This window comes from Rutidosis leptorrhynchoides, chromosome 4, assembly GCF_046630445.1.
Source record: "Rutidosis leptorrhynchoides isolate AG116_Rl617_1_P2 chromosome 4, CSIRO_AGI_Rlap_v1, whole genome shotgun sequence".
NCBI lineage: Eukaryota > Viridiplantae > Streptophyta > Magnoliopsida > Asterales > Asteraceae > Rutidosis > Rutidosis leptorrhynchoides.
In genome coordinates, this window is record NC_092336.1 from 411,161,670 (window position 1) to 411,305,848 (window position 144,179).

Here is a 144,179-nt window from a genome sequence, read left to right on the forward strand (position 1 = left end):
TAGAGAGAAAATTGAGAGTGAAAGTGGTGTAAGTAAGATGTGTGTGAAATGAAGTTCAAACTAGCATATAAGTAACAAAAAAAAAAAAGATAAATGGAACTCACTCCCCTAGCACCAAAGTCGACGGTTTTGGCTTCCAAATGGGGAAGTCAAAGTGGTTCTTTAATGTGTGGGAAGGTGGTGCATGCTAGGAAGAGGTATAAAGCCAAATACATGGGAAAGATGGTCATGCATGCTTGAAACATCTTTGTTTCCTCACTTAATTAATCTTGTTTAATCTTAATGAATCACTAGCATAATGATGGGCTCACTAATTAGTCCATTAAGTGGTGTAGGATGGGCCTTGATAGTCCAAGTCCAATAACATAAGCCCATGTATAAGATGCAACAAATTAGTAAAAAGCCCAAGTAATTATCTACTTACATTAGTTAATTAGGAATAATTAATAATAATTAATTATGAACGTAAATAATATTCGAAATATTATTCGTGAAAAGCACGTGTCAAAAAGACGAGTCGGGACATGGAAAGTCAATTACGGTGACAAGGAAAATGTATAAGAATACATTTATTAAAACGCAAGTATTAATAATAAATATTAATAATATAAGTTGGAAAATTCAGGGTCGTTACACTAAATCCCGAAATCGGAAACTCCCAAACACATAGTTCTTTTTGGGGGAGTGTCTGAGAAGATTACATCTCTCAAGTAAGGGAACAAAGGCGCATGGATCAAATAACGGGCAAGTGGAGCAAGATGAGCAAAGATATCAAGTTGTTTATCGGTCTTTATATAAAACGTGTTGACCATTGGCCAAGTGCACACAATGAAGCGGATATCATTGTGCAAGTTAAGAAGGCGTTTCGTGAATAACAAAAGAGAGCATTCGTGTACGAAGAAGCATGGAGGGTTGTTAAAGATTGTGTAGTGACCCGAACTTTTCCATGTTTATATATATTAAATGAAAATTGATATTTACATGATTAAGTGTTTCCAACATGTTAAGCAATCAAACTTGTTAAGACTTGATTAATTGAAACAGGTTTCATATAGACAATTGACCACCCAAGTTGACCGGTGATTCACGAACGTTAAAACTTGTAAAAACTATATGATGACATATATATGGATATATATATAGTTAACATGATATTATGATAAGTAAACATATCATTAAGTATATTAACAATGAACTACATATGTAAAAACAAGACTGCTAACTTAATGATTTTGAAACGAGACATATATGTAACGATTATCGTTGTAACGACATTTAATGTATATATATCATATTAAGATATATTAATACATCATGATATCATGATAATGTAATAATTTAACATATAATTTGATTTAATAAACAATGGGTTAACAACATTTAACAAGATCGTTAACCTAAAGGTTTCAAAACAACACTTACATGTAACGACTAACGATGACTTAACGACTCAGTTAAAATGTATATACATGTAGTGTTTTAATATGTATTCATACACTTTTGAAAGACTTCAAGACACTTATCAAAATACTTCTACTTAACAAAAATGCTTACAATTACATCCTCGTTCAGTTTCATCAACAATTCTACTCGTATGCACCCGTATTCGTACTCGTACAATACACAGCTTTTAGATGTATGTGCTATTGGTATATACACTCCAATGATCAGCTATTAGTAGCCCATGTGAGTCACCTAACATATGTGAGAACCATCATTTGGCAACTAGCATGAAATATCTCATAAAATTACAAAAATATGAGTAATCATTCATGACTTATTTACATGAAAACAAAATTACATATCCTCTATATCTAATCGATATACCAACGACCAAAAACACCTACAAACACTTTCATTCTTCAATTTTCTTCATCTAATTGATCTATCTCAAGTTCCATCTTCAAGTTCTAAGTGTTCTTCATAAATTCTATAATTTCTAGTTTCATAAAATCAAGAATACTTCTAAGTTGCTAGCTTACTTCCAATCTTGTAAAGTGATCATCCAACCTCAAGAAATCTTTCTTATTTACAGTAAGATATCTTTCTAATACAAGGTAATACTCATATTCAAACTTTGATTCAATTTCTATAACTATAACAATCTTATTTCGAGTGGAAATCTTACTTGAACTTGTTTTCGTGTCATGATTCTGCTTCAAGAACTTTCAAGCCATCCAAGGATCCTTTGAAGCTAAATAATTTCTTGTCACTTCCAGTAGGTTTACCTACTAAACTTGAGGTAGTAATGATGTTCATAACATCATTCGATTTATACATATAAAACTATCTTATTCGAAGATTTAAACTTGTAATCACTAGAACATAGTTTAGTTAATTCTAAACTTGTTCACAAATAAAGTTAATCCTTCTAACTTGACTTTTAAAATCAACTAAACACATGTTCTATATCTATATGATATGCTAACTTAATGATTTAAAACCTGGAAACACAAAAAACACCGTAAAATCGGATTTACGCCGTCGTAGTAACACCGCGGGCTGTTTTGAGTTAGTTAATTAAAAACTATGATAAACTTTGATTTAAAATTTGTTCTTCTAGGAAAATAATGTTTCTTATGAACATGAAACTATATCCAAAAATCATGGCTAAACTCAAAGTGGAAGTATGTTTTTCAAAATGGTCATCAAGACGTCGTTCTTTCGACCGAAATGACTACCTCTTTACAAAAATGACTTGTAACTTATATTTCCGACTATAAACCTATACTTTTTCTGTTTAGATTCATAAAATAGAGTTCAATATGAAACCATAGCAATTTGATTCACTCAAAACGAATTTAAAACGAAGAAGTTATGGGTAAAACAAGATTGAATAATTTTTCTTGTTGTAGCTACGTGAAAATTGGTAACAAATCTATATTGATCATATCCTAGCTAACTTATATTGTATTATACATGTATTCTAATATATTATGTAATCTTGGGATACCATAGACACGTATGCAAATGTTTTAACATATCATATCGACCCATGTGTATATATTATTTGGAACAACCATAGACACTCTATATGCAGTAATGTGGGAGTTAGCTATACAGGGTTGAGGTTGATTCCAAAAATATATATACTTTGAGTTGTGATCTAGCCTGAGACGTGTATACACTGGGTCGTGGATTGATTCAAGATAATATTTATCAATTTTTTTTTGTACATCTAACTTTGGACAACTAGTTGTAGGTTACTAACGAAGACAGCTGACTTAATAAACTTAAAACATCAAAATGTATTAAAAGTGTTGTAAATATATTTTGAATATACTTTGATATATATGTACATATTTGTTATAGGTTCGTGAATCGACCAGTGGCCAAGTCTTACTTCCCTACGAAGTAAAAATCTGTGAAAGTGAGATATAGTCCCACTTTTAAAATCTAATATTTTGGGATGAGAATACATGCAGTTTTATAAATGTTTTACGAAATAGACACAAGTAATTGAAACTACATTATATGGGTGAATGATTGAAGACGAATATGCCCCTTTTGCTTGGTAACCTAAGAATTAGTAAACCGATCTACTAATTGACGCGGATCCTAAAGATAGATCTATTGGGCCTAACGAACCCCATCCCAAGTACCGGATGCTTTAGTACTTCGAATTCGTTTTTATCATGTCCGAAGGATTTCCCGGAATGATAGGGGATATTCTTATATGCATCTTGTTAATGTCGGTTACCAGGTGTTCACCATATGAATGAATTTTATCTCTATGTATGGGATGTATATTGAAATATGAAATCTTGTAGTCTATTATTATGATTTGATAATATATAGGTTAAACCTATAATTCACCAACATTTTGTTGACGTTCTAAGCATGTTTATTCTCAGGTGATTATTAAGAGCTTCCGCTGTTGCATACTAAAATAAGGACAAGATTTGGAGTCCATGCTTGTATGATATTATGTAAAAACTGCATTCAAGAAACTTATTTTTGATGTAATATATTCTTATTGTAAACCATTATGTAATGGTCGTGTGTAAACGGTATATTTTAGATTATCATTATTTGATAATCTACGTAATGTTTTTTTAAACCTTTATCGATAAAATAAAGGTTATGGTTGTTTTAAAAATGAATGCAGTCTTTGAAAAACGTCTCATATAGAGGTCAAAACCTCGCGACGAAATCAATTAATATGGAACGTTTATAATCAATATGAACGGGACATTTCAGTTGGTATCCGAGCGTTGGTCTTAGAGAACCAGAAAATTGCATTAGTGTGTCTTACCGAGTTTGTTAGTATACATTAGTGAGTCTGGACTTCGACCGTGTTTTTCTTCAAAAACGATTGCTTAACATTTTTTTTGTTGGAAACAATATATTATTAACATGTAAATATTATGTGATATATTAATCTCTTAACGTGTTTGATATTGTGTGATAGATGTCTACCTCTAGTACAAATCCCATTGATTCACCTAATAATAATGAAGAATCAAATATATTTTGGGAAGATTCACAAATTCCCGAAGAGGAACCGGAAGAGGAGGAACCGGAAGAGGAGGAACCGGAAGAAGAGGAACCAGAAGAGGAGGAATCGGAAGAGTAGGAACCAGAAGAAGAAGAGGTTCCGGAGGAAGAAATATTGATACCTATAGTAAATTGATTAAATAAAAGAAAATCCTCAACCAACGGACCAAAGTTAATAATGGTCAATGGTGTTTCCGCCGAGGAAGCAAAATATTGGGAGGATTACCAATTTTCCGATGAATCGAATCCCGATGAGGATTCCGATGATGTTATAGAAATTACCTCGACCCAATTTAATAAAGCGAAAGAAAATAATAAGGGAAAACTTATTAAAATAGAGAAACCCGATTCCAACCCCGATGAACTTTATATGTATCGACAACATCCGTATTTCCTAAAATGTAACAATGACCCGGGAACCTCTAAACCACCAGGTTTTTCTAAACCATTATGGAAAACGACGGCTCGTATTAGAGGAACATCATATATTCCTAGAAAATTAGGAAAACGAACCAAGTCCAAAGAAGAAGAAACCAGTTATTCAGATTAGAGGGTTATAATCATGTTGTGTATTATATGTATTGTATTGTGCTTGTACTTTTATGTTCTATGTAAAAATTGCTTGTATTGTTTGTTAATTATCTTTTACGAATCTAATCCTTATCTATTTTACAGTATAAAAACAAAATGGACGTTAAGGGTAGACAACCGAATATTTTAGAAGACCTACCAGAGGATATGATTAAGGAAATCTTGTCTAGAGTCGGTCAGAATTCATCAGCACATTTAGTTATGGCGAAATTAACTTGTCAAACATTTGAAAGACTTTCCGAAAATGCCTTAGTTTATAAAAGGATTTCCTTTGATAGGTGGGGTATATCACATTGGGGAGACCGTAAGTTACGCCGTGTTTTCTTTAAAGCATTAAATGCGGGGAACCCAAATGCAATTTTACGCTACGGGTTAAGAACCTATTTTGACTCAGCATATCCCAACATAGGATTTGGTGAATTAGAAAGAGCTTCTAACATGCAACATAAAGAAGCATGTTATGCTTACGGGTTAGTGATGTTCGTTTCTTACCAAAGTGAGAAAAAGAACATCTGATTGCAACTTTTAAATAAAACCTTCCCACAAGTGACGGATTCAGTAGTTGGGGTGAGAAACAAGGTTTTTAGATTATTACGGGGCTGTTGGACATTACGAAACCCTCGTCCTTTTGACGACATTACAGCATGCTGCCTAGCCAATGGTCATAACGGTTATTTTCCACAAGACCAAGGACGGGAAGTCGTCTTAGTAAAACCAGAATGCATGACTTGTTTCTGGACTTATGAATTACGTGTCTTTATTTCCTTTGTTGAACAACTTGCGTATTAACTAGGTTTATCTTCAAAACTGTCCTGTATCAAAGCGTACTATATTTCATGTTATATGTAATATAGCGAAGTTGTAAGTTTGAAGAATATTTGTATGTGATATATTATTATAATCAGTTTTTCATATGGAATTGTAGTAGTTGAATTGTATATTAGCTACTAAGTATGAATTTAACGGGTAGGTAGTACCCGAATTTAAACTTATAAAACGCTATTATGAAGAAAAAGCTTTTATAAATGAGTTCATATTATGCTACGAAATACTATTGACTACTCTTAATATTCTGTATGATTAACTCGATTCAGTTGGCTATTTTGAAGGAAATGGCACCGACGACTCGACAAACCATGAATATGAGCGAAGTGGAATTTCGTACCTTTCTTGCTGCAAACATAGCCGCAGTACAGGCTGCGCTACATACCAACAATAACTCTGAATCTAGCAATGCAGCTAACGGCGCAAGAAATCATGTTGGATGCACCTACAAAGAATTCGCTGCCTGCAAACCTTTGGAATTTGATGGAACCGAATGACCAATTGGATTGAAACGGTGGACCGAGAAAGTCGAATCGGTGTTTGCCATAAGTAAGTGTACTGAAGAGGACAAAGTTAAGTACGCTATGCATACCTTCACAGGTACTACGTTAACGTGGTGGAACACCTATCTTGAACAGGTAGGACAAAATACTGCTTACGCACTACCGTGGTCGGCATTCAAGCAATTGATGAACGAGCAGTACCGTCCTAGAAACGAAGTCAATAAACTCAAGACAGAACTTAGAGAGTTACGAACACAAGGGTTCGACGTTACCACATATGAACGATGATTCACAGAGTTGTGCCTATTGTGTCCGGGAGCATTCGAAGATGAAGAAGAGAAGATCTACATGTTTGTAAAAGGGTTACCAGTAAGGATTCTAGAAGATGTGAGTTCACACGAGCCCGCTTCTATACAGAAGGCAAGTCGAATGGCTCATAAACTCATAAATCAGATTGAGGGAAGAATTAAAGAGTAGGCGGACGAAGAAGCCAACACGAAACAACTCAAGAGGAAGTGGGAGGAAAACAGTGACAAGAGTCACCAGTACAACAACAACAACAACAACAATTACAACCAAAATCGCAACAACTATCCCAACAACCGCAACAACAATCGCAACAATAACCACAATCCTAACAATAACTACAACAAACATCCCAACAACAACAACAACAACAACAACTGTTTCAACAACAATAACAATTCCAACAACAACCTCAATAACAACAACGGCAACAAAAACCAAAAACAGCCATGTCATAGGTGTGAAGAAAATCACCAGGGGTTTTGCACGACATTTTGCAACAGGTGTAAAAGAAATGGTCATAGCGCGACAAAGTGTGAGGTATACGGACCATAGTTTAACAGAACTAAGGGAGCAAATAATGTCGGAACAAGTAATGCCGAAACGAATAGTGTCGGAGCAAGTAATACCAACGCTGTTTGTTATAAATGTAGGAAACCGGGCCACATTATTAGAAATTGCCCGAATCAGGGGAATACTAATGGGCAGGGCCGTGGAAGAGTTTTCAATATTAATGCGGCAGAAGCACAGGAAGAACCGGAGCTTGTTACGGGTACGTTTCTTATTGACGATAAATCTGCTTATGTTTTATTTGATTCGGGTGCGGATAGAAGCTATATGAGTAGAGAATTTTGTGCTAAATTAAGTTGCCCATTGACGCCTTTGGATAGTAAATTTTTACTCGAATTAGCAAACGGTAAATTAATTTCAGCAGATAATATATGTCGGGAGAGAGAAATTAAACGGGGGGATGAAACGTTTAAAATTGATTTAATACCAGTCGAGTCAGGGAGTTTTGATGTAATAATTGGCATGGACTGGTTGAAAAAGGTGAGAGCAGAGGTCGTTTGTTACAAAAATGCGATTCGCATTATGCGTGAAAAAGGAAAAACTTTAATGGTGTATGGAGAAAAGAACAACGCGAAATTAAATCTTATTAGTAGTTTGAAGGCGCAAAAACTAATAAGAAAAGGTTGTTACGTCATTCTAGTACACATCGAGGAAGTTAAACCCGAAGAAAAGAACATCAGTGATGTTCCCGTCGCAAAAGAATTTCCCGATGTATTTCCGAAAAAATTACCGGGATTACCCCCACATCGATCCGTTGAATTTCAAATAGACCATGTACCAGGAGCTGCACCAATAGCTCGTGCTCCATACAGACTCGCACCCAGCGAAATGAAGGAACTTCAGAGCCAATTACAAGAACTTTTAGAGCATGGTTTCATTCGACCAAGCACATCACCGTGGGGAGCTCCTGTTTTGTTTGTCAAGAAGAAGGATGGTACATTTAGGTTGTGTATCGACTACCGAGAGTTGAACAAACTTACCATCAAGAACCATTACCCATTACCGAGAATCAACGAGTTATTTGATCAACTACAAGGCTCGTCTGTTTATTCGAAGATCGATTTACATTCTGGGTATCATCAAATGCGGGTGAAGGAGGATGATATTCCAAAGACTACTTTTAGGACGCGTTACGGTCATTACGAGTTTATGGTTATGCCGTTTGGACTGACTAACGCACCAGCTGTGTTCATGGACCTCATGAACCGAGTGTGTGGGCCATATCTTGACAAGTTTGTCATTGTTTTCATCGATGAAATACTTATTTACTCGAAGAATGATCAAGAGCACGAAGAACATTTGAGAAAAGTGCTAGAGTTACTGAGAAAAGAAAAACTGTACGCTAAGTTTTCAAAGTGTGCATTTTGGTTGGAAGAAGTTCAATTTCTCGGTCATATAGTGAACAAAGAAGGTATTCAGGTAGATCCAGCAAAGATTGAAACCGTTGAAAAGTGGGAAACCCCGAAAACACCGAAACACATACGCCAATTTTTAGGGCTGGCTGGTTATTACAGGAGATTTATCCTAGATTTTTCAAAAAAATAGCAAAACCCTTGACTGCATTAACGCATAAAGGGAAGAAATTTGAATGGAAGAATGAACAAGAGAAAGCATTTCAATTGTTGAAGAAAAAGTTAACTACGGCACCTATATTGTCATTACCTGAAGGAAATGATGATTTTGTGATATATTGTGACGCCTCAAAGCAAGGTCTCGATTGTGTATTAATACAACGAACGAAAGTAATTGCTTATGCGTCTAGACAATTGAAGATTCACGAACAGAATTATACGACGCATGATTTGGAATTAGGCGCGGTTGTTTTTGCATTAAAGACTTGGAGGCACTACTTATATGGGGTCAAAAGTATTATACATACCGACCACAAAAGTCTTCAACACATATTTAATCAGAAACAACTGAACATGAGGCAGCGTAGGTGGATTAAATTATTGAATGATTACGACTTTGAGATTCGTTACCACCCGGGGAAGGCAAATGTGGTAGCCGACGCCTTGAGCAGAAAGGACAGAGAACCCATTCGAGTAAAATATATGAATATAATGATTCACAATAACCTTACTACTCAAATAAAGGAGGCGCAACAAGGAGTTTTAAAAGAGGGAAATTTAAAGAATGAAATACCCAAAGGATCGGAGAAGCATCTTAATATTTGGGAAGATGGAACCCGGTATATGGCTGAAAGAATTTGGATACCTAAATTTGGAGATATGAGAGAAATGGTACTTAAAGAAGCTCATAAAACCAGATACTCAATACATCATGGAACGGGGAAGATGTATAAGGGTCTCAAGAAACATTTTTGGTGGCCAGGTATGAAAGCCGATGTTGCTAAATACGTAGGGGAATGTTTGACGTGTTCTAAGGTCAAAGCAGAGCATCAGAAACCATCAGGTCTACTTCAACAACTCGAAATTCCGGAATGGAAATGGGAAAACATTACCATGGATTTTATCACTAAATTACAAAGGATTGCAAGTGGTTTTGATACTATTTGGGTAATAGTTGATCGTCTCACCAAATCAGCACACTTCCTGCTAATAAGAGAAGATGACAAGATGGAGAAGTTAGCACGACTGTATTTGAAGGAAGTCGTCTCCAGACATGGAATACTAATCTCTATTATCTCTGATTGGGATGGCAGATTTATTTCAAGATTCTGGCAGACATTACAGCAAGCATTAGGAACTCGTCTAGACATGAGTACTGCCTATCATCCACAAACTGATGGGCAGAGTGAAAGGACGATACAAACGCTTGAAGACATGCTACGAGCATGTGTTATTGATTTCGGAAACAGCTGGGATCGACATCTACCGTTAGCAGAATTTTTCTACAACAACAGCTACCATTCAAGCATTGAGATGGCGCCGTTTGAAGCATTTTATGGTAGAAAGTGCAGGTCTCCAATTTGTTGGAGTGAAGTGGGGGATAGACAGATTACGGGTCCGAAAATAATACAAGAAACTACCGAGAAGATCATCCAAATTCAACAACGGTTGAAAATCGCCCAAAGTCGACAAAAGATCTACGCCGACATTAAAAGAAAAGATATAGAATTTGAAACTGGAGAGATGGTCATGCTTAAGGTTGCACCTTGGAAAGGCGTTGTTCGATTTGGTAAATGAGTGAAATTAAATCCAAGGTATATTGGACCATTCAAGATTATTGATCATGTCGGACCAGTAGCTTACCGACTTGAGTTACCTCAACAACTCGCGGCTGTACATAACACTTTCCACGTCTCGAATTTGAAGAAATTTTTTGCTAAAGAAGATCTCACTATTCCGTTAGATGAAATCCAAAGCAACGAAAAACTTCAATTCATCAAAGAACACATCGAAATAATGGATCGTGAGGTTAAAAGACTTAAACAAAACAAGATACCAATTGTTAAGGTTCGATGGAATGCTCGTAGAGGACCCGAGTTCACCTGGGAATGAGAAGATCAGATGAAGAAGAAATACCAGCACATATTTCCAGAAGATACGTTAACACCTCCAACTGCTTAAAATTTCGGGACAAAATTTATTTAACGGGTAAGTACTGTAGTGACCCGAACTTTTCCATGTTTATATATATTAAATGAAATTGATATTTACATGATTAAGTGTTTCCAACATGTTAAGCAATCAAACTTGTTAAGACTTGATTAGTTGAAATAGGTTTCATATAGACAATTGACCACCCAAGTTGACCGGTGATTCACGAACGTTAAAACTTGTAAAAACTATATGATGACATATATATGGATATATATATATATAGTTAACATGATATTATGATAAGTAAACATATCATTAAGTATATTAACAATGAACTACATATGTAAAAACAAGACTGCTAACTTAATGATTTTGAAACGAGACATATATGTAACGATTATCGTTGTAACGACATTTAATGTATATATATCATATTAAGATATATTAATACATCATGATATCATGATAATGTAATAATTTAACATATCATTTGATTTAATAAACAATGGGTTAACAACATTTAACAAGATCGTTAACCTAAAGGTTTCAAAACAACACTTACATGTAACGACTAACGATGACTTAACGACTCAGTTAAAATGTATATACATGTAGTGTTTTAATATGTATTCATACACTTTTGAAAGACTTCAAGACACTTATCAAAATACTTCTACTTAACAAAAAATGCTTACAATTACATCCTCGTTCAGTTTCATCAATAATTCTACTCGTATGCACCCGTATTCGTACTCGTACAATACACAGCTTTTAGATGTATGTACTATTGGTATATACACTCCAATGATCAGCTCTTAGTAGCCCATGTGAGTCACCTAACATATGTGCGAACCATCATTTGGTAACTAGCATGAAATATCTCATAAAATTACAAAAATATGAGTAATCATTCATGACTTATTTACATGAAAACAAAATTACATATCCTTTATATCTAATCCATATACCAACGACCAAAAACACCTACAAACACTTTCATTCTTCAATTTTCTTCATCTAATTGATCTCTCTCAAGTTCCATATTCAAGTTCTAAGTGTTCTTCATAAATTCTATAAGTTCTAGTTTCATAAAATCAAGAATACTTCCAAGTTGCTAGCTTACTTCCAATCTTGTAAAGTGATCATCCAACCTCAAGAAATCTTTCTTATTTACAGTAAGATATCTTTATAATACAAGGTAATACACATATTCAAACTTTGATTCAATTTCTATAACTATAACAATCTTATTTCGAGTGGAAATCTTACTTGAACTTGTTTTCGTGTCATGATTCTGCTTCAAGAACTTTCAAGCTATCCAAGGATCCTTTGAAGCTAAATCATTTCTTGTCACTTCCAGTAGGTTTACCTACTAAACTTGAGGTAGTGACTTTCGGAAGGCTATAAATCCTAAACCGTAAATCGGATTAAGACAAGGCCTAAACAGAAAATCATCTACTCGAACCGAACTAACTGAAAATCAACTTTCCAGTAGCCCAGGGAGTTTGATCAGACCCATAAAATAGTAAGTAAAGTGCTCCGGTGGGGTTCTTGGTGCTTGATGTTCATCACGGTTCTCATCCTTGATGCTTGTAGCTTCAAGTATACAACTCGTTGATGTGTTTGCATCACCTTAATCAAGTTTTGACCATCATAACACTAGTGTATGTCTAAGATAAATAGCACAACTCATTTAAGGGTTGTTAGAAGGTTGATGAACCAAAGTTACATCAAGATCTTAGATCCGACACATACATGAGTTCTAATAGTAATATTAAGCTATAAACTTGAATGTAAACAAAAGAAACAAGATCTTAAGTTGTAGAACTTAGATCTTAGTTAGATCTTGAAGATCCTAGACTAAAAAGTCTAGATCTAGTATTCTTAAGTTAAACCCTAAGTTATAGAACTTGGATCTTCACTTTAATAAAACCATAAGTTACGAAACTTAGATTTTAATCTTGTAGAATGTATATAAGCTTGTAAGCTTTTGTTTTAGACAAAATTGGAAGACCATAAGCTATAGAAACTTAGATCCAACATAAGTGTATTAAGTTATAACTAGAAAGTTTAACTTCCATGTTCTTGAACTTACAAAGTTTAAACTTTAGTTCCAAGAAAAATGAGATCAAGTTTAACTAGTAATACTTGACCAATATTATACAATCTCGAAATAAATAAATAAAATGAAGAAATAAACTAAAGTTACAAGTAACAAGTTCATGTTTGTTTCATACTTAAGGAGATTCAAGTCAAGGCTTGGATCTTAAGACAATAAACCTTAAGTTTCCAAAACATGAACACAAGTAAGATCCTAAAGCTTATGAACTTTAGATCTTTATAATATTTCAAGTGTAGAACCATAAGCTAACAAGCTTAGATCCTTGTTCTTGATTCCTCATCAAATAAAGGATGGAAGAAGCAAGATTACATGAAGATACAAACTATAAAGCTTGATCTTTAACAACAAACAACGAACAGGTATGATGATGATGAACTTGGCGGTTTTAAAGGGAGAAAGAAGAAAGAAAAATAAACTTTTTTTTACTTACAATTTAGAGAGAAAAGTTGAGAGTGAAAGTGGTGTAAGTAAGATGTGTGTGAAATGAAGTTCAAACTAGCATATAAGTAACAACAAAAAAAAGAAAAATGGAACTCACTCCCCTAGCACCAAAGCCGACGGTTTTGGCTTCCAAATGGGGAAGTCAAAGTGGTTCTTTCATGTGTGGGAAGGTGGTGCATGCTAGGAAGAGGTATAAAGCCAAATACATGGGAAAGATGGTCATGCATGATTGAAACATCTTTGTCTCCTCACTTAATTAATCTTGTTTAATCTTAATGAATCACTAGCATAATGATGGGCTCACTAATTAGTCCATTAAGTAGTGTAGGGTGGGCCTTGATACTCCAAGTCCAATAACATAAGCCCATGTATAAGTATGCAACAAATTAGTAAAAAGCCCAAGTAATTATCTACTTACATTAGTTAATTAGGAATAATTAATAATAATTAATTATGAACGTAAATAATATTCGAAATATTATTCGTGAAAAGCACGTGTCGAAAAAACGAGTCGGGACATGGAAAGTCAATTATGGTGACAAGGAAAATGTATAAGAATACATTTATTAAAACGCAAGTATTAATAATAAATATTAATAATATAAGTTGGAAAATTCAGGGTCGTTACACTAAATCCCGAAATCGGAAACTCCCAAACACATAGTTCTTTTTGGGGGAGCGTATGAGAAGATTACATCTCTCAAGTAAGGGAACAAAGGCGCATGGATCAAATAACGGGCAAGTGGAGCAAGATGAGCAAAGATATCAAGTTGTTTATCGGTCTTTATATAAAACTTGTTGACCATTGGCCAAGTGCACACAATGAAGTGGATATCATTGTGCAAGTTAAGAAGGCGTTTCGTGAACAACAAAAGAGAGCCTTCGTGTACGAAGAAGCATGGAGGGTTGTTAAAGATTGTGTAGTGACCCGAACTTTTCCATGTTTATATATATTAAATGAAATTGATATTTACCTGATTAAGTGTTTCCAACATGTTAAGCAATCAAACTTGTTAAGACTTGATTAATTGAAATAGGTTTCATATAGACAATTGACCACCCAAGTTGACCGGTGATTCACGAACGTTAAAACTTGTAAAAACTATATGATGGCATATATATGGATATATATATAGTTAACATGATATTATGATAAGTAAACATATCATTAAGTATATTAACAATGAACTACATATGTAAAAACAAGACTGCTAACTTAATGATTTTGAAACGAGACATATATGTAACGATTATCGTTGTAACGACATTTAATGTATATATATCATATTAAGATATATTAATACATCATGATATCATGATAATGTAATAATTTAACATATCATTTGATTTAATAAACAATGGGTTAACAACATTTAACAAGATCGTTAACCTAAAGGTTTCAAAACAACACTTACATGTAACGACTAACGATGACTTAACGACTCAGTTAAAATGTATATACATGTAGTGTTTTAATATGTATTCATACACTTTTGAAAGACTTCAAAACACTTATCAAAATACTTTTACTTAACAAAAATGCTTACAATTACATCCTCATTCAGTTTCATCAACAATTCTACTCGTATGCACCCGTATTCGTACTCGTACAATACACAGCTTTTAGATGTATGTACTATTAGTATATACACTCTAATGATCAGCTCTTAGTAGTCCATGTGAGTCACCTAACACATGTGAGAACCATCATTTGGCACCTAGCATGAAATATCTCATAAAATTACAAAAATATGAGTAATCATTCATGACTTATTTACATGAAAACAAAATTACATATTCTTTATATCTAATCCATATACCAACGACCAAAAACACCTACAAACACTTTCATTCTTCAATATTCTTCATCTAATTGATCTCTCTCAAGTTCCATCTTCAAGTTCTAAGTGTTCTTCATAAATTCTATAAGTTCTAGTTTCATAAAATCAAGAATACTTCCAAGTTGCTAGCTTACTTCCAATCTTGTAAAGTGATCATCCAATCTCAAGAAATCTTTCTTATTTACAGTAAGATATCTTTATAATACAAGGTAATACTCATATTCAAACTTTGATTCAATTTCTATAACTATAACAATCTTATTTCGAGTGAAAATCTTACTTGAACTTGTTTTCGTGTCATGATTCTGCTTCAAGAACTTTCAAGCCATCCAAAGATCCTTTGAAGCTAAATCATTTCTTGTTACTTCTAGTAGGTTTACCTACTAAACTTGAGGTAGTAATGATGTTCATAACATCATTCGATTCATACATATAAAACTATCTTATTCGAAGATTTAAACTTGTAATTACTAGAACATAGTTTAGTTAATTCTAAACTTGTTCACAAATAAAGTTAATCCTTCTAACTTGACTTTTAAAATCAACTAAACACATGTTCTATATCTATATGATATGCTAACTTAATGATTTAAAACCTGAAAACACGAAAAATACCGTAAAATCGGATTTACGCCGTCGTAGTAACACCGCGGACTGTTTTGAGTTAGTTAATTAAAAACTATGATAAACTTTGATTTAAAAGTTGTTCTTTTTGGAAAATGATTTTTCTTATGAACATGAAACTATATCCAAAAATCATGGTTAAACTCAAAGTGAAAGTATGTTTTTCAAAATGGTCATCAAGACGTCGTTCTTTCGACTGCAATGACTACCTCTTACAAAAATGACTTGTAACTTATATTTACGACTATAAACCTATACTTTTTCTATTTAGATTCATAAAATAGAGTTCAATATGAAACCATATCAATTTGATTCACTCAAAACGGATTTAAAACGAAGAAGTTATGGGTAAAACAAGATTGGATAATTTTTCTTGTTGTAGCTACGTGAAAATTGGTAACAAATCTATATTGATCATATCCTAGCTAACTTATATTGTATTATACATGTATTCTAATATATTATGTAATCTTGGAATACCATAGACATGTATGCAAATGTTTTGACATATCATATCGACCCATGTGTATATATTATTTGGAACAACCATAGACACTCTATATGTAGTAATGTGGGAGTTAGCTATACAGGGTTGAGGTTGATTCCAAAAATATATATACTTTGAGTTGTGATCTAGCCTGAGACGTGTATACACTGGGTCGTGGATTGATTCAAGATAATATATATCAATTTTTTCTGTACATCTAACTTTGGACAACTAGTTGTAGGTTACTAACCAGGACAGCTGACTTAATAAACTTAAAACATCAAAATGTATTAAAAGTGTTGTAAATATATTTTGAATATACCTTGATATATATGTACATATTTGTTATAGGTTCGTGAATCGACCAGTGGCCAAGTCTTACTTCCCAACGAAGTAAAAATCTGTGAAAGTGAGTTATAGTCCCACTTTTAAAATCTAATATTTTGGGATGAGAATACATACAGTTTTATAAATGTTTTACGAAATAGACACAAGTAATTGAAACTACATTATATGGGTGAATGATCGAAGCCGAATATGCCCCTTTTGCTTGGTAACCTAAGAATTAGTAAACCGATCTACTAATTGGCGTGAATCCTAAAGATAGATCTATTGGGCCTAACGAACCCCATCCAAAGTACCGGATACTTTAGTACTTCGAATTCGTTTTTATCATGTCCAAAGGATTTCCCGGAATGATAGGGGATATTATTATATGCATCTTGTTAATATCGGTTACCAGGTGTTCACCATATGAATGAATTTTATCTCTATGTATGGGATGTATATTGAAATATGAAATCTTGTGGTCTATTATTATGATTTGATAATATATAGGTTAAACCTATAATTCACCAACATTTTATTGACGTTTTAAGCATGTTTATTCTCAGGTGATTATTAAGAGCTTCCGCTGTTGCATACTAAAATAAGGACAAGATTTGGAGTCCATGCTTGTATGATATTATGTAAAAACTGCATTCAAGAAACTTATTTTTGATGTAATATATTCTTATTGTAAACCATTATGTAATGGTCGTGTGTAAACGGTATATTTTAGATTATCATTATTTGATAATCTACGTAATATTTTTTTTTAAACCTTTATCGATAAAATAAAGGTTATGGTTGTTTTAAAAATGAATGCAGTCTTTGAAAAACGTCTCATATAGAGGTCAAAACCTCACGACGAAATCAATTAATATGGAACGGTTATAATCAATATGAACGGGACATTTCAAATTGTCATCAATTTTTAACGTATGAAACTGTGGTGACCGCCAAGCGTCGACAAACCAAGCCTGACCCTATCAATTTGGGAGATGCCGACCAGACTCCGACTCCGACCCCGACAATCAATTTGGAGAATTTATTTCGAGGTCCACCAATCCGCCGTCCGGTGGGTTATGCAAATAGTCAAAAGAGTTCTTGTTCATCGGATGCGGCATCTCGTTGTTTTTCGAAGGATGCTATATCATCTATTTATGAGACTGCAAATGCTACACATGAGACCATGAGGGTGATAAAGGAGGAGGCTGAAAAAATGATAAAAAAGTACGAGGAGCAAGTCGACAATCAAGTGATGTTGGAAAGTTTGAAGCTTCTATTCCAACCGGTGTCTTCTGACATTCCACCCGAGCAATACGAGTTGTTGATGCGAGCAAGGAGTAACATAACGAAGAAGTATGCGAGAAGGTTTACCGATGACAATTAGTGTTTAACTTTGATATAATCGTTTTTTATATTTGATGTAATAGTTTTTTAGATTCAATAAAATGTTTTTTTTTTTGTTTGACGTAAATATTTGACAAACACCGATAATAATCACAAATAATAGTCAATAATAATAATAATAATAATAATAATAATAATAATAATAATAATAATAATAAAAATAAAAATAAAAATATCATAATTTTTATATATAATACAAGTATAATAAATAATAATTAAGTTTAATATTGAAAGTGGGACCAAATTGTGGTATGTCATGGTTGTTAGCAGTTAGTGGTTGGTTAGTGATGGGAAGAAGGTGCTGATGTGGTGCTGATGTGGCAGTCAGTAATCCCATGACATAATATCATGGTTAAGAATGGTGTAAAGCGGATTCTCTTTTCTTCCAAAAAAACTCATGCACGACACACATATTCAGAAGTTAAGTCTCACCATCGATCTTTTCAAATTTCTTCTCCTTTTTAATATTCATCAGTTCAAAGTTTCCAAAAGAGATTAATAAAGAAGCCCGTGCTTATTCTTCATCTTCAACACTAATTATTTAAGTCTCACCAACCTTCTTTGAATTTAATCAGGTAATTTTTGTAATTAATTAATTTAGACTTTACAAAATATTTGTTAAAAATTAAATTGTATATATAGTAGCCTTGTAGGTGTTACTGTATCAGCCTTGTTTGTGAACTGTTAAAATTAAATTGTACAGATTAAGCACTTTTGCTAGAATTTACGACACAACTTGTAATTAGGTAAATATATTGTTGGTACTATTTGCCTTCAAGAAAATCCCTGCAGACCCAGATTACGGATGAGTTCTCTGTGGGGTGGCCTTATCAATCTTTCGGGACCAAACTGTGAAGTGGTCCATGTAGCGTGTTGTTGCTAAGCGGTAAGTTCTAGAGTGAGAAAGTACTGTGTGAGAGAAAAAGTGGGTTCTCTGTCACAAGTGACTGAATGATGTAATGTGATGACCAAAGGACCTATTTATAGGCACAGATCCTCCGTGATTTTCGAATACACGTGTCAAATGATGATTGATTGGTTTATGTGAAGTATGCGTGATCGACTTTGAGCTTGGCGTTGACGTGACATGTGTGTTGCTTACGTAATTATTTTAAGGGCTTAAGCATAGAAGCTCCCTGCAGGGCTTACACATGACATTGGACGGCCTGTTATAACCGGAGAAAGCTGAACGGATTTTTTAATAAAAGCTGTGATTACTGCCATTTTTGTGCGTTACGAGTGTTTCTTCCATATAAAAATGATGTTTTTGTAACGACCCGACCAAATCTTCATTGACGGCGCCGCTACTTAGGTCCCGTTGCGTGGTCATAGTCTCTATATGAGACGCGTTTGACCAAAATTATGTCGCATTCATTTGAAACGTGCATGACTTGCAAAGTTTAGTTCACCAAACGGATCGACAACAAGTTTAAGTTTACAAAAGTAGTAAAGTACAAATGAAATATCTTGCGACATAATTAGTTTAAAATCACAGTTGCTATAAATAGCGTAAGTATGTAAACAATATGTTTGAATCCAAAGGTGCTATCACTAGCGTATGCATGTATGTATGCTTGACTCCAAGCAAGAAATCAGAGTGTATGCATGTATGCTTGACCCCAAGCAAGTATGAATGTACGCGGAAGCATGTATCAAATAGCCATGTATGAACCTGAGAAACATATAGAAAACTGTCAACGAAAAACGTTGGTGAAATCATAGGTGTATTAGTAAATGTTATATTTTGAACCACAAGATTTAGTATTTCCATAAATTGATCATCCAAAAGTTGCATTCCAAAAGTTGGTTCGCGAGCACCCAATTATCAAGACTTAACGTTTCCTTCCATAGAACCCCATCACAATAGTGTCAGAACATACACTGTTTCCCGAAAATATATTTCATCCGTAGACGGTAGCGAACCGTCCGTAATGAGGGTTTGTCAAACCCGTATGGCCACACAATATAAGTTCTCGCTTACACCCTGCAAGTGTAACTAATGATAATCGAATTGAGGATTTTTGTTCTAACTCGCTGTGGAATGTTTGTTTTCCTTGTACTTGTGTTCAAAGTATAAAAGCAAGTAGTACAAAATGTAACAAAGTATATGTTTCTCAGCCCACAATTTAAAAGTATAAAAAGTTGTTGAAAAGGTGGGACTATGATCTCACCTCGAGTGCACGAGTATAAAAGTACTTCAACAAGTAAACGTGTGCATGAAAGTTGCTTAGCCTTGACCTAAACAAGTAAGTTATATCAATTAACCGGTTACGACACAAGGTCGGGTGAAATGTGTTCAATTAGTCCTATGGCTCGTTACGACTCGATTAAGTATAGCATGTGAATCACGTTGTCAAGTTTCATGCAAGAATCAAGTATAAAAGCATGTTAGAACGATTGTATAAAAGTTTGGTTAAGTTTGACTAAAAGTCAAACTTGGTCAAAGTCAACGAAAAAGTCAACACGTTCGGGTCGGGTCCCGAACTATTTTTCTATGCTAGTTATTCATATATAAGCATGTTAAAACAAGTTGCATGTAAATTGGAGGTCTAGAACATGTCAAACATTTTTAGTAAAAAGGTCAAGGGAAACAGAATCTGGACGCGGCTTATGTCGCGCCGCGGCCAGGCCTGTCGCGCCGCGACAATGGCCGTGGCCTGGTCCCAGGCCTGTTTCACTTGTTCAAGGCTTGGTAAAATTTCAAACAAACGCAAAACTCAAACCGTAAACAATTAGAAAGCGTATCTTATACCGTTGGAAAGCTCTTTTGACAAGGAACACAACTAAACATGTTTCATCAAACAAAAACAACATTTTCCATAACCGATTTCTCGTCAAGTGATCATTTAAAAGTCCATTTTCAAAGTTTCAAGTTCATCAATTGCATTTTAAGTTTCGGGAATCCAATTCACACATATGATATGCCGTTTCGAAGGTAATGAAGCATACATTACTACTAAACACTAACAATTAACATTCCATGGCATTTAAGCATCCAAAAGTTCATGTCAAGAACTATCAAACCCTAGTCAAACATCAAAAGAAATCATTAATCGGGTTTTTGAAGTTTTCTTAATCAACCTACACATCAAAATGTAGCTAATGATACTAGTAACACAATTAAAACATGCACTTTAACAATCTAACAACATTAACTCATCCAAAACCAAGGATTAAGCAAACCCATTTCAAAAACTCAAACTAGTTACTCCAAACCACAAATCGAGCAAACAAAACATATATTCATGTTACACACGAGCCATAGACACTAACTAACACAATTTCAAGTATATAAAACGAATTTAGAGAAATTTAGTGTTTTAGAAATGTTACCCAAAATGGATGAAATTGGTACCAAATCGAAGAGGATGATGAGAGGATCATGAATATGTAATTTGTTTTGAAGTTTGCTTCCCGATCCGAATTTAGATGATGAATTATGTTTGTGTTCTTGAGAGAAAAAAAAAGAAAGAGAGAGAGATGGAGGGATTGAATGGTGGTGATTGGGGTGGACTAGTTGACCTAGTCAACTAGTTTGCCCCGTGTCAATTTTAGTCCCTCGAGTTTAGAAGCGGGTGCGGGATTTAACCAAACGAATATTTTAAAAAACGCTCGAGTAGACGAGTGATGTTATAATTAAATAACGAGAATATTATAAACGTTAGTCAACGGAAATTGGGAATTTAAATAGCGAAAGATATTATAAAAAAAAAAGACGGTGTTAAAAATAAATTTAACGGAAAAACGCGGGATGTTACATTATCCACACCTCAAAAGAAATTTCGTCCCGAAATTTAGTTGGAAGTAGTAGTTGTTGAATCTTACTCGAGATCTTGCGTTGTAAATTCTACGAATAAGTGAAGGTACGTCCTTGAGTATTTCCACGAATTTTGACGGTCGGGATCATATGTTGTTTTAAGGTTTGGCTTCCATGATTCATGGTTTCAATCGGTCCTCCTAGGAAATGAGGTTTATCGTCGATAGTGAGTTCATCAAAGGAGATAACAAGTTCTCGTTTCGCAAAACACGTCTTTGAGTTGATACATCGAATGTAGGATAAACGGAGACTCAAAATGAGTCGGAAAATCTAAACGGCTAGCGACGGGTCCAAAACACCCCAAGAATTTAAAGGATCAAAATATCGCGGATTTAGCTTCCTACGTTTTCCCGAAACGGATTGCACCTTTCCAAGGTGCGACTCTTAACGTGACGCGGTTTCCCACGTGGAATTTGAAATGTTTACGTCTAACATCGGCGTAGCTCTTGGTGATTACGAGTCGCGTAGGGTTTTGCCTGAATATGAATAAATTTTCTCGGTTGCTCATGAATAACCTCGGCCCCGGTGAATTGATCATCGTTTACTTGGTTCGACAAAGGAGAATGACGTTTCCGGTCACATGTGGTTTCAAAAGGAGTGACGTTAAAACTCGAATGAAAATCATTGTAGTACGAGGATTCGGTTAAAGGAAAATACTTTTCTCAAGTAAATTTGAAGTTGGTAATACAATTTCGTATTATGGTTTCCAAGGTTTAAATCGCATGTTTGTTCGGTCCGTCGGGTTGTGGATGGTACGCGGTACTCATGTCTAAACGCGGTCCCGAGGCTTTTTGTAAGGTACTCCAAAATCTAGAAGTGAAACGAGGATCTCAATCCGAAACGGGGTACATTTCCCTAAGGCATAGTGAACAAGTTTGCTAGGAATTGAAAACGTTAGCTAGGACAAGTTTCTCAAGAAAATTCGCGTCGCGGAAGATTTATCGGTTTCCAAAAACGTTCGTCGGGGCAAGTTCTCCTCGGTTTCTGAAAGAAAAACGTTCGTCGGAACTATTCACCCTCGAGGTGAATACTAGTATAACGTGGAGAGTCTCTCTCCATTGGGAATTTAGAATAAGGACCTCCTGAACCGGAAGTACGAGGGTGATGCAAAAGAAGTTTCCGCCCCGATGTGAGCATAACGAGTAAGTTGTAGTTAGTCAATAAGACTGTGCGAGGACGAGCTAGTATACCCGTGTGACATACGGTTGGAATCGAATGGAATCGGCAATTCATTCGGAAGCATAAATATAATTTGACAATAATTGAAGGTGTGTCCCCGGTATGGTTGTTATAAATATTCTCGGAGTTTTCGGATGTCCAAACCAGAAAAGATGAAGTCATGTACATGGCACATGGTGGTGTTTAGGTTGATCGAGTCTAACCACCATCACGCGTCACTAGAACTTTGGTACGTCTTACCGTAATATAACCACGTTGATCGAGTGTCGTTATATTACGCTAACTCATACCTCCATTCCCACATCACTCTATAGATTCAAGTTCGTGTAATCGTGAAGTTTAAAATAAACAAAGTGTAACAACGTCTCAAACGTGACTCGTATTAAATCGAAAGAATTGGTGCAACTCTGAAGATGCGTTCCCCGAGGGAAGTGTATAGTTGATTGTTCACGTCAATGCGGTTCAAGTCAAGCGATAATGCCCTTAGGCACGAAAAGAGTAACGAATCATGATAACAAAAAGTACGCAACCGTAGTGATATTTAGCGATGACGATACTCACCTAGAGTAGTGATGGTAGTAACACCAAAAAGTAGATAGTAAGAAACACCAGTGGAAAACCGATAGTAAGTTGAAACGGTGGCAAATAACAATCCGGGAGACAGAGTTCCCGAACAAGTGTGACTAATGAAGTCGTTGTCATCCTTACGCGCATGAATCTTGAATTTACGTGTGTTACCAAAAAGTGGCGGAATACGAGTTCGTATGATGAAGGTTGGGTACCATTAAAAAGTTTGCCTAAGAATGATTCAAGTATAATGCACAAGTAGTCAAGTAAGTGCTATCTATAGCAAATGTATGTCAGAATGCAAATGTTAACTATCCGGTTGTAGTCTAGACTCACTAATGCGTCCTAACGACTCTGTTAGACACACTAATGCACATCCTAGTTCCCTACAACCAACGCTCTGATACCATCTGTAACGACCCGACCAAATCGTCATTGACGGCGCCGCTACTTAGGTCCCGTTGCGTGGTCATAGTCTCTATATGAGACGCGTTTGACCAAAATTATGTCGCATTCATTTGAAACGTGCATGACTTGCAAAGTTTAGTTCACCAAACGGATCAACAACAAGTTTAAGTTTACAAAAGTAGTAAAGTACAAATGAAATATCTTGCGACATAATTAGTTTAAAATCACAGTTGCTATAAATAGCGTAAGTATGTAAACAATATGTTTGAATCCAAAGGTGCTATCACTAGCGTATGCATGTATGTATGCTTGACTCCAAGCAAGAAATCAGAGTGTATGCATGTATGCTTGACCCCAAGCAAGTATGAATGTACGCGGAAGCATGTATCAAATAGCCATGTATGAACCTGAGAAACATATAGAAAACTGTCAACGAAAAACGTTGGTGAAATCATAGGTGTATTAGTAAATGTTATATTTTGAACCACAAGATTTAGTATTTCCATAAATTGATCATCCAAAAGTTGCATTCCAAAAGTTGGTTCGCGAGCACCCAATTATCAAGACTTAACGTTTCCTTCCATAGAACCCCATCACAATAGTGTTAGAACATACACTGTTTCCCGAAAATATATTTCATCCGTAGACGGTAGCGAACAGTCCGTAATGAGGGTTTGTCAAACCCGTATGGCCACACAATATAAGTTCTCGCTTACACCCTGCAAGTGTAACTAATGATAATCGAATTGAGGATTTTTGTTCTAACTCGCTGTGGAATGTTTGTTTTCCTTGTACTTGTGTTCAAAGTATAAAAGCAAGTAGTACAAAATGTAACAAAGTATATGTTTCTCAGCCCACAATTTAAAAGTATAAAAAGTTGTTGAAAAGGTGGGACTATGATCTCACCTCGAGTGCACGAGTATAAAAGTACTTCAACAAGTAAACGTGTGCATGAAAGTTGCTTAGCCTTGACCTAAACAAGTAAGTTATATCAATTAACCGGTTACGACACAAGGTCGGGTGAAATGTGTTCAATTAGTCCTATGGCTCGTTACGACTCGATTAAGTATAGCATGTGAATCACGTTGTCAAGTTTCATGCAAGAATCAAGTATAAAAGCATGTTAGAACGATTGTATAAAAGTTTGGTTAAGTTTGACTAAAAGTCAAACTTGGTCAAAGTGAACGAAAAAGTCAACACGTTCGGGTCGGGTCCCGAACTATTTTTCTATGCTAGTTATTCATATATAAGCATGTTAAAACAAGTTGCATGTAAATTGGAGGTCTAGAACATGTCAAACATTTTTAGTAAAAAGGTCAAGGGAAACAGAATCTGGACGCGGCTTATGTCGCGCCGCGGCCAGGCCTGTCGCGCCGCGACAATGGCCGTGGCCTGGTCCCAGGCCTGTTTCACTTGTTCAAGGCTTGGTAAAATTTCAAACAAACGCAAAACTCAAACCGTAAACAATTAGAAAGCGTATCTTATACCGTTGGAAAGCTCTTTTGACAAGGAACACAACTAAACATGTTTCATCAAACAAAAACAACATTTTCCATAACCGATTTCTCGTCAAGTGATCATTTAAAAGTCTATTTTCAAAGTTTCAAGTTCATCAATTGCATTTTAAGTTTCGGGAATCCAATTCACACATATGATATGCCGTTTCGAAGGTAATGAAGCATACATTACTACTAAACACTAACAATTAACATTCCATGGCATTTAAGCATCCAAAAGTTCATGTCAAGAACTATCAAACCCTAGTCAAACATCAAAAGAAATCATTAATCGGGTTTTTGAAGTTTTCTTAATCAACCTACACATCAAAATGTAGCTAATGATACTAGTAACACAATTAAAACATGCACTTTAACAATCTAACAACATTAACTCATCCAAAACCAAGGATTAAGCAAACCCATTTCAAAAACTCAAACTAGTTACTCCAAACCACAAATCGAGCAAACAAAACATATATTCATGTTACACACGAGCCATAGACACTAACTAACACAATTTCAAGTATATAAAACGAATTTAGAGAAATTTAGTGTTTTAGAAATGTTACCCAAAATGGATGAAATTGGTACCAAATCGAAGAGGATGATGAGAGGATCACGAATATGTAATTTGTTTTGAAGTTTGCTTCCCGATCCGAATTTAGATGATGAATTATGTTTGTGTTCTTGAGAGAGAAAAAAAGAAAGAGAGAGAGATGGAGGGATTGAATGGTGGTGATTGGGGTGGACTAGTTGACCTAGTCAACTAGTTTGCCCCGTGTCAATTTTAGTCCCTCGAGTTTAGAAGCGGGTGCGGGATTTAACCAAACGAATATTTTAAAAAACGCTCGAGTAGACGAGTGATGTTATAATTAAATAACGAGAATATTATAAACGTTAGTCAACGGAAATTGGGAATTTAAATAGCGAAAGATATTATAAAAAAAAAGACGGTGTTAAAAATAAATTTAACGGAAAAACGCGGGATGTTACAGTTTTTATGCGTGTAACTCATAGGATACACCATTAAGTCCCCCCCCCCCCCCCCCCCCCCACACACCACCACCACCACCACCACCACCACTTTAATGTCTTTATTTTTTAAAAATAAAGTCAATAAATTATAAAAAATTGAGTGTGGTTTTTCTCGGGAACATACATCTGTTGTAGCCGCCTGTTTTTCTGAAATGACAGTACCCCCAAATGACACCTTTTGATGATTTTATTATAAAAAAACCTCCAAAATTTACCTTTTTCAAAATTTGAAATTTAGTATTTTGAAAAATCTTCATATTTAATTTTGGCCATACTCGTGTTAATTACTAACCCTTTGATCCAAACAACAATTTATCTTCCCACTTTCTTATTTAATTCCTCTGAGCACAATCGTCATTTATTCCAACCCTAATAACTACAACTACCTTATTCTTCCAAAAATCCCCCTTTTTATTACTCAATCGTGGCTCCATTGAATGTTTCGAATGTATATAGCTCTGTCACATCAACTTATTTAGATAATATCAGAAAACATTTTTCTCAATTTTTTTGGGCTGACACTACTGTACCATTGCCACATGAGCGTGCTTCTCTCCTGCCATCTGGGAAAGTAGCCATTTATAGCCGAGCACTAATTTATTCAAATCTCCGCATCCCATTCACAAGCTTTTATCTAAGAGTATACGGCTTTTATGGTGTGAGTGTTGGTCAGTTTGAGCCTTAGTCAATTCGAAAAATTCTATTGTTTGAGATGTAATGCCGAGCTCGCAATTTGACACCTTCAATTCGGATTTTCTCGCATCTTGTTCATATCAATTCATATGAACATGGGTGGTTCAGTTTTGAAAAATTCTAGGGACAATTTTGCCCTGCAATGGATACTCCTAACGATTGGCAATATTATTTCTTTTATATTAACAACGAGGTAATCCCAAATACTTCAAACTGTACTTGCTATTGGCATGCTGCAACTCAACCGCCTTTCATTACTCTTCCGAGATTACTTTCGGATAAACGAAAGTTATTAAATAAATTCCATTATAAGGGATCGAATTTCAGATCGACGATATCTTGAGCACATCTTGTCTTTGCTATCTATGAATGCTGAATGGGATATATCCCGTGGTCTTCCGATCATCCTCCTAAGAAACAAAGGTATATGTAGTTGATAAAATAGTTATTTTCAGAATATGTTGTATACTTTGCTAATGCTACCTGACTTGTATGTTGTATAGAAATCAGCTCGCTCTACACCTTGTGTCATGAGAACTTTGACGACTTTCCATTTACTACTGAGATTGTTGCAAATGAGAAATTGGATGGGGAAAATACCTCTGATCATGAACCTGTAGTGGATTCTAGTTTTACCCGAGCAGGTGCTCGTAAGCATCGTGCTGCTGATAATATTTCATTTGAACGTGTTGCAGATGAATGCATGTTTTGTATTAACAAAATGCTTATTACTGGGGCTTATTGTAATCATGCTGCATTTAAATATCGTTTGTTGAATTTTTAATCTTCTTGCTTAGACTGGGAAAAATTTATGCGTAATAAATGTTATTTTGATTCAGCCATGACTTCTGAAGAAGATTCGTCTAAAAGACTTGCTCTTCCGTCCTCTAGTAAGTGAAGTAAGTTTGCAGAGTGCAACTCATCAAAAATAAATCTTCCTCACTTGGATACAGCTAGTCTGTCTTCCTTTCTTAAAGGCTCACCTAGTAGCTATGCTGAATTTATATCATAATTAGAAGCCATGGTCTCGCCCTCTCAGTCTAAGTATTTTCACAATTTATCTGAAAGTGATGCCTGTAAATCCCGTGTTTAAGGGATAATCTTTAACATTGCTTCAGAGTTTGACAGTATGAAGCGTTTAGAGTATTCTGACCAAGTTTAACGTGAAAAATCTAAGAGAATAGAGAAGGATAAGGGCAAAATTTCTCAACTAGAAGATTCTGAAAAGACTGCCCAACTTAAATTAGATGCTGGTATTGCTGCGAAACGCTCTGCAGAAACTCGTATTGCTGAGCTTGAATAAAAAGAAAAATGGTATTTGCACAGAATTGATACATTAGCAGAATCAAACAAGGTTTTAGAAAAGAAAAAAAAAACTGAATGCCAATGACAATGATACTAGACGCCTTGTGACAGGCATTCCAAACATTGTTACCAAGGTTTTTAACTCTAAAAATTTGACAAAACCATTTTCAGATTTCATCACCGTTGCGCTAGACGCTGAGCGGATAAAGTTCCTTGAAGCGTTAAAAGCAAAAGTGTCAAACTTGATCTGGATGCCGTGAATAAATTAACTATTGTAGAAAAACAAGTAGATGATTTAACATTTCCTGAGTTGAATGCTATTTATAATGATCCTCGATCCTCTGTTGATGACATTTTTTTTAAACCATAATATATGATGTTTTGCTGTAAATGGATGCTTATATTAATATTTAGTACTTGGTATATTTTTGGCAAAGCATTATATGTTTGATTTTAAAAATCAATTTAGGTGGCTAGCCCTGGTTTGTTATAACTTTACGTCATGACGGTTGTAGATACAATCTAATGCTTCGATGCTCAGCGGAGTCTACGTCATCCGCTACCGATTCAACCTTTTGTTTACGATTGGACTTCTGCCACCGCGAAATAATTTTCTCTTCAGTGGGCAGGGATGACACACAGCTTTGTGTCACCTGAATTAAAAAATCCTCGGCTTGATAAAAATATGAATATTATGCTATAAGAATAACCATTTTATTTCTTATTACTTATAGAAATTTTTACATTTTTGATTGCATCTCATATTCAAAATAGTTGATCAGGCTATTTGAATATGCAATACTACGCATAAAATTTCTTTAAATTCATTGCATTCCATGTTCTCTGCATTTATTCACCGAAAGGTACTGCAAAGGTATAGGAACCATTCATATGTGCTTTTATAATCTTCTAAGGTCCTTCTCATCGTGGTCCCAACTTTCCTTGTTTTGCTTGCCTACTTGCTTCATTATCCCTTAGAACCAGATCCCCCTCTTCAATTTGGACATGCTTTACTCTTTTATTATAATACTTTGCCATTCGTTGCTTATTATCTGCTTGACGGATTGTAGCCCTAATACGCCTTTCCTCTAACAAGTTTAAAATTACTCGCAAAATGGATGAGTTACTTTCAAAATCAAATTCTAAAACTCTGTGTGTAGGTACACGAATTTTTGCTAGTATTACTGCTTTAGTGTATACTAGGTTGAACGGTATTCCACGCATGCTCTGTTTTGGCGTTGTGCGGTGAGCCCACAAAACATATGGCACTTCATCAACCCATCTTGTTTGACTTAAACCAAGTCTAGCCTTTATGCCGACTACAATTTCTTTATTTGTTACTTCAACTTGGCCATTTGCCTGTGGATGAGCAACAGAAGTAAATGTTTGTGTAATTCTTAGCTATTCACACCAGCTTTTAAATGTATTCTCATCAAATTGCTTTCCATCATTACTTACAATCTCATTCGGTAAACCATACCTACACACGATATCATTCCAAATAAATTTATTCATATTCACCCCCGTTATGGCGTTAACTCTTTCACCTCTACCCATTTGGTGAAAGAATCAATTGCAACCATCAAAAATCGTGCATTTCCCACACTTCGTGGGAATCGCCCCACAGTATCAATGGCCCATTTACAAAACGGCCACGTAGAGGAAACTGAAATTAGATCATACTTTGGTAAATGTTGAACTGTTCCGTGTCTTTAACACGCATCACATGTTTTGATTATCTCTGCCGTGTCCCTGCAAATTGTTTGCTAGTAGTATCCTTGTCTCATAATTCGTGCCACGACAGTCCTGTAACTAGAATGTTGTGCACATAATCCTTCATGCATTTAATTTACTACATTCATTGCTTTTTGTGGCCCTAAGCACCTCACATTTGGGCCATTAAATGACTTCCTGTAAAGTACTCCATTCTCCAGAACGTACAACAGAGCATTTACCTTTATCCGTCTTGCTTTGGTGGCATCCGCTGGCAGCGTTCCATCTTGCAAATACTTAAAATACGAGGTCATCCAACAGGGTCTTTCTTCTTCTATTGTTGCAACCAAGAGTTTTTCATCTATCGATTTTTTACTTTAAGACTTCCACCAAAACATTCTAATACAAATGATTAAATGTTAACGTTGCTAATTTGCTCAACACATCTGCTTTCTTGTTTTCGTTTCATCATATTTTCACAACCTCCAAACTTTCAAAATTCCTTGAAATTTTTTCAACCAATTGTAGATATCTTTTTATGGAACTACCCTTTACCTCAAATGCACCATTTACATGTTGTGCTAAAATCTGTGAATCAACATAAGCATGTAAATGTTTTATCCCCATCTATGTTGCTATGCGCAAGTGGGAAATTAAAGCTTCATAATTTGCTTCATTGTTGGACGCATAAAAACAAAATTTGAGTGCATATCTATGTTCTTCTCTGTCTAGATTGGTAAGAACTAATCCGTCTCCCACTCCTTCTTCACTTGATGCATCATGAGTGTGTAGCTCCCATAATTGAGCATCTCGTTTAGGCTTTTTGAATCGCTCAATCCTTTCAGTTGTTTCTAAGATAAAATCTGCCAAAATTTGTCATTTTATTGCATTTCTTGGGGAAAAATTAATCTTAAAATTGTCCTGATGACTCTGGATGTTTCAAAATTCTCCCAATTCCACTGCCCACTTTGCTAATCGTCCTGATGACTCTGGATGTTTCAAAATTTGCTTAATTGGTTGATCTGTTAGAATTAAAATTGGATACCCTTGAAAATATCTCCTCAATCGCCTAGCAGTGTGTACTAGAGCATACACTAACTTTTCAATTGATGGATAATTCACTTCACTTTGCTGCAACATTTAACTAACAAAATATATATGCATTTGAGTACCGCTCCGTTCTGCTATTAAAACATAACTTATCGCTTTTGTTGACACTGCCATATAAAGTACTAATGTTTATCCTGCAATTGGTGCAATCAAAGTTGGCAACTCTTTTAAGAGCTTCTTAATTTCTTGAAAAGCTTCTTCGGCCTCCGCTGTCCACACGAAATCTTTTTATTCAGAAATTTTTTTAATTCTTTCATAAATGGTAATGACCTTTCTGTTGTTTTTGATAAAAATCTAGTCATTGCTACAAGCCTTCCATTTAAACTTTGCACTTCCTTTTTTGTTTTTGGTAAAGTCATTTCTTCAATTGTTTGAATCTTTTTAGGATTCGCTTTCATTCCTCTTTCTGTGACTACATGACCCAAAAACTTTCCTTCCTCAACAACAAAAGTACAATTTTTTTAAAGATTTAACTTCATACTGATTTTTCGTAATGAACCAAAAGTTTCAAGGATGTCTCTAATCATTTGCTCTTCCATTTTACTTTTGATCACTATGTCATCTACATAAGCTTTTACATTTCTGCCAATTTGTTCTCTAAATGCCATGTCAAAAACACGTTGATAGAACAAGCAAAGCTAAGTGTGTGGTATTTGATATCGGCCAGAAAGTCACGTTTTTACCCCAATATTGGACCCTAAAACCCATAAAGTTCCAAACTTTATCGCAAAAATAATCGCTTTGTCAGTTGATTTTGTAGATTGAATTATTACAAAGGCTATGCAAAAAGAATCAAGTAAAATGGAGCTAAAATGAAGAATCTAGAGCGAAAACGGTGAAAGACAAGAAATCAAGTTACGATCCAGAGAATTTCAACTGACCAGGCAAGCAATGGGCCTTCCAAATGGCCTACCAAACGGCTTTCCTGGCTCACAAACGGCCTGCCACACGCCCTCAGCAAACGGCCTCAGCAAACGGCCTGGTCTGGCAAACGGCACTTGCAAACGACTTGCAAAACGGCTTGCCAGCCGTTTGCAGGCAAAAATCAAAGTCTATTTAAATGGCTCTTTCCATCCGTTTCAACACACACTTAATTTACAATTCATTTTAAATTTTTAAGTTTTAGTTAGTTTTTAGCAGTAGCTAGCTTAGCTTTTATTTTTCGGAGGATATCCCGGCGAGTCCCTGCGATCTCGGACAGATTTTTTCAGCCTTTTCAAGTTTTTATCCGAAATGCTTGTCTTTTGTATTAAACATGTATTCTTACCTTTTATGTTTAATAATGAGTTCCGATATTACCATGATAGCTTAATTAATCTGTATATTGCCATGATAGAAGTTTGGGTTGGTGTAATTATGTTAAATTAGTACGGTTATTGCTATTATGCTGAACTTGTGAGTCTGATAGATTTGTATGCTAGCATCTTAAGAATTGATCAACCTAGGTTGTGATCAGGGCTTGTCCACCTATATGAACTTAGTTACTTCATAGGATTAAGACCCCTAGTTATACTATATCTGAAGATTCTATAAACTCGGTATGGCCGGAGTTCCCGAGAGGCATCTAATGCGCTTTTAGGACACGGAACTTAGGAATTGAGACATGAATGACCTAGTATGCCTATTGACTGTTCCAAAGAGACCTCTTAGGAGCTGCTAAGATCTAGCTAGTTCCCTGACTGTATGACCCAAACCTATTGCATGTTCTTGCCCTAGGATTAAGTCATATTAACTGTTTAGGTATCTGTTATGTTTCTATCTGCTTTACTTTCAGTATATCAACCTTAATGCTGTAGAATGTTTGATTTGGTTTGATTTCATTAGTATAATGAAATGGTTGTTAGTTTTCATTTAAGGTTTTGTCAAATTAACCCGACGGACTCCTTCCGTTTGTGATCAGTGTTCAATCAACACGGCACGTTGTTATTCAGTTAACCAAACTGATAACGAAGGTTAGGATTAGTACTCAACTCACTAATAAACCTAGTGCTTTACTAAGGATAACCTCCGAGGTATAGTTACATTTCAATTATACAACCACGTGACATACTTTTCACTACTCAACGAGAACTCTGAGAATCTAGAGGTAAGTAGGTCTGTGTAATTGGCTCATCTAACCAGATCTACACCATTTCAATTATAAGCTTTAATATCAACATAATTACCTTTTCCTAGCTCAAACTAATATCTTGGTCAACATTTCCCTGATCTGCATACTCAGGACATCCTCCCACTTTATTTACTTTTCCGCAATTAGGACTTTTAGCTTAAAACAACTACTATCCAGGTAATTTAAATAAAAGACAATTATCCACTTGATCTTCAATTCGTTAAACCATTCCAAAACACGACCCTAGGTTAACTTACACCTTCTACATTAGAAGATTAAAAGAAAATTTAGTCCCCGCACAATATAAATTAAATGAAACCCCAGTGTGCTACCTTGTTCCACCGAGCCTGACGTCCTGCGACCTAACAACACCGCATGAATAAAATCATCCGTTTCAACCGTCCATTGTAGTCATATCAAGCACTTATAAGGAAATTCAGACAAAGATTCTACCTTCCAATCAATATCTGGTAAAGGATAGTTATATTTCAGACAAGATTTATTTATATCTGTAAAATCAACACACATCCTCCAAGTGTTGTCCGGTTTTCCACTTGTGCATCATATTGACTTCAATAGGAGCTATCTTCTTGTTATTGTGTTTCTCGCTCTTCTTGGTTGAGTGGTCTTTATAACGGATGGCGCCATATGTTAGTACTATTTTTCAGCTAGCGGCTAATATGTACCAGTACAATACTAGAATTGCTCTACGTGGTGAGGTGTGTTGCTGATTGATGTTTTTCCTAGGGAAAATCCCTGCAGACCCGGATCACGGACAAGTTCACCGTGGGGTGGCCTTATCAATCTTCTGGGACTAAACTGTGAAGTGGTCTGTGTAGCGTGTCGTTGCTAAGTGGTGAGTTCTAGAGTGAGTAAGTACTGTGTGAGAGAGAAAGTTGGTTCTCTGCCACAAGTAACTGAATGATGTTATGTGTGACAACCCGAAAATTTCCGACCAAATTTTATCTTCATATTATTCCGACACGATAAGTAAATTTTGTTAAGTTAAATCTCAAGAATGTTAAACTGTATTCAGACATTCATTTTAACCTCGACCAAATTCCGACGATTCACTAACCATTAAATGGATATGATTGTATATATATGTGTATATATATATTATAACTTGAAAACGTAAACAAAATATTAGATATAATACTTTACATGAACGTATATACGACAAAATTGGAAGATAATATCAAATCATTGATTTATCAATTACATTGTGATATTATTACGAGTCTCTGTTGAGAGGTCCACTTTGATTTAGGAATCCTTTCTTTTTAACGGTATTCGAAATAAATGGTAAAGTGATCTTCGAGTAAGGACAAAGTGTCAAGTAGCGAGAGCTAGACAGATTGGTGGAAAAATCCCGTTGAATTCCAATACATGCCTTACAATAATTGCCTCTTGACTTTTGATAAGATAGACTATTTAACCTTCATATTATTTAATGTAAAATAAAATTGGGGAATACAGATAACTTAGAAAATGAATATCGATAAGTTAAGTAAACGATTGTAACACTTGTTTATTGATTCGATTGATTTATAGATATGTTAATTAGAACATTTGAGAAGTTAAATTAAACGTTGGCGCATAATTGAATCATATCAAATTATGTACTAGAGCGTAAAACGTAAGGTGATATAATAATATCTAATATTTAAACGATTGAAATATAATTAGTTTTTGAAAAACTAAATATTATATTAGTAAGTAACTATTTCTAAAATATATAAGTTTATATTTTTAAATAATAATATCATTATTTTACAAAGTGATAAAATATAATATTAACTTATTCGTAAAACGTTTTAGATTTAAAATAGTATTATTATAATATATATTGGTAAATAACGAGACGTCGATTTATAGAAGCAAATGATCAAACCACTCAAATGAATAAATTATACTTTGAGTAGGATAATTTTTCATTGATTTAAGTCTTGTTATTGATAAAGGTACATTACACGAAACGTAAAGTACCAGTTTTCTAAGCGTACGAAAATGCGTTCGAAAAATCGAAATCGGTACGTAAGTCGAGCGTCAACGTACAATTCATCGGTGTAAAAATTACAAATCAACTATGCACGAGAATATAATATAACATTTAATTAATTCTAAAGATTAAATATATTATATATTAAATAATAAATATAAATATTCACATTACACAAATAAGTGTCGGCAAGGAATATGAGCTGTATTACAAGGCCATGTGATCGCATGGCCACACATGCTAATTTCCATGCGATCTCATGGGGGGTTAGGTGGTGATTACATCCTTTAAATATCGATCGAATTCAGTTCATTTTGCACACACATACATCTATATACTCCATAAAATTTATTATTATTATTATTATTATTATTATTATTAAATATTATTATTATTATTAATCCTAATATTATTATTATTCGTATTAGCATTATTATTATTAGTATTATACATAAAATACTACGACGAGGTCATGAGCGAGTTATTTCAAACTGGTTTTTTCGAGCGGGATAGAGCTAAGGAAATTATGGGTTATAGCTATGGATGTTATGGGTATGGATCGGGGGTATGATTGTGAGGTCAATCTAGTATTTATCATCTCCATTGCGTCTACGTACTTTCCTGCAATATTGAATCACAATATTGATACGTGAGCACTCATAACTTAACTTTTATATATTATTAGTGTATCCCTGACTAGTGCTCGAGTATATAGGATTATGTATGCTTGTACGTTTGATATTGTCGTTAGATAGGTTATGTTGAATCCTGAATTAGATACATATACTACTGAGATAAGGTATATGATATGCATGTCGTTGGAAAGCTAGCGAAAAATTAAGAACTTTCCATTTAGAACTCGTGTGATTTCGATGAACGGATTAAAAGATATAGTCAATTGAATTATTATTAATTTTAGTATATTTTATTGTTAAAATGATTATTATTACTATCATCGTTATTATCGTCGTTATAATTATTATCTAATAATTATTATTATTATTATCAGTATCATTATCGTTATAAGTATTATTATTAAAAATTATCATTTTTATTAGTATTACTACCGTTATTATCATTAAGATTATTATTAACATTATCATTACTATTATTACTATTATCATTATTATTATTATTATTATTATCATCATTAAAATAGTTATTAGTATTATCATAAATATTATTATAATATTTATTAATATTAGTATTATCTAATTATTATGACCACTAATATTATCATTATTATGAATGCGATATAAAAGAGGACTAAAAGCTATTAATCAAATCGATTAGGAAGACATTGACTTAAATAAAAATATCGTTTTCATTATTTTTATCATTATTTTTATTATTAAAAGTATTATTAATATTAAAACTATCATTTTACTAAAATTATCATTTTTAATAGAAATATCATTGTTATTATAAGATATCCTTATTATTATAATTTTAGTATTATTATTAATAATCATTTTGAATAGAATTATTTTCTTTATAAAATATTATTATTATTATTACTGTTAATATTAAAAATATCGTTATTATTATCATGAATAGAATTATCATTTATCATAATTAATATCATCATTAGTAAATATAAATATTGTTATTATTATTAGTAGGATACCAATAATTATTATTATTATAATACAACTTTTACCTATTATTATCAATATTATTTATTCAAATAAATATGGGATACAAAGATATTTTTACCACGCGTAATATAATTACATTAATAATACCTATCACTATAGTTTTACGATATTAATTGAACTTCATAAATTTTATTACTTAAGATATATAAAAATATATTTTTATCATATATAAACTTTAATATAAATTTTTTATTAATAAATGACTTTTATTATTTACTTTAATCTGATAAATATATTTAAAATGACTATATTTAGGTTATATAATAAACAAGTATAGATTTTGGAAATCATTTTGAGTCAAGTTGACTTTTGTTGACTTTGGCATGATAATCTCGAGCATTAGGATTGTGATACACTACGACTTGACCTAAATTGCTAGACAAGATATTGACCAACATATAAATATATATACTTAATATAGGTTCGTGAATCCGAGGCCAACCTTGCACTTGTCCAGTGCCGTGATATGCATTATTGCTACGAAATACAGTTTTGTGAGTTTCATTACTCCCTTTTTAAATGCTTTTGAAATATATATTTTTGGGACTGAGAATACATGCGCTACTTTTATAAATGTTTGACGGAATAGACACAAGTACTTAAAAACATTCTACGAAATGAGTTACGAGTACACCGGATATCACCCCTTCTGGTCTGGTAATCTAAGAATTAGGGAACTGGCCCCTAATTGACGCGAATCCTAAAGATAAATCTATGGGCATTAACAAGCCCAGTCAGAGAATTTGAACTGCTTTAGTACTTCGATTTTGGTATACAACCGCCAGCTTTAAAAGATATGATCTGTTTGTGAGGTGTACACAACCATCATATTTAAAAGAGTGGCATGTTTGTATGCTTTTTGCATGACCGTGTGGAATGCCGGTATGCGGGGGATATTCTAGATGCATTTTGTTAAGGTCGATTACCAAGTGTTTATACTTCGTATGAATGACTTTTATCTCTATGCCGTGCGAAATGCCTGATACGAGATGATGTTTATGAAAAATAGAAATTAAAATCTTGTGGTCTATTAAAAATATGGAATTGATGGATTATGATAAACAAATGAACTCACCAACCTTTTGGTTGACACTTTTAAGCATGTTTATTCTCAGGTATTAAAGAAATCTTCCGCTGTGCATTAGCTCATTATAAAGATATTACTTGGAGTCATTCATGACATATTTCAAAAGACGTTGCATTCAAGTCGTTGAGTTCAATAAAGATCATTATTAAGTAAATGACAGATTAAGTCATCTATAGTTTGAGTATATTATGAAATGGGATGCATACCTATCAACTTTCGATGTAATGAAAAGTTGTCTTTTAAAAACGAATGCAATGTTTGTAAAATATATCATATAGAGGTCAAATACCTCGCGATGTAATCATATGTTATTGTATTCATCCTTATGGATTAGAACGGGTCATCTCATTATGTGATGACCCGAGGAACTATTTATAGGCACAGATCCTCCGAGCTTTTCGGATACACGTGTCAAATGATGTTTGATTGGTTTATGTGAAGTATGTCTGACTAATTATGAGATTGGCGCTAACGTGGCATGTGTGTTGCTCACATGCTTATTTTAAGGGCTTAAGCACAGAAGCTGCCTGCATGGCTTACGCATGACGTTGGGCAGCATGTTATGACCGGAGAACGCTGAACTAATTATTTAATAAAAGTTGTGGTTACTTTTGTTTTTGTGTGTTTCGAGTGTTTCTTCCGTATAAAAATGATGTTTTTATGCGTGTAACCCATATGATACACCATTATATATCAAAACAACTACTTAGTGGTAGCACTAAATGTTAATGTAACCATACAAACTTACACTGTCTTACGTGAGAAAAAAATGTGAAAGGTATTATGCTTCTCAATCAATTGCAAGAGTAGGATTAGTATTTGGTCAAGTAAAAAAATATTAAACAGAAGACTTATATGTTTCTATTTTAGTGTTATTAACTAATAAGATTCTTTTGTTGATTGATAGATATGCAGAACTTTCTTAAAAGAAAAGCATCATTTTTCGACGCCTATTGATGATGTTGAAATGGATAATCTTCCTTGGAATCCGTTTGATAAACCAAGAATTTTGTAATATAATCCGAATCAAAGAGATGATATAAGAAGACAATATTTGATTAGAGGACCTTCTCAACCACGTGGTCATGAATTTTCCAAATAAACGGTAGATGTTTTGTCTAAACTTGGTTCGATAAATCTAGCAATTGGATAGAGTATAGTGTTAAGGCGGATAGAGCATTTTGCATGTGTTTCTATTTATTTAGAGAGAAAATTGGGCAACAAGGAGGTAATGAGGCATTTGTGACAGAAGGATTTAATAGTTGAAATAAGAGCAATAGACTTAAAGATCATGTCGATCTTGTTAATAGCTTTCATAATAGAGCATTACAAAAGTGTGAGGTATTAATGAGACCAATGCAATCTATTTTCACTGCCTTACATAAACAATATGAAATGATGAATGCAGATAATCGAATTCGATGGAGTGGTACTGTTTTTGCTTGTAGGTATTGTTTATAATATGCTTTACCATTTTTTGGTTATGATGGAACAGAAGCGTCTCTAAACAAAGGAAATTTCTTGTAATTAATAAACTTGATCTTAAGTCGAGATAAGGAACTCCATAAACTATCGAAAGCTCCGGCGAATAATAAATTGGTGTCTCCTTGAATTCAAAAGGATGTTGTTAAGTGTTTTAAACAAGAAGTACTTGACTCCATTTTTAAGGAAATCGGTGATGATTTATTTGCATTGCTAGTTGATGAATCTAGTGATGTATCCAAAAAGGACAAAATGGCTACTGTGTTATGATATGTTGATAAACATGGACTTGTTAAAGGAAGATTTGTGGGTCTTGTTCATGTAAAAGAGACATCTTCTTTGTCTCTTAAATCTTCCATTGATTTTTTTTTTTTTTTGCTAAACACAAAGTGAGTTTGAAACAATTAAGAGATCAATGTTACGATGGATCAAGCAACATGCGAGGTGAGTTCAATGGATTAAAAGCAAAAATCTTGGAGGAAAATAACTTGGCACATTATGTACATTGTTTTGCTCATCAACATCAATTAGTGGTTTTAGCAGTCGTAAGAAAACATTTGGCTATAGTAAACTTCTTTGATAAGTTAGCCATTTTAATAAATGTTGTGCGTGCTTCTTGTAAACGGAAAGATATGTTGTTAGATACGGAGAAAGAAAGGGTATAAAAAGAAATTGGTAGTGGTATATTAAAAACCGGGAGTGGATTATATCCAGAGCTTTCTCTTATATGAACCGGAGACACACGATGTAATTCTCATTATAAAACACTTTTGCAGTTGGTTGATATGTTTCCATCGATTATCAAGGTCCTCGAATAAGTTAAGAAGGAAGGGACAACGGTTCTACACATAACCAAGCACATGGTCTTTTGAAGTATTTGAAATCATTTAATTTTGTGTTTTATTTGCATCTAATATTGCGCATTTTAGGATTGGCGAATATATTGTCGAAACGTATTCAAAGAAAAGATCAAGATATCTTAGAAACGATTTTATTGCTCGAGTCCACCAAAGAAATATTAAGAGATTTAAGATCAATGGGGTTTGAATAACTCTTGGAGAAAATATCTTCTTTTTGTGAGAAACATAATATCCCAATGTTGATAATGAATGAAGATTATGTTAATTCAAGAAGATAAAAGGAGAAGTTCACTAATCAACATTATTATGAAGTTGAGTGTTTTAACACTATTGTGGATATGCAAATTCAAGAATTTGGTGATTGCTTTTGTGAAGCTAGTACCGAGCTACTTAGTTGTATGTTGGTGTTAAACCCACATGATTCATTTTCAATGTTTAATGCTTCGAAGTTATTAAGGTTAAGTCACTTATATCCAAAAGATATTAATAATGTGGAGATTATGGAGCTTGAAGAACAACTTGACATATACCATCACAATGTCCGAATAGATGAAAAATTTGCTAACTTGATTAGTATTGGTGACATTGCTAGAGTGATGGTAGAGACAAGGAAACATCTATATTTTCCTTTGGTGTATCGATTATTAAACTTTCATTGGTTTTGCCTGTTGCAACCGCAACGGTTGAGAGGTGTTTTTCGGCGATGAATAATGTAAATTCGAATTTATCCAATCGTATTGGGAAAGAGTTCTTGAATGCTTGTATAATTTGTGAGTTTGAAAGAGAAACACTTGCTAATGTAAACAATGAAGATGCATGTAATTCAACGTGTAACAGACTGAAACCCGGGCTAGTTGTAAGTTGCATATTTTGCCCTTAGGGTTTGTGCTTAGTTTTAAGTGCTTTTATATTAATTATTTTATTAGTATTTTTATTAGTATTTTGTTATAATTGTATTGAAACCAGTTTGTGACAAGGGTCCCAGAACAGGTTTGTTTATTTTAATTGGACCTCGTTTGGGTTACCTAATCTTGTGCGGAAGATATCAGATAACTGGTAAATACCCGTGTGTGATGGGGTATTGTGTTTTAACACAAATAAGAGCTAGTGACCAGCTCTTTTCTTGAGGTTTCCTGAACTTTTCTCTCACTCACACATTCACCTAACCTAAACTTCACCATCTTCATCTCAACCCTAAATCATTTGATCTCGAATTGAAGCTTGATTTTGGTGTCAAAAAGTTCCTTGTGTCATTGTGATTCTAACAAGGTTATAAGGACAAGAAAGAAGCTCAGAAATAATAACTGAGCAGTTGCTGGTAATTGGTGAGTGGGTCTATCTCCTTATAGAGTTTAAGTAGCATATCATGCTACTGTGGTTGACTTTTTTTACCATGCATAGTGTAGAAATTACCATGTTAGAATAATATAGTATGCCGATGTTGTATGTGAATTATGTGTACACTGTGTGAATGGCACCAGTCGAGCCTAGGGAGACTGGGGACTCGAGACCGTACTTAGGTGAGGTTAGAGTCCGTATGAGGTCAACCGTGCCTAGGGGAGGTTGGGTCCATAGGCTACTGATTGTAAAGTATAGTGTAAACGATGCATCCCCTGCATCTGGATAATTATACTGTGAATTGAGTAGCAGGGACTATCGGTAGACTCAGGCCCGATCAGCTGGGAGTCGTGTGCTCGTACAAGTTGCCGATCCTCGTATTGTCTTATTGTATGCTAGTTGGTAGTTAGCATGTGTTGTTGTTAGTATATAGCTTGTGTGTGACTTAAGCTATATCTGTTAGATAGATTCCATTCACTTAGAGGTGCGCTAAGCCCCCACATATTCTCCCCTTGCAGGTTTAGGTACTGCTAGTCGGGATGGGTGCTGATGCAGAAGACATGTTTGACAACCCTACTCTGATGTGGACTTTTGTTTAAATCATGTTTTGTAATAACGTAACAACATTGTGTAAACTTAAACTTAATTACTCAGATTAATGTAATGACGCGACTTATAGTGTGTTTGTTAATAAAGTCTTCTGCTGTGTTTAAAAAAAAAAAATTGCCGGTGTTACAAGTTGGTATCAGAGCATGGTTTGGCAGCAAATACGTGCGCGTATTTTGTTCCCAAACCCTGAGGCAAGTCAAACATGTCTGTGGGAGTGGGGGCTAAGTGAAAATAGGATATACGTGTGTTAGTTGTGATTGAACTAACTGTTATCTACTAAGCTTTTGTGTGAGCTGTTTTGTAGCACAGGTATGGCTGATAGAAAAGCAACTGGCCCATCCAACCCTGGAACATTCAGAGCACCAGAAGAGGGTGTTGAGTCGGATGATGATCAGAATAGTTACATCCTTCAGTTAGAAAGCAAGCTAAAAGAGGCCGAGGACAAAATTAACGAGCTTGAATTGGCGAGGCATTCTGAAAATGATGATACACCATCTGGATTCCCAACCGCGCAATCCCAAATGATACCTAATGTGCCCCAGAACCAGTTTCAGAATCAAATACCTAACCAATATTATATGCTACCACAAAACACCTTTACTTACCAAAATCCCATGATGATGAATCCATACCAAATGCAAATGTTCCATCAACCTTACATGCAACCACCCAAAAGATGTACTTATAAGAACTTCCCTGATTGCAAACCCTCCGAGTTCTCTGGAAGTACTGATTCGACTGTAACTCTCAATTGGTTGCGAGAAGTTGAAAGGGTATTTGAAGCGTGTCAGTGTGAACCCGAGCTGAAGGTAACATATGCTAGTAGACTGTTGAAAGGTAGGGCTATGATTTGGTGAGATTCTTTGATTTCCAGTATACCGAAAGAGCAAGTGAGTATGATCATATGGGAGCAGTTTTATGGGAAGGTGTGTGAACAGTATTGTAATCTGATTGATATGAACCGAATCAAGACTGAGTTTCTTGAAATGAAGATGACACCTCAAATGACAATCAATGAGGTAGTAGAGAAGTTTATGAATAAACTGAGGTTTGTACAACAATGGGTGCCAGACGAAGCATCTCGCATTCAGCATTTTGTTAATATTATTCTGCCAGAGTATCGAACTTTTGTTAGAACAGCTACATCGTTATCTCAAGCTGTTGTGATGGCTAAGATGGTAGAAAGTGATGTTCAGGCCGCCAGAAACAGAATGTTTGGTAATGTGCTACAACAAGGTGGGCAAGTATCTGGTCAATCAGGATTTAAATCCAAGAAGTCTAGTGGGTTTAAATCGTAGGGTAAAGGATTTGAGTAGTACTGGATCTGGATCAGGTAAAGGGAATTGGTGTCACACGTGTCGATCTTCTCACAGTGGTCAGTGTTCTGAGGCTACAAGAAGATGCTTAAAGTGTGGTGTTGTTGGGCATGAGTCTTCAGCATGTCCGTATCCGAATAGTGTGTGTTGGACTTGTCACAAACCAGGGCATCGTGCAGTTAGTTGTCCGTCGAAGAGTGGTAGTTCCGGGGCAGGGTCAGGGGCGCGTTCGGCATCAGCTGTATGGTCAACTGCCTCAAGTGGGCAGAAGAGGAAGAACCCTCCAACAGCAGAGGCTAGAGCTTTTCTGATGTCGGTTGAGAATGTTGTGGCAGCCGACGAAGTGATAACCGGTATGTTTCTAATCAACTCAATACCTGCTCGCGTATTGTTTGATTGTGGTGCCAATAGGTGTTTTATGTCCCTAGATTTCTGTGCTAAGTTAAAATTATCAGTTACTGTGTTACCGAAGCCGGTTAGTGTAGAAGTAGCCGATGGTAAGATCACACCCGTCACAACATATGTGTCTGGGGTTTGTATAGAAATCGAAGGGAAGTTTTTCCCGGTGACTTGTTTAGTGTTACCTATTCCTAGCTTTGATGTAGTACTAGGAATGGATTGGTTGAGCTCGCTTAGGGCTATTATTAAGTGTGATAGGAAAATGATTACCTTTCGTTCGACAGATGGAACCCGTGTTATGGCCCGAGGGGAGCGGGGAGGGTATAATTTTTCGTTGATAACCATGATGAAAGCGAAAAAGTCGATGGCAAAGGGTTGTGAATCATTTCTTGCATATGTGATTGATGCGAAGAAAGAAAAGAAAACAGTGGCCGATATTCCGATAGTATCAGAATTTCCCGAAGTGTTCCCAGATGAGTTACTAGGTCTGCCGCCGGTAAGGGAAGTCGAATATAAGATTGAGTTGGTTCCTGGAACAACTCCAGTTGCAAAAGCTCCATACCGATTAGCGCCGTCTGAAATCCGTGAAATGATGTCACAGATTCAAGAGCTATTAGATCGTGGGTTTATCCGACCGAGTTCTTCACCGTGGGGTGCTCCGGTATTGTTTGTTAAAAAGAAAGATGGGTCAATGCGTATGTGTATTGATTATCGTGAATTGAACAAAAGAACAGTGAAGAATAAGTATCCGTTACCTCGAATAGACGATTTGTTCGATCAGTTACAGGGTGCTTCATTCTTTTCTAAGATAGACTTACGATCCGGATATCATCAGGTTCGTGTTGCTGAATCAGATATACCGAAAACAGCGTTCAGAACAAGGTATGGTCATTATGAATTTCTTGTCATGCCGTTTGGGTTGACGAATGCGCCAGCAATCTTCATGGATCTAATGAATAGAGTGTGTCGTCCGTTCTTAGATAAGTTTGTGAATGTGTTTATAGATGATATACTAGTGTATTCAAAGACCGAAAGTGAACATGCTGAACATCTGAGACAGGTTTTGAACTTGTTGAAACGTGAACAACTATTTGCAAAATTTTCAAAGTGTGAATTTTGGTTACGTGAAGTGCAGTTTTTGGGTCATGTGATTTGTGCCGAGGGTATAAAAGTTGATCCGACAAAGATAGAAGCGGTAATGAATTGGAATTCTCCGAAGACTCCGATTGAGATTAAGAGTTTTCTAGGATTATCCGGTTATTATCGTAGATTTATCAAGGATTTCTCGAAAATAGCGGGTCCGTTGACTAAGTTGACTCGTAAAGATGTAGCCTTTCGATGGACTGATGAACAGGAAAAGGCTTTTCAGATTTTGAAACATTTACTGTGTCAGACACCAGTGTTAGCTTTACCAGAAGGTTCAGACGACTTCATGGTATACTGTGATGCATCATATGCTGGGTTTGGGTTGTGTATTAATGAAAAGAGATAAAGTAATCGCCTACGCCTCACGACAGTTGAAAGTTCATGAGAAGAATTATCCAGTGCATGATCTTGAAATGGCTGCAGTAGTGTTTGCTTTGAAACTGTGGAGACCTTATTTGTATGGAACCCATTGTGTTATATATACTGATCACAAGAGTTTGCAGTATATCTTCTCACAAAAAGAATTGAATATGCGTCAGAGACGATGGCAAGAGTTGATCAAAGATTATGATTGTGAAATTAAATACCATCCGGGTATGGCAAATGTGGTTGCAGATGCGCTAGGTCATAAAAAGTCAAGTGAAAATGTGAAATTTCTTCGTTTGAATATAACTTTAGATTTGATTAACAGCTTAAAAACCATTCAGGCCTGTGCTTTAGAGGACGAACATATTAAATCTAAACAAATGACCAAACGAAAAGTGGACTTAATTGATGACTCACGTGGACTAAAGACCTTAAACAATCGTGTTTGGGTGCCTAAGCTTGGAGATTTGAGGGATTTAATCATGATGGAAGCTCACAAATCCAGATTGACAGTACATCCGGGTAGTAATAAGATGTATCATGATTTGAAAACAGTGTATTGGTGGCCAACAATGAAATCAGATATCGCCCGTTATGTCAAAAAGTGTCATATATGTGCTCAAGTGAAGGTAAAACATCAGAAACCTTATGGTTCGTTGCGTCAGTTACAGATTCCAGAGTAGAAATGGGAACATATAACGATGGATTTTGTGACCAAATTACCTCGAACTCAGAAAAGACATGATATGATTTGGGTAATAGTGGATTGTCTAACTAAAAGTGCTCATTTTCTTGCTACTCGTGAGACAGCTTCGTTAAGTGAGTTAGCCGAATTGTATGTGAAAGAAATAGTTAGTCGTCATGGTGTGCCGTTATCGATCGTTTCAGACAGAGATTCCAGATTTGTGTCAAATTTTTGGAATAGTCTTCAACAAAATCTGGGTACACGTGTGAATTTAAGTAGAGCTTATCATCCTCAGACAGACGAACAGAGTGAAAGAACGATACAGACCTTGGAGGATATGTTAAGGGCTTGTGTGTTAGAATACGGTGGTTCGTGGGATACACATTTGCTGTTGGTCGAATTCGCGTATAATAATTCATATCATTCGAGTATAGGGATGTCGCCCTATGAAATGTTATACGGCCGTCATTGCAGAACTCCGACTTGTTGGTTAGAAACCGGGGAGAAACAGTTTGCAGGTCCCGAAATTGTTCAAATGATAGCCGAAAAAGTTGCAATTGCGAGAGAAAAGTTGAAAGCCGCTAGAGATAGGCAGAAAATGTATGCTGATCCGCCTAGACGTCCGGTAACCTTTAATGTGGGTGAATGAGTGTATCTGAAAGTTTCGCCGTGGAAAGGGGTTATCAGATTCGGTAAACGTGGTAAGTTAGCACCGAGATTTATTGGTCCGTTTTCGATCAGTGAAGTGTTGAATGAACAGACTGTGGTGTTAGATCTTCCGCTAGAGTTAGCTGGTATTCATAATACATTCAACGTATGTTATCTTCGTAAGTGTAAAGTCGACGATGAAACACAACTTCTTCCTTTAGAAGATTTAAGGGTCGATTTGAATAAGAAATTGGTGGAAGAGCCGGTCCGTGTGGTTGACCAAAAGGTGACTAAGCTGAGAAAGAAAGAGATTCCGATGGTGTTGATCGAGTGGAAACACAGTTTGGGTTCTAACTTCACGTGGGAGACAGAAGAGTTGATGAGAAATCGCTACCCTCGTTTGTTTGACCAAGACCAGATTCCGAGGACGGAATCTTCTTAAGGGGGGTGGATTTGTAACAGACTGAAACCCGGGCTAGTTGTAAGTTGCATATTTTGCCCTTAGGGTTTGTGCTTAGTTTTAAGTGCTTTTATTTTAATTATTTTATTAGTGTTTTGTTATAATTGTATTGAAACCAGTTTGTGACAAGGGTCCCAGAACAGGTTTGTTTATTTTAATTGGACCTCGTTTGGGTTACTTAATCTTGTGCGAAAGATATCAGATAACTGGTAAATACCCGTGTGTGATGGGGTATTGTGTTTTAACACAAATAAGAGCTAGTGACCAGCTCTTTTCTTGAGGTTTCCTGAAATTTTCTCTCACTCACACCTTCACCTAACCTAAACTTCACCATCTTCATCTCAACCCTAAATCATTTGATCTCAAATTGAAGCTTGATTTTGGTGTCAAAACGTTCCTTGTGTCATTGTGATTCTAACAAGGTTATAAGGACAAGGAGGAAGCTCAGAAATAATAACTGAGCAGTTGCTGGTAATTGGTGAGTGGGTCTATCTCTGAATAGAGTTTAAGTAGCATATCATGCTACTGTGGTTGACTCTTTTACCATGCATAGTGTAGAAATTACCATGTTAGAATAATATAGTATGCCTGATGTTGTATGTGAATTATGTGTACACTGTGTGAATGGCACCAGTCGGGCCTAGGGAGACTGGGGACTCGAGACCATGCTTAGGTGAGGTTAGAGTCCGTATGAGGTCAACCGTGCCGAGGGGAGGTTGGGTCCATAGGCTACTGATTGTAAAGTATAGTGTGAACGATGCATCCCCAGCATCTGGATAATTATACTATGAATTGAGTAGCAGGGACTATCGGTAGACTCAGGCCCGATCAGCTGGGAGTCGTGTGCTCGTACAAGCCGCCGATCCTCATATTGTCTTATTGTATGCTAGTTGGTAGTTAGCATGTGTTGTTGTTAGTATACAGCTCGTGTGTGACTTAAGCTATATCTGTTAGATAGATTCCATTTACTTAGCGGTGCGCTAAGCCCCCACATATTCTCCCCTTGCAGGTTTAGGTACTGCTAGTCGGGATGGGTGCTGATGCAGAAGACATGTTTGACAACCCTACTCTGATGTGGACTTTTGTTTAAATCATGTTTTATAATAACGTAACACCGTTGTGTAAACTTAAACTTAATTACTCAGATTAATGTAATGACACGACTTATAGTGTATTTGTTAATAAAGTCTTCCGCTGTGTTTTTAAAAAAAAAATTGCCGGTGTTACACAACGTTTTCAAAAGATGCGTTTCCGTAAAGGAAAATTGTAGTATTTTAAGCATATTTTGTAACGACCCTCGATTTTTCCAACGTTTAATTATTAATAATTTATTATTAATGCTTGTGTTTTAATAAACGTGTTCTTATACATGTTACTTGTTACCGTATTTAACTTTTCATGGCACGACCTGTCTTTGTGACACACGTACTTTACACGAATAATATTTCAAATATTACTTACGTCCATGATTAATTATTATTAATCATTTTTAATTAACGAATGTTAGTAGTTAATTACTTGGGCTTTACTTATATAATTGTTGCTTACTTACTTAGACTTGGGCTTTTATTAATGGACTCATGTTAATGGACTTGGAAGCCCACCCTACTTTCTTAATGGACTAATTAGCCCATTATTATGCAAGTATTTCATTAAGGAAAAGCAAGATTAATTAGTGATATGTAAAGACTTGTTACATGTATACTTACACCTCTTTCACATACCATTTAACTTTATTACTACTTCTAGCCTACACCATCTCCCATGCTTGAAAGGCAAGTTTTGACCTCCCCATTTTGGCCATGAAAACCGTCTGCCACCATTGGTTCAAGGGAGGGATTCAAAATTTTTTTTGAGTACTTATTTGCTTGTATTCTTCATTCCACATACACACAACTTACTTGCAACTTCTTTTACTCTCTTTTTCTCTCAACTTGTAAGTAACAAAGCTTTTGTTTCTTTCTTTTTTCCTCCATTAAAACCGAACCACATCATCATCAAATTACTTGATCTTTGTTTGTTGATTACTTGTTGTTGTTTGTTGTTTGTTGTTGTTAAAGATCAAACTTCCTAGTTTGAATCTCCATAAATCTTGCTTTCTTCAATCTTTTGTTTGATGAAGAACCAAGAACAAGAACCTAAACTTGTTAGTTTATGGTTCTACATTTAAATGTTTTCAAGATTTAAAGTTCATAAGTTTCATAAACATACTTGTGTTCATGTTTTGTAGACTTAAATCCTAAGATTCAAACTTTGATTTGAATCTTCCTAAGTATGAAACAAACATGAACATAATACTTGTATTTTAGTTTAATTCTATCTTTTGTAAGTACTTTAAAGTTGTGATATTGTTAATTTGGTCAAGTATTACTAGTTAATCTTGATCTCATATTTCTTGAAACTAAAAGTTTACTTTATAAGTTCAAGAACATGGATGTATAACTTTCTAGTTATAACTTCATATACTTATGTTGGATCTAAGTTTATATAGCTTATGGTCTTCTAATTTTGTTGTAAATAAAAGCTTATAAGCTTACATACATTTTACAAGTTGAAAATCTAAGTTTCATAACTTATGGTTTCATTAAAGTGAAGATCCAAGTTCTATAACTTAGGATCTAACTTATGAACACTAGATCTAGACTTTCTAGTCTAGGATCTTTAAGATCTAGCTAAGATCTAAGTTCTACAACTTAAGATCTTGATTATTTAGTTTACTTTCAAGTTTGTAGCTTAATATTACTATTAAAACTCATGTATGTGTCGGATCTAAGATCTTGATGTAACTTTGGTTCATCAACCTTTATACAACTCATAAGTGAGTTGTGCTACATATCTTAGACTTGCACTAGTGTTATGATGGTCAAAACTTGGTAAATATGATGCAAACCCATCAACGAGTTGTACACTTGAAGCTATATGCATCAAGGATGAGAACCGTGATGAGCATCAAGCACCAAGAACCCACCGGAACACCTTTCTTACAGTTTTCTGGGTCTGATCAAACCATCTGGGCTACTGTAAAGCTTATTTTCAGTTAGTTTGGTTCAATTAGATGATTTTCCGTTTAGACCTCGTCTTAATCCGATTTACGGTTTAGGATCTATGGCCCTCCGAAAGTCACTACACCCTATTAACGTTGTGCTAAAATTTCTGACCTACTCGCACTTAAACCATCACCACGGTCAAAAGAAGACTAGTTTGGTTCTGTAAATTGGTCAGCCTCTAGGGGACTCACATACGGAGCCATGGCCACTAGTCTCACCCCATTTTCGTTTGTATAGAGGTCGTGGCGACTGAACGAAGTCAGCCTTTGTTTTAAACCTTATTCTTGATTTAAAACTTACTTTACACTTTTTGTTTAATGATGAATAATGATGATACTTAAGACCTAATTTACATACTTTTAAACCTTTGGGAACGATTTACTGACTTAGTAACTTTTGACTTAGGTTGAGGACCTTTCGGACCAACCACTTGCTTACTATTCCCGCGTATCGACTTTTACTACTTTCCACTGTGAGTTATAGCATCCCTTTTTAATTTAACTATTTTGGGAACTGAGAATACATGCGCATTTTACATTTTATATACTAGGCACGAGTACTTAAACTTTATATATGTGTGTGTTATACAACGGCATAAACTTTCCCCTTAGCTCGGTAATGTTTAGTCATTGGTCTTTGAACCGGTGAACGCGAATCTTAGATATGGATCCATAGGGTTTGACATCCCCACTCGGGCTAGTAGTGCTAGCATTTAACGGGTGTTTAATACTTCGTAAACGTACGCGCTAGCCAAGTATACTTTTAGGGGGTGTTATTTACGTTAAGTTAGTTACCAAGTGCCCACGGTTATACATATAATTTTCATACTGTTTTGAAACACTGAAATTTCGTGGCCTACCTTACGTTACTGTTATACTTAAACTATAGCTCACCAACCTTTGTGTTGACATTTTTAAGCATGTTTTTCTCAGGTGCTTAAGGTTTGATTGCTTCCGCTGTAGTTGCCATGCTTTGTAGACTTCCGCTGCGCTTATTATTAATGTCTTCGCATGAAACGTTTATTTTGCATTCAAAGTATGTTACTTTTGAAACAATGAATTTGTAGTGACCAATGGGTCACGTACTATTATTATCGCTCTTTATTCGTAGAAGCACACTACCGATTGTTAAACATTTGACGTTGGTTATGACGTCACCTTTTCTTATGAATGCAAACTTATATTGAAACCGCATATAGTATTTGAGCTTGTAATGATCCTGTTATTGATGATTCGCATACGATGGTTTTATACGGAGCATCACATTTGGTATCAGAGCATTGGTTGTAGGGAATTAGGTTGCATTAGTGAGTCTAGACCGGACAGAGTAGGATTCACTAATAGGACTAATCTACAACTTGCTAGTTTACTTGTTTCTGCGAAACTTGCTGCATGCTGCTGCTTACTTTTACTGTTGTATGCCGTATACTGTTACTTGCTTTCACTACTGCATGCTATTATCTGCTTTCGATTGCATGATACTTGTCGTTATTGCCATGCTACTTACTGCTATAGATGATCTAGACTGACGTAGTTACTTTGCCTAATACGTGCTTGCTATATGACTTACTGACATAGAAAAAGTTATTTTTCCTTGTTCAGATGTCGGATGTCCCGCCCGTTATCATTTCGAAGAGCGACTCAGACTCATCCGCCACCTCGCCTGTCATTGTTACCGATTCACAGATCCCGTCCTCCTTACCCTCCAGCGACACTGGAGCTTCGTTCTCTGGAGCCAGTAGCCATGCACCCAACCCAGTGATCATCTCAGACGGACATGAGGATCCACCAGAGATTCCAGCTCCACTCATCCCAGGACCCTCGGAGCCACAGCACCATTCCGGTGGTGCTGTGATTCCTGGGGAATATGGGGACGTTCCGTTCCGTAATGAGCATAATCATTGGGCTAGACGCCTTCCTGATGAACGTGTTGCGCCGATTCCACCTGGCAGATACCGACTGATGACTACTGGCTGAGCACATCCACCTTCCGATGATTCCGACGACTCATCATCCGACGACTCTAGCGACGATGATTCCGACGATGATTTCGACGAGGATTCCGACGAGGACCCTGAGGAGGCACCCGTGCAGCCACCCTCTACCCCACCGAAGAATTGGTATCATTTCGACGGTACTGTTATTCCAGGGGTTAACGGAGGTAGGTCATTCGTTAACGCACATGGACTGAAGGTTAGTGTTACCGTTCGTAAGCTGCTTATGCTGTATCCTGCTGATCCATTCATACGTAAGGCTCCCCGTTACGTAGCATCTACTTCTGGTGCTGGATCGTCTGCACCACCAGCTCCACCAGCATCATCCGCACCACCGACACCACCTGCACCATCAGCACCGCCTGCTCCACCAGACTCTCCCTCTGTCGAGGAACTAACGAGGGAGGTGGATACCCTCCGTGCTCGGGTAACTGAGCTCGAGGACCAGGTGTCCCACATGATGGATATCCTTTACCCACCGTCACCATAGGGCTTTTGTATTAGATTTCTTTATGTAATCCCGTTTGTAGTTTCATGTTTCACTCATGTATTGTACGAATCATATGCGAATGTATGCAACTTTTTTATTAATGAATGGAACTTTGGGTTGTTTAATTTTTGTACGATGTTCCATTTACGTTACTGTATGATGATTTTGTGGTATCTGAATCTATTTGTGTTACTTAATTAACATGTGTTGTGTTGATTCCATGTTAGTTACCATGTACTGTATTATTATTATTTGAATACTGGATTTTGACTTGAGTCAAAATTTTTGTTTAGAACATCAATGGCCAACGGAAGATCAACGCCCACAGCAGCACATATCGAAGAAATGATCACTGAACGAGTAGCCGCAGCTTTAGCGGAAATGAACCCCCAAGCCCCACCAATTTACCAGTCCATTCGTAATGGGTGTACTTATAAGGAATTCCAAAGCTGCAAGCCCCACAACTTTAGTGGTACTGAGGGGCCAGTTGGTCTCACTAGGTGGTTTGAGAAATTAGAATCTGTGTTCCATGTAAGCAACTGCTCAGAGATGAACAAAACAAAGTATGCCTCATGTACGCTGTCGGACGCCGCACTAACCTGGTGGAATACACTTGCTCAAGCTAAGGGTATTGATGAGGTGTATGCTACCCCGTGGGAGGAATTTAAGGGGGCTATGATCGAAGAGTACTTCCCCAGAACGGAGATACAGAAGATGGAAACTGAGTTTCGGGGACTGAAAGTGGTAGGAAACGATCTTGATGGTTACAACCGTAGGTATCTGGAATTAGCTCTGATGTGTCCCACGATGGTTACCCCGGAGTTTAAGCGAATGGAAAGGAACTTGTGGAGACTTCCTAAGACCATTAAGGGAAATGTTACCTCTTCAAAACCAGCTGATGTTCCGGAAGCAATGCGCATGGCGAACACCTTAATGAACCAAATTATCAGCGATGAACCGGAAAGGGCAAAATCTGAATCGGGTAGTAGTGAGAAGTGTAAGTGGGACAACAACAAGGGGAGAGTCTATGATCAAAACCTGGCAAAGAGACATGAAGGTTTCAATGGAAACAACCCCAATCCGAACACTAGCTCGAACTCTAACTACAAGGGTAGTCTGCCGCAATGCATGAGGTGCTACAAGCATCACACCGGGTACTGCAACGTGGTCTGCGAAAAATGTAAAAGAACTGGGCATATTGGCAATGACTGCAAGATCACCACCCTGAATGTGAACACAAACCCTACTGGACCGAGAAAGTGCTATGAATAAAAACAGACGGGCAACTTCAGAAATGAGTGTCCCGACAAGCGAAAGGACGGCGGACCACCGCGTGGAAGAGCTTTCAATGTAAACGCAAGGGATTCCCATGAGAACCCCGACTTGGTCATAGGTATATTCACTATCAATAATCTATTAGCTTCTGTCCTATTTGATACTGGTGCCGATAGAAGTTATGTATGTAGACACTTTTACTCTAAGATAAATTGGTCGTTAGTTCCTTTAAAGGAGAGTATGCTTGTAGAGGTAGCCAATGGAAAACTTGAGAAAGTTGATCAAATTAGCCGAGGAGCAATTATCAACATAGCTGGTGTGGATTTCGAGATTGACTTGATACCCATTAAGTTGGGAAGCTTTGATGTTATTGTCGGTATGGATTGGTTGACAAGGATAAGGGCTGACATTATCTGTGGAGATAAAGCTCTTCGTATACCACACGGAGACGGTGAGCCACTGATTATTTACAGAGAGAGATGTAGCTCGAAACTAAATCTCATTAGTTGCATGAAAGCGCAAAAGATCATGAAGAAAAGACATCTTGCTGTTTTGGCACATGTGAAAACGTTAGAAACTGAGGTGAAGAGTGTGGATGACGTACGAATTGTGAACGAATTTTTTGATGTCATTCCGAAAGAATTACCTGGATTACCGCCACCGAGAGCAGTGGAGTTTCAAATCGATTTAGTGCCAGGAGCTGCACCTGTAGCTCGCGCACCTTATCGACTGGCACCTTCCGAAATGCAAGAGTTGCAGAGCCAATTACAAGAACTGCTAGACCGTGGATTTATCCAACCAAGTTTCTCGCCTTGGGGCGCACCTGTTTTATTTGTGAAGAAGAAGGACGGATCCTTCCGCATGTGTATCGACTACCATGAACTCAACAAATTGACGATCAAGAATTGGTATCCTCTTCCCCGAATTGACGATCTTTTTGATCAACTATAAGGATCGAGCGTTTACTCTAAGATCGATTTGCGATTCGGTTATCACCAGTTAAGGGTGAAAGAGAGCGATGTGATGAAGACTGCATTCAGGACTCGTTATGGACATTATGAGTTTCTCGTGATGCCATTCGGTTTAACCAACGCACCTACTGTATTTATGGATCTCATGAATCGTGTATTCAAGCCATACCTGGATAAGTTCGTTATCGTCTTTATAGATGATATCCTTATCTACTCCAAAAGCGAAGAAGAACATGAACAACATCTTCGTCTAGTGTTGGAACTCTTGAGACAAGAGCAACTTTATGCAAAATTCTCCAAGTGCGAGTTTTGGTTGAAGGAAGTCCAATTTCTGGGTCACGTTGTGAGTGATCAAGGTATCAAAGTTGATCCTGCAAAGATCGAAGCTATCAGCAAGTGGGAAACCCCCACTACTCTAACTCATATTCTCCAATTTTTAGGCCTCGTCGGTTACTACCGAAGATTTATTGAAGGTTTTTCTCTGATTGCGCGTCCTCTGACCACGCTGACTCACAAAGGGAAGAAGTTCATTTGGGAACCCGAACAGGAATCATCATTTCAAACCTTGAAAAAGAAGTTAACCAACGCACCTATCTTATCACTTCCTGAAGGCAGTGATGATTTCGTCATTTATTGCGATGCTTCGAAAAGTGGTTTTGGTTGTGTACTGATGCAACGCACAAAGGTTATCGCTTACGCCTCCCGACAACTGAAGATTCACGAGCAAAATTACACAACGCACGATCTCGAGCTTGGAGCCGTTGTCATTGCATTAAAACTGTGGAGACACTATCTTTATGGAACTAAGAGCACCATTTTCACCGATCACAAAAGCCTCCAACACATCTTTTATCAGAAGCAACTGAATATGAGATAGCGTCGATGGATCGAGATGCTGAACGACTATGATTGTGAACTTCGTTATCACCCTGGCAAGGACAATGTTGTAGCTGACGCTTTGAGCCGAAAGGAGAGGATGGCACCTCTTCGTGTTCGGGCACTGAACATCACCATTCATTCGAACCTCAATAGCCAGATCCGAGCAGCCCAAGATGAGGCTCTCAAGGAGGAGAATATATCTCATGAATACTTGAACATTCTCATCTCTCGATTCAAAGTTAAGGAGACTGGACTCCGATGCTATGCCGGAAGGATTTGGGTACCTCTTTATGGACATCTACTGAACCTTATACTAGATGAAGCCCACAAGTCGAGATATTCAATTCACCCAGGAGCCGGTAAAATGTACCACGATCTCAAGGAATAATACTGGTGACCTAATCTTAACAAGGATGTTGCAACTTATGTTGGTAAGTGTTTGACTTGCTCGAAAGTTAAGGCCAAACATCAGAGGACTTCTGGGTTACTTCAACAACCTGAAATCCCGCAATGGAAGTGGGAAAGGATAACAATGGATTTCATTACGAAGCTACCAAAGACGATGGGCGGATACGATACCATCTGGGTTATCGTTGACCGTCTTACCAAATCTGCAACCTTCTTAGCCATGAAGGAAACAGATACGATGGAGAGACTCGCTCAACTATACATAAAAGAGGTTGTATCTCGTCATGGTGTGCCCTTATCGATTATCTCAGATCGTGATCCCCATTTTGCTTCCAGATTTTGGCGTTCTTTGCAAGAAGCCATGGGAACTCGTCTCGACATGAGTACTGCGTATCACCCGTAGACCGATGGACAAAGCAAACGCACGATTCAGACTTTGGAAGACATATTGCGTGCATGTGTCATTGATTATGGAAAGGCCTGGGAAAGGCATGTGCAGCTAGCCGAATTCTCTTACAACAACAGTTATCATTCGAGTATTAATGCCGCACCTTTTAAAGCATTGTATGGCCGTAAATGCCGATCACCGGACCCGAGATAGTCCATGAAACAACTGAGAAGATTGTCCAAATTCAAGCGAGACTCAAGACGGCCCGTGATTGCCAAAAGAGTTATGTCGACCTTAAACGTAAGGAATTTGAATTCAATGTGGGTGACCGTGTATGAAATGTCTCGTTCTTATTGATTAAAAACGTTCCATATTAATTGATTTCGTTGCGAGGTTTTGACCTCTATATGAGACGTTTTTCAAAGACTGCATTCATTTTAAAATAAACCATAACCTTTATTTCATCAATAAAGGTTTAAAAAGCTTTACGTAGATTATCAAATAATGATAATCTAAAATATCCTGTTTACACACGACCATTACATAATGGTTTACAATACAAATATGTTACAACAAAATAAGTTTCTTGAATGGAGTGTTTACACAATATCATACAAGCATGGACTCCAAATCTCGTCCTTATTTAAGTATGCAACAGCGGAAGCTCTTAGTATTCACCTGAGAATAAACATGCTTTAAACGTCAACAAAAATGTTGGTGAGTTATAGGTTTAACCTATATATATCAAATCGTAACAATAGACCACAAGATTTCATATTTCAATACACATCCCATACATAGAGATAAAAATCATTCATATGGTGAACACCTGGTAACCGACATTAACATGATGCATATATAAGAATATCCCCATCATTCCGGGACACCCTTCGGATATGATATAAATTTCGAAGTACTAAAGCATCCGGTACTTTGGATGGGGTTTGTTAGGCCCAATAGATCTATCTTTAGGATTCGCGTCAATTAGGGTGTCTGTTCCCTAATTCTTCGATTACCAGACTTAATAAAAAGGGGCATATTCGATTTCGATAATTCAACCATAGAATGTAGTTTCACGTACTTGTGTCTATTTTGTAAATCATTTATAAAACCTGCATGTATTCTCATCCCAAAAATATTAGATTTTAAAAGTGGGACTATAACTCACTTTCACAGATTTTTACTTCGTCGGGAAGTAAGACTTGGCCACTGGTTGATTCACGAACCTATAACAATATATACATATATATCAAAGTATGTTCAAAATATATTTACAACACTTTTAATATATTTTGATGTTTTAAGTTTATTAAGTCAGCTGTCCTCGTTAGTAACCTACAACTAGTTGTCCACAGTTAGATGTACAGAAATAAATCGATAAATATTATCTTGAATTAATCCACGACCCAGTGTATACGTATCTCAGTATTGATCACAACTCAAACTATATATATTTTGGAATCAACCTCAACCTTGTATAGCTAACTCCAACATTCACATATAGAGTGTCTATGGTTGTTCCGAAATATATATAGATGTGTCGACATGATAGGTCGAAACATTGTATACGTGTCTATGGTATCTCAAGATTACATAATATACAATACAAGTTTATTAAGTTATGGTTGGAATAGATTTGTTACCAATTTTCACGTAGCTAAAATGAGAAAAATTATCCAATCTTGTTTTACCCATAACTTCTTCATTTTAAATCCGTTTTGAGTGAATAAAATTGCTATGGTTTCATATTGAACTCTATTTTATGAATATAAATAGAAAAAGTATAGGTTTATAGTCGGAAAAATAAGTTACAAGTCGTTTTTGTAAAGGTAGTCATTTCAGTCAAAAGAACGACGTCTAGATGACCATTTTAGAAAACATACTTCCACTTTGAGTTTAACCATAATTTTTGGATATAGTTTCATTTTCATAATAAGAATCATTTTCTCAGAATAAAAACTTTTAAATCAAAGTTTATCATAGTTTTTAATTAACTAACCCAAAACAGCCCGCGATGTTACTACGACGGCGTAAATCCGGTTTTACGGTGAATAGAATGATGTTATGAACATCATTACTACCTTAAGTTCCTTGGATAAACCTACTGGAAAAGATAAAAATGGATCTAGCTTCAACGGATCCTTGGATGGCTCGAAGTTCTTGAAGCAGAATCATGACACGAAAACAAGTTCAAGTAAGATCATCACTTGAAATAAGATTGTTATAGTTATAGAAATTGAACCAAAGTTTGAATATGATTATTACCTTGTATTAGAATGATAACCTACTGTAAGAAACAAAGATTTCTTGAGGTTGGATGATCACCTTACAAGATTGGAAGTGAGCTAGCAAACTTGAAAGTATTCTTGATTTTATGTAACTAGAACTTGTAGAATATATGAAGAACACTTAGAACTTGAAGATAGAACTTGAGAGAGATCAATTAGATGAAGAAAATTGAAGAATGAAAGTGTTTGTAGGTGTTTTTGGTCGTTGGTGTATGGATTAGATCTAAAGGATATGTAATTTTGTTTTCATGTAAATAAGTCATGAATGATTACTCATATTTTTGTAATTTTATGAGATATTTCATGCTAGTTACCAAATGATGGTTCCCACATGTGTTAGGTGACTCACATGGGCTACTAAGAGCTGATCATTGGAGTGTATATACCAATAGTACATACATCTAAAAGCTGTGTATTGTACGAGTACGAATACGGGTGCATACGAGTAGAATTGTTGATGAAACTGAACGAGGATGTAATTGTAAGAATTTTTGTTAAGTAGAAGTATTTTGATAAGTGTATTGAAGTCTTTCAAAAGTGTATAAATACATATTAAAACACTACATGTATATACATTTTAACTGAGTCGTTAAGTCATCGTTAGTCGTTACATGTAAGTGTTGTTTTGAAACCTTTAGGTTAACGATCTTGTTAAATGTTGTTAACCCAATGTTTATAATATCAAATGATATTTTAAATTATTATATTATCATGATATTATCATGTATGAATATCTCTTAATATGATATATATACATTAAATGTCTTTACAACGATAATCGTTACATATATGTCTCGTTTAAAAATCATTAAGTTAGTAGTCTTGTTTTTACATATGTAGTTCATTGTTAATATACTTAATGATATGTTTACTTATCATAGTATCATGTTAACTATATATATATATCCATATATATGTCATCATATAGTTTTTACAAGTTTTAACGTTCGTGAATCACCGGTCAACTTGGGTGGTCAATTGTCTATATGAAACATATTTCAATTAATCAAGTCTTAACAAGTTTGATTGCTTAACATGTTGGAAACATTTAATCATGTAAATATAAATCTCAATTAATATATATAAACATGGAAAATTTCGGGTCACTACAGTACCTACCCGTTAAATAAATTTTGTCCCGAAATTTTAAGCTGTTGAAGGTGTTGACGAATCTTCTGGAAATAGATGCGGGTATTTCTTCTTCATCTGATCTTCACGCTCCCAGGTGAACTCGGGTCCTCTACGAGCATTCCACCAAACCTTAACAATTGGTATCTTGTTTTGCTTAAGTCTTTTAACCTCACGATCCATTATTTCGACGGGTTCTTCGATGAATTGAAGTTTTTCGTTGATTTGGATTTCATCTAACGGAATAGTGAGATCTTCTTTAGCAAAACATTTCTTCAAATTTGAGACGTGGAAAGTGTTATGTACAGCCGCGAGTTGTTGAGGTAACTCAAGTCGGTAAGCTACTGGTCCGACACGATCAATAATCTTGAATGGTCCAATATACCTTGGATTTAATTTCCCTCGTTTACCAAATCGAACAACGCCTTTCCAAGGTGCAACTTTAAGCATGACCATCTCTCCAATTTCAAATTCTATATCTTTTATTTTAATGTCAGCGTAGCTCTTTTGTCGAATTTGGGCGGTTTTCAACCGTTGTTGAATTTGGATGATCTTCTCGGTAGTTTCTTGTATAATCTCCGGACCCGTAATCTATCTATCCCCCACTTCACTCCAACAAATCCTAATGCTTGCTGTAATGTCTGCCAGAATCTTGAAATAAATATGCCATCCCTATCAGAGATAATAGAGATTGGTATTCCATGTCTGGAGACGACTTCCTTCAAATACAGTCGTGCTAACTTCTCCATCTTGTCATCTTCTCTTATTGGCAGGAAGTGTGCTGATTTGGTGAGACGATCAACTATTACCCAAATAGTATCAAAACCACTTGCAGTCCTTGGCAATTTAGTGATGAAATCTATGGTAATGTTTTCCCATTTCCATTCCGGGATTTCGGGTTATTGAAGTAGACCTGATGGTTTCTGATGCTCAGCTTTGACCTTAGAACACGTCAAACATTCTCCTACGTATTTAGCAACATCGGCTTTCATACCCGGCCACCAAAAATGTTTCTTGAGATCCTTGTACGTCTTCTCCGTTCCAGGATGTATTGAGTATCTGGTTTTATGAGCTTCTCTAAGTACCATTTCTCTCATATCTCCAAATTTTGGTACCCAAATCCTTTCAGCCCTATACCGGGTTCCGTCTTCCCGAATATTAAGATGCTTCTCCGACCCTTTGGGTATTTCATCCTTTAAATTTCCCTCTTTTAAAACTCCTTGTTCCTCCTTTATTTGAGTAGTAAGGTTATTATGAATCATTATATTCATAGATTTTACTCGAATGGGTTCTCTGTCCTTCCTGCTCAAGGCATCGGCTACCACATTTGCCTTCCCCGGGTGGTAACGAATCTCAAAGTCGTAATCATTCAACAATTCAATCCACCTACGCTGCCTCATATTCAGTTGTTTCTGATTAAATATGTGTTGAAGACTTTTGTGGTCGGTATATATAATACTTTTGACCCCATATAAGTAGTGCCTCCAAGTCTTTAATGCAAAAACAACCGCGCCTAATTCCAAATCATGCGTCGTATAATTTTGTTCGTGAATCTTCAATTGTCTAGACGCATAAGCAATCACCTTCGTTGGTTGCATTAATACACAACCGAGACCTTGCTTTGATGCGTCACAATAAATCACAAAATCATCATTCCCTTCAGGTAATGACAATATAGGTGCCGTAGTTAGCTTTTTCTACAATAACTGAAACGCTTTATCTTGTTCATCATTCCATTCAAATTTCTTCCCTTTATGCGTTAATGCAGTCAAGGGTTTTGCTATTCTGGAAAAGTCTTGGATGAACCTTCTGTAGTAACCAGCTAGTCCTAAAAACTGGCGTATGTGTTTCGGAGTTTTCGGGGTTTCCCACTTTTCAACAGTTTCTATCTTTGCCGGATCCACCTTAATACCTTCATTGTTCACTTTGTGACCGAGGAATTGAACTTCTTCCAACCAAAATGCACACTTTGAAAACTTAGCGTACAATTCTTCCTTCCTCAATACTTCTAACACCTTTCTCAAATGTTCACCGTGTTCTTGGTCATTCTTTGAGTAAATAAGTATGTCATCAATGAAAACAATGACAAACTTGTCAAGGTATGGTCCACACACTCGGTTCATAAGGTCCATGAACACAGCTGGCGCATTAGTTAAACCAAACGGCATGACCATAAACTCGTAATGACCGTAACGTGTACTGAAAGCAGTCTTTGGAATATCATCTTCTTTCACCCGCATTTGATGATACCCGGAACGTAAGTCAATCTTTGAATAAACAGACGAGCCTTGTAGTTGATCAAATAAGTCGTCGATTCTCGGTAGTGGGTAGCGGTTCTTGATGGTAAGTTTGTTCAACTCTCGGTAGTCGATACACAACCTGAATGTACCATCTTTCTTCTTGACAAACAAAACAGGAGCTCCCCACGGTGATGTGCTTGGTCGAATGAAACCACGCTCTAAAAGTTCTTGTAATTGGCTTTGCAGTTCTTTCATCTCGCTGGGTGCGAGTCTGTAAAGAGCATGAGCTATTGGTGCAGCTCCTGGTACAAGATCTATTTGAAATTCAACGGATCGATGGGGGGGTAATCCCGGTAATTCTTTCGGAAATACATCGGGAAATTCTTTTGCAATGGGAACATCATTGATGCTCTTTTCTTCAGTTTGTACTTTCTCGACGTGTGCTAGAACAGCATAGCAACCTTTTCTTATTAGTTTTTGTGCCTTCAAATTACTAATAAGATGTAGCTTCGTGTTGCCCTTTTCTCCGTACACCATTAAGGGTTTTCCTTTTTCTCGTATAATGCGAATTGCATTTTTGTAACAAACGATCTCTGCTTTCACTTCTTTCAACCAGTCCATACCGATTATCACATCAAAACTCCCTAACTCTACTAGTATCAAATCAATCTTAAATGTTTCGCTAACCAGTTTAATTTCTCTATTCCGACATATATTATCTGCTGAAATTAATTTACCATTTGCTAATTCGAGTAAAAATTTACTATCCAAAGGCATCAATGGACAACTTAATTTAGCACAAAAATCTCTACTCATATAGCTTCTATCCGCACCCGAATCAAATAAAACGTAAGCAGATTTATTGTCAATAAGAAACGTACCCGTAACAAGCTCCGGGTCTTCCTGTGCCTCTGCTGCATTAATATTGAAAACTCTTCCATGGCCTTGTCCATTCGTGTTCTCCTGGTTCGGGCAATTTCTAATAATGTGGCCCGGTTTTCCACATTTATAACAAACTACATTGGCATAACTTGCTCCGACACTACTTGCTCCGCCATTACTCGTTCCGACACCATTTGTTCCTTTCGTTCTATTAACCCCTGGTCCGTAGACCTCACACTTCGCCGCTCTATGACCATTTCTTTTACACTTGTTGCAAAATTTGGTGCAGAACCCCGAGTGATACTTTTCACACCTTTGGCATAGCTGCTTCTGATTGTTGTTGTTGTTGCGGTTATTATTGTTGTTGGGATGATTGTTGTAGTTGCTGTTGTTGTTGTTGTTGTTGTTGTTGTTGTTGTTGTTGTTGTTGTTGGGCCGTTTGTTGTAGTTGCGATTGATGTTGCGATTGTTGGGATAATTGTTGCGATTATTGTTGTAATTGCTGTTGTTGTTGTATTGGTGATTCTTATCACCATTTTCCTCCCACTTTCTTTTGACTTGCTTCACATTGGCCTCTTCAGAAGTCTATTCTTTAATTCTTTCTTCAATCTGGTTCACTAGTTTGTGAGCCATTCTACATGCCTGTTGTATGGAGGCGGGCTCGTGTGAACTTATATCTTCTTGGATTCTTTCAAGTAATCCTTTCACAAACGCGTCGATCTTCTCTTCCTCATCTTCGAATGCTCCCGGACACAATAGGCACAATTCTGTGAATCGTCTTTCGTACGTGGTAATATCAAATCCTTGGGTTCGTAACCCTCAAAGTTCTGTCTTGAGCTTATTGACCTCGGTTCTGGGACGGTACTTCTCGTTCATCAAGTGCTTGAATGCTGACCACGGTAGTGCGTACGCATCGTCTTGTCCCACTTGCTCTAGATAGGTACTCCACCATGTTAACGCAGAACCTGTGAAGGTATGCATAGCGTACTTCACTTTGTCCTCTTCAGTACACTTACTTATGGCAAACACCTATTCGACCTTCTCGGTCCACCGTTTCAATCCGATCGGTCCTTCGGTTCCATCAAATTCCAAAGGTTTGCAGGCAGTGAATTCTTTGTAGGTGCATCCTACACGATTTCCTGTACTGCTAGATCCAAGGTTATTGTTGGTATGTAGTGCAGCCTGTACTGCGGCTATGTTTGAAGCTATAAAAGTACGGAATTCCTCTTCATTCATATTCACGGTGTGTCGAGTAGTCGGTGCCATTTCCTTCAAAATAGTCAAATGGAACAAGTTAATCATACAGAATATTAAGAGTAGTTAATAGTATTTCGTAGCATAATATGAACTCATTTATAAAAGCTTTTTCTTCATATTAGCGTTTTATAAGTTTAAATTCAGGTAGTACCTACCCGTTAAGTTCATACTTAGTAGCTAATATACAATTCAACTACTACAATTCTATATGAAAAACTGATTATAATAATATTTCGCGTTCAAACTTTTACACAATATTTTACAAACTTACAATACCGCTTATTTTACATATAGCATGAAATATAGCACACAATAAATTTGATACAAGATGGTTGTGAAGATAATTCTAGCTAGTACACAAGTCGTTCAGCAAAGGCAATAAAGATACGTAATTCATACGTCCAGAAACAAGTCATGCATTCTGGTTTTACTAGGATTACTTCCCATCCTTGGTCTTGTGGAACATAACCGTTATGGCCGTTGATAAGACAGCGTGTTGTAACGTCGTCAAAGGGACGAGGGTTACGTAATGTCCAACAGTCCCGTAACAATCTAAAAACCTCATTTCTTACCCCAATTACCGACTCCGTCACTTGTGGGAACGTTTTGTTTAATAGTTGTAGCCCAATGTTCTTGTTCTCACTTTGGTGAGAAGCGAACATTACTAATCCGTAAGCATAACATGCTTCTTTATGTTGCATGTTAGCCGCTTTTTCTAAATCACGAAGTCCAATATTCGGATATATTGAGTCAAAATAATTTCTTAACCCATTGCGTAAAATAGCATTTGGTTCCCCGCAATATATGCGTCAAAGTAAACACATCGTAACTTATGGATTTCCCAATGTGATATCCCCCATCTTTCGAACGAAAGCCTTTTATAAACCAAGGCATTCTTGGAACGTTCTTCGAATGTCTTACAAACTGATCTCGCCTTAAATAGTTGTGCCGAAGAATTCTGACCGACTCTAGACAAGATTTCATCAATCATGTCTCCGGGTAGGTCTCTTAAAATATTGGGTTGTCTATCCATTTTGTGTTTTTATACTGTAAAATAGACAAGAGTTAGATTCATAAAAAAAATACTTATTAATACAAGCAATTTTTACATATATCTTAAAGCATAAGCACACTATATTACATATATTACACCACACGAATACAACTATCTTATTCCGACTTGCTTGTTTCTTCTTCTTCGGTTTTGGTTCGTTTTGCCAAGTTTCTAGGGATATATGATGTTCCCCTAATACGAGCCGTCGTTTTCCACATTGGTTTAGAAAAACCTGGTGGTTTAGAGGTTCCCGGGTCATTATTACAACTTAAGGACTTCGGGGGTTGACGATACATATAAAGTTCATCGGGGTTGGAATTAGATTTCTCTATTTTTATGCCCTTTCCCTTATTATTTTCTTTTGCCTTTTTAAATTCAGTTGGGGTAATTTCTGTAACATCATCGGAATTCTCGTCGGAATCCAATTCATCGGAGAATTGGTAATCCTCCCAATATTTTGCTTCCTTGGCGGAAACACCATTGACCATAATTAACCTTGGTCGGTTGGTTGAGGATTTTCTTTTACTTAACCGTTTTATTATTTCCCCCACTGGTTTAATTCTTCATCCGGTTTCGATTCTTCTTCCGGTTCCGATTCTTCTTCCGGTTCCGACTCTTCTTCCGGTTCCTCTTCGGGAACTTGTGAATCAGTCCACGAATCATTCCAATTTACATTTGACTCTTCATTATTATTAGGTGAGTCAATGGGACTTGTTCTAGAGGTAGACATCTATCACGTAATATCAAACGCGTTAAGAGATTAATATATCACATAATATTCACATGTTAAAAATATATAGTTTCCAACAAAATTTGTTAAGCAATCATTTTTCAAGTAAACACGGTCGAAGTCCAGACTCACTAATGCATCCTAACGAACTCGATAAGACACACTAATGCAAAATTCTGGTTCTCTAAGACCAACGCTCTGATACCAACTGAAATGTCCCGTTCTTATTGATTAAAAACGTTCCATATTAATTGATTTCGTTGCGAGGTTTTGACCTCTATATGAGACGTTTTTCAAAGACTGCATTCATTTTAAAACAAACCATAACCTTTATTTCATCAATAAAGGTTTAAAAAGCTTTACGTAGATTATCAAATAATGATAATCTAAAATATCCTGTTTACACACTACCATTACATAATGGTTTACAATACAAATATGTTACAACAAAATAAGTTTCTTGAATGCAGTTTTTACACAATATCATACAAGCATGGACTCCAAATCTCGTCCTTATTTAAGTATGCAACAGCGGAAGCTCTTAGTATTCACCTGAGAATAAACATGCTTTAAACGTCAACAAAAATGTTGGTGAGTTATAGGTTTAACCTATATATATCAAATCGTAACAATAGACCACAAGATTTGATATTTCAATACACATCCCATACATAGAGATAAAAATCATTCATATGGTGAACACCTGGTAACCGACATTAACATGATGCATATATAAGAATATCCCCATCATTCCGGGACACCCTTCGGATATGATATAAATTTCGAAGTACTAAAGCATCCGGTACTTTGGATGGGGTTTGTTAGGCCCAATAGATCTATCTTTAGGATTCGCGTCAATTAGGGTGTCTGTTCCCTAATTCTTCGATTACCAGACTTAATAAAAAGGGGCATATTCGATTTCGATAATTCAACCATAGAATGTAGTTTCACGTACTTGTGTCTATTTTGTAAATCATTTATAAAACCTACATGTATTCTCATCCCAAAAATATTAGATTTTAAAAGTGGGACTATAACTCACTTTCACAGATTTTTACTTCGTCGGAAAGTAAGACTTGGCCACTGGTTGATTCACGAACCTATAACAATATATACTTATATATCAAAGTATGTTCAAAATATATTTACAACACTTTTAATATATTTTGATGTTTTAAGTTTATTAAGTCAGCTGTCCTCGTTAGTAACCTACAACTAGTTGTCCACGGTTAGATGTACAGAAATAAATCGATAAATATTATCTTGAATCAATCCACGACCCAGTGTATACGTATCTCAGTATTGATCACAACTCAAACTATATATATTTTGGAATCAACCTCAACCCTGTATAGCTAACTCCAACATTCACATATAGAGTGTCTATGGTTGTTCCGAAATATATATAGATGTGTCGACATGATAGGTCGAAACATTGTATACGTGTCTATGGTATCTCAAGATTACATAATATATAATACAAGTTGATTAAGTTATGGTTGGAATAGATTTGTTACCAATTTTCACGTAGCTAAAATGAGAAAAATTATCCAATCTTGTTTTACCCATAACTTCTTCATTTTAAATCCGTTTTGAGTGAATAAAATTGCTATGGTTTCATATTGAACTCTATTTTATGAATCTAAATAGAAAAAGTATAGGTTTATAGTCGAAAAAATAAGTTACAAGTCATTTTTGTAAAGGTAGTCATTTCAGTCGAAAGAACGACGTCTAGATGACCATTTTAGAAAACATACTTCCACTTTGGGTTTAACCATAATTTTTGGATATAGTTTCATGTTCATAATAAAAATCATTTTCTCAGAATAATAACTTTTAAATCAATGTTTATCATAGTTTTTAATTAACTAACCCAAAACAGCCCGCGGTGTTAATACGACGGCGTAAATCCGGTTTTACGGTGTTTTTCGTGTTTCCAGGTTTTAAATCATTAAGTTAGCATATCATATAGATATAGAACATGTGTTTAGTTGATTTTAAAATTCAAGTTAGAAGGATTAACTTTTGTTTGCGAACAAGTTTAGAATTAACTAAACTATGTTCTAGTGATTACAAGTTTAAACCTTCGAATAAGATAGCTTTATATGTATGAATCGAATGATGTTATGAAAATCATTACTACCTTAAGTTCCTTGGATAAACCTACTGGAAAATAGAAAAATGGATCTAGCTTCAACGGATCCTTGGATGGCTCGAAGTTCTTGAAGCAGAATCATGACACGAAAACAAGTTCAAGTAAGATCATCACTTGAAATAAGATTATTATAGTTATAGAAATTGAACCAAAGTTTGAATATGATTATTACCTTGTATTAGAAAGATAACCTACTGTAAGAAATAAAGATTTCTTGAGATTGGATGATCACCTTACAAGATTGGAAGTGAGCTAGCAAACTTGAAAGTATTCTTGATTTTATGTAACTAGAACTTGTAGAATATATGAAGAACACTTAGAACTTGAAGATAGAACTTGAGAGAGATCAATTAGATGAAGAAAATTGAAGAATGAAAGTGTTTGTAGGTGTTTTTGGTCGTTGGTGTATGGATTAGATATAAAGGATATGTAATTTTTTTTTCATATAAATAAGTCATGAATGATTACTCATATTTTTGTAATTTTATGAGATATTTCATGCTAGTTGCCAAATGATGGTTCCCACATGTATTAGGTGACTCACATGGGCTACTAAGAGCTGATCATTGGAGTGTATATACCAATAGTACATACATCTAAAAGCTGTGTATTGTACGAGTACGAATACGGGTGCATACGAGTAGAATTGCTGATGAAACTGAACGAGGATGTAATTGTAAGCATTTTTGTTAAGTAGAAGTATTTTGATAAGTGTATTGAAGTCTTTAAAAAGTGTATAAATACATATTAAAACACTACATGTATATACATTTTAACTGAGTCGTTAAGTCATCGTTAGTCGTTACATGTAAGTGTTGTTTTGAAACCTTTAGGTTAACGATCTTGTTAAATGTTGTTAACCCAATGTTTATAATATCAAATGAGATTTTAAATTATTATATTATCATGATATTATCATGTATGAATATCTCTTAATATGATATATATACATTAAATGTCTTTACAACGATAATCGTTACATATATGTCTCGTTTAAAAATCATTAAGTTAGTAGTATTGTTTTTACATATGTAGTTCATTGTTAATATAATTAATGATATGTTTACTTATCATAGTATCATGTTAACTATATATATATATCCATATATATATGTCATCATATAGTTTTTCCAGTTTTAACGTTCGTGAATCACCGGTCAACTTGGGTGGTCAATTGTCTATATGAAATATATTTCAATTAATCAAGTCTTAACAAGTTTGATTGCTTAACATGTTGGAAACATTTAATCATGTAAATATCAATCTCAATTAATATATATAAACATGGAAAAGTTCGGGTCACTACAGTACCTACCCGTTAAATAAATTTCGTCCCTAAATTTTAAGCTGTTGAAGGTGTTGACGAATCTTCTGGAAATAGATGCGGGTATTTCTTCTTCATCTGATCTTCACGCTCCCAGGTGAACTCGGGTCCTCTACGAGCATTCCATCGAACCTTAACAATTGGTATCTTGTTTTGCTTAAGTCTTTTAACCTCACGATCCATTATTTCGACGGGTTCTTCGATGAATTGAAGTTTTTCGTTGACTTGGATTTCATCTAACGGAATAGTGAGATCTTCTTTAGCAAAACATTTCTTCAAATTCGAGACGTGGAAAGTGTTATGTACAGCTGCGAGTTGTTGAGGTAACTCAAGTCGGTAAGCTACTGGTCCGACACGATCAATAATCTTGAATGGTCAAATATACCTTGGATTTAATTTCCCTCGTTTACCAAATCGAACAACGCCTTTCCAAGGTGCAACATTAAGCATGACCATCTCTCCAATTTCAAATTCTATATCTTTTATTTTAATGTCAGCGTAGCTCTTTTGTCGAATTTGGGCGGTTTTCAACCGTTGTTGAATTTGGACGATCTTCTCGGTAGTTTCTTGTATAATCTCCGGACCCGTAATCTGTCTATCCCCCACTTCACTCCAACAAATCCTAATGCTTGCTGTAATGTCTGCCAGAATCTTGAAATAAATCTGCCATCCCTATCAGAGATAATAGAGATTGGTATTCCATGTCTGGAGACGACTTCCTTCAAATACAGTCGTGCTAACTTCTCCATCTTGTCATCTTCTCTTATTGGCAGGAAGTGTACTGATTTGGTGAGACGATCAACTATTACCCAAATAGTATCAAAACCACTTGCAGTCCTTGGCAATTTAGTGATGAAATCTATGGTAATGTTTTCCCATTTCCATTCCGGGATTTCGGGTTGTTGAAGTAGACCTGATGGTTTCTGATGCTCAGCTTTGACCTTAGAACACGTCAAACATTCTCCTATGTATTTAGCAACATCGGCTTTCATACCTGGCCACCAAAAATGTTTCTTGAGATCCTTGTACATCTTCCCCGTTCCAGGATGTATTGAGTATCTGGTTTTATGAGCTTCTCTAAGTACCATTTCTCTCATATCTCCAAATTTTGGTACCCAAATCCTTTCAGCCCTATACCGGGTTCCGTCTTCCCGAATATTAAGATGCTTCTCCGATCCTTTGGGTATTTCATCCTTTAAATTTCCCTCTTTTAAAACTCCTTGTTGCGCCACCTTTATTTGAGTAGTAAGGTTATTATGAATCATTATATTCATAGATTTTACTCGAATGGGTTCTCTGTCCTTCCTGCTCAAGGCATCGGCTACCACATTTGCCTTCCCCAGGTGGTAACGAATCTCAAAGTCGTAATCATTCAATAATTCAATCCACCTACGCTGCCTCATATTCAGTTGTTTCTGATTAAATATGTGTTGAAGACTTTTGTGGTCGGTATATATAATACTTTTGACCCCATATAAGTAGTGCCTCCAAGTCTTTAATGCAAAAACAACCGCGCCTAATTCCAAATCATGCGTCGTATAATTTTGTTCGTGAATCTTCAATTGTCTAGACGCATAAGCAATCACCTTCGTTCGTTGCATTAATACACAACCGAGACCTTGCTTTGATGCGTCACAATAAATCACAAAATCATCATTCCCTTCAGGCAATGACAATATAGGTGTCGTAGTTAGCTTTTTCTTCAATAACTGAAACGCTTTCTCTTGTTCATCATTCCATTCAAATTTTTTCCCTTTATGCGTTAATGCAGTCAAGGGTTTTGCTATTCTGGAAAAGTCTTGGATGAACCTTCTGTAGTAACCAGCTAGTCCTAAAAACTGGCGTATGTGTTTTGGAGTTTTCGGGGTTTCCCACTTTTCAACAGTTTCTATCTTTGCCGGATCCACCTTAATACCTTCTTTGTTCACTATGTGACCGAGGAATTGAACTTCTTCCAACCAAAATGCACACTTTGAAAACTTAGCGTACAATTCTTCCTTCCTCAATACTTCTAACACCTTCCTCAAATGTTCACCGTGTTCTTGGTCATTCTTTGAGTAAATAAGTATGTCATCAATGAAAACAATGACAAACTTGTCAAGGTATGGTCCACACACTCGGTTCATAAGGTCCATGAACACAGCTGGCGCATTAGTTAAACCAAACGGCATGACCATAAACTCGTAATAACCGTAACGTGTTCTGAAAGCAGTCTTTGGAATATCATCTTCTTTCACCCGCATTTGATGATACCCGGAACGTAAGTCAATCTTTGAATAAACAGACGAGCCTTGTAGTTGATCAAATAAGTCGTCGATTCTCGGTAGTGGGTAGCGGTTCTTGATGGTAAGTTTGTTCAACTCTCGGTAGTCGATACACAACCTGAATGTACCATCTTTCTTCTTGACAAACAAAACAGGAGCTCCCCACGGTGATGTGCTTGGTCGAATGAAACCACTCTCTAAAAGTTCTTGTAATTGGCTTTGCAGTTCTTTCATCTCGCTGGGTGCGAGTCTGTAAGGAGCACGAGCTATTGGTGCAGCTCCTGGTACAAGATCTATTTGAAATTCAACGGATCGATGTGGGGGTAATCCCGGTAATTCTTTCGGAAATATATCGGGAAATTCTTTTGCAATGGGAACATCATTGATGCTCTTTTCTTCAGTTTGTACTTTCTCGACGTGTGCTAGAACAGCATAGCAACCTTTTCTTATTAGTTTTTGTGCCTTCAAATTACTAATAATATGTAGCTTCGTGTTGCCCTTTTCTCTGTACACCATTAAGGGTTTTCCTTTTTCTCGTATAATGCGAATTGCATTTTTGTAACAAACGATCTCTGCTTTCACTTCTTTCAACTAGTCCATACCGATTATCACATCAAAACTCCCTAACTCTACTGGTATCAAATCAATCTTAAATGTTTCGCTAACCAGTTTAATTTCTCGATTCCGACATATATTATCTGCTGAAATTAATTTACCATTTGCTAATTCGAGTAAAAATTTACTATCCAAAGGCGTCAATGGACAACTTAATTTAGCACAAAAATCTCTACTCATATAGCTTCTATCCGCACCCGAATCTAATAAAACGTAAGCAGATTTATTGTCAATAAGAAACGTACTCGTAACAAGCTCCGTGTCTTCCTGTGCCTCTGCCGCATTAATATTGAAAACTCTTCCGTGGCCTTGTCCATTCGTGTTCTCCTGGTTCGGGCAATTTCTAATAATGTGGCCCGGTTTTCCACATTGGCATAACTTGCTCCGACACTACTTGCTCCGCCATTACTCGTTCCGACACCATTTGTTCCTTTCGTTCTATTAACCCCTGGTCCGTAGACCTCACACTTCGCCGCGCTATGACCATTTCTTTTACACTTGTTGCAAAATTTGGTGCAGAACCCCGAGTGATACTTTTCACACTTTTGGCATAGCTGCTTCTGATTGTTGTTGTTGTTGCGTTTATTATTGTTGTTGGGATGATTGTTGTAGTTGCTGTTGTTGTTGTTGTTGTTGTTGTTGTTGTTGTTGGGCCGTTTGTTGTAGTTGCGATTGATGTTGCGATTGTTGGGATAATTGTTGCGATTATTGTTGTAATTGCTGTTGTTGTTGTATTGGTGATTCTTATCACCGTTTTCCTCCCACTTTCTTTTGACTTGCTTCACATTGGCCTCTTCAGGAGTCTGTTCTTTAATTCTTTCTTCAATCTGGTTCACTAGTTTGTGAGCCATTCTACATGCCTGTTGTATGGAGGCGGGCTCGTGTGAACTTATATCATCTTGGATTCTTTCCGGTAATCCTTTCACAAACGCGTCGATCTTCTCTTCCTCATCTTCGAATGCTCCCGGACACAATAGGCACAATTCTGTGAATCGTCTTTCGTACGTGGTAATATCAAATCCTTGGGTTCGTAACCCTCTAAGTTCTGTCTTGAGCTTATTGACCTCGGTTCTGGGACGGTACTTCTCGTTCATCGAGTGCTTGAATGCTGACCACGGTAGTGTAACGACCCTAGGATTTTCCAACGTTTAATTATTAATAATTTATTATTAATGCTTGTGTTTTAATAAACGTGTTCTTATACGTGTTACTTGTTACCGTATTTAACTTTTCATGGCCCGACTTGTCTTTGTGACACACGTACTTTACACGAATAATATTTCGAATATTACTTACGTCCATGATTAATTATTATTAATCATTTTTAATTAACGAATGTTAGTAGTTAATTACTTGGGTTTTACTTATATAATTGTTGCTTACTTACTTAGACTTGGGCTTTTATTAATGGACTCATGTTAATGGACTTGAAAGCCCACCCTACTTTCTTAATGGACTAATTAGCCCATTATTATGCAAGTATTTCATTAAGGAAAAGCAAGATTAATTAGTGATATGTAAAGACTTGTTACATGTATACTTACACCTCTTTCCCATACCATTTAACTTTATTACTACTTCTAGCCTACACCATCTCCCATGCTTGAAAGGCAAGTTTTGACCTCCCCATTTTGGCCATGAAAACCGTCGGCCACCATTGGTTCAAGGGAGGGATTCAAAATTTTTCTTGAGTACTTATTTGCTTGTATTCTTCATTCCACACACACACAACTTACTTGCAACTTCTTTTACTCTCTTTTTCTCTCAACTTGTAAGTAACAAAGCTTTTGTTTCTTTCTTTTTTCCTCCATTAAAACCGAACCACATCATCATCAAATTACTTTATCTTTGTTTGTTGATTACTTGTTGTTGTTTGTTGTTTATTGTTGTTAAAGATCAAACTTGCTAGTTTGCATCTCCATGAATCTTGCTTTCTTCAATCTTTTGTTTGATGAAGAACCAAGAACAAGAACCTAAACTTGTTAGTTTATGGTTCTACATTTAAATGTTTTCAAGATTTAAAGTTCATAAGTTTCATAAACATACTTGTGTTCATGTTTTGTAGACTTAAATCCTAAGATCCAAACTTTGATTTGAATCTTCCTAAGTATGAAACAAACATGAACATAATACTTGTACTTTAGTTTAATTCTTTCTTTTGTAAGTTCTTTAAAGTTGTGATGTTGTTAATTTGGTCAAGTATTACTAGTTAATCTTGATCTCATATTTCTTGCAACTAAAAGTTTACTTTATAAGTTCAAGAACATGGAAGTATAACTTTCTAGTTATAAATTCATATACTTATGTTGGATCTAAGTTTCTATAGCTTATGGTCTTCTAATTTTATTGTAAATAAAAGCTTATAAGCTTACATACATTTTACAAGTTAAAAATCTAAGTTTCATAACTTATGGTTTCATTAAAGTGAAGATCCAAGTTCTATAACTTAGGATCTAACTTAAGAACACTAGATCTAGACTTTCTAGTCTAGGATCTTTAAGATCTAGCTAAGATCTAAGTTCTACAACTTAAGATCTTGATTATTTAGTTTACTTTCAAGTTTGTAGCTTAATATTACTATTAAAACTCATGTATGTGTCGGATCTAAGATCTTGATGTAACTTTGGTTCATCAACCTTCATACAACTCTTAAGTGAGTTGTGCTACATATCTTAGACTTGCACTAGTGTTATGATGGTCAAAACTTGGTAAAGATGATGTAAACTCATTAACGAGTTGTACACTTGAAGCTATACGCATCAAGGATGAGAACCGTGATGAGCATCAAGCACCAAGAACCCACTGGAACACCTTTCTTACTATTTTCTGAGTCTGATCAGACCATCTAGGCTACTTGAAAGTTCATTTTCAGTTATTTTGGTTCGATTAGATGATTTTCCGTTTAGACCTCGTCTTAATCCAAGTTAGGGTTTAGGATTTATGGCCCTCCGAAAGTCACTACACCCTATTAACGTTGTGCTGAAATTTCTGACCTACTCGCACTTAAACCGTCACCACGGTCAAACGAAGACGATTTTAGTTCTGTAAATTGGTCAGCCTCTAGGGGACTCACATACGGAACCATGGCCACAGGTCTCACCCCATTTCAGTTTGTATAGAGGTCGTGGCGACTGAACGAAGTCAGCCTTTGTTTTAAACCTTATTCTTGATTTAAAACTTACTTTACACTTTTTGTTTAATGATGAATGATGATGTTACTTAAGACCTAATTTACATACTTTTAAACCTTTGGGAACGATTTACTGACTTAGTAACTTTTGACTTAGGTTGAGGACCTTTCGGACCAACCACTTGCTTACTATTCCCGCGTATCGACTTTTAATACTTTCCACTGTGAGTTATAGCATCCTTTTTTACTTTAACTATTTTGGGAACTGAGAATACATGCGCATTTTACGTTTTACATGCTGGGCACGAGTACTTAAACTTTATATATATGTGGGTTATACAACGGCATAAACTTTCCCCTTAGCTCGGTAACGTTTAGTCATTGGTCTTTGAACCGATGAACGTGAATCTTAGATATGGATCCATAGGGTTTGACATCCCCACTCGGGCTAGTAGCGCTAGCATTTAACGGGTGTTTAATACTTCGTAAACATACGCACTCGTCAAGTGTACTTTTAGGGGGTGTTATGTAAGTTAAGTTAATTACCAAGTGCCCATGGTTATACATATACTTTTCATACTGTTTTGAAACACTAAAATCTCGTGGCCTACCTTACGTTACTGTTATACTTAAACTATAGCTCACCAACATTTGTGTTGACGTTTTTAAGCATGTTTTTCTCAGGTGCTTAAGGTTTGATTGCTTTCGCTGTAGTTGTCATGCTTTGTAGACTCTCGATGCGCTTATTAGAGATGTCTTCGCATGAAACGTTTATTTTGCATTCAAACTATGTTACTTTTGAAACAATGAATTTGTAATGACCAATGGGTCACGTACTATTATTATCGCTCTCTATTCGTAGAAGCACACTACTGGTTGTTAAACATTTGACGTTGGTTATGACGTCACCTTTTCTTATGAATGCAAACTTATTTTGAAACCGCATATAGTATTTGACCTTGTAATGATCTTGTTATTGATGATTCGTACACGACGGTTTTGTACGGGGCATCACATATTTGGTGTAGTTTTTTGGGTAGCTTTTGTGCAGTTTCGCATTTGTTTTGCAAATGTTTTAATGTTTTTTTGGACTTTTTTGCTCCGTTGGTCCTTCAATTATACACGAAATTGCAATCCGAGTCCCTCAAGTTTTTTTTGGATTTTCGAGTCCTTATAATTGTAAAATTTTGCAATCCGAGTCCCTCCGTCTAACTTCCGTCTAAATATAACGTTAACCTTTGACATGTGCCATGCATGTGAGGGTAAAATCGTCCTTTTACTCTTTTCTTTGACTTTTTTGCTTTGTTGGTCCTTCGTTTATACACAAAATTGCAATCCGAGTCCCTTAACTTTTTAATTCGAATTTTTATCTTTTTTTTATCTTTAATTCATACTTTTTATCTTTGATTCGACTTTCTATCATCATCATCTCTCATCTTCTTCTTCTAACTTTCTCCGGCGCTTCGCATCGCCGTCAAGGAATGGGTAGGGTTTGTCCGATTTAAAACGCTTGTTAGTTCATGTTCTTCGTCATCTTGTTTGTTCACCATCGTCATCATCTTCATCGAATCATCGTCAAATCATCATCGACAGATCTGAAGTTCATTCGGATTCGAAATCAGGAAGCAAATTTTTTTTTCCTAGGTGGTTTATCCGTAAATTTTAGTTTTATTCGATTTATCTAATAATTAAACAATTTCGGTATATAACTAAATAAATTATTATAATAATTATTATAATAAGTTAATTACATTATGTAAAAATTATTTTTACTGTTTTAAAAGTTTACAACAATTTATATAGATTTTTCATTATATATATACTAGCTGATTCAATAATAAATATATAATAATTATTTAATTGATCAAATAAATTTATAAAAATTATTTTTTCATCAGATCTATTATATTACAAATTTTCATCGGTTAATGATAATATAAATCGATTTTTAACTATTTATTCTTTATTTATCCTAGTTTCGGCTGATAAATAATAATAATAATAATTAATAAATTATAATATAATTATATAAATTAAGTTTTGATCGAAAAAATACTTATAAACATGTTATTAAATTGATATAAAACTTTGATAAATTAATTCTCAATATTTGTAATTATTAACTAATAATAAAACCGTACAGATAAAAAGTATGAATTAAAGATAAAAAAGATAAAAATTCGAATTAAAAAGATGAGAGACTCGGATTGCAATTTTGTGTATAAACGAAGGACTAACGAAGCAAAAAAGTGAAAGAAAAGAGTAAAAAGATGATTTTACCCTCACATGCATGTCACATGTCAAAGGTTAACGGCCAATTTAGATGGAAGTTAGACGGAGGGACTCGGATCGCAAAATTTTGTAATTTTAAGGATTCGAAAATCCAAAAAAAAACTTGAGGGACTCGGATTGCAATTTCATGTATAATTGAAGGACCAACGGAGCAAAAAAGTCTTTTTTTGCACTTTTGCTGCTGCATGTAAGCAGTATTTTGTTCATATTTTAACAGTGAAGTTGGTTTTCTATAGTTACCAGTGTTGTAAAAGTCGGCCGACTTGGCCGACGCGTCGGCAGTTGCGTCGTTTTTTGGGGTTCTCCGTCCCGTTTTTTCTGAAAACGACTCAAAAGATGGTCAAAGCTAAAAGTTCGGTCAAAGACGGTCAAAGTTGGTCAAAGACGGTCAAACTCATTCAAATTTTCGTTAAGATGTGATATGTTTTAAAATTAGGGTTTGTTTTTATTTTTTGGACCGCTTTTTTCTCTGTGTCCTTACTGATTATGTACTCGGTAACATTAATTAAGTTTGAAGTTTGATTGTATTTAAATTAAAGTTCTTATTTAAGAAATTTATGGTACAGAATAAACTATTTTATACACATATAAATATATATTTAAGAAATTATCAATAAAGTCAACGTTGGTCAACGACCGATGCGTCCCCAATGCGTCCCCGACTCGGCCGACGCGTCCTTTTTAGGTCTCGATCGATGCGTCCCCGACTCGCGACTTTTACAACCTTGATAGTTACTGATGCAAAAAATTTGACCCGGTGTTACAGATTTCTAAATCCGCCACTGATGGAACGTATTGAATTTTGGCTTTGTATTCCATTGAAAATAGGAAAATAATTTTTGCCACCGACAGTAACTACGCACATGAATGGTTGAATTAATTTATGTTCTTCAACTGGGGGTAAATCATTTTGATGGTAACAAGATAAATCGCTTGCCCGCTACGCTGGGCGAAAATTATCAAATCGTCTCATATTCATATTTAAAATGTAACATTTTTTAATGTACCAAATTAAATTTTCATAAATAATTAACACATAACTCGTTAAAATGTTACCCATTAAAATTAAGATAAAAATTATTTACTTGCAAAATAAAAATGAAGTACCAAAATCCAAATATATTTGCTATGCATGTTTTCTAATGTTGTGATAACAAAAAATTTTAACCTCAAATAAGTAATATATACGTAGTATATACTCCGAAATCAATAATATAGTCGTAAACATTTTTTGGCCAAAAAATTCACCCTTATAGTTAGCGGAAACCTATAATAAAGTCTTCTACAATTTAGGTCCAAAAAATTTACCTTTAGAGCTAAAAAAAAAAGTCTATATTCCGAATCAATAATATAGTTGTGTACAATTCTTGACCAACAAATTCGTAGAAAACAATAATATAGTCGGTTACAATTTTTTATTTAAAGAATTCATCTTTAAAGGTAGTACTAAAAAAAAAAAAAAAAAAAAAGGGAAAAAGATGAACAGTAAAGTGGGCCAATGGGAGGGCTTGAATTCGGGCGCAAATAGTGATAGGGTAATATCGTAACATTCTTTTCGTCATTAGTAAACAACAAACAAAACAAAAAACAATAATATGTTTGGATGATAATCCTTGGATGAATCTTGAAAAGACGACAAGAACAACAACAACAACAACAATACTCAATCCCATATGAGTTGGGTATGGGGGAGGTGGGATCTAGACAATCATTCCTCTATCCTAGAATAAAAAGAAATCATTTCTCCACCCCGAGTTAAACACTCACATGAACGGAGAAAGTCTTCTCTCTCTATTCGACGGGTAAAGAGATTGCTTTCAAGGGGACCTCCGGCCATAAAGAGTGACAAAAACAATAAGAAATAAATTTAAAAAAATAGTAATAATAAATAAGAAAATAAACAGAGACGCCATGAAAATGGTAGAATCAAATTTTCATAGCTTTTACATCGTGCCTGGAGTTCAATTTAGGCTCTAAGCGGCAGTCAAGTCGCCAATAAATCGACGCTTGCTAAGCCTCACTTAACAGAACCGTGTATGAAAAAAAAAAAAACTAATAGTAAGAGTATATATATATATATATATATATATATATATATATATATATATATATATATATATATATATATATATATATATATATATATATATATATATATATATATATATAAGGGAAAAAGAAGACGTACCTTAGACATTAGGGCGAAGCTCAGGACAAAACGAGAGAAGCTACAACGAAAAAAATAAAAAAAATAAAAAAAAAATATGGCCACAAAACAAGCAACCATAAACACCACAAAACAAACAAATCTAGAAACACAGACCAGCAAACAAACAAACATACATACATACATACATACATACATACATACATACATACATACATACATACATACATACATACATACATACATACATACATACATACATACATACATACACACACACATACGTACATACATACATACTAGAAACCGTACGTAACCAAACAAAAAACATGAAAGCCTGAAACGTACCTGCGAGCATAAAAGACATAGGCTAATAATCATTGAAAATCCTTTATATTAAAGATAAGTGATGTAAGTCACACTCAAGGCATGATTCGTATTGCATTTACTGAATGGGATGCGTTCACTTTTACTGGTTCCATGAGAAATAAATTGTTGATGCCAATAATTATCGGGTACGCTTATTCATCTTTATCATTTTTATTTAAATGGTTTGTTTATAAATACGAAATTAGGTCGCTAATTTTGAATATGTTGCTTATAATTAATATAACAATACGAATACACGATTGAGACTTTCTTCATATATATCAATATAATATAATGACTATATTATTGAATTATCGATTTGAAATAAATGTTGTACACATCATTGACAAGTAAGTAATATCACGGTGATGATATGTACACAACCTATTTTTGTTATGTACACAATCATCACTACAACACTGTAAAACATGATGGTTGTGTACATAACAAAAATAGGTTGTGTACATATCACTCCCCATAATATCATTTTGCTTGGATGAAATAATGGTGGCGGTTACGAAACGTGAACGGTGATTAATTGATGTAGAACTTGTCATCATCTATCTATCTATCTATCTATACAATATTATAAATCGTGAACATGTATCCAACGTGTCACCTCCTCCTTCTTCCTGTCCACGTGTCATCCTACATGTCATAATTTAATTGGTCTGTTTTTTAGTGTTTGATGACATGGAATCCCGCTAAAACAAATTTTGAATTCAAAATCAACTAAATCGGCGGTTTTAAGCAAGAAAGTAGGATCTGACATAATTATTTTGTCAAAAATCAAATACTAATCCACACAATCAATCTATTTGCACAGAATAGAAAGAAGAAAAATTGTTTTTCTCCAAAGCATGAATCAAATCTGCATACAATCCTAAGCAGGTATTAAATTATTTTTTATACCGTATCAGATTGATACTATAAATCTCTAATCGTTTTTTGGTGTATCGAATCATAATGGTTACGATCAAATGCATATAGATTTAGAAATTTATTTTTACAGGTTAATATTAAATGATTATGTAGACACTTCATGTTGCAGGTTACTATCGACTTTTAGAGATTACATTTTTTCAGTGCATCATAGTTGTCAGGGATTGAATAATATTGATATTCTCCTGGCCTGTGATTTTTGTTAACTTAATCTTGTGTTTTTGTATACTTTGCAGGTTAAAAACTTGAACTTTGATCAATCAGTTTCTGATTATGACATCGCATGCCAGATTGGTATTCATATTGTTTTTACGTTAATGAAATTTTTTTGTTTAAATAATTTAACGTTGCATTTGTTTCGTTCATAACATTATTGTTTTGTTTTGTTACTTATATTTCTGTATATATCATCTATAGAGACATCTTTGATTCGTTCCTATATGTAAGTTTTTATCCGAATATTTTTTAATGATATGTACATGAGTCTAATGTTAGTTTTTATATTTTGATGATATTACAAGTCACAAATACGATGTTGAACGATCGTCTAATTGTAGATAGTTGGAACTGCAATTTTTATTTTTATTTTGTTTAATTTAAATTTAATTAAATTTTCGACATTCTTAAATCAATTGAATAATTTTATATGTTCCTGTTAAAAAAGTTTTGCTATTGTATTTACTAACGTATAAGTCAATTTTACACCACGATTCTGTTTATGAATATTTGAATATTTGCAGATAAAATTTTTAAAATATTTTTGATCTTGTGCAGTAGAATATGATTGCTAGAAAATCGGGAAAAGATATGTTTGTGAACTGTCAGTTTAAATCGTGTGATCTATCCCATAAATAACTGGCTGTCTGTTTTGAGAAACTGCATTATATATTTCAAACCATTTTCATATGTTATATTATGCAAAACATACGGATAATCAATTCTCAACTACCACAAAGAATACCACTCATATATTTTGTCCAGAATATCATCTAATCACATGCTTACAATCAAACAAATCACACCTAAACGAGTTTATGTTAATCTCAGGGTCAAGCTATTGTCCATGGAAACAATGTCGAACAAAATTTCGATCAGGGCTGTGAATATCTAGACCTGATAGTTTCTGATGAGGAGGTAATTGTTGTTTAAATATTTATTACATGTATGTTATATGTTTTTCTAATTTCCATAAAATATTAAATTGGTGCTTGTGGTTCGACAACAGGGTGATAGGATAGGTGTTACCATCAAGAATTTCTATAAGCCTAAATATGAGGCTTTACTAAAAATACAGCATAACTACATTATTAGGAATGCTTTTGTTGGTACTAATCCTTTTAAAGGGAGGACGACTCATTGGAATCATGAATCTAAATTGAATATCAATCACGAAACATCTGTGTTGCCACTTCCAGAAAGTGAATGGAACTGCGAAAATGGTTTCAAATTCATTCCGTTTGATGAAATACTTGATGAAACTAAAACAAAAGAGCATGTGACTACGGGTTTAATTTCAAAGTCAACTCTTTTTACTTTTCATTGTCGGCTAAATCTATTACGTTAACAATATGATCTTTTATTTATGTAGTTATTTTTTGTGTTCCAGATGTCATTGAAAGGGTCTCAAATTATAGTTTAGAGAAGCAGTATCGTGATGGTGATGATCTGCAGTCAACATATATTGTAATCGAGTTGAAGGATTTAAAGTGAATTTTTATTATACTATAACTTTTTAATTAAATGCAATATTACAATCCAGTGTCAAATGCATAATTTCTTCAATATTCTTTTTAATTACCGACATTAAAAATATTCATTAATTCTATGTTTTATTCCAGTGATAATCTTCTCTCTTGCACTTTGTGGGGAACCTCCGATCAAGACTGTGTCATACTAATTGTCCATTCTGGCAGAACAAAAAAGCATGGCGGTATTTATTGTTAATAACTATACCTCGCATTTTAGCCTTCCTAATTTGTTCCTATCTAATTATTTTTGTATAAAATAGATATGACTGTACGTTCTGATTGGAACTTCACTCAAGTTTCATTGAATGCTGATGTTGAACCTGTGCATGTCTTTAGGAAGAGGTTTAAATCAATTAAATTAATTGTTAGAAACTTGTAACAACCCAACCCGTAATACAAACGATCATGCGGAAATATCAATTAATTTTTTTTTGCTGGAACAGCATATGGCGCGGCGCGCATTATGGCCGCGCGGCGCCCCAAACTGGCCTGTCCAAAAAGTCATGAAATGCGAAAATGTTTGACCACTTCCCGACGTATTTAGACAAAACGCTTTTCACAACCTATTCATATATGAAAAACTAACACGTTCCATTCATAAAATAAGTTTTACGAGACCGGGCCCACATCGCCCGTTTTACGACTTTCGTACAAAATACAAGTTTTCAACCACATGATTTTTAATACAAAATAAAGCCGAGCATGGCGATTGGGGATACGCTACCCAATCCTAAACGAATCCAAAAGCATTGCCTTTAAAGTAACTACGCAAGTCCACTAGTCCCCGCGCTTACCCGAGCCACCGCATCCATGCAAATCTATAAAAAAGTCAACAACGAGAGGGTAAGCTAAAGCTTAGTGAGTGCAATAGTTACACACATACATATATAATTTACCTACTTGCACTCCCTTACCCAAACCACACATTAATCCCGCATGTCAAAGCATAAGAAACTAGCATAATCAATCTTACCACAATGAACTCGTTTAACAAGCGTAAAAGCTAGTAACATCAAACGCACCATAAATACCTCGTGTATCAATTTGCACAAGCTAGTAACATCAAATGTACAACTAGCATAAACCTTAGCATAATCTCGCATATCATCTCGTAACAAAGCTAGTAGCATCATAATCGTACAACTAGCAACACCATTAGCATAATAGTCATAATAATAATTAAATGCTACACAACAACTATAATCCATAGTTAACCAACTCTTCGCAGGGGAATGACTTCGCGAAACAAGTCATCGATGTTCATAACAACCGTTAGCGCCCAAACACGGCTATGGTATGCTAACCCCCGAAGTGTTCCAAAAACGGCTATGGCATCACCCCCAAGTGTTCCAAAAACGGCTATGGCATCACTTGATCAATGTGTGAGTAAAACACGGCTATTACTCACATTCGTGTGCACAAACACGACTATGTGCAACAATTAATACGGGCAACAACGTGGGAGTAAAACACGGCTATTACTCACTACCATATGCACAAACACGGCTATGTGCATAATTATCAATTGGACAAAACGGCTATGTCCCCCAACTATGGTCACAAAAACGGCTATGTGACACCATTAATTAATGTGTGCAAAAACAGCTATGCAACACCTCAATGGTCACTAAAACGGCTATGTGACTCATCGTCAAATAATAGCATTACAAAAAATATATCGGGTCCCCAAATCTTAAGTCACATGTAGCGCACAAAATCCGGCTATTGTGTCACTATTCCCAAAGGTGTCCAAACGGCTATCGTCGCATCGATGTACCCCAAAACCCGGCTATTGTGCACATCGCGCACAAGCAAATAAATTATATACATACATGTATAATTATTCCACTCACCTTGAAGTCTTGAAGAAAACAAGCCAAATCCGTTGATCCGTCAATGAACGTACCTAATCCATTATCATAATAATAAACAACACAATTAGGGTGGATTACAAACAAACCCATATTGACACCTAGTGCAATATCGACCCGATTGCACTTCCAAGTACAAATCGCGCCCAAATTAACCAATAATCACCAACACAAGTGAGAATGGTCCTATACGCCAATTAAACCCAATCATAGGTGTTAAACACCTATCTTGCCCATAATGACACTAAAACCCTAATTTTGACCCAAAGGAGTCAACATCGCGCCATTAGCGAGTTTTGACACCAAAACATGTTTAATTCGGTTTTATACTTCAACTTAATCCATTTTAAGTTTATAAACCTTATTAAATCGACAATTGGGTCATAATCATCACCAAACCCTAATTTTGACTCAAGTCAAAATTAGTCAACCCAAATTCACCTAAAGTGATTCCAACACTTCCATAATCACTAAACCTAGTGATAAAACTCAAGATTAAAGCCTAATCAAGGTCAAATCGTCAATCAACCCAAAACCCGCCAAGTGAAAAGAATAACTAGTCACCATAAACCCATTTCATCATCTAAGAGGGTTTCACTACAAATCAAACTCAAATCCTAACTTGAATATCAAATCTAACAAATGAAATTCGGAGTTAGAACTTACCAATACTACCAAAACGTAGCTAGGAGCTAGATGAACAACTTTAAAACCCGAGCTTTGGCTAGAATTCGACTCCTTCTTCTCCAAATCAAGCTCTCTCACTCTAGAACTCTTCTTCTCTCTCTAAATATGGATGAGAGTGTTTGTGTGGGTGAGAAATGAGCTCCAATGGAGTTCTAGATCAGTTTTGGTGACCCTAAACCGACCCTAAATGAAAAGACCAAAGTACCCCTCATTTAGACATTTTAAAAAGGCTGAAAATTGCATCAGACGGGTTCGGCGCGTCGCTCCAAAAGGTGGAGCGCCGCTCCAACCTACATGTCAGTTTTCAGAAACTTGTTTTGGCCATAACTTTTTGACCGTAGCTCCGTTTTCGATGAATCAAATATCGTTGGAAACGTAATAAGATTTTCTTTCCAATGGTAAGGCTTTGAAACACCAACACAAACTTTATTTGGGGTTGGAAACATACGTACACACCTTGTTACTTCAGACAACGTCCAGTTTCCTTCGACGTTCGAGCAAGCAACACGTACGTGCTTCGTACACTTCATACACGCATCGTACACCATAAATACATCATGTACAATAAATATTTGGGTCTTACAACTCTCCCTCACTTAAACTCAATCACGTCCTCGTGATCTTCACCACTTAACCAATCCGGACCTACTCAACGGTCCTCAATCATAAGTCCCAATCCGAACTCTCCTAGACAATTCTTCCCAATGAATCACCTTTAACAACTAAAATCGTCACTCGCGATTTATCAAAATCACAATCCGAGCACTAAAACTTGCTCAATTCCCCGTATCGGGAAAAACTCAACCAATCTCGTACCGAGATATCAATTTCCTTAGCGTACCTTTACCAAGGACAATGCTAAAAGCGACCAAGTCTCAACCTAAAGTCAACAATCCGAACGTTGAAGATCGAATCACATGAATCCTTACGGATTACACTTACCACTAAACATCCTTTGTAGTGCACAATATAACCAATACGTCACTATCCTAACATCATAAGCAACGGCTAAGACTAAAAGCGCCCAAAATGACTATGGCAACGCTAATCCTAAAGTGTACAAAATCGACTATTGTCACACCCGTGACAACATGTGAGCAAAACACGGCTATCGCATCACTAATCACACAACATGGTCCTCACGATCCCACCATCGGTGTATAAAACAACCGATAGATCACATCACACGGTCCTTACGACCCCACCATCGGTGTATAAAACAACCGATAGATCCCTCAACACCGGATGAAGTCAGCGGACCCCGTCAACGGTCATGCTTCACCGATATATCACTACTCCCATGATGAAGTCAGCGGACCCTGAACGGTCATGCTTCACCAATCAACAATACCATGATGAAGTCAGCGGACCCCGAAGGTCATGCTCCACCAGTCAACGATCCCTTTTGGCCTCGAACAACGAGTAGCGTAACATCGCGCTCTGCTATGCCATAGTGAATCCTAACGGATACCACTAACCATTCACACAATCGAGAAAGAACCGTCTATATCAAACATAGGCACAAAATAATAATTCTCTAAAAGAGGATCCGATACGCACATCCCTTAACCGAGGGATTTCACTTTGCTCACCATACCCGTCCATTATCTCTCAACGAGATTTACCATATTACTACCTTGGTGATATCTCAAATCCAAAATCATAAGTACAATTTAACCGAAATTGTACCCTACCACAAATCGACCAAATCTAGGTCCCGACACAAATTTCGGATCTACCAAAAGCATCATCCGAAATCTCACACTAAAACCTCCTCGTGCGGGAGTGTAACTCCCCCACTTGGAACTACGTTCCATAACCGCATCTCGTACACCCGCACAATGCTACCAAAGATAGACTTTACCAATAATTAGGTTCAAACGGCCCATCACCGCGTCTTGCTTCAACTTTGAGCATACTAAGGATCCTAACCTATCCTTAAACACTTCGAACAAAAAGTGTACCACAATTTACACGAACTATACACTCGCAATCATCCAATTGCTTTAGTTTATCGAATTTCATCCGATCGCTCATGTACCTAAGGGTTTCTCTTCGGTACCCTAAGTACAATGTAACCGCAACACAATCGAAATCGAACACCACCCTAGTAGGTATAAAAAGGCACCTAATGTCGCGTCACGTAGACTCCTTTACCAACATACATCGAGATCAACACTCAATTTCAAGAATTTCAATCCACCCGACGAACCTCATGGTTCATCAACTTCAACGCGAAAGCGAACACGCGCTTAACGACTGAACACCAAAACCCATTTCCATGGTTTGGTAGAAACATTTCCCAAATACTAAGGGATACTCGGTTGCATCAAGTCTTACGCCCTTCGCCCGACAATCTAACGTCACTATAGGGTATTTCCATTAGGAACGTCACCCATATCAATAACATGCACAACACAATTGAGACCTTAAGGGTCTCACTCGAACGAGCTTAACGACCCGATACCAACCAAAATGCCTAAGCACCCAAGGATTCGCACCATAGGGTCAAGGCACAACACACCACTTATACACTCTACTGAGAGCAAACCGGAACCATAAACGTAAACCGCCCGGTCGCTAAGAATTATCTCCAACGGAGAATAAAGTTTAGCTAAGACTTACGCACATACCGCATGTTATTACAAGCGAACAACATATAATTTCGTACTAAAAGTACCTGATGTAGCGCTGTTGGGCTTCCGTGCTCCACTTCCCATCATGTATTCGCGCTCTAACCTCCTAACCCGATCGTCATGCGATTCGGAACACTCTGAATTTCGGTGTCCCTCCATTCGGTAAATGAAACACCTGATCGAGCCTAAAGGCACCACCATACAATCTTGTGCTAAATGACCTCGTTCCCCACACTTATAACACGTAAGCATGTGACCCCTCTTACTCTTCTTCTTCACATTCCTGACTCCATCAGGCGTACTTCGTGCCCTCTTACCATGAGCACCATGTAATCCTAACCTTGCAAGTACATCTTCATCATCACTACCTCGAGGTTTGTGAAACCTCTTTTCAAACTCTTCCTTTACAACTTTAGTCACTTGGTCTCGGACCATTTCCGTCATTTGTCCTTCGACCAACTCCTTGGTTACTTCCCTAACTTGCCGGTGAAGACCGAGACATATTGTTCAAACACGGCCTCAATCTTTAACGTTAACTCATTATTCTCTTCGTGAATAGGCTCACTCGTTCCGCATCCATCTTCCGTTTTCATTCTAAGGAATGAAAACGATTAGTTCACGAACGTATAAACCACATGCACAACACCGCCCCATCTTGCTAAACACTCATCATACATCACTTGTTAGACACGATTTGCACCCGTAATAAGGTTTACAAGTCCTTATTACGCACACACACCGTATCAACTCGTTAGTACAACGACCGCCTCGCTCGATGATATAAACAAACACAAACAAAATTCTACGCGATATAAACACACGCGAGAATTATTATCACATCACAATAGCATATTAATAATATCCGCATTACTAATATAAACGTTAGTCCACCTACAACAAGGCACTAACTATAACCCATTCCGACCCGAAATCCTACAAGTCCCGCAACAAATTAAGCACACACAAAAGTCTAAGTCTAGACACCTATCTCAAGTCACCTAAATCCCTTAGACCATGCTCTGATACCACTTGTAACAACCCAACCCGTAATACAAACGATCACGCAGAAATATCAATTAAATTTTTTTTTTTTGGAAAAGCATATGGCGCGGCGCGCCAAACTGGCCTGTCCAAAAAGTCATGAAATGCGAAAATGTTTGACCACTTCCGAACGTATTTAGACAAAATGCTTTTCACAACCTATTCATATATGAAAAACTAACACGTTCCATTCATAAAATAAGTTTTATGAGACCGGGCCCACATCGGCCGTTTTACGACTTTCGTACAAAATACAAGTTTTCAACCACATGATTTTTAATACAAAATAAAGCCGAGCATGGCGATTGGGGATACGCTACCCAATCCTAAACGAATCCAAAAGCATTGCCTTTAAAGTAACTACGCAAGTCCACTAGTCCCCGCGCTTACCCGAGCCACCGCATCCATGCAAATTTATAAAAAAGCCAACAACGAGAGGGTAAGCTAAAGCTTAGTGAGTGCAATAGTTACACACATACATATATAATTTACCTACTTGCACTCCCTTACCCAAACCACACATTAATCCCGCATGTCAAAGCATAAGAAACTAGCATAATCAATCTTACCACAATGAACTCGTTTAACAAGCGTAAAAGCTAGTAACATCAAACGCACCATAAATACCTCGTGTATCAATTTGCACAAGCTAGTAACATCAAATGTACAACTAGCATAAACCTTAGCATAATCTCGCATATCATCTCGTAACAAAGCTAGTAGCATCATAATCGTACAACTAGCAACACCATTAGCATAATAGTCATAATAATAATTAAATGCTACACAACAACTATAATCCATAGTTAACCAACTCTTCGCAGGGGAATGACTTCGCGAAACAAGTCATCGATGTTCATAACAACCGTTAGCGCCCAAACACGGCTATGGTATGCTAACCCCCGAGGTGTTCCAAAAACGGCTATGGCATCACCCCCAAGTGTTCCAAAAACGGCTATGACATCACTTGATCAATGTGTGAGTAAAACACGGCTATTACTCACATTCGTGTGCACAAACACGGCTATGTGCAACAATTAATACGGGCAACAATGTTGGAGTAAAACACGGCTATTACTCACTACCATATGCACAAACACGGCTATGTGCATAATTATCAATTGGACAAAACGGCTATGTCCCCCAACTATGGTCACAAAAACGGCTATGTGACACCATTAATTAATGTGTGCAAAAACGGCTATGAAACACCTCAATGGTCACTAAAACGGCTATGTGACTCATCGTCAAATAATAGCATTACAATAAATATATCGGGTCCCCAAATCTTAAGTCACATGTAGCGCACAAAATCCGGCTATTGTGTCACTATTCCCAAAGGTGTCCAAACGGCTATCGTCGCATCGATGTGCCCTAAAACCCGGCTATTGTGCACATCGCGCACAAGCAAATAAATTATATACATACATGTATAATTATTCCACTCACCTTGAAGTCTTGAAGAAAACAAGCCAAATCCGTTGATCCATCAATGAACGTACCTAATCCATTATCATAATAATAAACAACACAATTAGGGTGGATTACAAACCAACCCATATTGACACCTAGTGCAATATCGACCCGATTGCACTTCCAAGTACAAATCGCGCCCAAATTAACCAATAATCACTAACACAAGTGAGAATGGTCCTAATACGCCAATTAAACGCAATCATAGGTGTTAAACACCTATCTTGCCCATAATGACACTTAAACCCTAATTTTGACCCAAAGGAGTCAACATCGCGCCATTGGTGAGTTTTGACACCAAAACATGTTTAACTCGGTTTTATACTTCAACTTAATCCATTTTAAGTTTATAAACCATATTAAATCGACAATTGGGTCATAATCATCACCAAACCCTAATTTTGACTCAAGTAAAAATTAGTCAACCCAAATTCACCTAAAGTGATTCCAACACTTTCATAATCACTAAACCTAGTGATTAAACTCAAGATTAAAGCCTAATCAAGGTCAAATCGTCAACCAACCCAAAACCCGCCAAGTGACAAGAATAACTAGTCACCATAAACCCATTTCATCATCTAAGAGGGTTTCACTACAAATCAAACTCAAACCCTAACTTGAATATCAAATCTAACAAATGAAATTCGGAGTTAGAACTTACCAATACTACCAAAACGTAGCTAGGAGCGAGATGAACAACTTTAAAACCTGAGCTTTGGCTAGAATTCGACTCCTTCTTCTCCAAATCAAGCTCTCTCACTCTAGAACTCTTCCTCTCTCTCTAAATATGGATGAGAGTGTTTGTGTGGGTGAGAAATGAGCTCCAATGGAGTTCTAGATCAGTTTTGGTGACCCTAAACCGACCCTAAATGAAAAGACCAAAGTACCCCTCATTTAGACATTTTAAAAAGGCTGAAAATTGCATCAGACGGGTTCGGCGCACCGCGCCAAAAGGTGGAGCGCCTCTCCAACCTACAGGTCGGTTTTCAGAAACTTGTTTTGGCCATAACTTTTTGACCGTAGCTCAGTTTTCGATGAATCAAATATCGTTGGAAACGTAATAAGATTTTCTTTCCAATGGTAAGGCTTTGAAACACCAACACAAACTTTATTTGGGGTTGAAAAGATACGTACAAACCTTGTTACTTCAGACAACGTCCAGTTTCCTTCGACGTTCGAGCAAGCAACACGTACGTGCTTCGTACACTTCATACACGCATCGTACACCATAAATACATCATGTACAATAAATATTTGGGTCTTACAAAACTTCAATTATAATTTGTTATTTAGATTTTTTACTGAAATTCAGTAGAGCCTCTTATTAAATTTTTGTTTTAGGCTATTGGAAATACATACTACACAGGACTCGCAAACGTCATTGGCACCCACACTCACTCCACCAGGAAAGCAACTTGACGGGTGGTTTAATCAAGTTACTTGTGTTGGCTGTAATGACTTACCTATATGCGGCGTAAGAGTTCACAACTTTATTATCTATTGTATTTATTTTCATATTGTTACAGTTATCTGTACGTTTGTATTTAACGATAATTTAATCATTTAGATTAACAACATAATAATTATATCCTTCTGTAGCCTGGTCTTCATGCTATTCAAGCACAGATCATTGTTGTGCTCCCAGATGATGAATGGTCGTATATTGGATGTCGAAAGTGCCATCGAATTGTTAAACCAATCGAACCTGTTGGCGACCAAACACTTGATATTGATGCACTCCTGTTAGTCAAACGTAAGTTTGTGTCAGGTTATGTTTATCTTTTAGTTAAACTTTAAATTTTTTCTAATTTTTATTAATGTGTGTCATCAAGTTAACTTTTTTGGTTTCATCTAATAATAATTTATATCAATATCAGGTACAAGGTTAATGTTCGTGTAGAAGATACAACTGATGAATCAAATGGAACAGCATCCTTGACACTGTTTGAGACGCAAGTTTTAAACATTATAGGAAAGTCTGCATACGAGCTTCATAAATCAACACCTGAGGGTCAGGACCAACCGGATGAGTTAGATACTCTTATTGGGAAAAAATGCATTTTCAAGGTTGAAGTTAGCGAATATAATCTCAAACAGTCTAATCTCATCTTTACTGTCAAGGACGCAAGTGAGGGTGAAGCGTTTGTTGAAAAGTTTGTGGAAGAATATAAAAAACAGAAGGTATTCAATCAATGATTTAAAACAACATTAAAAAACAATTTTTATGTGTTAAAAATGTTAAACACGTCATGTAGTTAATGTCCTTATATGTTATTGTATTTTGTTAACACATGGTTCAAAGACAGATAATTCTGCTAAGTTCAAACTATAAGATGATTTGATTGAGTCATCTTCAACTAAGGTTAGTAACATAGTATTTCAAGAAAATTTACGTCTTACATTTTGATTGCAAATATGTTCCATTAATTAACATTGTACTTTGCAGTGTGGTTCTTCTAATGGATCTGATGAAACTCCAACGGTTGATCTTTCAAACACTACCGGGTATACACCACCAAAAAAGGTTGTTAAGAAAGAGGGCAGAGAAAAACCGCTTTCAGTTAAGTCATCTACTTCAAAGGTCCAGAAAAATCTCAATCCATAGATTCAAAGACTCTTGTGGTGTTTTTTATTGTTATTTTTAATAATTCAAAACAATATTGTGATTTTCTCGAGAATTACTTATCTTTTGTGATCACGTTTATTGTTTTTGGTTGATTAAGACAATTGTTTAGTGCTTTTACTTGATTGCTTTTGTTTATTTCGTTGAGATGTTTTTTTAAATTGATTTTTTAATTTCACTTATTATAAGTTATGCTTTATCTTTATATTATGCTGTTATCTAGGCAATGTAGTTTGATTAATAACAATTTTTCATAAATACATCTTGATTATAAATTGGTTCTTTCTGAATCCTCTGTTAACTACTAACAAAAAAGAAAGAAAAAAAGATTGGTCTTTTTGGTTATATATTTGGATAGACGCATTATCTACAAAGTGAAAGTTCTAAATAATTTGTTAAACTTTTTAATTTGAACAAATGAGCTTCACTTAACAATGAACAATATTTTTCATTTAGTGGTTTGCGCCAATATGGTTCACGATATTCCTCATTCATTCTTTTCTACTTATTACTAATAGTTTTACAATTTATTCGTTTATATATAAAAAATAAAAAAGGCCCTTTTAACTTAAAAACCTTCTCCTAAACCCGTTGAAATCTCATTGCTTTAAAATACAATGAATCTGTATCTTCAATAATTTTTTTTCTTCAATAGAATACTATTTAACATCTTAGCCTAATTATATTTGGGCTTGTGTTTTGTCTATTTAGCCCATTTATTTTTTTTTGGTTGGTATTTTTCATTCTTTGCCCCATTGGGTCCCACAAAATCTTTGAGTGAATCAAAAAAAACAATGAACCCCTGCATCGGGATTACTCCTTCAAGAGGCTTTAGCTTTCTTTTCTCCTTTTAATGCATATCGTGTGACGCATCTTCAAAACAGACTTTGAATCAAAAATCAGCAAACCCTGTTGATAATGCTAAAAACAAACATATATTTCATAGCATTATCCCTCAAGAAAGACAAGCTTTTAGTTGCAATTATTCTACTTACAAGTATTATTCGTTTAAATAATAAAAGGTGAAGACAAAAGACATATTCGACGAATTGAAGACGGAAACAACCAAAAAGCTCAAAAGTACAAAGTACAATCAAAGTGGTTCAAATTATTGATGAGAAACGTCTCAAAATTACAAGAGTACAAGACGCGAAACGCAAAATACAAGATATTAAATTGTACGCAAGGACGTTCGAAAAACCGGAACCGGGACCAAAGTCAACTCTCAACGCTCGACGCAACGGTCTAAAAATTACAAGTCAACTATGCACATAAATATAATATAATATTTAAATAATTCTTAAAATTATTTATATATTATATTTATTTATTAAACCGTCGGTAAACAAGAAAACAAAGGAGTGTGAGCTGATACCTACCTCCATGTGATCGCATGGCCTGGAGGCACAAAAGCCATGCGATAGCATGGCCCTGAAAAGTTGGCCACATGCCTATAAATTTCGCAGTTTTGGTTGATCATAACACAATATATCCATCCATCTCTCTATCTCACTCACGTATATATATATATATATATATATATATATATATATATATATATATATATATATATATATATATATATTATAATTTTAATTTTAATTTTAAATTCTAATAATAAGGGTATGTTAGCGAATGTTGTAAGGGTGTAAGTCGAAATTCTGTCCGTGTAACGCTACGCTATTTTTAATCACTGTAAGTTATGGTTAATGTTATTTTTAAATTAATGTCTCGTAGCTAAGTTATTATTATGCTTATTTAATGCCGAAGTAATCATGATGTTGGGCTAAATATTAAAATTGGATAATTGGGCTTTGGACCATAATTGGGATTTGGACAAAAGAACGACACTTGTAGAAATTAGACTATGGGCTATTAATGGGTTTTATATTAACTAAATGATACCTCGTTGATTTAATATATAGACTTATAATTTGACATATTTATATATAACCACATACGCTTGACTGGGCACGGTGGGCGGGATATCTATAAATACCAATAATTGTTCATTTTACCGGACACAGAACTGGATTAATAGTTAATAGACTTGTTGAAACAGGGGTGGATTACATTCAAGGGTAATTGGTTTAATTGTTAACAAAGTAGTAAAACCTTGGTCTACACGCAGTCGATAACCTGGTGTATTCATTAAACAAAGTAATAAGACCTTGTTACAATTCGAATCCCCAATTAGTTGGAATATTTAACTTCGGGAATAAGAATAATTTGACGAAGACTTTCGCACTTTATGATTATGACTGATGGACTATTATGGACAAATCCATATGGACATATCGAATAATCCAAGACAAAGGACAATTAACCCATGGTAATAAAACTAAAATCAACACGTCAAACATCATGATTACGGAAGTTAAATAAGCATAATTTATTTATTTCATATTTAATTGCACTTTTAATTATCGCACTTTTATTTATTGTCATTTTATTTAATTGCATTTTTAATTATCGTACTCTTTAATTATCGCAATTTTATTTTATCGCACTTTTATTTATCGCAATTTCATTATCGTTATTTACTTTATGCTTTAAATTAAGTTATATTTATTTTTAATATTTTACATTAGGTTTTAACTGCGACTAAAGTTTTAAAAATCGACAAACCGGTCATTAAACGGTAAAAACCCCCTTTTATAATAATAATACTACTTATATATATTTTTGTATTTTTATAATTATAAGTTAAAAATATAGCGTTAAGCTTGTTTAAAAGATCCCTGTGGAACGAACCGGACTTACTAAAAACTACACTACTGTACGATTAGGTACACTGCCTATAAGTGTTGTAGCAAGGTTTAGGTATATCCATTCTATAAATAAATAAATATCTTGTGTAAAATTGTATCGTATTTAATAGTATTTCGTTGTAAAAAATAATACTATTTCCTAGTACACCTCGCACACATCAAGTATTTTTGGCGCCGCTGCCGGGGAAATTGCTTAAACGCTGGAAGCGAAACGCTATATATATAAAAAAAGATTTTTATTAATTTTTAGTTTACTTTTATAAAAATACACTTTTGTAAAAATACGTTTTAAACATTCAAAAATATAAAAAAAATAACAATATATTTATATTTTTAAGAGTTTGATAAAATATATAAATTATAAAATACTTATATTTCTATTTTTAGTTTGTAAAAATATAGTTTTTATTCAATTTATATATATATTTTATATAAATATTAAAACAGAAAACAGAAAAAAAAAAAAAAATAAGTATACAGGCCCGAACTGTAGCAGCCCAACCCACCTGGCCCGAAATCCTTATCCATGCAACCGCATGAATTTTTAACGTGAGGACCATGCGATCGCATGACCCTGTCTGACACGCCACAGTTTGACCTAAATTTGCATTAATTACGGAGTATTATTTATTATTATTATTACTTTAAACCCTAATTAGGGTTATATTTTTATATTATTTAGTTTAGTTTATTTATTATTTGTATTATTAAGTTTAACTAGTTTTAATAAATTATAAAATTAATAGTTTTATAAAATAAATAATATAAAAATAATATTTTTATAAAAATTGTACTTTTTGCAACTTTAAGATTATTTTATATTTTGTATCTTTTTATTTGTTTTAGCGTAATATTTGTATTTTTCGCTCGTATTTAGTTTTAAGTCATAGTTTTTGCCATAGTTATTTCTAGATTTCTAGGCTTTGCCGTAAAATCCCTTAAGTGCTTTTTCTTTAGACTAAGATTTAAGTGCTTTAGAATTTTGCGACACCGTTTTTATATTTTTGTACCTTTTTAAGTTATTGTCATTTGGGATATAGTTTTTCTTTTAAGCTTTAATATTTTTAGATGCAACTTTTAATTCTTAGTTTTTAGACATTTAAGTTTCGACGCGCTACTTTCTTATTTTTATTTTTCGACGCCTTTTATTTTTCGACGTTTTCCGACGCGCTCTTTTTCTTTCTTATTTTTCGCCACTCCAGTTTTTAGGACTTAGATTTTTTCTATTTCTTCTCTAAAATTTCTTTAAATTTTGACGAAAAATTATTTTAAGTGGTTGAATTGATAGACATCCAAATTTTCTATTTCGTAGTAATAGTTGGATTTGTTAGTGGCTGAGTTGTGAGCTTTCGATTTAAAGGGTTCTGGCTCCCTGCTACATCTATTGGCTATTCGAAATGTGGGCAAAAGTAGAAAAGTCTATTAATTTGATAACTTATATAATTTTTATCTTTTATAACTAATAGGATATTCAGTGAATGCACCGAGCAAAACGTTCACCACCTTTTGTACGTTTACCACCTGTAACTCGATCAAGACATCTAGCAAATATTGTCGCCGTTGATTTTTCTTTAGAATCGTCATCAAGTCGACCAAGTACTCCATTTCAAATTTACGATAACCCATTTTTTGAACCCGACCTCACAATTGAGAATCCGGAAGATATTCAGGGACAATTCATAGATCCTGAACCATTAATTTTTCCTCCGGTACCACCAATCATTCAAACAGAGATTGTTGAGGAACCAACCATTAAATCAGAATCCTCTAGTGATTCAGATTCAACAAATTCAATTATGGAGAATCTGGAACCTCTAAGTATGGAAGACCGAATGAGAGCTAAACGCACTGGCCAAGGTCACGCAATTACTCAAACAGGCATTAATGCGCCAGATTATGAAATCAAAGGACAAATCCTACACATGGTAAAAATCAATGCCAATTTAGTGCTGCACCGAAGGAAGATCCAAATGAATATCTTCGAACCTTTAATAGGATCTGCACTCTATTTAAAATCTGAGAAGTGGAGGATAAACAGATATATCTCATGTTATTTCCCTGGACTTTAAAGGGAGAAGCCAAAGATTGGTTGGAATCGTTACCTGAAGGGGCGATTGATACATGGGATGTTTTAGTTGAAAAATTTCTTAAACAATTATTTCCGGCATCTAAAGCCGTGAGACTTCAAGGAGAAATTGTTACGTTCACGCAAAAGCCAAATGAAACTTTATATGAAGCGTGGACCAGATTTGGAAAATTATTGAGAGGATGTCCGCAACATGGTTTAGACACTTGTCAAATAGTACAAATATTCTACCAAGGATGCGACATCACTACAAGAAAAGACATCGATATAGCAGCTGGTGGTTCCATTATGAAGAAAACCGCAACTGACGCTTACAAAATTATTGATAACACTGCTTCCTACTCACATGAGTGGCACCAAGAAAAAGATATCGTTAGATCATCTAAAGCAGCTAGAGCCGATTCTAGCCATGACTTAGATTCCATTTCCGCAAAGATAAATATTGTCGAGAGACGAATGAAAAAGATGACTAAAGATATACACTCAATACGAATTAGTTGTGAGCAGTGTGGAGGACCACATTTGACAAAAGATTGTCTCAGTATTGAACTAACAATGGAACAAAGAGAGAATGTTTCATACATAAACCAAAGGCCTGGAAATAATTATCAGAATAATTATCAACCGCCAAGACCCATCTACAATCAAAACCAGAATTATAACCGAAATGTTCCATACAACAATCAACAAGGTCCTAGCAATCAACAAGTATCCAATAATACTTACAACCAGCAAAGACCTATTTTTCAAAACAAACCACCACAAACCGATGATAAAAAGTCAAATTTAGAAGATATGATGACAAAGCTAGTTGAATTTCAAACACAGTTTTTCACATCTCAGAAACAAACCAATGAACAAAATGCTCAAGCATTTAGAAATCAACAAGCTTCTATTCAAAATTTGGAACAAGAAGTAGGCAACCTAGCAAGGTTGATAGGTGAAAGAAAATCGGGAAGTTTACCTAGTGATACAAATGCTAACCCTCGGAATGAAACAGCTAAAGCCATTACCACAAGAAGTGGTATTACACTTAAACCACCTGAAATACCTGTAATTTCTGATGAAGCTATTCCTACTCCACAAGAACCACAACCTGAGCAAGATAAGGAAACAGAACCGGTAGTTGAAAAGGTTAATGAAGATAACAAAGTTATGGCTAAACCTTATGTTAAACCATACCAACCACCACTTCCTTACTCGAGTAAAATGAGAAAAGAGAAACTTGAAGCCGAGCAATCCAAATTCTTGGATATGTTTAAACAGATAAATATTAATCTTCCTTTCATTGATGTGATTTCAGGAATGCCTAGATATGCTAAATTCTTGAAAGATCTGATCACAAATAGAAAGAAAATGGAAGAACTCTCGGCTGTTACTATGAATGCTAATTGTTCTGCAGTGCTTTTGAATAAGATACCATAAAAATTATCATATCTAGGAAGTTTCACAATTCCATGTTTTCTGGGTAGTCTTAGTTCAATAGAAGCATTGGCAGACTTAGGTGCTAGTATAAATTTAATGTCGTATTCACTATACGCTAAACTAGACCTTGGAGAATTGAAACCAACACGAATAAGTATACAACTAGCAGATAGATCAGTAAAATATCCTAGAGGGATAATGGAGAACATGCTAGTTAAAGTTGGTACTTTAGTATTTCCAGTAGATTTTGTTATTCTGGACATGGAAGAAGATTCTCGAGTACCTCTTATATTAGGAAGACCATTCTTAAACACGACCAAAGTAATAATAGACATGTTTGGTAAGAAGCTGACCCTAAGTATAGAGGACGAGAGTGTTACCTTTTCTGTTGATAGAGCCATGCAACAACCACAATCTGCAGATGATACATGTTATTATATTCAAACTATAGATTCACATGCAGAATTGTTAGAAGAATTTCCAGAATTACAAGGAACAGGAGAATGTTCTTTAGGAGAAGGAACTGAACAAATTGATGAAACTGAAATGTTAACTACACTTATGGCTAATGGATATGAACCAACAACAGAAGAAATTCAAATGCTAAAAGAGGAAGACAGATATCGATATAAATCATCGATAGAAGAACCACCAATATTAGAGTTAAAGCCACTTCCAAACCATTTGGAATATGCTTATTTACATGGTGAATCTGAATTACCTGTAATAATATCGTCTTCTCTTACTGAAAATGAAAAATCTCAACTCATTTCTGTGCTAAAAGCTCATAAACCAGCTATTGCATGGAAAATTCATGATATTAAAGGAATAAGTCCTTCGTATTGCACACATAAAATCCTTATGGAAGAAGGTCAGAAAACGTATATGCAACGCCAATGAAGACTAAATCCAAATACGCAAGATGTTGTTAAGAAAGAAATTATTAAACTGCTTGATGCAGGTTTAATTTATCAAATTTCTGATAGTCCATGGGTAAGCCCAGTTCAATGCGTACCTAAGAAGGGTGGCATGACTGTCATCACAAATGAAAAAAATGAGCTTATTCCTACTAGGACTGTAACAGGATGGCGTGTTTGAATTGATTATAGAAAATTAAATAACGCCACCAGAAAAGATCACTTTCCCTTACCTTTTATTGATCAAATGTTGAAAAGATTAGCCGGAAATAGTTACTATTATTTTCTTGATGGTTTTTCCGGATATTTTCAAATTCCAATAGCACCCGAAGACCAAGAGAAAACCACGTTCACGTGCCCTTATGGTACTTTTGCTTACAAACGCATGCCATTTGGACTTTGCAACGCCCCTGCAACCTTTCAAAGGTGCATGATGGCGATTTTTCACGACATGACAGAAGAATGCATGGAAGTTTTCATGGATGACTTTTCAGTCTTCGGTGATACTTTTGAATCATGTCTAGTTAATCTTGAACGAATGCTTATTAGATGCGAACAATCAAATCTAGTACTTAATTGGGAGAAATGCCATTTCATGGTTAAAGAAGGCATCGTTCTTGGTCATAAAATTTCAAAGGAAGGAATTGAAGTGGATAGAGCTAAAGTAGATGTAATTGCTAAACTTCCACATCCCACCAATGTTAGAGGAGTTGGGAGTTTTCTAGGGCATGCCGGTTTTTACTGACGTTTCATAAAAGATTTTTCTAAAATTGCCACTCCTATGAATAAACACCTAGAAAAGGATGCTCCATTCATCTTTTCAGATGAATGCATCAAATCTTTTAATATTCTTAAAAAAAAACTCACTAATGCACCGATCATGATAACTCCAAATTGAAATCTACCGTTTGAACTCATGTGCGATGCAAGTGAATTTGCAATGGGGGCCGTTTTAGGACAAAAGGATTGAAAAATGATTTCAATCTATTTATTATGCTAGTAAGACGTTACAAGGAGCAAAAATGAATTACACAACTACTGAAAAAGAACTCCTTGCTATTGTCTTTGCTTTTGACAAATTTCGTTCATATCTCGTTCTAGCTAAAACGGTGGTCTATACCGACCATTCTGCTCTTAGATACCTATTTTCGAAACAAGATGCCAAACCACGATTAATTCGTTGGATCTTACTCTTACAAGAGTTCGATATTGAAATCCGAGATAAAAAGGGAGCAGAAAATCTCGCCGCCGATCATCTTTTTCGTCTTGAAAATCCCGAATTAGAAGTTCTAAATGAATAGGCCATACAAGACAACTTTCCTGATGAATATCTATTGAAGATAGATTATAATGAAATTCCATGGTTTGCAGACTATGCAAACTACTTAGTATGTGGATTCCTTGAAAAAAGATTATCGTACCAAAAACGAAAGAAATTCTTTAGTGATATAAAACACTATTTCTGGGAAGATCCACATTTGTTTAAAAGTTATCCCGATGGAATAATACGCTGATGTGTATTCTGGGATGAAGCTAGTCAAATCTTAAACCATTGTCACACAGGACCAACAGGAGGGCATTATGGGCCTCAACTCACAGCAAGAAAAGTTTATGATGCTGGATTCTATTGGCCTACAATTTTCAAAGATGCACACCTTCTTTGCAAATCCTGTGATGCTTGTCAAAGGGCCGGAAAAATAAGTCAATGTGATGAAATGCCACAAAATGTCATTCAAGTATGTGAAGTATTTGACATTTGGGGTATTGACTTTATGGGTCCATTTTCATAATCTCATAATAATCTTTACATTCTTGTTGCCATTGATTATGTATCTAAATGGGCGGAAGCACAAGCTCTCCCAACTAACGATGCACGAGTTGTAGTCAACTTTTTAAAACGTCTTTTTGCTAGGTTCGGAACACCGAAAGCTTTAATAAGTGATCGGGGTACTCATTTTTGTAACAATCAACTTGAGAAAGTTCTTAAAAGATATGGAGTAACTCATAAAATCTCCACCGCATATCATCCACAAACAAGTGGACAAGTTGAAAATACCAACCGAGCATTAAAACGTATTCTAGAGAAAACCGTAGGATCAAATCCGAAGGAATGGTCCATGAAATTGGAGGATGCACTCTGGGCTTTTAGAACAGCCTACAAAACTCCAATTGGAACCACACCTTTTAGACTCGTTTACGGAAAATCATGTCATCTTCCAGTAGAAATTGAACACAAAGCATTTTGGGCTTTGAAGACATGTAATCTGGATTTACATGAAGCCGGACGTCTACGATTAAGTCAACTAAATGAATTAGAAGAATCGAGACATGAAGCATAAGAAAATTCGTTAATCTATAAGGAAAGAACGAAGAAATGGCATGATAAAAGAATCAAAAGTTCAAAAGAATTTAAAGAAGGAGACATAGTTCTTCTTTTCAATTCACGATTCAAGCTATTTCCTGGAAAATTGAAATCAAGATGGTCTGGACCATTCATAGTCAAAAGAGTTTTCCCGTACGGAACAATAGAATTAATAAATTCAAATGGGATTGAATTTAAAGTTAATGGTCACAGAGTTAAACATTACATAGATAGTCCGATGAAAGTTGACAACGAAGTTAATCACAATTTCAACACCACATCTAACTAAGTGCGGGGAGGTTCGAATCTTTTTAGGGTAATATGTATTTCTGTTAGAGTTAGATTTTCTGTTTTCGTGTAGTTCTCAAGAATGTAATCCGAATGGTCTTTCCCTAGCAGACCCTAAAGAACTAGTCTTCTCCCCCCATTCTGAATTTTTATTTTTTTTAGGTTTTACGAGATGAAGACTTCCTGTGAACTAAACCATGGTCTAATGCTACACGCTTTAATAACTAAACGGAATAATGACACCCTTCCAAGTGAATTGGTATCATTAATCAGAGGCAAATTGGACGGAGTAAGAAAAGAATCCAGGAACGAAAATAATAAGTTACATTTTGGTAAAGAAAAATCAAAATCCGCAGCGAAAAGAAGAGCACGACACCTAGAAAGATGTCACAAATGCGGAAAATGGTCACACGAAAGTAAATGTTCAAATAATCAAACATATTCAAATATCGAATTTGTTACTTTATGTAGAGAAGGACCGTTCATATGTTTCGAAGAAAAAACGTTGAATGCTCGAGGTTACGCCTATGTAGCTATGGAAAACCAATTAGTCCAACTATCTTATGAGTGGGGGCTAAAGCAGGTCACTAAGAATTCTATTTCACAGGTAAGTATGTAAAGTTTTTATGTTTATTTTTATTGCTTTTAACCTTTTGATAATAAACGCTAAATTGTTCGCTATAAAGTATTAAATTGGTATTCAATAAGATTAGGTTTTGCGACCGAAATTATTGATATCATACAAAAATTTATTACATCACTGCGAAATTTACCATTTATTCTTAAGGTATAAATATCTTTAATCAATCAACTCAAAATATTTCAGAAATTCGTCAGGAGTAAAACTAGGTAAAATAGCCGAAATTACTTTACCGAAAAGAGGGGCGTATATTTTTGATAATATTTGATTGATTAAAGTGGAAGAAAAAAAACCAAAAAGATTTTTAATTTTATTTTTACTTTGTTTTTTTAAAATTAATATATTAATATTAAATTATTATAGTAAACTTTTTAAATCAATATATTTAAATTTGTAAATATTTGAAAAATTAATATTTTTAATATAAGTTTGTTGTATAAAAACAACAAAATATAATAAAAGTTTGGTGTGAATTTTCAATTTTCATAATATGAATTTTTAATTTTATGCATTTTAAATTTAAGTTTGGTGTGAATTTAAAAACAAAAATTTACTTTATTTCGTTAAGTTAAAAATATGATTTTTAAAATTCGTCGTAAGTTGAAGACTAGGTCATTGAACCGAAATTGCTTTACCCAAGGGAGGGACGATATAGTGACCCGAACTTTTCCATGTTCTTATATATTAAATGAAATTGATATTTACATGATTAAATATTTCCAACATGTTAAGCAATCAAACTTGTTAAGACTTGATTAATTGAAATATGTTTCATATAGACAATTGACCACCCAAGTTGACCGGCGATTCACGAACGTTAAAACTTGTAAAAACTATATGATGACATATATATATATATACATATATATATATACATATATATATATATATATACATATATATATATATATATATATATATATATATATATATATATATATATATAGTTAACATGATATTATGATAAGTAAACATATCATTAAGTATATTAACAATGAACTACATATGTAAAAACAAGACTACTAACTTAATGATTTTGAAACGAGACATATATGTAACGATTATCGTTGTAACGACATTTAATGTATATATATATCATATTAAGATATATTAATACATCATGATATCATGATAATGTAATAATTTAACATCTCATTTGATTTAATAAATAATGGGTTAACAATATTTAACAAGATCGTTAACCTAAAGGTTTCAAAACAACACTTACATGTAACGACTAACGATGACTTAATGTAATGACCCGCACTTTTTCGATCGTTCTATACTTATAAGATTAATATTTATATAAATTAAACCTTACCAACATGATAAGCAATCCAAATTGTTAAGATTTATGTTTTTGAAAAGAGTTTTACACAACGTTTGACCGTCTAGTTTGACCGATGATATCACGAACTATACAATATATGATAATTATACATACATATTTAACATGATCTCAGGATGTTTTAATATCTCATTTTGTATTAATAACAAAAAGTCATAAGTATATTTTGAAACTACTAACTTAAGTTTTCAAAACAATAACCATACGTAACGTTATTTGACATAAATACTGATGATTTATAATGTTTATACATATATCGTATAAGTAATGTATTTAATCATTTTTAAAGGGCTTTTATACATAAAACAATATAAGTATATTTACAAAAGATAGTTATATTTGAATTCTCGTTCCGTTTCCTCAATAATCCTATACGTATATCTAGGGTACTATACACAGCTTCTAGAAGTATTTACTATTGGTATATACCAATAGAAATCTTCAATTATTGGAATAATATGTCATTCATGACATAATAAATTTTAACTTATCTTAGATATTTTCACTAAAAACCAAATTTTCAAGCCTATAAATAAGCACCATTTCTAACTCATTTTTACACATTCATTTTCCAAATTTTACTTCCAATTTTCACACACACTTGCAAGAACTCTCTCAACTTTTATTTTACTACTTCTTTCCAGCAACTTTACATTTTAAACTTGAGGTAAAAACTCTACTTCAACTCTTTTTCAATTCATATATTTATAGCTATATATATAAGAGTTTATAAACTAGAACATAGTTTGAATGATTTCAAACTTGTTCGCAAACTAAATAGATCCTTCTAACTTAACTTTTAAAATACTTCAAGACCTGTAATATAACTTAAAAATATGCTAATTTAACAAGGTATAACTTGGTTTTTCAAAGAACACCTTAAAAACTGTTTTTATGACGTCGGGGTGCAACCGGGGGCTGTTTTGGGTTGGATAATTAAAAACCATCTTAAACTTTGAATTGGAGGTTTATTTTCTGGAAAAATGATTTTTACTATGAATATGATAACACATAAAAATTTCATGACTTAACTCAAAGTATAAGTATTTTTAGAAAAATAATCATTTAAGGTTGTTTACATGATGGAAAATGATTAACTTCATAAGTTTCACTAAAGTTTGACCTATGACCTGTGATTTCGAATACAAACTAAGGTATTTACAGTTCATAGTCTTAAAGAGGGACTCGATCCAAGGAAGTGGCAAGTTGAATCAACGAAAACGGAGTTGTAACGAAGAAACTATGACCAAAACGAGATCGGATATCTAAGACTAGTTTGGCTACGAAAATAATTGGAGAAAATTAAATAAATCACATCTTTTTAAAATAACATGATATTTTATATATATGTACTCATAATTTAATTTTATATGGTTCAGGATCACCCGTAAACAATACGAGAAGATTAATCATAAGATCCCATGATTGTACGCAACACGTCATTTGACAACACCGGTACTTTATGTACGCAACACGTCATTTGACAACACCGGTACCATGGGTCAAGATTAATCTCGACCAATACATATACGATGGGGGTTTTTATTTATTTCATTGGGGGTTTATTAAACACCTAAAAATGAACCATTAAAATTGAATTACTAACATCGGACTTCTAACTACGGACTAAGAAATTATTAAAACTATTAAAAGTATATATATGTGACGATTGTTTAAAATAGAAATATATTGATAAACTATATATGGATAGGTTTGTGATATCAATCGGAGACCAAGTCGAAATTACATATCTTCAAGACGAAAGTGAGTATATAGTCCCACTTTTAAACTCTAAATATTTCGGGATGAGAATACATGTATTTTATGTTTTACGTTATGGACACAAGTAACTGAAAAATATATTCTACGTTGAGTTGTACCACTGGCATACTTCCCTGTAGCTTGGTAACTGTTATTTACAGCGGTATTGTAAACGCGAATCCTGTTGATAGATCTATCGGGCCTGACAACCCCAACCGGACTGGACGACCAGTATTCAACGGTTGCACAGTACTTCGTTTCGTGACTACACTTGGTACGGTGTAGTAAGATTTCATAATAAAGGGAATATGCGACGTGATTAAATGTTAAGTATGGTTACCAAGTGCTCAACCACTTAGAATATTTTTATTAAACTGTTTATATACGAAATCTTGTGGTCTATATATATATATTGCTGCCGGCATTAAACCTATATCTCACTAACTTTATGTTGACCTTTTAAAACATGTCTATTCTCAGGTGATTACTAAAGCTTCCGCTGCATTATGTTGAATTTGAGCAGGATCTTGCGTACGCATATTTGTGTCAAAAATAAAACTGCATACCCAAGGATTTGTGTTGTAAAATATGCTCGAAATCGTGTTGTTATCATTATATGTAAAGTTTGTAAGTCGAAGATTATCGCTAAACGATAATCATCTTTTTATTGTCTAAAGCTTGTAACAAAAATAATGGTTATGGTTTGTAATGTATAATATATGCAGTTTCTCTTTTAAAAATGTCGCATATAGAGGTCAATACCTCGCAATGAAATCATACGTTATCTAACACGTTCTTATGGTTAAGGACGGGTTATGACATGTGGTATCAGAGCGGTGGTCTTAGCGAACCAGGTTTGCATTAGTGTGTCTAACCGATAAGTCGTTAGGATACATTAGTAAGTCTGGACTTTGACCGGGTCTGATTTAAAAACCATTGCTTATCATTGTTGGTTAAAATTTATATGTAAATATTATGTAGTACTAATGGGTTAGTTGTTGTATGATAGATGTCGGGCTCAAAACTTGTTATCACATTCAGCGACTCCGAACCAGAATCTTCAGATGGTGTTCCAGTCATTAACCTATCCGATGACGAAAATAATATCTTTGGGGAAGACTCACAAATTCCGGATGAACCGACTATAGAGAACCCGGAAAGTGAACCCGAGGAGGAAAGTGAACCCGAGGAGGAAAGTGAACCCGAGGAGGAAAGTGAACCCGAGGAAGAAATACAGGAAATTACAAAAGACGAGTTCGAACTAGGAAAGAAACGAAAGGCTAATGAATTAGAAAATTCAAATCCCGAGTTTAGTAAGGATGATGTGGCACCAACTCCACTAGACACTACCACCCCTATTCCCGCTATTCCTATTCGTGCTGTCCCGGCATCCAGTTCTTCAGCCCCACAGCCAAAATATAGGCAGACAGCTAGGATAAGCGTTAGGCCATTCCTTGAACCTAAACGTCCTAGAAAATAGACCAAACGATGCGCTGCCGTATTAAACCATGAGATCATATAATGTTTTGTATAATATTATTAGTGTGGTTTGCTTAATGTTCGATATAAGATAAGCATATGTAAAATAGTGAAGTGTGAAATGCAATAATTTTCCATGGTTAAGTATTATTTAGATGGTAGTAATTGATTCTGTACTAAGCTATTAAGTATGGACATTAACGGGTAGGTACTACCCTAGATATAATTATAAAACGCTAATAAGAAGAAAAGGCTTTTATAATAATACCTGGTTCATATTATTAATAAGCTATAATGTACTGTAAATATACACTACATCTATAATATTCCATGTGAATAATTATTTTCTTTTCATTCTTATAGAAGAATATGGCGCGATTGAACCGAATGACGGAACAAGAAATCCAGGAACTCATCAATCAACGAGTGAACGACAGAATGTTATGGGTCGAGGCTGCAAGAGGTGCTGCAGTTAACCCAAATCCTCGTGTGGGGTGCACTTACAAAACTTTTCAAGCTTGCAAGCCCTCATCATTCAGTGGAACAGAAGGACCGATCGGTTTAACCCGGTGGATAGAAAAGATGGAAACTGTGTTCAAAATCAGTGGTTGTGTTGAAAAGGACATGACCAAATATGCATCGTGCACTTTACAAGATAGTGCACTCACGTGGTGGAAAAATTATGTGAAGGCTGTAGGAGGAGATGTAGCTTATGATACTCCGTGGGAAGAATTCAAAACAATGTTAATCAATGAATATTGTCCAAGGAACGAGGTTAGGAAGTTGGAAGATGAGTTACGAAGTCTGAAGGTTATTGGTACTGAAATCACCAACTACAATCAGCGATTCATGGAATTAGTTTTGCTATGTCCTGAATTGGTTCCAACCGAAGAACGGAAGATTGAAATGTACAAAAATGGTTTGCCCAAAAAGGTCAAGGCAAATGTTACAGCATCGAAACCTAAGACAATTCATGAAGCTATAACCATGGCAAACGAGCTAATGGATCAGGTCATTTTGGATAAGAAAGCATTCAATACTGATGTGAAGGTATCAGGTAACAAGAGAAAGTGGAATGGAAGCTATGATCGAGGTAATCAACAACAAACTTTTAAGAAACAAGAAACCCCGAAAGGTGCGGGTAGTGGTTCAGGTTTTGGTTACAAAGGACAAAGTCCTTTATGCAACCGATGTCACAAACATCACTTTGGTTACTGTAGTGTGGTATGCAACAAATGTAATCGACAGGGTCATCTTGCTGAAGATTGTAGGGCTCTCGTTACGAATACAAATGGTGCCAAGACTCCTACCACCAACGCAAATAGAACTGCTTTGGCTACCATTACTTGTTTTGGGTGTGGAAAACAAGGCCACTATAAGAGCCAGTGCCCGAATCCAGAGAAGAATATCGGACCTGCACGTGGAAGAGCATTTGTTATTAATGCTAAAGAGGCATGTGAAGACCCGGAGCTTGTTACGGGTACGTTTACCATTAATAACTTATCCGCATCTATTATATTTGATACTGGTGCTGATAGAAGTTACGTGTGTAGAGACTTTCATGCTAAATTGAATTGTTCATCATTACCTCTCGATGCTAAGTACATGATTGAGTTAGCTAATGGTAAACTAATTAAAGCCGATAAAATTTGCCGTGATTGTAAAATAAATTTAGCCGGAGAAACGTTTAAAATTGACTTGATACCCGTAGAATTAGGAAGTTTTGATGTAATAGTCGGCATGGACTGGATGTCCAAAATAGGAGCTGAAGTTGTGTGCGCCAAGAAGGCAATTCGCATTCCTCGTAAGGATAAAACGCCAGTAATGATTTATGGAGAGAAGGGTAACTCAAAGCTAAAACTCATTAGTTATTTGAAAGCTCAAAAGTGCTTGAAGAAAGGGTGCTATGCTATCTTAGCACATGTTAATAAAGTCGAAACAAAGGAAAAAGTGAAGAGCATCAATGACGTGCCTGTGGCAAGAGATTTTCCTGAAGTCTTTCCGGAAAAGTTGCCGGGATTACCTCCATTTAGATCTGTAGAATTTCAAATAGATTTAGTACCAGGAGCTGCACCAGTGGCTCGTGCTCCATATAGACTTGCACCGTCCGAGTTAAAAGAACTTCAGAGTCAGTTAAAAGAATTACTGGATCATGGATTCATACGACCAAGTACTTCACCGTGGGGAGCTCCGATTCTATTTGTTAAAAAGAAAGATGGATCTTTTAGGATGTGTATAGATTATCGTGAATTAAATAAGTTAACTATCAAGAATCGGTATTCACTACCGAGAATTGACGACTTATTTGATCAACTCCAAGGATCATGTGTGTACTCAAAAATTGACTTAAGGTCGGGCTATCATCAATTACGTGTCAAAGAAGAAGATATACCGAAAACTGCTTTTCGGACACGTTATGGTCATTACGAATTTTTGGTTATGCCGTTTGGATTGACGAATGCGCCAGCTGTATTCATGGACCTTATGAATCGAGTTTGTAGTCCGTATTTAGATAAGTTTGTTATCGTTTTCATTGATGATATTCTTATCTATTCCAAGAGTGAGCAAGAGCATGAAGAGCATTTAAGGTTGATATTAGAGTTGTTGAGAAAAGAACAACTATATGCTAAATTTTCTAAGTGTGCTTTTTGGTTGAAAGAAGTTCAATTTCTTGGCCACGTTGTTAGTAGCAAAGGAATTCAGGTTGATCCAGCAAAAACTGAAGCCATTGAAAAATGGGAGACTCCTAAGACACCAACGCAGATACGTCAATTTTTGGGTTTAGCCGGTTATTATAGAAGGTTTATTCAAGATTTTTCCCGAATAGCTAAGCCGTTGACAGCGTTAACGCAAAAAGGGAAGAAATATGAATGGACTTCTGAGCAGGAGAGTGCATTTCAATTACTAAAGAAGAAGTTAACTACGGCGCCTATTTTATCGTTACCAGAAGGGAACGATGATTTTGAAATATATTGTGACGCTTCGCGACAAGGTTTTGGTTGCGTTCTTATGCAACGGAAGAAAGTTATTGCATACGCATCCCGACAATTAAAGATTCACGAGCGGAATTATACGACGCATGATCTAGAACTGGGAGCAGTCGTGTTTGCATTGAAGATATGGAGACACTACTTGTATGGGGTTAAATGCACTGTGTTTACTGATCATAAAAGCCTTCAACATATTTTCGATCAAAAACAGCTGAACATGAGGCAACGTAGGTGGGTCGAGTTAATAAACGACTATGATTGTGAAATTCGTTATCATCCCGGGAAAGCGAATGTGGTGGCTGACGCACTAAGCAGAAAGGAACGAGAACCAATTCGAGTACGAGCGATGAACATAAAAATTCGCATGAATCTCAACTCACAAATCAAAGAAGTTCAACGAGAAGCACTTACTAAAGAAAATATAGGAAATGAAATAATGAAGAAGTATGAGAAGCAACTCGTTATACGGGAAGATGGAATTCGATATTTTGCAAACCGTATTTGGGTACCGAAGTTGGGTGGATTAAGGAAGTTGATATTGAACGAGGCACATAAGACAAGATACTCGATACATCCTGGAGTTGGAAAGATGTATCAAGATCTTAAGACACATTATTGGTGGCCTAACTTAAAGACAGACGTTGCAACATATGTTGGGGAGTGTTTAACTTGTTCCAAGGTCAAGGCAGAACACCAGAAACCATCAGGGTTACTTCAACAACCAGAAATCCCAGAATGGAAATGGGATGGTATTACCATGGATTTCATCACGAAGTTACCAAAGACTGCCTGGGGATACGACACCATTTGGGTGATTGTTGATCGTCTTACCAAATCTGCCCATTTCTTGCCTATAAAGGAAACGGATAGAATGGAGAAACTATTACGATTGTATATAAAGGAAATTGTTTCAAGGCATGGAATACCTATTTCCATTATATCCGATCGTGATAGTAGATTTACATCAAAGTTCTGGCAATCACTACAGGAGGCCCTAGGAACTCGTTTGGATATGAGTACCGCGTATCATCCGCAAACTGACGGGCAGAGTGAAAGAACGATTCAGACTCTTGAAGACATGCTCAGGGCATGTGTGATCGATTTTGGAAACGGATGGGATAAATATCTACCATTAGCAGAATTCTCGTATAATAATAGTTATCATGCGAGCATTAAAGCTGCGCCATTCGAAGCATTGTACGGAAGGAAGTGTAGATCTCCTATTTGTTGGAATGAAGTAGGAGATCGACAATTAACTGGTCCCGAGATCATACACGAAACGACTGAGAAGATAGTACAAATCAAGGAGAGATTGAAAACAGCCCGTAGTCGCCAAAAGAGCTACGCCGATGTTCGAAGGAAACCATTAGAGTTTCAGATCGGTGACATGGTTATGTTAAAGGTGTCACCTTGGAAAGGTGTAATACGTTTTGGAAAAAGGGGTAAACTAAACCCAAGGTATGTAGGCCCGTTCAAGATCATCGAACGCATTGGACCGGTAGCTTATCGACTCGAGTTACCGCAACAACTCGCCGGAGTACATAATACCTTTCACGTCTCAAACCTTAAGAAGTGTCTTGCAAAGGAAGACCTCACCATTCCTCTTGAAGAAATCCATGTCGACGAGAAACTACAATTCATCGAAGAACCAATCGAAATCATGGATCGTGAAGTTAAACGGCTCAAGCAGAGCAACATACCGATCATTAAGGTTCGTTGGAATGCTCGAAGGGGTCCCGAGTTTACTTGGGAACGAGAGGATCAAATGAAACAAAAATATCCACACTTGTTTTCCGATGACGCAAAATAGGTACAATTTTAAAATTTCGGGACGAAATTTATTTAACGGGTAGGTACTGTAATGACCCGCACTTTTTCGATCGTTCTATACTTATAAGATTAATATTTATATAAATTAAACCTTACCAACATGATAAGCAATCCAAATTGTTAAGATTTATGTTTTTGAAAAGAGTTTTACACAACGTTTGACCGTCTAGTTTGACCGATGATATCACGAACTATACAATATATGATAATTATACATACATATTTAACATGATCTCAGGATGTTTTAATATCTCATTTTGTATTAATAACAAAAAGTCATAAGTATATTTTGAAACTACTAACTTAAGTTTTCAAAACAATAACCATACGTAACGTTATTTGACATAAATACTGATGATTTATAATGTTTATACATATATCGTATAAGTAATGTATTTAATCATTTTTAAAAGGCTTTTATACATAAAACAATATAAGTATATTTACAAAAGATAGTTATATTTGAATTCTCGTTCCGTTTCCTCAATAATCCTATACGTATATCTAGGGTACTATACACAGCTTCTAGAAGTATTTACTATTGGTATATACCAATAGAAATCTTCAATTATTGGAATAATATGTCATTCATGACATAATAAATTTTAACTTATCTTAGATATTTTCACTAAAAACCAAATTTTCAAGCCTATAAATAAGCACCATTTCTAACTCATTTTTACACATTCATTTTCCAAATTTTACTTCCAATTTTCACACACACTTGCAAGAACTCTCTCAACTTTTATTTTACTACTTCTTTCCAGCAACTTTACATTTTAAACTTGAGGTAAAAACTCTACTTCAACTCTTTTTCAATTCATATATTTATAGCTATATATATAAGAGTTTATAAACTAGAACATAGTTTGAATGATTTCAAACTTGTTCGCAAACTAAATAGATCCTTCTAACTTAACTTTTAAAATACTTCAAGACCTGTAATATAACTTAAAAATATGCTAATTTAACAAGGTATAACTTGGTTTTTCAAAGAACACCTTAAAAACTGTTTTTATGACGTCGGGGTGCAACCGGGGGCTGTTTTGGGTTGGATAATTAAAAACCATCTTAAACTTTGAATTGGAGGTTTATTTTCTGGAAAAATGATTTTTACTATGAATATGATAACACATAAAAATTTCATGACTTAACTCAAAGTATAAGTATTTTTAGAAAAATAATCATTTAAGGTTGTTTACATGATGGAAAATGATTAACTTCATAAGTTTCACTAAAGTTTGACCTATGACCTGTGATTTCGAATACAAACTAAGGTATTTACAGTTCATAGTCTTAAAGAGGGACTCGATCCAAGGAAGTGGCAAGTTGAATCAACGAAAACGGAGTTGTAACGAAGAAACTATGACCAAAACGAGATCGGATATCTAAGACTAGTTTGGCTACGAAAATAATTGGAGAAAATTAAATAAATCACATCTTTTTAAAATAACATGATATTTTATATATATGTACTCATAATTTAATTTTATATGGTTCAGGATCACCCGTAAACAATACGAGAAGATTAATCATAAGATCCCATGATTGTACGCAACACGTCATTTGACAACACCGGTACTTTATGTACGCAACACGTCATTTGACAACACCGGTACCATGGGTCAAGATTAATCTCGACCAATACATATACGATGGGGGTTTTTATTTATTTCATTGGGGGTTTATTAAACACCTAAAAATGAACCATTAAAATTGAATTACTAACATCGGACTTCTAACTACGGACTAAGAAATTATTAAAACTATTAAAAGTATATATATGTGACGATTGTTTAAAATAGAAATATATTGATAAACTATATATGGATAGGTTTGTGATATCAATCGGAGACCAAGTCGAAATTACATATCTTCAAGACGAAAGTGAGTATATAGTCCCACTTTTAAACTCTAAATATTTCGGGATGAGAATACATGTATTTTATGTTTTACGTTATGGACACAAGTAACTGAAAAATATATTCTACGTTGAGTTGTACCACTGGCATACTTCCCTGTAGCTTGGTAACTGTTATTTACAGCGGTATTGTAAACGCGAATCCTGTTGATAGATCTATCGGGCCTGACAACCCCAACCGGACTGGACGACCAGTATTCAACGGTTGCACAGTACTTCGTTTCGTGACTACACTTGGTACGGTGTAGTAAGATTTCATAATAAAGGGAATATGCGACGTGATTAAATGTTAAGTATGGTTACCAAGTGCTCAACCACTTAGAATATTTTTATTAAACTGTTTATATACGAAATCTTGTGGTCTATATATATATATTGCTGCCGGCATTAAACCTATATCTCACCAACTTTATGTTGACCTTTTAAAACATGTCTATTCTCAGGTGATTACTAAAGCTTCCGCGGCATTATGTTGAATTTGAGCAGGATCTTGCGTACGCATATTTGTGTCAAAAATAAAACTGCATACCCAAGGATTTGTGTTGTAAAATATGCTCGAAATCGTGTTGTTATCATTATATGTAAAGTTTGTAAGTCGAAGATTATCGCTAAACGATAATCATCTTTTTATTGTCTAAAGCTTGTAACAAAAATAATGGTTATGGTTTGTAATGTATAATATATGCAGTTTCTCTTTTAAAAATGTCGCATATAGAGGTCAATACCTCGCAATGAAATCATACGTTATCTAACACGTTCTTATGGTTAAGGACGGGTTATGACACTTAACGACTCAGTTAAAATGTATATACATGTAGTGTTTTAATATGTATTCATACACTTTTGAAAGACTTCAAGACACTTATCAAAATACTTCTAATTAACAAAAATGCTTACAATTACATCCTCGTTCAGTTTCATCAACAATTCTACTCGTATGCACCCGTATTCGTACTCGTACAATACACAGCTTTTAGATGTATGTACTATTGTTATATACACTCCAATGATCAGCTCTTAGCAGCCCATGTGAGTCACCTAACACATGTGGAAACCATCATTTGGCAACTAGCATGAAATATCTCATAAAATTACAAAAATATGAGTAATCATTAATGACTTATTTACATGTAAACAAAATTACACATCCTTTATATCTAATCCATATACCAACGACCAAAATCACCTACAAACACTTTTATTCTTCAATTTTCTTCATCTAATTAATTTCTCTCAAGTTCTATCTTCAAGTTCTAAGTGTTCTTCATAAATTCTACAAGTTCTAGTTTCATAAAATCAAGAATACTTCCAAGTTTGCTAGCTTACTTCCAATCTTGTAGAGTGATCATCCAACCTCAAGAAATCTTTATTATTTACAGTAATATATCTTTCTAATACAAGGTAATACTCATATTCAAACTTTGATTCAATTTCTATAACTATAACAATCTTATTTCGAGTGGAAATCTTACTTGAACTTGTTTTCGTGTCATGATTCTGCTTCAAGAACTTTCAAGCCATCCAAGGATCCTTTGAAGCTAGATCCATTTTTCTCATTTCCAGTAGCTTTATCCAGAAAACTTGAGGTAGTAATGATGTTCATAACATCATTCAATTCATACATATAAAGCTATCTTATTCGAAGGTTTAAACTTGTAATCACTAGAACATAGTTTAGTTAATTCTAAACTTGTTCGCAAACAAAAGTTAATCCTTCTAACTTGACTTTTAAAATCAACTAAACACATGTTCTATATCTATGATATGCTAACTTAATGATTTAAAACCTGGAAACAGAAGAACACTGTAAAACCAGACATACGCCGTCGTAGTAACACCGCAGGCTGTTTTGGGTTAGTTAATTAAAAACTATGATAAACTTTGATTTAAAAGTTGTTATTCTGGTAAAATGATTTTTCTTATGAACATGAAACTATATCCAAACATTATGGTTAAACTCAAAGTGGAAGTATGTTTTCTAAAATGGTCATCTAGACGTCGTTCTTTCGACTGAAACGACTACCTTTACAAAAATGACTTGTAACTTATATTTCCGACTATAAACCTATACTTTTTCTGTTTAGATTCATAAAATATAGTTCAATATGAGACCATAGCAATTTGATTCACTCAAAACGGATTTAAAATGAAGAAGTTATGGGTAAAACAAGATTGAATAATTTTTCTTGTTGTAGCAACGTGAAAATTGGTAACAAATCTATATGAATCATATCCTAGCTAACTTATATTGTATTATACATGTATTCTAATATATTATGTAATCTTGGGATACCATAGACACGTATGCAAATGTTTTGACATATCATATCGACCCATGTGTATATATTATTTGGAACAACCATAGACACTCTATATGCAGTAATGTGGGAGTTAGCTATACAGGGTTGAGGTTAATTCCAAAAATATATATACTTTGAGTTGTGATCTAGCCTGAGACGTGTATACACTGGGTCGTGGATTGATTCAAGATAATATATATCAATTTTTTTCTGTACATCTAACGTTGGACAACTAGTTGTATGTTACTAACGAGGACAGCTGACTTAATAAACTTAAAACATCAAAATGTATTAAAAGTGTTGCAAATATATTTTGAATATACTTTGATATATATGTACATATTTGTTATAAGTTCGTGAATCAACCAGTGGCCAAGTCTTACTTCCCGACGAAGTAAAAATCTGTGAAAGTGAGTTATAGTCCCACTTTTAAAATCTAATATTTTGGGATGAGAATACATGCAGGTTTTATAAATGATTTACAAAATAGACACAAGTACGTGAAACTACATTCTATGGTTGAATTATCTAAATCGAATATGCCCCTTTTTATTAAGTCTGGTAATCTAAGAATTAGGAAACAGACACCATAATTAACGCGAATCCTAAAGATAGATCTATTGGGCCTAACAAACCCCATCCAAAGTACCGGATGCTTTAGTACTTCGAAATTTATATCATATCCAAAGGGTGTCCCGGAATGACGGGGATATTCTTATATATGCACCTTGTTAATATCGGTTACCAGGTGTTTACCATATGAATGATTTTTATCTCTATGTATGGGATGTATATTGAAATATGAAATCTTGTGGTCTATTGTTACGATTTGATATATATAGGTTAAACCTATAACTCACCAACATTTTTGTTGACGTTTAAAGCATGTTTATTCTCAGGTGAATATTAAGAGCTTCCGCTGTTGCATACTAAAATAAGGACAAGATTTGGAGTCCATGTTTGTATGATATTATGTAAAAACTGCATTCAAGAAACATATGTCGATGTAATATATTTCTATTGTAAACCATTATGTAATGGTCGTGTGTAAACAGTATATTTTAGATTATCATTATTTGATAATCTACGTAATGCTTTTGAAACCTTTATTGATAAAATAAAGGTTATGGTTGTTTTAAAAATGAATGCAGTCTTTGAAAAACGTCTCATATAGAGGTCAAAATCTCGCAACGAAATCAATTAATATGGAACGTTTATAATCAATATGAACGGGACATTTCAGTTGGTATCAGAGCGTTGGTCTTAGAGAACCAGAAAATTTGCATTAGTGTGTCTTATCGAGTTTGTTAGGATGCATTATTGAGTCTGGACTTCGACCGTGTTTTCTTTAAAAATGATTGCTTAACATTTTTGTTGGAAACTATATATTTTTAACATGTGAATATTATGTGATATATTAATCTCTTAACGTGTTTGATATTATGTGATAGATGTCTACCTCTAGAACAAGTCCCATTGACTCACCTAATAACAATGAAGAGTCAAATGTAAATTGGAATGATTTGTGGACTGATTCACAAGTTCCCGAAGAGGAACCGGAAGAAGAGTCGGAACCGGAAGAAGAATCGGAACCGGAAGAAGAAATAGAACCAGTGGGGGAAATAATAAAACGGTTAAGTAGAAGAAAATCCTCAACCAACCGACCAAAGTTAATTATGGTCAATGGTGTTTCCGCCAAGGAAGCAAAGTATTGGGAGGATTACCAATTCTCCGATGAATCAGATCCCGACAAGGATTCCGAAGATGTTATAGAAATTACCCCAACACAATTTAATAAGGCAAAAGAGAACAATAAGGGAAAGAGCATAAAAATAGAGAAATATGATTCCAAACACGATGAACTTTATATGTATCGTCAACACCCGTATTTCTTAAGTTGTGACAATAACCCGGGAACCTCTAAACCACCAGGTTTTTCTAAACCAATGTGGAAAACGACGGCTCGTATTAGGGGAACATCATATATCCCTAGAAACTTGGCAAAACGAACCAAAACCGAAGAAGAAGAAACGAGCGAGTCGGAATAAGATAGTTGTATTCGTGTGGTGTAATATATGTAATATAGTGTGCTTATGCTTTATGATATATGTAAAAATTGCTTGTATTAATAAGTATTTTTTTATGAATCTAACTCTTGTCTATTTTACAGTATAAAAACACAAAATGGATAGACAACCCAATATTTTAAGAGACCTACCCGGAGACATGATTGATGAAATCTTGTCTAGAGTCGGTCAGAATTCCTCGGCACAACTATTTAAGGCGAGATCAGTTTGTAAGACATTCGAAGAACGTTCCAAGAATGCCTTGATTTATAAAAGGCTTTCGTTCGAAAGATGGGGGATATCACATTGGGAAATCCATAAGTTACGATGTGTTTACTTTGACACATATATTGCGGGGAACCCAAATGCTATTTTACGCAACGGGTTAAGAAATTATTTTGACTCAATATATCCGAATATAGGACTTCGTGATTTAGAAAAAGCGGCTAACATGCAACATAAAGAAGCATGTTATGCTTATGGGTTAGTAATGTTCGCTTCTCACCAAAGTGAGAACAAAAACATCAGGCTACAACTATTAAACAAAACGTTCCCATAAGTGACAGAGTCGGTAATTGGGGTAAGAAATGAGGTTTTTAGGTTATTACGAGACTGTTGGTCATTACGTAACCTTCATCCTTTTGACGACGTTACAACACATTGTCTTACTATCAGTCACAATGGTTATGTTCCACAAAACCAAGGATGGGAAGTGGTATTAATAAAACCAGAATGCATGACTTGTTTCTGGACGTATGAATTATGTGTCTTTATTGCCTTTGCCTTTGCAAGTTATTGTATAAAGGTTTGAATATGATATTTTTTTTTTTGTGATTAGTTTTTCATATAGAATTGTAGTAGTTGAAATGGTATGTTAGCTACTAAGTATGAACTTAACGGGTAGGTACTACCCGAATTAAAGAGTATAAAACGCTAATATGAAGAAAGAGCTTTTATAAATAAGTTCATATTACGCTACGAAATACTATTGACTACTCTTGATATTCTATATGATTAACTCGTTTCATTTGACTATTTTGAAGGAAATGACACCGACTACTCGACACACCTTGAATATGAGTGAAGAGGAATTTCGTGCCTTTCTTGCTTCAAACATAGCCGCAGTACAGGCTGCGCTACATACCAACAATAACTCCGAATCTAGCAATGCAGCTAACGGCGCAAGAAATCGTGTAGGATGCACCTACAAAGAATTCACTGCCTGCAAACCTTTGGAATTTGATGGAACCGAAGGACCGATCGGATTGAAACGGTGGACCGAGAAGGTCGAATCGGTGTTTTCCATAATTAAGTGTACTGAAGAGGACAAAGTGAATTACGCTACGAATACCTTCACAGGTACTGCGTTAACATGGTGGAATACCTATCTAGAGCAAGTGGGACAAGATGATGCTTACGCACTACCGTGGTCAGCATTCAAGCACTTGATGAACGAGAAGTACTGTCCCAGAACCGAGGTCAATAAGCTCAAGACAGAACTTAGAGGGTTAGGAACCCAAGGATTTGATATTACCACGTACGAAAGGCGATTCATAGAATTGTGCCTATTGTGTCCGAGAGCGTTCGAAGATGAGGAAGAGAATATCGACGCGTTTGTGAAAGGATTACCGGAAAGAATCCAAGAAGATATAAGTTCACACGAGCCCGCCTCCATACAACAGGCATGTAGAATGGCTCACAAACTAGTGAACCAGATTGAGGAAAGAATTAAAGAACAGGCGGCTGAAGAGGCCAATGTGAAGCAAGTCAAAAGAAAGTGGGAGGAAAACGGTGATAAGAATCACCAATACAACAACAACAGCAATTACAACAATAATCGCAACAACTATCCCAACAATCGCAACATCAATCGCAACTACAACAAACGGTCCAACAACAACAACAACAGCAGCAACTACAACAATCATCCCAACAACAATAACAACCGCAACAACAATAACAATCAGAAGCAGCTATGCCAAAGGTGTGAAAAGTATCACTCGGGGTTCTGCACCAAATTTTGCAACAAGTGTAAAAGAAATGGTCATAGCGCGGCAAAGTGTGAGGTCTACGGACCAGGGGTTAACAGAACGAAAGGAACAAATGGTGCTGGAACGAGTAATGGCGGAGCAAGTAGTGTCGGAGCAAGTTATGCCAATGTAGTTTGTTATAAATGTGGAAAACCGGGCCACATTATTAGAAATTTCCCGAACCAGGAGAACACGAATGGACAAGGCCGTGGAAGAGTTTTCAATATTAATGCGGCAGAGGCACAGGAAGACCCAGAGCTTGTTACGGGTACGTTTCTTATTGACAATAAATCTGCTTACGTTTTATTTGATTCGGGTGCGGATAGAAGCTATATGAGTAGAGATTTTTGTGCTAAATTAAGTTGTCCATTGACGCCGTTAGATAGTAAATTTTTACTCGAATTAGCAAACGGTAAATTAATTTCAGCAGATTATATATGCCGGAATCGAGAAATTAAACTGGGTAGCGAAATATTTAAGATTGATTTGATACCCGTAGAGTTAGGGAGTTTTGATGTAATAGTTGGCAGGGACTGGCTGAAGAAGGTGAAAGCAGAGATCGTATGTTATAAAAATGCAATTCGCATTGTACGAGAAGAAGGAGAACCCTTAATGGTGTACGGAGAAAAGGGCAACACGAAGCTACATCTTATTAGTAATTTGAAGGCAAAAAAAAACTAATAAGAAAAGGTTGCTATGTTGTTCTAGCACACGTCGAGAAAGTACAAACTGAAGAAAAGAGCATCAATGATGTTCCCGTCGCAAAAGAATTTCTCGATGTATTTTCGAAAGAATTACCGGGACTACCTCCACATCGATCTATTGAATTTCAAATAGATCTTGTACTAGGAGCTGCACCAATAGCTCGTGCTCCTTATAGACTCGCACCCAGTGAGATGAAAGAACTGCAAAGCTAACTGCAAGAACTATTAGAACGTGGTTTCATTCGACCAATCACATCACCATGGGGAGCTCCTTTTTGTTTGTCAAGAAGAAGGATGGTACATTTAGGTTGTGTATTGACTACAGAGAGTTGAACAAAGTTACTATCAAAAACCGTTATCCACTGCTGAGAATTGACGACTTATTTGATCAACTACAAGGCTCGTCGGTTTATTCGAAGATCGATTTACGTTCTGGATATCATCAAATGCGAGTAAAGGAGGATGATATTCCAAAAACTGCTTTTAGGACGCGTTATGGTCATTACGAGTTTATGGTTATGCCGTTTGGATTGACTAACGCACCAGCTGTGTTCATGGACCTTATGAACCGAGTGTGTGGGCCATATCTTGACAAGTTTGTCATTATTTTCATCGATGACATACTTATTTACTCAAAGAATGATCAAGAGCACGAAGAACATTTGAGAAAAGTGCTAGAAGTATTGAGGAAAGAAAAACTGTACGCTAAGTTTTCAAAGTGTGCATTTTGGTTAGAAGAAGTTCAATTCCTCGGTCACATAGTGAACAAAGAAGGTATCCAGGTGGACCCGGCAAAGATCGAAACCGTTGAAAAGTGGGAAACCCCAAAAACTCTGAAGCATATACATCAATTTTTAGGATTGGCTGGTTACTACAGAAGATTCATCCAAGATTTCTCCAAAATAGCAAAACCCTTGATTGCATTAACGCATAAAGGGAAGAAATTTGAATGGAAGGATGAACAAGAGAAGGCGTTTCAATTATTGAAGAAAAAGCTAACTACGGCACCTATATTGTCATTGCCTGAAGGGAATGATGATTTTGTGATTTATTGTGACGCATCAAAGCAAGGTCTCGGTTGTGTATTAATGTAACGGACGAAGGTGATTGCTTATGCGTCTAGACAATTGAAGATTCACGAGCATAATTATACGACGCATGATTTGGAATTAGGCGCGGTTATTTTTTCATTAAAGACTTGGAGGCACTACTTATATGGGGTCAAAAGTATTATATATACCGACCACAAAAGTCTTCAACACATATTTAATCAGAAACAACTGAATATGAGGCAGCGTAGGTGGATTGAATTGTTGAATGATTACGACTTTGAGATTCGTTACCACCCGGGGAAGGCAAATGTGGTAGCCGACGCCTTGAGCAGAAAGGACAGAGAACCCATTCGAGTAAAATCTATGAATATAATGATTCACACTAACCTTACTACTCAAATAAAGGAGGCGCAACAAGGAGTTTTAAACGAGGGAAATTTAAAGGATGAAATACCCAAAGGATCGGAGAAGCATCTTAATATTCGGGAAGACGGAACCCGGTATAGGGCTGAAAGAATTTGGGTACCAAAATTTGGAGATATGAGAGAAATGGTACTTAGAGAAGCTCATAAAACCAGATACTCAATACATCCTGAAACAGGGAAGATGTACAAGGATCTTAAGAAACATTTTTGGTGGCCAGGTATGAAAGCCGATATTGCTAAATATGTAGGAGAATGTTTGACGTGTTCTAAGGTCAAAGCTGAACATCAGAAACCATCAGGTCTACTACAACAACCTGAAATCCCGGAATGGAAATGGTAAAACATTACCATGGATTTCATTACTAAATTGCTAAGTACTGCAAGTGGTTATGATACTATTTGGGTAATAGTTGATCGTCTCACCAAGTCAGCACACTTTCTGCCAATAAGAGAAGATGACAAGATGGAGAAGTTAGCATGACTGTATCTAAAGGAAGTCGTCTCCAGACATGGAATACCAATCTCTATTATCTCTGATAGGGATGGCAGATTTATTTCAAGATTCTGGCAGACATTACAGCAAGCATTAGGAACTCGTCTAGACATGAGTACTGCCTATCATCCACAAACTGATGGACAGAGCGAAAGGACGATACAAACGCTTGAAGACATGCTACGAGCATGTGTTATTGATTTCGGAAACAGTTGGGATCGACATCTACTGTTAGCAGAATTTTCCTACAACAACAGCTATCATTCAAGCATTGAGATGGCGCCGTTTGAAGCACTTTATGGTAGAAAGTGCAGGTCTCCAATTTGTTGGAGTGAAGTGGGGGATAGACAGATTACGGGTCCGGAGATAATACAAGAAACTACCGAGAAGATCATCCAAATTCAACAACGGTTGAAAACCGCCCAAAGTCGACAAAAGAGCTACGCCGACATTAAAAGAAAAGACATAGAATTTGAAATTGGAGAAATGGTCATGCTTAAGGTTGCACCTTGGAAAGGTGTTGTTCGATTTGGTAAACGGGGGAAATTAAATCCAAGGTATATTGGACCATTCAAGATTATTGATCGTGTCGGACCAGTAGCTTACCGACTTGAGTTACCTCAACAACTTGCAAATGTACATAACACTTTCCACGTCTCGAATTTGAAGAAATGTTTTGCTAAAGAAGATCTCACTATTCCGTTGGATGAAATCCAAATCAATGAAAAACTTCAATTCATTGAAGAACCCGTCGAAATAATGGATCGTGAGGTTAAGAGACTTAAACAAAACAAGATACCGATTGTTAAGGTACGATGGAATGCTCGTAGAGGACCCAAGTTCACCTGGGAGCATGAAGATCAGATGAAGAAGAAATACCCGCATCTATTTCCAGAAGATTCATCAACACTTTCAAAAGCTTAAAATTTTGGGACGAAATTTATTTAACGGGTAGGTACGGTAGTGACCCGAACTTTTCCATGTTCTTATATATTAAATGAAATTGATATTTACATGATTAAATGTTTTCAATATGTTAAGCAATCAAACTTGATAAGACTTGATTAATTGAAATAGGTTTCATATAGACAATTGACCACCCAAGTTGACCGGCGATTCACGGACGTTAAAACTTGTAAAAACTATATGATGACATATATATATATATATATATATATATATATATATATATATATATAGTTAACATGATATTATGATAAGTAAACATATCATTAAGTATATTAACAATGAACTACATATGTAAAAACAAGACACTAACTTAATGATTTTGAAATGAGACATATATGTAACGATTATCGTTTTAACGACATTTAATGTATATATATCATATTAAGATATATTAATACATCATGATATCATGATAATGTAATAATTTAACATCTCATTTGATTTAATAAACAATGGGTTAACAACATTTAACAAGATCGTTAACCTAAAGGTTTTAAAACAACACTTACATGTAACGACTAACGATGACTTAACGACTCAGTTAAAATGTATATACATGTAGTGTTTTAATATGTATTCATACACTTTTGAAAGACTTCAAGACACTTATCAAAATACTTCTACTTAACAAAAATGCTTACAATTACATCCTCGTTCAGTTTCATCAACAATTCTACTCGTATGTACCCGTATTCGTACTCGTACAATACACAACTTTTAGATGTATGTACTATTGGAATATACACTCCAATTATCAGCTCTTAGCAGCCCATGTGAGTCACCTAATACATGTGGGAACCATCATTTGGCAACTAGCATGAAATATCTCATAAAATTACAAAAATATGAGTAATCATTCATGACTTATTTACATGTAAACAAAATTACACATCCTTTATATCTAATCCATATACCAACGACCAAAAACACCTACAAGTTCTAGTTTCATAAAATCAAGAATACTTCCAAGTTTGCTAGCTTACTTCCAATCTTGTAGAGTGATCATCCAACCTCATGAAATCTTTATTATTTATAGTAAGATATCTTTATAATACAAGGTAATACTCATATTCAAACTTTGATTCAATTTCTATAACTATAACAATCTTATTTCGAGTGGAAATCTTACTTGAACTTGTTTTCGTGTCATGATTCTGCTTCAAGAACTTTCAAGCCATCCAAGGATCCTTTGAAGCTAGATATATTTTTCTCATTTTCAGTAGCTTTATCTAGAATACTTGAGGTAGTAATGATGTTCATAACATCATTCGATTCATACATATAAAGCTATCTTATTCGAAGGTTTAAACTTGTAGTCACTAGAACATAGTTTAGTTAATTCTAAACTTGTTCGAAACAAAAGTTAATCCTTCTAACTTGACTTTTAAAATCAACTAAACACGAAGAACACTTAATGATATGCTAACTTAATGATTTAAAACCTGAAAACACGAAGAACACTGTAAAACCGGACATACGCCATCGTAGTAACACCGAGACTGTTTTGGGTTAGTTAATTAAAAACTATGATAAACTTTGATTTAAAAGTTGTTCTTCTGGGAAAATGATTTTTCTTATGAACATGAAACTATATCCAAAAATCATGGTTAAACTCAAAGTGGAAGTATGTTTTCTAAAATGGTCATCTAGACGTCGTTCTTTCGACTGAAATGACTACCTTTACAAAAATGACTTGTAACTTATATTTCTGACTATAAACCTATACTTTTTCTGTTTAGATTCATAAAATAGAGTTCAATATGAAACCATAGCAATTTGATTCACTCAAAACAGATTTAAAATGAAAAAGTTATGGGTAAAACAAGATTGGATAATTTTTCTTGTTGTAGCAACGTGAAAATTGGTAACAAATCTATATTAATCATATCCTAGCTAACTGATATTGTATTATACATGTATTCTAATATATTATGTAATCTTGGGATACCATAGACACGTATGCAAATGTTTTGACATATCATATCGACCCATGTGTATATATTATTTGGAACAACCATAGACACTCTATATGCAGTAATGTGGGAGTTAGCTATACATGGTTGAGGTTAATTCCAAAAATATATATACTTTGAGTTGTGATCTAGCCTGAGACGTGTATACACTGGGTCGTGGATTGATTCAAGATAATATATATCAATTTTTTTCTGTACATCTAACGTTGGACAACTAGTTGTATGTTACTAACGAGGACAGCTGACTTAATAAACTTAAAACATCAAAATGTATTAAAAGTGTTGCAAATATATTTTGAATATACTTTGATATATATGTACATATTTGTTATAGGTTCGTGAATCGACCAGTGGCCAAGTCTTACTTCCCGACGAAGTAAAAATCTGTGAAAGTGAGTTATAGTCCCACTTTTAAAATCTAATATTTTTGGGATGAGAATACATGCAGGTTTTATAAATGATTTATAAAATAGACACAAGTACGTGAAACTACATTCTATGGTTGAATTATCTAAATTGAATATGCCCCTTTTTATTAAGTCTGGTAATCTAAGAATTAGGGAACATACACCCTAATTGACGCGAATCCTAAAGATAGATCTATTGGGCCTAACAAACTCCATCCAAAGTACCAGATGCTTTAGTACTTCAAAATTTATATCATATCCGAAGGGTGTCCCGGAATGATGGGGATATTCTTATATATGCATCTTGTTAATGTCGGTTACCAGGTGTTCACCATATGAATGATTTTTATCTCTATGTATGGGATGTATATTGAAATATGAAATCTTGTGGTCTATTGTTATGATTTGATATATATAGGTTAAACCTATAACTCACCAACATTTTTGTTGACGTTTAAAGCATGTTTATTTTCAGGTGAATATTAAGAGCTTCCGCTGTTGCATACTAAAATAAGGACAAGATTTGGAGTCCATGTTTGTATGATATTATGTAAAAACTGCATTCAAGAAACATATGTCGATGTAATATATTTCTATTGTAAATCATTATGTAATGGTCGTGTGTAAACAGTATATTTTAGATTATCATTATTTGATAATCTACGTAATGCTTTTGAAACCTTTATTGATAAAATAAAGGTTATGGTTGTTTTAAAAATGAATACAGTCTTTGAAAAATGTCTCATATAGAGGTCAAAACCTCGCAACGAAATCAATTAATATGGAACGTTTATAATCAATATGAACGTGACATTTCAGTTGGTATCAGAGCGTTGGTCTTAGAGAATCGGAAAATTTGCATTAGTATGTCTTATCGAGTTTGTTAGGATGCATTAGTGAGTCTGGACTTCGACCGTGTTTTCTTTAAAAATGATTGCTTAACATTTTTGTTGGAAACTATATATTTTTAACATGTGAATATTATGTGATATATTAATCTCTTAACGTGTTTGATATTATGTGATAGATGTCTACCTCTAGAACAAGTCCCATTGACTCACCTAATAATAATGAAGAGTCAAATGTAAATTGGAATGATTCGTGGACTGATTTACAAGTTCCCGAAGAGGAACCGGAAGAAGAGTCGGAACTGGAAGAAGAATCGGAACCGGAAGAAGAATCGGAACCGGAAGAAGAAATAGAACCAGTGGGGGAAATAATAAAATGGTTAAGTAGAAGAAAATCCTCAACCAACCGACCAAAGTTAATTATGGTCAATGGTGTTTCCGCCAAGGAAGCAAAGTATTGGGAGGATTACCAATTCTCCGAGGAATCCGCCAGTAGAATACCCAACGATTCCTGAACATACATTGCATCCTAATCTGAGATTCGATAGAAGCTGGAGAGATTACCCGGCATATCAAAGTAATAAATTCAAATTAGTAACGAAAGATGTAGAGGTGCCTAGGGTAATTGATTGGAATCCTTTGGAAACGATACATCTAGCTGACCGTGTTAGACTGCTACTGATTCAAAGGTATGGCAGTTCTTCTTTTACCGATTAAGAACGTCTATTCACCATTCGTAGACCTGTATATAAGGAATGGTGTGTCGATCTTATGAGTACTATAGCATTAAATGCAGATGTAGATAGGTTAGATGATAGAAGTTTTCTTAGATTTATACTTGGCCGTAGGATGTACAGGATGTCCATGCTGGACATGGCCAGGGCTTTGCAGATATATACGCCCGCTGAATTAATACTACCCGATTGTATTAATTTGATTTATCGTGGTGAAAGGGTAGATATGAATTTTGATGCGAGCGCCGTCTGGAAGCGTATGTCAGATTATAATGTTTTTGGACGGGCAGGAACACATACCTACTTACATATTAACAGAGCTGAGCTTCATATAATTCATAGATTTTTGGCAAACTCGATTACACAGAGAGGTCACAACAAGAAAAAATTGACCTTACATGATTTATTTTACCTAAAGTGTATTCGAGACCCAAGAGGCTTTGTTAATATCCCTTACTGTGTTGGTTTTTATTTATCTAAAATGGTGGAAGGAATACAGGAAGGGGGGATAATTGGAGGAGGTATTTTTGTTACTCTCATTGGAGAGTATTTAGGTGTAGATAGGGACCAAGGGGTCCACTTTTGGTATGTAGAGAACAGGTTGAGCCTTTAGGATTGAGGGTTTATGCGGGTGCTAAGGTATTAAAGAGTAGACGCAATCAGGCAGTACCCTATGAAGGTAGTCATCCTCAGGTAGAGAGAGGTTCAGACGAGGAAATGGAGGAAGCGGATGACATTAGGGATGTCATTCGGGAGGCTATGACTGATGTCTACCAGCGTGTAGATGAGGTAGACATGATAAACGCGGAGAGATTTCGTCGGATGGAGCAGTGGCAAGCCCGGAATGATTACGAGCATTCCAGCCAACGATAATATGATAGATGGGACTATCATCAGCGTCAGATTATAAGCTGGCTGTCATCTCAGGATCACTACGTACCGACCCGACCCGCTTACTATCCTCCACACCAGCCCGAGATGAGACCACCATATACTCTCTACGACCCTAACCAGGCCTACCAGTACACCTATCACCAACCATGGAACCCGGATGACGACATGAACTGGAACCCCTATCCAGATTGATATAATTCCGTTGGTATTTTTATGATTTTTATCTTTTTATGATATTTATTTATGTTTAAACATATGATATTGTGATATATTAATGTATTGTTTAATATTTTTATTATTTGGTACTAATATTTCATATTTGATTTGAAAGTAGGATTTAAAGTCCCATTTCAAATTACCATGCATGTTTATATTTGTATTGTATGTATTTTATTTCATGTACACAACAGGGTAAAACAGTGCATTTTCAAAGACTGGCATTAAGTTCAGCAAAAGCTAATACTTTTGACGACAAAACGAAAAACAAATGTGATGTAACAACAAGACGGAATGAACAAATGATGTGCACCATTTATCATTCAGCAAACAAACGCCAATATGTTTGGAAACTTTGATAAAATTTAATCATTTTTCTACGCTAATCACCCTCAATAATTTAAATTGTTACTGATTTCTTGCAAATGAGGGCATTGCAAGATCTTAAGTGTGGGAAGGGGTTAAATTCTTTCGGAATTTTAAAAATTTTTGACTTATACACTTGGTTACCATTAGAAATACTAGTAACGCAGTAGTTGTATTAGAATCTAGTACTCTCTGATAATAAAGAACAGCCCTAGTCTTATATACTGACTACCCAATTCTAGTAAAATTTTCAAAATTTTCAATTAAATGAATTCAAAATCATGTTTATACGTATTTATGAACGATAAAACTAGGTGTTAACACCGAAATTATTGTTACCTCGGAAAGGACATAAATTGAGAAACAAACCAAAATGTTAGAATTCATTTAAAATGGAATAGAGGACAATAAAAAGGCAAATAAAAGAAAATAAAAAGCCAAGTGTGAGAAAAATTTACCAAGTTCTTTAAAATATATATCACATATTTTGTACAAAGATACTTTTGTTTTGGACAAAATTAACCATTTTACCCAGAAAACTGTACTATATTTGAAAGAAAGATGGATCTACACGGTGAATCAATTCCATCATTAAAAGGAAGTAAAGTCTTCTGAAAAAGAAACGCGCTTCTTGATTTAGGTCAGGAAGTTGTCGTCCAGACCAGCTGTAGGTTGACGAAAAATCTAGAAAAGTCATCTCTAAAATCAGCAGGAAATCCACGGACCTCAGCATCAAACAGGGTCGCCAAGTGGTCAGACTTATCCTAACCATAAGAGGATCTGTCTCGTAAAATGGGGAGGACGCCGTGCAAATTAGCTTGATAAGACTAATGAATCAGACCCCCAGTAAGGATAATCTCCTTAAAAGATTAATAATCAGCTTTTAAGTCTGATATTACTCAATCCTTGAGATTGACCTTAAAGATTGAGAATTACAAACTCATGGAATTCGATGATATCTAAACTCGAGCTTGAACGAGAAAATATTTTGATCAAAATTAAAACCGATTTGTTTTCTAAAAACCCATTTTTAATGCGTTCATTACCATTGAACGTAAAATCCTGAGAATTCACCTGGAATTCATTAGGTCACCTGAACCAAATCGGGTGTCAACCGTAAGAACGGTGGTTGCATAGTATGGTCGAAGACAGGAACCTATGCCAGACCGAAAAATTATAAGGGTAAGCTTTACTATTGCTCCTACAAAGGATAGTAATTGCATCCGACACGTTATAGACCATAATTAAAAGCATGTCAGGGGACATTGCCTTAACAGTTGCTTGTTCAACGCTTTTCATTACAACCGGACGGTAGTTTACAGAAAGGTAATATACAGAACAAGTAAACTGGACGTGTTGCTTTCCCAATACAAGGTTAGCAAGTGGGTGACACAAAACCGCAACTTTTGAGCTAAAATTTTCAAATCTGAAACCCACCAAACCCACAAAAACAATTTGCAAACAACGGTGAAGGGTTATTCCGGAAAACTTATCTAGGGTAAAAGCTAGATTTAATTTTCAAAAGATCAAATGTTTTCATAAAGATCCAATTTCCTTAAGGGATCTAAATTTTATAGTCATGTGGGACTGTAAACCACATCGTTACTACCATTGTTCATACCGCCATATAGAAATCACTGATGTACAAAGTGTGAAGAATAAAGAAGTGATTCTAGTATTTTTATTTCAAGACTATATTGCTTGAGGACAAGCAACGCTCAAGTGTGGGAATATTTGATAATGCTAAAAACGAACATATATTTCATAGCATTATCCCTCAAGAAATACAAGCTTTTAGTTGCAATTGTTCTATTTACAAGTAATATTCGTTTAAATAATAAAAGGTGAAGACAAAAGACAGATTCGACGAATTGAAGATGCAAACGACCAAAAAGCTCAAAAGTACAAAGTACAATCAAAGTGGTTCAAATTATTGATGAGAAACGTCTCAAAATTACAAGAGTACAAGACGTGAAACGCAAAATACAAGATAAATTGTACGCAAGGACGTTCAAAAAATCGGAACCGGGACCAAAGTTAACTCTCAACGCTCGACGCAACGGACTAAAAATTACAAGTCAACTATGCACATAAATATAATATAATATTTAAATAATTCTTAAAATTATTTATATATTATATTTATTTATTAAACCGTCGGCAAACAAGAAAACAAAGGAGTGTGAGCTGATACCTACCTCCATGCGATCGCATGGCTTGGAGGTACAAAAGCCATGCAATCGCATGGCCCTGAAAAGTTGGCCACATGCCTATAAATTTCGCAGTTTTGGTTAATCATAACACAATATATCCATCCATCTCTCTATCTCACTCACGTATATATATATATATATATTTATATATATATATATATATATATATATATATATTTATTTATATTATAATTTTAATTTTAATTTTAAATTCTAATAATAAGGGTATGTTAGCGAATGTTGTAAGGGTGTAAGTCAAAATTCTGTCCGTGTAACGCTACGCTATTTTTAATTACTGTAAGTTATGGTTAATGTTATTTTTAATTTAATGTCTCATAGCTAAGTTATTATTATGCTTATTTAATGTCGAAGTAATCATGATGTTGGGCTAAATATTAAAATTGGGTAATTGGGCTTTGGACCATAATTGGGGTTTGGACAAAAGAACAACACTTGTAGAAATTAGACTATGGGCTATTAATGGATTTTATATTAACTAAATGATACCTCGTTGATTTAATATATAGACTTATAATTTGACGTATTTATATCTAACCACATACGCTTGACTGGGCACGGTGGGCGGGATATCTATAAATACCAATAATTGTTCATTTTACCGGACACAAAACTGGATTAATAGTTAATAGACTTGTTGAAACAGGGGTGGATTACATTCAAGGATAATTGGTGTAATTGTTAACAAAGTAGTAAAACCTTGGTCTACACGCAGTCGATAACCTAGTGTATTTATTAAACAAAGTAATAAGACCTTGTTACAATTCAAATCCCCAATTAGTTGGAATATTTAACTTCGGGAATAAGAATAATTTGACGAAGACTTTCGCACTTTATGATTATGACTGATGGACTATTATGGACAAATCCGTATAGACATATCGAATAATCCAGGACAAAGGACAATTAACCCATGGTAATAAAACTAAAATCAACACGTCAAACATCATGATTACGGAAGTTTAAATAAGCATAATTTATATATTTCATATTTAATTGCACTTTTAATTATCGCACTTTTATTTATTGTCATTTTATTTAATTGCATTTTTAATTATCGTACTCTTTAATTATCGCAATTTTATTTTATCGCACTTTTACTTATCGCAATTTCATTATCGTTATTTACTTTACGCTTTAAATTAATTTGTATTTATTTTTAATATTTTACATTAGGTTTTAACTGCGACTAAAGTTTTAAAAAGCGACAAACCGGTCATTAAACGGTAAAAACCCCCTTTTATAATAATAATACTACTTATATATATTTTTGTATTTTTATAATTATAAGTTAAAAATATAGCGTTAAGCTTGTTTAAAAGATCCCTGTGGAACGAACCGGACTTACTAAAAATTACACTACTGTACAATTAGGTACACTACCTATAAGTGTTGTAGCAAGGTTGATGTATATCCATTCTATAAATAAATAAATATCTTGTGTAAAATTGTATCGTATTTAATAGTATTTCGTTGTAAAAAATAATACTATTTCCTAGTACACCTCGCACACATCACCTGTAAGTACTGATTCTTTTTTTTTTTGTTATTTTGCACATATGTTTATTCATTTACATCTTCAATTTGAGATTATTGTTCGTGTTTGCAAAACCTAGCCCTTTAAGTAAATGATATGGATCTGTCTAAATCTTTTCAATTTATGATGATTATTTATTTGATATTCTCTAATTTTGTTAATTATTTCTCTTTGTTCTTATAAATCGTTGATCTATGATATGTTTAAATGAATGAATCTGCTTATAGATGACTGTATAATGAACATTGAAGTTTGCTATCTGTAGAATAAATTATATGAAGTTTCTATAAAACTTTTAGTTGTTGTAAGCAGCTACTTCAAACCAATTTTATCTGTCTAAAAGTTAGTTTAAATATCTTAACTATTCAATTACGTATTCAAGCTTATAAAATTTACAAAAAATGTTAAATTCATATTACATTTATTTCTGTTACATCAGGTTGTAACTAAATGGCTACCGATATTCAAAATCCATCATTTTTCAAGGTGTTGAGATATCCTACAGCTCTTAATCTGGTAAATTCAAGCTTTAATTTTTAGTCACCATGTGAAATAATTCGTAATAAACACTGTAAATCTATTTTTCTTAATGACTGACATTTATCTTTAAATCATTTTGTTAAACAGAAATTTCCTCCATCTTGGACCACATTGCACTACAATAATTTTAAGCCAAACCACTTTGTTTTGCATTCAGAGTGTGGCTATAATCACTATGTTAAAACAATTAAAGAATCAAACGATGACTTTAGACTTTGCGATGACTGGTCAAATGTAGTTAACTACCACAACTGTCGACAAGATTACATTTTTGTTTTTGAAGAAATGGATATATCGACTTTCAAAATGATTTTATTTGACGAACGTGGAATTGAACAGTCCTGTCCATTAACTAGACTTCCTATGTTTTGCATTGTAAATCTCAATCCTGTTACTAAATATCAGGTGCATAAATTATTACCACATATAATATCTAAGTATTAATTATTTCCACAAACATTATATTTTAATATCTAATAAGTTATTTGTTTTACATTCTCATGATGATTCATCTCAAAGCAACTTTCTAATGAGTGGATACGTGTAACACCCCGTTTTCCCCGCATATGATATATAGGTGTGTTGCGTATGTACGACTAATGTATGAAGAATGCGAGATGTATTTATGTGTTAAAGTTCATGTAAACGAGAAAAGTGATCAGACCAAGTTAAAGGTCTCGGCGCGGAGGGGTGGGTCGCGGCGCGACATTACAAATAAATCAGGATCAGGAAGCCTGGTAAGGAAGGCACCAGACCACGCCTTGGGTCGCGGCGCGACAGAAAGGGCCGCGGCGCGGCATTCTGGGCGAGCTGGTACCAGTTTTGTGATTTTAAAAGATATTCAAGGGCGTTTTGGTCTTTTCACGTATGAGGCAGGTTATTGCCTCAAATCTGGTCCATTCATTTCATTTATCTTTTTCTTTTCCATTTTCTTTCTCACTTTCCTCTCAAAACTTAAATACTCCAAATCTTTCAAGAGGGATTTTGGAAGGGAAGATTCGGGTTTTGATCGAAGGCGTAAGAGGCAACTTTGTTCTCCTCGTTCTTAGCTACAATTTGATAATAGCGGCAAGCTCTAACTCCGAATTTCATTTTCATGTTCATCATCTAAATTTAGGTCTTTTGATTGTATGTTCATACATGGAACCCCATTAGTTGTTAATGGAAGATAATAACTAGGATTCGGGTTTATTAGTGATGAAGGTGGGTTTAGGGTTGGTTGATGATTTATCCTTGTTTAGGGCTTTGAATTGAGTGTAATCACTATGATTAGTGATTATGGAAGTGTTGGAACTCATTTGGGTGTGTTTGGTTGACTAATTTTGAAATGGGTCAAAATTAGGGTTTTGGTGTCAAATTGGGCAAGACAAGTGTTTAACACTTGTGTTCGGGTTTATTTGGCTTATTAGGACCATTGTCACTAGTGTTAGTGATTATTGGTTAGTTTGATCGCGGTTTGAACTTGGAAGTGCAATTGGGTCGAAATTGCACTAGTGTCGAAATGGGTTGGTTTGTGATCCACCCTAATTGTGCTAATTGTTATGTGATAATGGAATAGGTACGTTCCATTGGTGAGTTGTGAATTTTGGTTTGGCATCCATCAAGACTTTAAGGTGAGTGTAAATATCCTATGTGCATATGTATGTGTAGGATGGGTGCGGGTCGGGTGGAGTGGTTCTCGGTTATAGAGCTCAATTCACATATAGGTGGGTTTGATGGACTTGTGTATAGGTCCAATTGGCACGGTTGTGCGTTTTGGTTGACCACCTTTGGCGAGGTGCACACTTTGTTGTACGTTATCACATATGCTTGTGATGTGGATTATATAACCCCAATGGCGAAGGGTTAATATTGTGTTGTGGTTTGGAATACCCCGATTGATGTGGGTTGTGATTGGAGAAGTGGATCACGTGTGGATGCGGATTCACGATGACACGTGTAGTTCGGTCATCTTATCGGAAGTGAGTCTTGTGTAGTTCGGATTCACGATGACGCATGTAGTTCGGTCATCTTATTGAGGTAGTGATCTCGTGTGGTTTCGGACTCACTAAGGCTCGTGTAGTTTGGCCAACCTCGATGTTGTTGTGGTATTGAAGATAGTAGTCTCGTGTGGATGCAGATTTACTAAGGCTCGTGTAGTTCAGCCAATCTTCATTTTGGTATTTGGTTTTCAGTACTCGGGTTAAGTGGTTAACCTTGGGCGGTTTATGCTTTGTTATATATATTGTCGTATTGTTGTGATGTAGCTAACTCTCCGGGTGTAGCTTACTTGGCATTGTTCACATCGTCGTTGGTGAACTTACTTTGTTGTATCTTTAACTTGTTGCTTAGTGATCATACGGTATGCTTAGCTTAGCCTGCCTTTATGCTTGGATGCTCCGGTATACGTTATTTGATTACTTGTGTGGCGTGTCCATTTTATGTATATATATGTACGTAGTATATTTTCACTCACTAAGCGTTAGCTTACCCTCTCGTTGTTCACATTTTTATAGATTTTCATGGAGGGGGTGGCACGGGTAAGCGTGGGAACTAGTGGACTCGCGTAGGTTGCTTTAGAAGACGTGCTTTCGTATTGATTAGGATTGGGTAGCGTATCCCCAATCACCATTCTCGGTTTTGTTGGAATTTAAAATAGTCGGGTCGTGTTTGCCCGTTCGGATATTTAAACTATGTATTAAATGTTTTAAAGCTCATTTAACTTATTATTGTGTTAAAGATGTTTTTGGAAACATAAATGGGACCTAAATATTAATGTATTAAAGAAAAAATTTTACGAGCCGGTTTAAATACGGGTTGGGTTATTTCAATACGAAGAAGACAAAACAGTTTATGATGCCTATTGAAGTTATCATAAGTACAGTTGGCGGTTACGAAACGTTGGTTCATTTGTTTATTGACTCTGATGAGGACCTAATAATGGAAGGGTTGGACAAAATAATTAATGAACTACAGATCAAATTTGGTGATGTATTTATTTTCAATAAGCATGATGAGAAAAAAATTCGCCTACATGTGTCAAACTAACTCAAGCTTTTAATAGCCTAAATCAACACCCTACTTTCTCTCATATGAATAAACCAATCAAAGTGGAACCAGACGTAGAAGGCGAATGTGGATCAATCCAAATAGATCTTCACTCTACTAGGTACAATATTTTGCATAACAATGAAGTTGGAGATCGAAATGAAGATGTTGAGAGAAACATTGGTGGTGGGCACAATCAGGCTTTTACAGAAAACAATAACACATTGGATAATCCTGTTAATTCACATTATTGTCATGTGACCAATGATCGTGAACACATATATGTGTACTTTAGAATCCGTGGTGCTCATATTTGGGTAAATGTTTATCTTTATTCATATTTTTCTACAATTAAATACACATCATCTTACATATTCATATCTTTATAATAATAATAATCAGAGTATACTTTTTTGACACATCTGTGTGAGAATGTTTTTTACTAATTAAACAGTATCATGTGTTGACTTAGCGCCTTCCTCAAGAATTGAGTTCACTTCAAGAACTACAGCCACGTATGAAAGTTACTTGCATTGATCATGCTGGAGATAGTTGGAGGTGGGGAATTATTAATGAAGGCACCAAGAACAAAAAAAATCTGTGTGTATCTTCTGGATGGGATACTTTTGGTAAAGCTCATGGTTTGAAAGAAGGTGATGAGTGCAAGTTTGCTTACTTACTTGGTAAAGCAGAGTTCCATCAGTTACCTATTGCTAATAACTAAAGTAAAATCTATATTTTGTGTTAATCCAGAGGCTTCATGTTACTTTTCATGGTTATTTAGATTTCTGTTATTAATAATGTATGTATTGCAACTTCTGACCAAAATCACCAAACAATTATATTTTGTTTATTGTCGATACTATTAAGGCAGTTAAAATTCTATGTTAGTCATGTATTATGCCACAATTTAGGTTATTACTTACATGATACATTATTCGTCGAACAATCCATATTAACGTATGCTATATGGATTAAATATTAAAAATGTTTGGTTAATAACAGAAAATACACCCTAACATCTTTATTGTAATTGTGTTCAGAAATACCATTTTGTTAAATACTATATTCGCCAAACTAATGACACCTTTTACACCAATGTTAAACATATCTACAAACTCATACGTTAAGTATGAGACTAAACATTTGTTCTGTACATTTTAAAATAAGGATTAACGTGTAAATGATATTTACATTTGTACTCAACAAATGCTGTAAAACGTTTTTCTTCATAGATAATTACTTCTAATACCTTAATAAAGTATTGATAAGAAAATATATATTAGCCCGTATAAAACATTTATAAAAACACCCCAAAGCCCGTTTACAGCTTGGGTTGTAATTAAAAAATGATTAAATTTTTCATTCTAATGATCCATTAAAAAAATGACCTGATTAGGTGAAGAGTCAAATCAATTTTAAATGTTAGTAAATTTAATAGGCCGCTTAATATCTTTTATCGGAAGATTATCATCTTCTTGACAGTTCCTTCAACCTTCTACGATCGCCTTCATCCGAATAACAACATCCAAACGGTATGACTTCGACTTTTACTGACTCTAACTATCTGTATAACGATTTTGCCATTTGTTTAACATGCATTTGTGATTCATTTTTTTTATCAAGCTTTATGCTTAATGTTTCAATAAAATACCTTTTATGTTATGTGTTTACTAGATTATGTTAGAATATAGTTATCCATGTATCTGTTTATCTTTTATTCTGTTTTTTATTAGATTATGTTATTTTGAGATGCAGAAATATTTATAGGTATATATTAATTGATCTGGTGTTTGCAAATTTTTCATATTATTATAATTATCCATTCGCGTTTTCAAGTGATTTAAAAGATTAAAAGTTTATTTTTTTCATATAATTTTGAAATTTTAAAGTTACCTATTTTTTGTTAATCAGATTTTGTGACTTCCATAGAATTTTTATTAGGGCTCTGTTTAGTTTAATCATCATAAAATTAAAATTATTTGTTTTATACATTAAGAAATTCAACAGCCATGCATTTGATTTTTCAGAAGGTGAAATAATTTTCAAATCTTTTACAAATTTATCTCTATCACGCAGTCATTGTATTTACCAAAAAAATAATTTATTTCCTAAAATTTTGTTATCAGTTTATATCTTTAGTAACAAACTACATTTTAACATGTATATAAATTATTTCTTTTATATTACTTCTCACGTGTAAACTGATAAGATTGTACTCATTATTCTTATTTCTGCAGAATATGTCTACCAAAGAACTTTCTGATTGTGAATCATCCTGCCATATACCTATTAATCCATGATAACGCTAAAAACGAACACATATTTCATAGCATTATCCTTCAAGAAAGACAAGCTTTTAGTTGTTATTGTTTTATTTACAAGTGATATTCGTTTAAATAATAAAAGGTGAAGACAAAAGACAGATTCGACGATTTGAAGACGCAAATGACCAAAAAGCTAAAAAGTACAAAGTACAATCCAAGTGGTTCAATTTATTGATAAGAAACGTCTCAAAATTACAAGAGTACAAGCCGCGAAACTTAAAGTACAAGATATTAAATAGTACGAAAGGACGTTCGAAAATCCGGAACCGGGACATGAACCAACTATCAACGCGCGACGCAACGGACTAAAAATTACAAGTCAACTACGCACATGAATATAATATAATATATATATATATATATAATTATACAAAATTATATATATATTATATTATATTATTTATAAACCGTCGGCAAACAAAAAAACAAAGTGAAATGAGCTGTCCTAGGCAGCCATGCGATCGCATGGCCATGAAGAAGAAACTCCATGCGATCGCATGGAGTACTGTAGCGGGTCAAGTTCTATAAAATGCAAATTTTCGGACGAGTTTATGTACACAATATATCAACTATCTCTCTTACTCTCAAATATATATTTATATTTATATTTTAATTATAATTTTAATTAATGTTTAATAATAATAAGGTTATGTTAGCGAATGTTTTATGTTTATAAGTCAAAATTCTGTCTGTGTAACGCTACGCTATTAATACTCATTGTAAGTTATTATTATGCTTATTTAAGCCGAAGTAATCATGGTGTTGGGCTAAATATTAAAGACGGGGTAATTGGGCTTTGTACCATAATTGGGGTTTGGACAAAAGAACGACACTTCTGGAAATTGGACTATGGGCTATTAATGGGCTTTATATTAACTAAACGATACCTCGTTAATTTAATATAAAGGTTACAATTTGACGTATCTATATATAACCACATACGCTTAATCGGGTACGGTGGGCGGGATATTTATAAATACAAATTATTGTTCATTTGACCGGACATGGGGATGGATTAATAGTTAATGGACTTATTAAAACAGGGGTGGATTACATTCAAGGGTAATTGGTGTAATTGTTAACAAAGTAGTAAAACCTTGGACTACACGCAGTTGATAACCTGGTGTATTCATTAAACAAAGTATTAAGACATTGTTACAGTTCGAATCCCCAATTAGTTGGAATATTTGACTTCGGGTATAAGGATAATTTGACAAAGACTCTCGCACTTTATAATTATGACTGATGGACTATTATGGACAAAACCGTATGGACATATCGAATAATCCAGGACAAAGGACAATTAACCCATGGTAATAAATTAAAATCAACACGTCAAACATCATGATTACGGAAGTTTAAATAAGCATAATTCCTTTATTTTATATCTTATCACACTTTTAATTATCGTAATTTTAATTATCGCATTTTTATTTATTGTCATTTTATTTATCGCACTTTTAATTATCGCAATTTTATTTATCGTCATTTACTTTACGCTTTAAATTAAGTTATATTTATTTTTAATATTTTACATTAGGTTTTAATTGCGACTTAAGACATAAAATCGACAAACCGGTCATTAAACGGTAAAACCCTTTTTTATAATAATAAAAATACTACTTATATATATATATATACATATATATATATATACATATATATGTATATACAAATATAGTTTTAAATATAGCGTTAAAACTACACTACTCTACGATTAGGTACACTGCCTATAGTGTTGTAGCAAGGTTTAGGTATATCCACTCTATAAATAAATAAATAACTTGTGTAAAATTGTATCGTATTTAATAGTATTTCGTAGTAAAAATATAACTATTTCATATACACCTCGTATAACATCAAGTATTTTTGGCGCCGCTGCCGGGGAACATCTTAAACGCCGAAGTGAAATGCTATAAAAAAAGAGATTTTCTTTATTAAGTTTTAATTTATTTTTTTAAAAATACGTTTTAAATACAAAAATATAAAAACAAGAAAAAGAAAAATACATATATATATATATATATATTTTTAAGTTTTGTTAAAATTAAAAAATTTATATTTTTGTTTATTATTAAAAGTTATAAAAAACTAATAAGTAAATTTTTTTAAGTTTTTATTACATTTTATTTTCTATAAAATTAAAAATCAGAAAAAAATAAATAAAAAGTAATCGGGCTTGGAAACTGTAGCAGCCCAATTTGTGATCTGAACCTCTGGGCCATGCGACCGCATGAACGGGTAGGCAAAAATACATGCGATCGCATGAGAGGGCTGACAGGCTGAACCTCGGACGTAATAATTACAGATTAGGGTTTATTTATTTTATTTTATTTTCTTTAACCTAATTAGGGTTTAATTAATATATATATTTATATTTAGTTTAGTTTTAATTTGTAATTTTAAGTTTAAATATTATTATTAACTTTATAAATTAATACTTTTATTAAATAATAATATAAAAATAATATTTTTATAAAAATAAGTAATTTTATCATTTTTTATATCTTTTTTTAAATTGTATATTTTAATCTTTTAATTTGTAATTTGTATTTTTATCATTCGTAATTAGTTTTAAACTTAGTATTTTACCATAGTAGCTCTAGATTTTTAGACTTTGCCGTAAAATCCCTTAAGTGTTTTTTCTTTAGATTAAGATTTAGGCACTTTAGAAATCTACGACATCGCTTATCGCTTTAGTTCATTATATTTTAGTACTTTTTAAGTTATTGCCGTTTTGAATATAGAATTCCTTTTAAGCTTTAATACCTTTAGACGTAAGTTTTAATTCTTAGTTTTCCGACTTCTATTTTTCGACTCTTTTTTGACCTTTTATTTTTTTGACGCTTTTCGACGCACTCTTTTTCTTTCTTATTTCTCGACGCTCTAGTTTTTAGGACATAGATTTTTTCTTCAAAATTTCGACAAAAAAATTATTTTAAGCGGTTAAATTGATAGACATCCAAAATTTTCTGGTTCGTAGTAATATTTGGATTTGTTAGTGGCGAATTGTGGGCTTCCGATTTAAAGGGTCCTGGCTACTTGCTGCATCTATTGGCTATTCGAAATGTGGGCAAAATCAGAAAAGTCTATTAATTTGATAGCTTATATAATTTTTATCTTTTATAACTAAGAGGATATTCAGTGAATGCACCGAGCAAAACGTTCACCACCTTTCATACGTTCACCACCTGTAACTCGATCAAGACATCTAGCCAATATTGTTGCCGTTGATTTTTCTTTAGAATTGTCATCTAGTCGACCAAGTACTCCAATTCAAATTTCCGATAATCCATTTTTTGAACCCGACCTCACG

The 144,179-nt window shown here is 35.0% G+C and overlaps 2 protein-coding genes across 2 annotated transcripts; one reads left to right on the forward strand and one right to left on the reverse strand.

Moving 5' to 3' along the window:
• Window positions 1-29,471: 29,471 nt before the first annotated feature.
• LOC139842008 (uncharacterized) lies at window positions 29,472-30,577 on the reverse strand. Its single transcript, XM_071832189.1, has 3 exons — window positions 30,435-30,577; window positions 30,009-30,030; window positions 29,472-29,909 (listed from the first exon to the last, which is right to left on the reverse strand). The coding sequence occupies exons 1-3, from the start codon at window positions 30,575-30,577 to the stop codon at window positions 29,472-29,474; spliced, it is 603 nt and encodes a 200-aa protein (XP_071688290.1).
• Window positions 30,578-32,264: 1,687 nt separating this feature from the next.
• Window positions 32,265-94,138, forward strand: LOC139842009 (uncharacterized). Its single transcript, XM_071832190.1, has 13 exons — window positions 32,265-32,411; window positions 82,064-82,132; window positions 82,875-82,961; window positions 83,053-83,332; window positions 83,434-83,533; window positions 83,666-83,757; window positions 83,836-83,917; window positions 92,625-92,718; window positions 92,810-92,815; window positions 92,883-93,025; window positions 93,161-93,464; window positions 93,730-93,864; window positions 94,130-94,138. Exons 1-13 carry the CDS (start codon window positions 32,265-32,267, stop codon window positions 94,136-94,138), a joined length of 1,548 nt encoding a protein of 515 aa, XP_071688291.1.
• Window positions 94,139-144,179: the final 50,041 nt, after the last annotated feature.

Coding starts and splice junctions, on each gene's coding strand:
- LOC139842009 (XM_071832190.1), top strand. CDS start 32,265: ATGGGCCTTCCAAATGGCCTACCAAACGGCTTTCCTGGCTCACAAACG. Junction 32,412..82,063: donor GGCTTGCCAGCCGTTTGCAG/GCAAAAATCAAA, acceptor TATACTTTGCAG/GTTAAAAACTTGAACTTTGA. Junction 82,962..83,052: donor TGATAGTTTCTGATGAGGAG/GTAATTGTTGTT, acceptor GTTCGACAACAG/GGTGATAGGATAGGTGTTAC.
- LOC139842008 (XM_071832189.1), bottom strand. CDS start 30,577: ATGACCTCGTATTTTAAGTATTTGCAAGATGGAACGCTGCCAGCGGAT. Junction 30,031..30,434: donor TTTAATGGCCCAAATGTGAG/GTGCTTAGGGCC, acceptor TATCGTGTGTAG/GTATGGTTTACCGAATGAGA. Junction 29,910..30,008: donor ATGGTTTACCGAATGAGATT/GTAAGTAATGAT, acceptor GCTCATCCACAG/GCAAATGGCCAAGTTGAAGT.